General features: G+C 45.6%; 1 protein-coding gene and 2 long non-coding RNA genes across 8 annotated transcripts; 1 reads left to right on the top strand and 2 right to left on the bottom strand.

Annotated features, from left to right (window-relative positions):
* Positions 1-41704: 41704 nt before the first annotated feature.
* On the bottom strand, positions 41705-60817 carry LOC140407781 (uncharacterized). Its single transcript, XR_011939797.1, has 3 exons — positions 60682-60817; positions 56268-56361; positions 41705-43163 (listed from the first exon to the last, which is right to left on the bottom strand). It is a non-coding gene; the product is annotated as an uncharacterized lncRNA (long non-coding RNA).
* A 4964-nt stretch (positions 60818-65781) lies between these two features.
* Positions 65782-73079, bottom strand: LOC140389735 (uncharacterized). Its single transcript, XR_011934458.1, has 3 exons — positions 72938-73079; positions 72296-72367; positions 65782-70816 (listed from the first exon to the last, which is right to left on the bottom strand). It is a non-coding gene; the product is annotated as an uncharacterized lncRNA (long non-coding RNA).
* Positions 73057-134874, top strand: fign (fidgetin). Of its 6 annotated transcripts, XR_011934456.1 has the most exons (4): positions 73057-73205; positions 73999-74135; positions 82643-82828; positions 87948-89066. XR_011934456.1 is itself a non-coding variant. In XM_072474161.1 (3 exons), the coding sequence occupies exon 3, from the start codon at positions 128177-128179 to the stop codon at positions 130442-130444; it is 2268 nt and encodes a 755-aa protein (XP_072330262.1). In that variant the 5' UTR covers positions 73057-73205; positions 73999-74135; positions 128169-128176; the 3' UTR covers positions 130445-134874. The 6 variants fall into 6 exon arrangements, 5 of the variants coding, with proteins under 5 accessions (XP_072330262.1, XP_072330271.1, XP_072330254.1 ...); XM_072474161.1 differs by lacking the exons at positions 82643-82828; positions 87948-89066 and adding an exon at positions 128169-134874; XM_072474170.1 differs by lacking the exons at positions 73999-74135; positions 82643-82828; positions 87948-89066 and adding an exon at positions 128169-134874 and having other exon boundaries at positions 73062-73205.
* The last annotated feature ends 9305 nt before the right edge of the window (positions 134875-144179 follow it).

Below are 144179 nucleotides of genomic sequence, written 5' to 3'. Positions count from 1 at the left end.
GGACTTTCCGCCGATAACGGAGAATTTCACCCCAGATCTTTGTATTATCTGCAAACTTCGCAACACTGCCTTCAGATCCTTCTTCCAGATCATTAATGCATATTGTGAAAAGTTGTTGTCCCAGCACAAACCCCTGAGGCGCAGAGCAGCACGGTAGCATAGTGGATAGCACAATAGCTTCACATCGCCAGGGTCCCAGGTTCGATTCTCGGCTTGGGTCACTGTCTGAGCGGAGTCTGCACGTTCTCCCCGTGTGTGCGTGGGTTTCCTCCGGGTGCTCCGGTTTCCTCCCACAGTCCAAAGATGTGCAGGTTAGGTGGATTGGCCATGCTAAATTGGCCTTAGTGTCCAAAAAGGTTAGGTGGGATTACTGGTTTACTGGGATAGGTTGGAAGTGTAGATTTAAATCGGGTCCTCTGTAAATTCTATGATTCTATGATACCACTAGTCACCAGCTGTCATCCTGAAAAAGATCCCTTTATCCCCACTCTCTGCCTTCTGCCAGTCAGCCAATCCGTTATCCATGCCAGAATCTGTCTGAGCGGAGTCTACACATCCTCCCCATGTGTGTCTGGGTTTCCTCTGGGTGCTCCGGTTTCCTCCCATAGTCCAAAGATGTGCAGGTTCGGTGGATTGGCCATGATAAATTGCCCTTAGTGTCCAAAATTGCCCTTAGTGTTGGGTTACTGGGTTATGGGGATAGGGTGGAGGTGTGGACCTTGGGTAGGGTGCTCTTTCCAAGAGCCGGTGCAGACTCGATGGGCCGACTGGCCTCCTTCTGCACTGTAAATTCTATGAATTCTATGAAATCTTACCCTTAACACCATGGGCTCTTAACTTATTTAACAATCTCCTATGCAGCAGCTTGTCAAAGGCCTTCTGGAAATCTAAATAAATCATGTTCACTGTTTCTTCTTTGTCTAACTTCCTTGTTACCTCCCCAAAGAACAACAGATTTGTCAGAAATGACCTCCTTTTCACAAAGCCGTGCTGACTCAGTCTTATTTTATCATGCACTTCCAAATACTCCGCGATCTCATCTTTAATAATGGACTCTAAAATCTTACCAATAACCGAAGTCAGGCGAACTGGCCTATAATTTCCCGTCTTGTGCTTCCCTCCCTTCTTATACATCAGTGTTATATTAGCCACTTTCCAGTCCTCTGGGGTGCTTCCTGCTTCCAGTGATTCCTGAAAGATCACCACCAATGTCTCCACAACCTCCTCAGCTACCTCTTTTAAAACCTTGGGGTATAGTCCATCCGGTCCAGGTGATTCATCCACCTTCAGGCCTTTCAGTTTCCAAAGAACCTTCTCCTTAGTGATGGCCACTGCACTCACCTCTGCCCCCTGATTCTCCTGGAGCTCTGGCATCCCACTGGTGTCTTCCACTGTGAAGACTGATGTAAAGTAACTATTCAGTTCCTCGGCTATTTCTTTGTTTCCTATTATTACTTCTCCAGCCACATTTTCCAGTGGTCCAGTGTCTATTTTTGCCTCTCTCTTACCTTTTATATATTGAAAAAAAGTCAGGACACGAAACTGGGCCAGCACTCTGCCACCGTGAATTCAGAGCAATTTCTTGCCCAGCAGCTGTTACAAACACTGAGGCTGGAGTTCGTGCTAAAGAGCCTGGCAGCTGGAGCTGTTTTTAAACACCCCACTTACCACACACTGACTGCAGCCACGAAGAGGTCTCACAGAAGACCTGCCCTCCAGTGTGGGGAGGAAGGACATCCTCTTGCCCAGGGTGAGCCGCAGACTGAAGCTTGCCCTCCTGAACACTGCCTGGGAGGAGGTGGCAATGGCAGTCAGCACTGCCAGTCTCACCAGGAGGAGACAGCTGGTGAGCTGGAGCAGTGAGGCCTCTCCCCTGAGAGGGATAGAGAACCAGGGAGGTCTCCAAGGGCCACAGTGCAGGTGTCCTCTGGTTGGGGTGAGCTCTGCTGATCCCTTACTTCCTCTGCAGGGGGCAGAACATCAGAGGAGTGTCCAACACCTGGTGGACCCCTGATTGAGCTTGGCCAGGCCCATCCCATTGATGAAACGGCTGAATATGAGGGTGTCCAGAGGGGCAGCCTGGGTGGACTGCCAGATGACCAGAGGCTCTCTGAGCATTCAAAGGACACAGGCAACACTCAGCTGTGTGAGCAGCCAGGAGTCTGTAAGTAGCACCAGAGAGGTGCATTTAAAACACATATTGCAGCAATGGCGATCTGAGCCAAGCCACCCCAATCCTGGGGGTCGGACCCTGAATCCACAGACTCAACACCCAGTTGTTCCCTGCTGCCCCCGGCTAAGGCAACCACCCCCCAGCAAGCCCAACAATGTTCTAGAGTTTTGCAGTTTTTTTAAGACTCCACCTCCCCCTCTGCAGCCATGGTGCCCAGGTGTAAATATTTGCACTAATTCATGCCCACGTGTCTTCTGCCTGAGAGGGACGGGCAGCGCAAACTGTGTCCAACACGCTATTGTGATTTTAATCCATGCAAATGATGGTTTTGCATGGCCCTGCCGGCATGTGGCGCAAACCTTGATTTCGCCGCCAGGAAGCGATCAGAGCATGGCGTCAGAATCGTCGCTGTTGTGTTCTGCTGCTTCGGATAACACAGGCTGCTACTTGATGCAGTCTTAACTAAAGGATGCTCCAGACTCTGAAATGAGTTCAACGTGTTTCTTGAACTATTAACACAGTTCTCAAATGAGTTCGTCTCTCTGCTAATCTAACTGTAGTACCTCAGTCTAACTGTACCAGCTTGCTCCAAGCCACGTGCTGGGGTGTGATGCCGCTGATCAACCCTGTCTAACACTCTAGATGTCTGTCTGTGGAAAAAGGCAGGGTGTGAGTGCCTCATCCCTTTTATAGTGTTTATGTCATGCCCCCTTGTGGTGATGCCACCTCTGTGTGTCCTGACTGCCCATTGGTTGTGTTCTATTCTGAGTGTTCATTGGTTGCATGTTTGCATATCATGACATCTCTCCCTTTTTATTTTTATTTTTTATTAGATGTATATACATGTGAATGTGTCTGTCTAATGTGACTGACTGAGGAATACAGAATAGAACAAACAAAACAAATGCTCATAAGTCCAGTCTCTGAGGCTTGCGTCTGATCCTCGTCGACCGCCGGAGAGGTGGTGGAGGGGATGACGGTGTCTTGACAGGCGAGTGGGAGGCACGACTGGTAGCCTCGTGGTTCGAGGTGGCTGGAGGTGGCAATTCGACATGTGGAAATGGAGGGGAAAGTGGTTGTGGGCAAGCAACATTTTGCAGTGCCCTTCGATTCCTTCGCACAATGGAGCCATCAGCCATATACGTATGACATAGGATCGGGGCGCAGCCTGTCGAACAACGACTGCCGGAGCAGACCACCCACCATCCGGTATCTTGATCCTGACCGTGTCTGCCGGGGATAGCAGGTCCAGATCGGTGGCATGTGTGTCATAGCCCTGCTTCTGGCTGTCGCGAAGCTGCTGCATCTTCTGCAGCACCGGGAGGTGATCAAGGTTGGGCAGGTGTAAGGCTGGAAGGGTCGTCCGCAGGTCCCTGTTCATCAGCAGTTGAACTGGCGACATGCCAGTGGTCAAGGCAGTCGCCCGGTACGCAAGTAGTGCAAGGTGTATGTTGGAAGCGGAGTCCGAGGCCTTGCGGATGAGCTGCTTAACGATCTGCACCCCTTTTTCGACTTTGCCATTGAATTGCGGATAGTGCGGACTGGAGGTGACATGCCTGAAATTGTAGCTCTTGGCAAACATGGCCCATTCTCGACTGTGGAAGCACGGGCCATTGTCGCTCATGATGTTATGCCGTGAGATTGTCTCTTTACCTAACAGTCAGTGAGATGAGGTCTGGCAGCTTCAGCACCTCAGGATAGTTCGAAAAGTAATCGATGATCAAGATATAGTCGCGACCATTTGCGTGGAATAGGTCAATGCCAACCTTGGACCATGGAGAGGTCTCTAGGTTATGTGGTTGGAGGGTCTCCTTGCTCTGCGCTGGTTGGAACCTCTGACAAGTTTCGCAGTTCAGGACCATGTCCGTGATGTCCTGGTTGATAGAACAAAGAATAAAGAACAAAGAAAATTACAGCACAGGAACAGGCCCTTCGGGCCGGGCCAGTAGACAGCTTGCCGGGCCCTGCATCTGCACTTTTCTACGCCCAGGTGTCAAAGAACAACAAAGAACAAAGAAATGTACAGCACAGGAACAGGCCCTTCGGCCCTCCAAGCCCGTGCCGACCATACTGCCCGACTAAACTACAATCTTCTACACTTCCTGGGTCCGTATCCTTCTATTCCCATCCCATTCATATATTTGTCAAGATGCCCCTTAAATGTCCCTATCGTCCCTGCTTCCACTACCTCCTCCGGTAGTGAGTTCCAGGCACCCACTACCCTCTGCGTAAAAAACTTGCCTCGTACATCTACTCTAAACCTTGCCCCTCTCACCTTAAACCTATGCCCCCTAGTAATTGACCCCTCTACCCTGGGGAAAAGCCTCTGACTATCCACTCTGTCTATGCCCCTCATAATTTTGTATACCTCTATCAGTTCGCCCCTCAACCTCCTTCGTTCCAGTGAGAACAAACCGAGTTTATTCAACCTCTCCTCATAGCTAATGCCCTCCATACCAGGCAACATTCTGGTATATCTCTTCTGCACCCTCTCTAAAGCCTCCACATCCTTCTGGTAGTGTGGCGACCAGAATTGAACACTATACTCCAAGTGTGGCCTAACTAAGGTTCTATACAGCTGCAACATGACTTGCCAATTCTTATACTCAATGCCCCGGCCAATGAAGGCAAGCATGCCGTATGCCTTCTTGACTACCTTCTCCACCTGTGTTGCCCCTTTCAATGACCTGTGGACCTGTACTCCTAGATCTCTTTGACTTTCAATACTCTTGAGGGTTCTACCATTCACCGTATATTCCCTACCTGCATTAGACCTTCCAAAATGCATTACCTCACATTTGTCCAGATTAAATTCCATCTGCCATCTCTCCGCCCAAGTCTCCAGACAATCTAAATCCTGCTGTATCCTCAGACAGTCCTCATCGCTATCCGCAATTCCACCAACCTTTGTGTCGTCTGCAAACTTACTAATCAGACCAGTTACATTTTCCTCCAAATCATTTATATATACTACAAAGAGCAAAGGTCCCAGCACTGATCCCTGTGGAACACCACTGGTCACAGCCCTCCAATTAGAAAAGCATCCCTCCATTGCTACCCTCTGCCTTCTATGGCCTAGCCAGTTCTGTATCCACCTTGCCAGTTCACCCCTGATCCCGTGTGACTTCACCTTTTGTACTAGTCTACCATGAGGGACCTTGTCAAAGGCCTTACTGAAGTCCATATAGACAACATCTACTGCCCTACCTGCATCAATCATCTTAGTGACCTCCTCGAAAAACTCTATCAAGTTAGTGAGACATGACCTCCCCTTCACAAAACCGTGCTGCCTCTCACTAATACGTCCATTTGCTTCCAAATGGGAGTAGATCCTGTCTCGAAGAATTCTCTCCGGTAATTTCCCTACCACTGAAGTAAGGCTCACCGGCCTGTAGTTCCCGGGATTATCCTTGCTACCCTTCTTAAACAGAGGAACAACATTGGCTATTCTCCAGTCCTCCGGGACATCCCCTGAAGATAGCGAGGATCCAAAGATTTCTGTCAAGGCCTCAGCAATTTCCTCTCCAGCCTCCTTCAGTATTCTGGGGTAGATCCCATCAGGCCCTGGGGACTTATCTACCTTAATATTTTTTAAGACACCCAACACCTCGTCTTTTTGGATCACAATGTGACCCAGGCTATCTACACCCCCTTCTCCAGACTCAACATCTACCAATTCCTTCTCTTTGGTGAATACTGATGCAAAGTATTCATTTAGTACCTCGCCCATTTCATCTGGCTCCACACATAGATTCCCTTGCCTATCCTTCAGTGGGCCAACCCTTTCCCTGGCTACCCTCTTGCTTTTTATGTACGTGTAAAAAGCCTTGGGATTTTCCTTAACCCTATTTGCCAATGACTTTTCATGACCCCTTCTAGCCCTCCTGACTCCTTGCTTAAGTTATTTCCTACTTTCCTTATATGCCACACAGGCTTCGTCTGTTCCCAGCCTTTTAGCCCTGACAAATGCCTCCTTTTTCTTTTTGACGAGGCCTACAATATCACTCGTCATCCAAGGTTCCCGAAAATTGCCGTATTTATCTTTCTTCCTCACAGGAACATGCCTGTCCTGTATTCCTTTCAACTGACACTTGGAAGCCTCCCACATGTCAGATGTTGATTTGCCCTCAAACATCCGCCCCCAATCTATGTTCTTCAGTTCCCGCCTAATATTGTTATATTAGTGTCCCTCATGAATCTGCCGCAGCACCATGCTCTGGAGACATAGTGGGATGACTATCCTGTCCAGCTTGAGCAGGATGTCATCGATCAGCGTCAGGTCGTCCTTGACATTGTAGAATTGAGGGCATTGCCCTTTCTGCCAGCCATTGCTGAGGTTGTGGATGACTCGCTGCAACAGGAGACTATCTTCTCATCTGTTGCCGGGAGAGTGCTTGCACACAGTTGTACCTGCAATTCAATGTGCTGGATGATCTCCAGTGGTTCACTGGGTGAGTTGACGGATCGGGACAATTCATCGGCGATGATGAGCTCCTTGCCAGGTGTGTGCACCAAATTGAAATCATACCTCCGGAGTTTGAGCAGAATTCTTTGCAAACGAGGCATCATGTCGTTCAGGTCCTTTTGGATGATGTGGACCAGAGGTCTGTGATCCGTCTCAACAGTAAATGTTGGCAAGCCGTAGACTTGAAAATGAAATTTGAGGATGCCGGTGAGAAGATCTAAACACTCCTTCTCAATCTGTGCATATCTGGTCTCAGTGGGTGTCATTGCCCGTGACGCGTCTCTTTGAAGCAACACCGCCCCAATGCCATCCTGACTCGCATCTGTGGATATCTTGGTCTCTCGGTCTGGGTCAAAGAATGCAAGGACGGGTGCAGTGGTGATCTTGGCTTTCAGCTCCAGCCACTCTGTTCGGTGCTCCACCTTCCACTCAAAGGCGGTTGATTTTTTCACCAGGTTGCGTAGGGACGTGGTGTGTGTGGTCAAATTCGGGATGAACTTGCCAAGGAAATTGACCATTCCAGGAAGCGCAGTACTGCCGTCTTATCCTCGGGGACTTTCATTGCTTCGATGGCTTTAATTTTGTCTGTGTCCGGGCGCACACCATGTTGCAAAATCTGATCGCCCAGGAACTTCTGTGTGGTTGTCCCAAAACAGCACTTGGACCTGTTTAGTTTGAGGCCATGTTTATGTATGCGTCGGAATACTTTCTTGAGTCGCGACACATGTTCCTCTGGGGTTGTGGACCAGATTATGATATTGTCAACGTGGACACGAACCCCTTCTCTTCCCTCCATCATCTATTCCATGATGCAATGGAAAATCTCTGATGCCGAGATGATGCCAAATGGCATTCGGTTGTTGCAGAATCTGCCAAAAGGCGTGTTGAAGGTGCAGTGCCTTCTGCTGGATTCTTCAAGTTGGATTTGCCAAAATCCTTTGGATGCGTCCAATTTTGTGAAGAAGCACGCGTGTGCCATCTCATTTGTGATTTCTTCCCTCTTCGGGGTGGGGTAATGTTCCCGCATAATGTTTTTGTTTAGATCCTTGGGTTCAATGCAGATGCATAGGTCCCCTGAAGGCTTCTTTACGCACACCATCGAGCTGACCCAGTCAGTTGGTTCAGTGACCTTGGAGATGATGCTTTTTTGTTGTAGACTCGTGAGCTCTACCTTCAGACGCTCTCTCAGTGGAGCAGGGACACGTCGTGGTGCGTTGACCACTGGCTTGGCATCAGGCCGCAGTAGAATCTTGTACTCATACGGCAGCGTGCCCATCCCGTTAAATACACCTGGGTACTAGGTTAGGATGTCGTCGATGCTGGCCTGAAGATCTGAATGGGACGGCATCGTGGTGTAGACCCTTTGAATGAGGTTCAGTTGCTTGCAGGCGTGCACAGCTAGCAGGGACGCCCTGTCTGGTTTAACAATCTCGAAGTGTAAGCTTGCTTGTGTGTGTCGGCTAGACACCTGGGGATGGCAGGACCCCAGTGCCTTGATTGCATTTCCATTGTAGTCCAGGAGTTTGCAGGCAGCTGGAAGGATTGTGGGGGGCTTCTTGATTCTCTTGAAGTCCACCTGCGAAATCAGGTTGACGGAGGCACCTGTATCCAGTTTGAACTGGATGGGGCAGTGATGACCTTTATCACTGCATGCCATTCGTCCTCGGAATCCACGGCCAGGATTGATTGGACTCGCGATGTGTCCAGTGTGGCGTATTCGCACTTGTAATAATGCCCACTAGGTAAGTGTTGTCCATGTATTCATCATCTGGATCAGTCGCACTGCCTGGAACAGAGTCATGCATTCGGTGTTGCACACTTCTGATGCGCCGCTGTCGGAATTGAGAGCGCTGGCTCCTGACTGGTGGTGCAGATCTGCACAGGGCTGCATAGTGGTTTGGTTTCCCACAGTTCAAACAGCGTTTGCCTCTTGCAGGGCAGTTTTTTTAAAAATGGGCAGTGCCACACTTCACACACATCATGATGTCGGCGTCATGATGCTCAGTGCGTCGTTGCGCATGCGCGGTGCGGTTCTCGGGCGTCTGCACCTGCACAGTGCGGCTTTCGGCCGCTTCGTGTTCCCGATCGCATTGGGCATGCGTCGGGCCCCGGGAAGAGCGCGCAAAATGGCCGCTTTCATCAATGTGGAGGCACTGCATCCGGGAGATGGCCTGAACACTCTCCACCTCGTGGGAGGCTTGTTTTTCACTTTCTGCCGTTTTGTACTGTGAATAACGATTTTTAGAGTGCTCATGCACAGTACACGTTTCAATCGCAACTAGCAGGGTCATGTGCTTGATTTTCAACAATTGCTCTCACAGAGGATCAGAGTGGACTCCAAAAACGATTTGGTCTCTGATCATGGAGTCAGTGATATCACCGAAGTTGCAGGATTGCGCTAGCAGTCTAAGGTTAGTTAGATAGGAGTTGAAGGATTTGTCTTTACCTTGCATCCTCTGCTTGAAGATGTAGTGCTTGAAGATTTAGTTGGTGTCCACCTCGCAGTGGCTGTCGAATTTGTCCAGGATGGTTTGGTACTTTGTTTTGTCCTGCCCGTCGGAAAAGTGAAAGGAGTTGAAGATCTCTATCGCATGGTCACCCGCAGTGGTGAGTAGAAGAGCTATCTTCCGAGCATCAGTCGCGCCATTGAGGTTGGATGCTTCCACGTATAGTTTAAATTTCTGCTTGAATGATCGCCAGTTGGCACTAAGAATGCTGATGAGGAGCCTGAATCTTGTCCATTGTGCCTGTATTCAGTAACTGGTTGTCACGGATCTTGCTGAGTTGAACTAAATAGATTGAACATTCACTCCTGGTATCATGTTGCGATATGCTGCTTCGGATAACACAGGCTGATACATGATGCAGTCTTAACTAAAGGATGCTCCAGGCTCTGAAATGAGTTCAACATGTTTATTGAACTATTAACACAGTTCTCAAATGAGTTTGACTCTCTGCTAATCATAGATTATCATAGAATTTTCATCATAGAATTTACAGTGCAGAAGGAGGCCATTCGGCCCATCGAGTCTGCACCAGCTCTTGGAAAGAGCACCCTACCCAAGGTCAACACCTCCACCCTATCCCCATAACCCAGTAACCCCACCCAACACTAAGGGCAATTTTGGACACTAAGGGCAATTTATCATGGCCAATCCACCTAATCTGCACATTTTTGGACTGTGGGAGGAAACCGGAGCACCCAGAGGAAACCCACGCACACACGGGAAGGATAGGCAGACTCCACACAGACAGTGACCTAAGCCAGAATCAAACCTGGGACCCTGGAGCTGTGAAGCAATTGTGCTATCCACAATGCTACCTAACTGTAGTAACTCAGTCTGACTGTACCAGCTTGTTCTAAGCTACGTGCTATAGTGTGATGCTGCTGATCAACCCTGTCTAACACTCTAGGGGTGAAATTCTCCTGAAACGGCGCGATGTCCGCCGACTGGCGCCCAAAACGGCGCCAATCAGACGGGCATCGTGCCACCCCAAAAGTGCGGAATGCTCCGCATCTTTGGGGGCCGAGCCCCAACATTGAGGGGCTAGGCCGACGCCGGAGGAATTTCCGCCCCGCCAGCTGGCGGAAACGGCCTTTGTTGCCCCGCCAGCTGGCGCGGAAATGACATCTCGGGGCGGCGCATGCGCGGAGCGTCAGCGGCCGCTGACAGTTTCCCACGCATGCGCAGTGGAGGGAGTCTCTTCCGCCTCCACCATGGTGGAGACCGTGGCGGAGGCGGAAGGGAAAGAGTGCCCCCACTGCACAGGCTCGCGGGCCAGGCCACCGTGGGGGCACCCCCCAGGGCCAGATTGCCAGGATCCCGGAGCCCGGCCACGCCGCCTTGTCCCGCCGTTCAAAAGGTGATTTAATCCACGCCGGCGGTACAGGCAATTTATCGGCGGGACTTCGGCCCATCCGGGCCGGAGAATCGAGCGGGGGGGCCCGCCAACCGGCGCGGCCCGATCCCCGCCCCCGCCGAATATCCGGTACCGGAGACTTCGCCAACCGGCTGGGGCGGGATTCACGGCAGCCCCCGGCGATTCTCCAACCCAGCGGGGGGTCGGAGAATGACGCCCACGATGTCTGTCTGTGGAAAAAGGCAGGGTGTGAGTGCCTCATCCCTTTTATAGTGTTTATGTCATGCCCCCTTGTGGTGATGCCACCTCTGAGTGTCCTGACTGCCCATTGGTTGTGTCCTATTCTGATTGGTTGCATGTTTGTATATCATGACAGTCGCCGTACGCAAACCTAGATTTTCGCATGACGCCCAATTCTCCGCCCGATCGCGATTTGCGTTTTCAACGTCGCAAAGCGGGAATCCAGTCCATTAGCTCTGTTTCTCTCTCCGCAGACCGGCTGAGATTTTCCTGCACGTTCTATTTTTATTTCAGAGTTCCACCATCCACAATATTTTGCTTTACATTACCGTTACCATCTTGGTGGAGAACATTTAACATGTTCATATAGCGTTCCCATGGACATTATTTTAATGCCGGTTTAATCCTCTTACTTTCAATAGGTAATTGCTGCACAAAAAATGCAAACATGGGGATGTCAAACAAACACCTTAACTATTCATCCACTAATATTGCTAACTAATCTTTGGGATCAATACATTGGGATTAGAAATAGGGTTACAAATTTTGGACATAAATCTCGACCTATTGTCAAAGAAACAAGGGGCGTCATTCTCCGACCCCCCGCCGGGTCGGAGAATGGCCGTTGGCCGCCGTGAATCCCGCCCCCGCCCCCGCCGAAGTCTCCGAAGGGAGAAAAGTCGGCGGGGCGTTAATGGCGCCGCTGCCGCGGAGAATGTCACGGGTCTGCGCAAGGCAGCCGATTCTCGGCCTGCCGATATTCTCCCTTCCGGATGGGCCGAAGTCCCGTCGACGTGATGACCGTTCACGTCGACGTGAATCAAACCTCCTTTTCATCGGCGTGACCCGGTGCTCCAGGCTCACGCCGACCAGCGAGGAGGTGAGTGACGGCCTGGGGGGTTGGCTCTGGGCAGGAAATGGCGTGGCCGCAGACTGATTGCGTGAGGAGGGGTGTGTCTCGGCTTGTGTGTGTGTGTGTGCGGCGGGGGGGGGGGGGGGGGGGTGGGGGGAGGGGGGGGGGGTGGTTAGAGTAGGCTGGGCTCCGGGGGAGTGCCGGGAGGGGGTCCGTGCCGGGGTGGAGGTTGGGGGTTGGGGTCCGTGCCGGGGTGGAGGTTGGGGGTTGGGGGGGGGTCCGTGCCGGGGTGGAGGTTGGGGGGGGGGGTCCGTGCCGGGGTGGAGGTTGGGGAGGGGGTCCGTGCCGGGGTGGAGGTTGGGGAGGGGGTCCGTGCTGGGGTGGAGGTTGGGGAGGGGGTCCGTGCCGGGGTGGAAGTTGGGGGGGGGGGGTCCGTGCCGGGGTGGAGGTTGGGGGGGGGGTCCGTGCCGGGGTGGAGGTTGGGGGGGGGGTCCGTGCCGGGGTGGAGGTTGGGGGTTGGGGGGGGGCCCGTGCCGGGGTGGGTGATGGGAGGGCAAATGAGTTGGTCCACCTGGCCAGGTGCCAGCCTCCAACAGTTGGACCCATGTGGTCCATGCCACCTGGCTGGGGGGAGGAGGGGATATGGGCAATGATGACATGTCGTCGTTCCCCTCCCCCCCACCAGGCCGTCATGTTTTCAGACCATCCAGCGATGTTGGCCGCCGTGGCGGCAGCCGCTCATGTCTATGTTGCCCTGGATGAGGAGGAGGAGGAGGAGGAGGAGGAGGAGCGTGCCAGAGAGGCGGCGCATGCTGCCGCAGAGGGGCAGGCGGAAGCCGCCCAGGCTGGAGGGACACCTGACCGACAGGACGAGGAGGGGGAGGAGGACATCGCGGCCCCACGGCAACGGAGGCACCCGAGGGCGCCCCGTGTGTACCGGCCCCGGCAGTCATACCAGGACCTCACGGACCGGGAATGCAGGAGGAGACTCCGGATGAGCCGGGAAACCGTGGCACACATCTGCCACCTGCTGGCACACCTGTCACCGCGTGGCACTGGCGGGGGACACCCTCTCCCCGTGTCCGTCAAGGTTACGGTGGCCCTGAACCTTTATGCAACGGGGTCATTCCAGGCACCGAGTGGGGACCTGTCCGGCATATCGCAGACATCGGTGCATCGGTGCATCCGGGCAGTGACAGATGCCCTTTATGCCATGGCGCACCGCTACATCTGCTTCCCCGTGGACCGGGCCAGCCAAGATGCCCGGGCCGTGGGCTTCTCTGCCGTTGCCGGGTTCCCCATGGTCCAGGGCGCGATCGATGGGATGCACGTCGCCGTGCGGCCACATGCAGAGAACAGGGCCGTGTTCACTAATAGGAAGGGGACCTATTCAATGAACGTACAGGTGGTCTGCGACCACCGCATGATGATCCTGCACGTCTGCGCCCGTCACCCAGGCAGTGTACACGACTCATTCGTGTTGTTGCGGTCATCCATCCCCGGCATGTACGAGGGACTCCATCCCCGGCTGAGGGGCTGGTTGCTGGGCGACAGGGGCTACCCATTGCGATCGTGGCTGATGACGCCTATACGGAGGCCACGTAATGAGGCGGAGAACCGCTACAATTATGTCCATGTAGCGACAAGGGGAGTGATCGAGAGGTGCTTTGGCGTGCTGAAGATGCGTTTCAGGTGCCTGGACCTCTCTGGGGGCGCCCTCCAGTATCGGTCAGATAGGGTCGGCCGCATCATTGTGGTGTGCTGCGTCCTGCACAACATAGCCCAGCAGAGGGGCGATGTGCCGCAGGCAGAGGAGGGCGGAGTGGAGGAGCAGCAGGAAGAGGCCCAGTCCTCCCCAGATGAGGGGGATGGGGGCAATGGTCAGGGCAGACGGGGTAGACACAGGCGGGTGGCTGTCCACCGTTACCGGCTGGCCCAGCGGGCACGGGACAGACTGATAGACGCCCGCTTCACTGACTAGATGGGCGTGGGAATCGGGTAGTATGGCCACAGACCGCACACCATGACAACAGCCGACCACCCACACCCCCCACCCATCCACCCACCCAGCACCCTCACCCCCTCCCCAACCCCACACACCTCACCCGCATGCACACCACCCCCCCACCCCCAATTGCCGATCCACCGGCGGCACAACGGGCCGGGCTCACCCAGTTGCGGGTGGACGCGTGTCTATCGCAGGCCATGGAGAATGATGACAACCCGCCTCCGATGAGCTCCTGGCTCTACATCATTGGACAATGTCTGACCCATGGCCACAGTACCACCATCCACCCGGACCATCCCTGCATGCGGCTGTGACACTGCAGCGCACGGTCCCGTCCTCTGCCCGGGGGATGTTGATGGCGGCCCAGGGGGAAGGGAGCAGACTCACCTGGGGCTGAGGTAAGACCACCCCTCACACACACACTTGCGCTCAACGTACATGACACCCCCGCACACTTTGGACAGAGCACAAAGGCAGCTTCGGTAGGTGTAACATTGACTTTAATAACCAAAGGAGTTCATGCACGTGCCCTAGCCCCTAAAACTCATCTGTGCCCTGCACCCGTGCCAACTTACTCAGTGTCTAATTGTTTGGCCTTACGGGCCCTTTGACTACGTCTACGTGGTTCCCCAGACGGTACAGCAGAACTGGAGGTGGACTCCTGTGATTCCTGCCCTCTGACACTGGATCCCTTTGGCGGCCGTTTCCTGGGGCGTCCTGGCCTAGATGGGCCAGGCTGCGGCCCGGGTGACTGGGATGGCGAGCTGCCAGCCTGTCCTGCCCGTTGCCCACCTGATGCACCTGGGACGGAAGGGGGGGAGTCCGAGGTGTCGCGGTGTACCGGGACCTCCCCTACAGAGGGAGCCGGGATGGACCACACCACCTCCTCCTCCCTCTGGGTGCCCAATGGCCCCCAGGCCTCTACATGGGTGGGGGATGCGAACGGACTGGCCATCCGACGCGCCCCCGACATCTGGCGCTGCCAGTCCTGGAGGCCCGTGCTGGTATCGACAGGGGTCTGCAGGTTTGCAGCCATGGAGCCCAGGGGGTTGTCGAACCCTGTCTGCGACAGTGCGACGCCAGCTCGCACATGGCCACTGGCGCCGATGCCCTCAGCGATGGCCTGCTGAGACTGGGCCATGGCCTGCAGAGACTGGGCCATGGCCTGCAGAGACTGGGCTATGGCCTGCTGAGACTGGGCCATGGCCTGCAGAGACTGGGCTATGGCCTGCTGAGACTGGGCCATGGCCTGCTGAGACTGGGCCATGGCCTGCTGAGACTGGGCTATGGCGTTGAGCGCCTCTGCCATCTGGCGCTGGCACTGGCTCATGGCCTCCTGTGAGAGGGCAGCCATTTCCTGGGCCACAGACGCCGCCTGCACGGAAGGCCCCAGGCCTCGCAAACCGTTCCCCATGTCTGACACCGTCGCACCCATTGCCTCCACCGCGGACGCCACCCGTGCGGTGTCAGCCTGGGTGGCACGCATGACCGGGACCACTCCCAGCTCCTGGACGCGGGTGGACTCCTCCACCTGCGACCGCAGCCGCCGCAAGCCACCCGTCACCCTATTCGCTCGTCTCCGTGTCGGTGGTTGCATCGGATCTATGTGTGGGTGTGGTAACTGCAGGAACCCGGGATCCATCTGGGCGGCAGATGTTCGCTTGGCCTGGGCTGCCCTCCGACCGCCCGGTCCCTCTGCTGCTCCTACCTCCACCTGCTGTACCGGGACGGCTGTGTTGTGCGCACCAGTGAGTGTACCAGACGCCTCATAACTAAAGTGCCCAACCGTGGTGAGTGTTTCTGCGATGGTGGAGGGTGTTGGTGACAGCAGTGGCGTTGTGTCGTGCTTTTCGTCCCACTCTGAGTCCATGGCACTTTGGGGTGGGGGTTCGTCTCCACCCATCCACTCTGAGTCACTGTCCGGTATTTCGTCTTCCCGGGTAGGGGTGTCCTGGGTAGTGCTGTCCCGGGTAGTGCTGTCCCGGGTAGTGCTGTCCCGGGTAGTGGTGTCCTGGGTAGGGGTGTCCTGGGTAGGGGTGTCCTGGGTAGTGGTGTCCCGGGTAGGGGTGTCCTGGATAGTGGTGTCCTGGGTAGTGGTGTCCTGGCTCGGATGTGACGGGGGCCTGTGGCTGCCCCCCTCATCGCTGGGTGGGCGCTCCCGCACGTGACGGGGGTGTCGTCTCCCTGTTGCTCCAGGTCTCTCCGTCTCCCGTGGTGTGCGAGGGGCATCCTGCGGGCGTCGCATGCTGGAGGGTGCGGGTCTCTCCGTCTCCCGTGGTCTCCGAGGGGCATCCTGCGGGCGTCGCATGCTGGAGGGTCCGGGTCTCTCCGTCTCCCGTGGTCTCCGAGGGGCATCCTGCGGGCGTCGCATGCTGGAGGGTCCGGGTCTCTCCGTCTCCCGTGGTCTCCGAGGGGCATCCTGCGGGCGTCGCATGCTGGAGGGTCCGGGTCTCTCCGTCTCCCGTGGTCTCCGAGGGGCATCCTGCGGGCGTCGCATGCTGGAGGGTGCGGGTCTCTCCGTCTCCTGTGGTCTCCGAGGGGCACCCTGCGGGCGGTCTGCATCTGCGGGGATGGGTGCCTGGACGTTTGGTCCTGCGATACACAATGAAGCATGCATGGTTAGACATCAGGCAGTGATCAGGTGATACGGGGGAGGGGGATATAGGGGAGGGGGGATATGGGGACGGGCTGTTGGTGGCTCACTTGCTCGTGGGGCCCCGACCTCTGCATCAGCAACCTCCCGGTCCTCAGGTCCGCCAGCCAGTTCCAGGGCCCTTTCCTCGTGTACGGTCAGTGGCCTCTCATCAGCGGGCCCTCCTCCAGTCCTCACATGCTCCCTATTGTTGTGTGCGCGCTTCTCCTGGGGGGGGGGGGGTGGTGGCAGGGGTAAAAGGCAACAGTGTTAGGCAGGTATATGAATGCACGCCATTGGTTGCGCGTGCATTGCAGAGGTTAAGGTTAGGGCTGGATTCACTTGGGGATATGGGGGAGGGGGGATATGGGGGAGGGGGGATATGGGGGAGGGGGGAATATGGGGGATATGGGGGAGGGGGGAATATGGGGGATATGGGGAGGGGGGATATGGGGGAGGGGGGGATATGGGGGATATGGGGGAGGGGGGATATGGGGGAGGAGCGATATGGGGGATATGGGGAGGGGGGATATGGGGGAGGGAGGAATATGGGGGATATGGGGGAGGGGGGAATATGGGGAGGGGGATATGGGGGAGGGGGGATATGGGGGAGGGAGGCATATGGGGGAATATGGGGAGGGGGGATATGGGGGAGGGGGGGATATGGGGGAGGGGGGATATGGGGGAGGGGGGATATGGGGGAGGGGCGATATGGGGGATATGGGGGAGGGGGGATATGGGGAGGGGGGATATGGGGGAGGGGGGAATATGGGGGATATGGGGGAGGGGGGAATATGGGGGATATGGGGGAGGGGGGACTATGGGGGATATGGGGGAGGGGGGATATGGGGGAGGGGGGATATGGGGGATATGGGGGAGGGGGGATATGGGGGAGGGGGGGATATGGGGGAGGGGCGATATGGGGGACATGGGGAGGGGGATATGGGGGAGGGGGGATATGGGGGAGGGGGGAATATGGGGGATATGGGGGAGTGGTGAATATGGGTGATATGGGGGAGGGGGGATATGGGGGAGGGGGGATATGGGGGATATGGGGGAGGGGGGGATATGGGGGAGGGCGATATGGGGGATATGGGGGAGGGGGGATATGGGGGAGGGGGCAAATATGGGGATATGGGGGAGGGGGGATATGGGGGATATGGGGGAGGGGGGATATGGGGGAGGGGGGGATATGGGGGAGGGGGGGATTTGGGGGAGGGGGATATGGGGGATATGGGGGAGGCTCACCCTGCCTGCTCTGACGAGGTCGTTCACCTTCTTGTGGCACTGGGTGCCTGTCCGTGGTGTTAGGGCCACAGCGGTGACGGCCTCTGCCACCTCCCTCCACAGACGCCGGCTGTGGCGTGGGGCAACTCTGCGGCCGTGCCCGGGATACTGGGCGTCCCTCCTCTGCTCCACCGCGTCCAGGAGCGCCTCCACATCGCGTGACTCGAACCTCGGGGCTGAGCGACGGCCAGCCGTCAAGTCGGGTGTTGCGGTCGGCTGTTCCGGTCGGGTGGGGGGGAGCTGCGCGGCCTTATGAGCCGTCACGCCGTGCAGCGCGTATGACGCTGCACGGCGTGAACCACTGCGCAAGCGCGGATCCCGTTACGTCGCTGCTAGCCCATTTCGGGCCGCAGACTATCGGCCCATTTTTATGACGTGACGCAAGTGGGATTTGCGCCGTTTTTTGCGCCGATCGGCGGACTTTCCGCCGATAATGGAGAATTTCGCCCAAGGGCTTTCCAATTTAATACTTTTCAAATAAAATAAATCAATTTGCATGCCAAAAACCAGTTGTAAATATGATTTTAAATTAGCACTCCACTCAGCTGCAAAAGCTTCAAACTTAAAGCCACTGTTGATTAAATCAGTGAGAAGACAAAAGATAAAATTGGCCTCTTTTAAATTGGATTTAATTTAGAATTGCCTTGCTTCAAAATAATTGGTCAGAATTTATCTAGTTAATTTAGAGCTTCAGGAAATGCTTTGCACTCGACCCAACTTACTTTAACCTAGTCAGTTCAAAGGCAATATTGCTGATCCGACAATGGTCCTAGCTCAGCTGCCGATATGCATATCTCTTTTTAAAGATCAGTGGCACACAGCAATAGAGATTACGTATCATGTCCAGTTTTAGCATGTGAGAGCCTTGACCTGGAAAGTAATCCAAGAAATTCCAGATAATTTTAGACATATTCGGCAGAATTTTACGCTTGCTTTAAATAGAGTTCACCTGACCTAATGCACAGGAGTGGGATTCCTTTGGAGGTGTCCCAAGGTCCAAGGCATCAGCATCTGAGAACACACAAGTTTATTTCCTAACACTCCTGTACGATTTGTGTATGGGAGAAGTAATAGTTCAACACAGCATTGATATATCATGTGGCACTTTCCAGTTTGTATTATGTGACAATTTTTTTTTTTTAAATAAGTGATAAATGATACAACCATCTGTTTGGATTTGTGTACCATCCCAACCAACTCATTTTTTACTGTTTAAAAACTTATCAATTGCTGACTCCTTGCTTTGACCACCATCACCATTAAAGATATTTTACCTCTCCCACATCAGCAGCATTATGACCTTATCTTTGTTGCTGAACCAAATCTCTTTCATGTTGGTTTATGGATAGAAAGTGTTGTATCTATTTTATATCTTGCAGACATATTCATTTTACTGCCACATTCCCTTGTTATACCCCCCTCATCAAAGAATGAAAAATGTTGGAAAAGGAGACATGCTGTCAGAACTTTTCATCTTGCACTCATCAGGAAAGATTGACAAGAATACCAAATCTCAAGTCAAATGGGTTGCCTTTCCTCAACGTGCAAGTTGCGAAATCTGCCAGTGAGTTCTCTACTACTGTCAACCGCAAGCCCACTTTCATTGCACAATATACACACTGGGATTTCTGCAGTTCCACTGGCGAAAAGATTGACGCAATCGGCAACCTTGTAAATCGGGCCCAAGCCATTTTCCCACCATACAGGCTTGATGCTGAAAAAGAGAACATCAAAACTATCTTCACCAATCTCTGTGTTTACAATCCATATAAATGATCTGCAAGCAGGGACAGAGTGTAACATAGCAAAATATGCGGGTGATGCTAAAATAGGTGGGAAAGCAAGCAGTGAAGAGGATATACAGCGTTTACAGATGGATATATATAGGCAGGAGAATAGGCCAAAATTTGTCAGATGGCGTTTAATGTGGATAAGTGTGAGGTTACTCATTTTGGCCAAAAAAATAAAAAGGCAAATTATTATCTAAATGCAAAGCAGAGTCAAAATGTGTCTGGGCAGAGGGATCTGGGTGTCTTTGTTCATGGATCGCAGAAAGTCGGTATGCAGGTACAGCATGTAATTAAAAAGGCAAATGGAATGTTAGCGTTTATTGCAAAAAGACTGGAGTATAAAAGTAGAGAGGTGTTGCTGCAATTGTATAGGCCACATCTGGGATATTGTGTCAGTTTTGAAAAAGGATGCAGTTGCATTGGAGGAGAGATTGAACTTATATTCGCTGAAGTTTAGAAGAATGAGAGGGGATCTGATCAAGATATAAAAAATACCAAAAGGGACTGATAAAGTAAACGTAGACCAAATGTTCCCCTTGTGGGGCAATTTAGAACAAGAGGTCACAGATTAGGTTGAGAGCTGGTAGGTTGAAACTGAGATAAGGAGGAACTACTTCTCGCAGGGGGTGGTGAATTTGTGGAACTTGCTGCCCCATAGTGCGGTGGAGTTTGCATCATTAAATGGTTTCAAGAAGGAGATAGATATATCTCTGATTTTAAAAATGGGTTGAAGGGATATGGGAAACAGGCATGGAGATGGATTTGAGACCAGGAAGAGATCAGCCAATGGCGGGGCAGGCGCATAGGGCTGAATTGAACTACTTCTGCTCCTAATTCCTATGCTCCTACCTTGCTACCCTGATGGCTACCCTGATCAGATCATTGCTCGCTGAATATCATACAAATACATGAATGGGCCAAAAGTTGCCACTTTCAGTCCAGAAAAGTGTCCAGTCTACCAGATAAGGGCCGGGATTCTCCGACCCGGCGCTGTGTCGGAGAATCCCTGGGGAGGCTCGAGAACCGGTCCCCGTCGCCGGCTTCCCCATTCTTCGCCGCTGTTTTTCGGGCGCCTGCAGGATCACCGCCACGCCAGTCGAGGGCCGTTGATAGCGCCACCCCCCCACCCCGGCGATTCCCGGGGCCCGATGGGCCAAGTGACCGACGAGTTGGCCGAATCCCACCGGCGTGGATTACTCACCTCCCACATGGCGGGACTTGGAAGGTAAGTGTGCGGGGGCCATCCTGGAGGGGGGGTGCCACGGTGGCCTGGCCCGCGATCGGGACCTACCGATCGGTGGGCGGGCTGGTTCCGTGGGGGCCTACTTTACTCCATGCCGGGCCCCTGTAGGGCTCCGCCATATTGCCCGGGCGCCGGCGCAGAGAAGGGAACCCCACGCATTCGCGGACTCGCGTGGGCCGTTCCGCGCCGGCTGGAGCTGTGGGGACCACTCCGGCGCCAACCTAGCCCCTGAGGGAGATGAGAATTCCTCAATTTCAGGGGCCGTTGACGCCGGAGTCGCTGGTGCCGGTTTTCACACCGGCGTGGGGACGTAGCCTCATTATTAGAGAATCCCGCCTAAGGTGTCTCAAAGATTTGAGCAACAGGTGAGGCTAGCTGTTTCACTCTGCTACTATGCAGTAACAACACGAGTGGTTTTTATTCTCTACTAACAGGGTGCTGTATTCAAACCAAAAAGACGTTCTGCACGCCACACAATTTAGTATTGTGATATATGAATTTCAGTGCCGGTGTGTTGTAATTCCAAGGACTGGAGATCGTTTCAAACAGTATTTCCCTTCGGCTGTTTGCAACAGGCAAAAAACTGACTGTTGCTTAACCAGCCTGTGTTTGCAAAATTCTGAACCCTGGGCGGGATTCGCTGATCCTGAGGCTCAGTGTTGACGCCATCGTAAACGCTGTCGCGTTTCACGACAGCGTCAACCTGCCCTCAGGAGCAGTGATTCTGACCCCTACAGGGGGCCAGCATGGCACTGGAGCAACCCACGCCACTCCAGCTGCCGATGCTGGCGTCAAATAGGTGCTGCGAGTCTGCGCATGCACACTGCGACCGGCGTGGTTCCGCGCATGCGCGGTGGCTCCCTTCTCTGTGCCGGCCCCGACGCAACATGACGTAGGGCTACAGGGGCCAGCGCGGAGTGAAAGAGGCCCCCAGCCCGAGAGGCCGGCCCGCTGATCGGTAGGTCCTGATCGCGGACCAGGCCACAGCGGAGGCTCCCCGCCCCCCACCCCGGGTCGGACCACACCTTCCCCCCACCAGGCAGCCCCCGGATGGATGCATGCTGAGGTCCCGCCGGGTAAGACCACACGTGGACGGCGCCGGCAGGCCTCGGATTTTGTTTACGCCCGCTCTGCCCATCCCGGGCAGGTATTGCCGGGGGGGGGTGGCATGTAGAACGGCCCATGACCGGCGCCGCGCCGACAGCACCGGCGCCAGGGGCGTCGATTCTCCGCTCTCTGGAGAATCGGCATACCGGCATCAGGGCGGCGTCACGCGATTCGCGCCCGGCCTGGCATGGGCTGGGAGTATCCCGCCCCCAGTGTCCAACATTAGACATTTTAAGATTATCAGTCGGGTTTGTGGTGTGGCTCACTCACATATGCTAGAAGCTACATATATTTACCCATAAGGCCTGGCCCTTTGAAAACAGAAATATCATGTTCATACTTTGTACCTTTTTCTTCAAAACAAAAGTTTGGGGGACAGCCATTCCCTGGTTCATACCCTAAGGCAATGCCTTGACCAATCAGATTTGACCTGCCTAGTTTGAGTTAAAACAAATGTTTGGAGGTTAACTGTTCCCTGGTGTATTCACCATGGCAATGCCTCTACTATTCAGAGTCCAATTGCCAACCAATCAGCATTCTCTTCTCATACAGGATAAATTTTGTTCCCTTTGAAATTTTGAACTCTTGCAAATCTGTCCTGCTGAGTGCAAGATGAAAGGTTTTGGCATCATGTCTCTTTTTTGGCAGTTACTGAGATTCTGTATGACCAAGTTACTGTAAATAATGAAAAAGCAAAATTAAATTAAATTTGATAACGTTATTATATCTTTGGCCTTTTTTGACCTTTTCTACTCCAGATATTTTTGGGTTCTATGTTTCAGACCTTGCTGATATATGAACACGTTTCCTATATCGTTGAAAATGTTCCAGATTGTTCTGACATCGAGCCAAAATATCATCGCATACCTTTGTGTTGACTCGGTTAACTTGGGATTGACCAAGCTGAGAATGTCGTCATTTAATATGTATATGTTTAGAATACGTATGTATGATTCATGCAATCATAGATTTTACAGTGCACCGGCCCTTGGAAAGAGCACCCTTCCCAAGCCAACACCTCAACCCTATCCCCGTAACCCAGCAACCCCACCCCACCTTTTTGGACACTAAGGACAATTTAGCATGGCCAATCCACCTAACCTGCACATCTTTGGACTGTGGGAGGAAACCGGAGCACCCAGAGGAAACCCACGCACACACAGGGAGAATGTGCAGACTTCTCACAGACAGTGACCCAAGACGGGAATCGAACCTAGGACCCTGGAGCTGTGCAGCAACTGAGCTAACGACTGTGTTACCGTGCTGCCTCTGAAGCTCTCAATTTTACTTTTTGAGATTTCTATCACTGTTTCAATGCGTCTTATGCTCTCTATTTGTATGCACCCCCCCCCCCTCCCAGATGTAGCTGTGCTCTGCATGCCAACTCTTGCAATTGCAAAAGCGTGTCTGACAATGTATTTCTTGTTGGTTCAATTGGCCTCTGATTGTTCTGCTGCTACTATGACAACAAGAGGGATAAATGTAAGGACAAGTTAATAGTTAGGTGAATATGTACTAATGAGCTTCATCATCCATGACACCGACATGGGAAGATCCTAAAAGTTGACATTTACAGCCACCTTAACAAGAAAAGAAAGGTAGAAAGAGAAGAATGTCCCCCTGCTTCGTCATTTCGGCTCTTCTCTCTCGAGTTGCATTGCTGGAGCTTTAGTGCCCTTTCCTCAGTTGGTGTGACTTGTTGAACTATATCAGGTCCTTCTCCAGTATCTGTGTGCTGTCTTCTGTTAAATGTCACCTTCTCCTGCAGAGGCATATCAGGTTCCATGACTTACTGCAACACCATTTCCTATTGCATCACAAGCAGTGCTTTTCCCATCTCATCATGGAGTCGATGCAGTCATTATGGACGTAGGCATTGCAGATACTTGTGTGGAGTGACTTTTGACCAGTCAGTTCATCTCTAATGTGCAAGACGCTGTGCCATGCTACTTCATTAGCTCATTACATTGACTATCGGGAAAAACTAGGGGGTGAATTTCCTCAAGGCTTCTTTCCCTCCACTAGCAAAAGATCAGCAAAAGTTTAACAGAAACCCCTTTCAAGTAAATATACTTAAAAGGAGATACAGATTTGGCAGTGTGAATTCTTCCGGCAGTGTTAAGAGCACCAGGGCCTCTAATTAACAGCACTGAAAAAATAAACTTAACTTGGAACAAAGAGTATAAAGATGATTTCTTGAGGTATTATTTTGTCAATTGTGACACTGCCAATAAGAAGGCAAAGCCCATGTGTGTTATATGCAAGGAAGTACTGGCAAATGAGAGACATTTCAGAACTTGAAAGAGAAGTGGTGGATGAAAATTCCTTTTGCGGTTGAGACACAGAGTAATTATTAATATGTGTGTGTCGCAAAGGTCAGTCGCTGAATGTCGCAAAGGTCGGTCGGAGTGTGTCGCGAAGTTCGGTCAGTGTGTGTCGCGACGGTCGATCGGTGTGTGTCGCGACGGTCGGTATGTGTCGCAACGGTTGGTCGGCATATCATAGATTATCATAGAATTTACAGTGCTGAAGGAGGCCATTCGGCCCATCGAGTCTGCACCGACTCTTGGAAAGAGCACCCTACCCAAGGTCAACACCTCCACCCTATCCCCATAACCCAGTGACCCCACCCAACATTAAGGGCAATTGTGGTTACTAAGGGCAATTTATCATGGCCAATCCACCTAACCTGCACATCTTTGGACTGTGGGAGGAAACCGGAGCACCCGGAGGAAACCCTCGCACACACGGGGAGGATGTGCAGACCTCCGCACAGACAGTGACCCAAGCTGGAATCGAACCTGTGACCCTGGAGCTGTGAAGCAATTGTGCTATCCACAATGCTACCGTGTTGTCAGGAAGGTGGGTCAGCATGTATCGCAAAGGTTGGTCGGCCTGTGTTGCAAAGGTCGGTCGGCATGTATCGCGTAGGTTGGTCAGTGTGTGTCACAAAGGTCGGTCGGCATATGTCACGAAGGTCGGTCGGTATGTGTCGCAAAGGATGGTCGGCGTGTGTCGCAAAGGTGGGTCAGCATGTGTCACAAAGGTGGGTCGGCATGTATCGTGAAGGTGGGTCAGCGTGTCGCGAAGGTCGTTCGGCATGTATCGGGAAGGTGGGTCGACATATGTCGCGAAGGTGGGTTGGCATGTGTCATGAAGGTCAGTCAGCACGTGTTGCGAAGTACGTTCAGAGTATGTTGTGAAGGTTGGTCGGCATGTGTTGCAAAGGTCGGTTAGCATGTGTTGCAAAGGTTGGTCGGCATGTGTTGCAAAGGTCGGTCAGCATGTGTTGCAAAGGTCGGTCAGCATGTGTTGCAAAGGTCGGTCAGCATGTGTTGCAAAGGTCGGTCAGCGTGTATTGCAAAGGTCGGTCAGCATGTATTGCAAAGGTCGGTCAGCATGTGTTGCAAAGGTTGGTCGGCATGTGTTGCGAAGCTTCATCAGCATGTGTCATGAAGGTCGGTCAGCGTATGTCCTGAATTATGGTCGACATGAATTGCAAAGGCCGTTCAGCGTGTTTGTCGAAGGTCGATCAGCGTGTCTCTTGAAGGTCGGTCAACGTGTGTCGTGAAGGTTGGTCGGTGTATGTCGCGAAGCTCGGTCAGTGTGAGTCGCGAAGGCAGTCGGTGTGTGTTGTGAAAGTCAGTCAGTGTGTGTCACAAAGACCAGTCAGTGTGTGTCACAAAGACCAGTCAGTGTGTGTCACAAAGACCAGTCAGTGTGAGTCACAAAGACCAGTCAGTGTGTGTCACAAAGACCAGTCAGTGTGTGTCACAAAGACCAGTCAGTGTGTGTCACAAAGACCAGTCAGTGTGTGTCACAAAGACCAGTCAGTGTGTGTCACAAAGACCAGTCAGTGTGAGTCACAAAGACCAGTCAGTGTGAGTCACAAAGACCAGTCAGTGTGTGTCACAAAGACCAGTCAGTGTGAGTCACAAAGGCCAGTCAGTGTGTGTCACAAAGACCAGTCAGTGTGAGTCACAAAGACCAGTCAGTGTGTGTCACAAAGACCAGTCAGTGTGAGTCACAAAGACCAGTCAGTGTGTGTCACAAAGACCAGTCAGTGTGAGTCACAAAGACCAGTCAGTGTGTGTCACAAAGACCAGTCAGTGTGAGTCACAAAGACCAGTCAGTGTGTGTCACAAAGACCAGTCAGTGTGTGTCACAAAGACCAGTCAGTGTGAGTCACAAAGACCAGTCAGAGTGTGTCACAAAGACCAGTCAGTGTGAGTCACAAAGACCAGTCAGTGTGTGTCACAAAGACCAGTCAGTGTGAGTCACAAAGACCAGTCAGTGTGTGTCACAAAGACCAGTCAGTGTGTGTCACAAAGACCAGTCAGTGTGTGTCACAAAGACCAGTCAGTGTGAGTCACAAAGACCAGTCAGTGTGTGTCACAAAGACCAGTCAGTGTGAGTCACAAAGACCAGTCAGTGTGTGTCACAAAGACCAGTCAGTGTGAGTCACAAAGACCAGTCAGTGTGTGTCACAAAGACCAGTCAGTGTGTGTCACAAAGACCAGTCAGTGTGTGTCACAAAGACCAGTCAGTGTGTGTCACAAAGACCAGTCAGTGTGAGTCACAAAGACCAGTCAGTGTGTGTCACAAAGACCAGTCAGTGTGTGTCACAAAGACCAGTCAGTGTGAGTCACAAAGACCAGTCAGTGTGTGTCACAAAGACCAGTCAGTGTGAGTCACAAAGACCAGTCAGTGTGTGTCACAAAGACCAGTCAGTGTGTGTCACAAAGACCAGTCAGTGTGTGTCACAAAGACCAGTCAGTGTGTGGCACGAAGGTCGGTTGGCGTGTGTCGTGAAGGACAGTTGGCGTGTGTCACGTACATCGATCAGCTTATGTTGTAAAGGTCGGTCGATGTTTGTCGCAAAGGTCAATCAGCGTGTGTTGCGATAATTGGTTGCGTGTGTCGCGAAAATCGGTCGGAACTTTTGTGTTTGGTCCTTTGTACTTTACGAAGGAATCGACCAAACACTTTGACTTGTCCAAACCAGAATCTTTTTTTCAGTCTCGTGTGGTAAGATAGCAATCTGATACAGAGCACGTTATCATGGAGTCTGCTAACTACTCCTCTGGAACTTGCACCTAGCACTAACCATTCACATGTATGTTTTATTACCCTTTCAATCTTCTTCTGAAGATAGCTGGATGTGTCTCCCTTTATATCAGAGTCACAGGTCACAAGACCTTGGTCTAGTGACCGCATAGTGTGTCTGTACCGTCACCTGTTGGTTGGAGATCACACATCATCCAATTATGATATAGCCCATAAACATATCACTACATCCCCCTTCCTCACAAAACATTGAGATAATTTTTTTTTCCAGGTAACATTAAACAGTAAACTTTATACATTAAGACCATAAGACCATAAGACATAGGAGCGGAAGTAAGGCCATTCGGCCCATTGAGTCCACTCCACCATTCAATAATGGCTGATTTCAACTCCATTTACCCGCTCTCTCTCCATAGCCCTTAATTCCTCGAGAAATCAAGAATTTATCAACTTCTGTCTTAAAGACACTCAACGTCCCGGCCTCCACCGCCCTCTGTGGCAATGAATTCCACAGACCCACCACTCTCTGGCTGAAGAAATTTCTCCTCATCTCTGTTCTAAAGTGACTCCCTTTTATTCTAAGGCTGTGCCCCCGGGTCCTAGTCTCCCCTGCTAATGGAAACAACTTCCCTACATCCACCCTATCTAAGCCATTCATTATCTTGTAAGTTTCTATTAGATCTCCCCTCAACCTCCTAAACTCCAATGAATATAATCCCAGGATCCTCAGACGTTCATCGTATGTTAGGCCTACCATTCCTGGGATCATCTGGGGTGACTTCTTGCGTCTCTGTTTCAATCAATAGCTGATCTTCGGTTGTATCAGCAGTTTCAATTTCTACATCCGCCATCTCCAAACTCCTGCTCCTCCACAGAGTCCAGCTCAGTCTGGGCTGCCACTGTGACCACCTCGCCATTGCTTGTAGACCACCGGAGCCATGCCGCTGGACCTTCATCTGTGCTGCTGGAGAAGAGATGTACAAGCAGCTTATAATGTTCGTCATCCTTCTCCCCTTCCATGTCATCATTTTGTGCATCATTGTCAGTCTTTCCACCTGAAAAATATAACTTCGCATAGGGAGTTATTTGATTACAAAATATAGCATCAAGTTCAAAATCAGCCTTTTCTTTGGCCACCAAAGCTTGTCTTAAAATTCCATCCTGTGGAAGTTCAGTGGGACTGAAGGAGTTGAAGAACGATTCATTGGTTGTGGTTCGTGTCGCTGTTTTTGGAGTGCTTCGACCTCTGTACTTTTATTTCGTTCTTACTCTAACATTTTTGCCCTCCCTTCAGTTGATTGGGCAGCTTGTGCAGTCAATGATTTGTGGTTCGCAAAGAACAATTTCAGCGGCCATGAGTCCAACTGATACACTTTAGTCATCGCTTCATTCGTGAAATACTTCTTAGGCCCGAATGTAAACTCCAGAGTGAAGCTCCATGACTTTCCATTCTCTGTCCATTTAACACTCACGTTTTGCAGATGCTTTAATACGAGTTCATCATGTTCTCGTATCATTCCATTGAGCCTGTGCATGTTCTTCAAGTCTGTTAATCAGAATTGTGGAATGCTTGCCGACAGTTCCATCCCTATGCCTGGCTTGTCGTCCTCCACTAGGATTTCTTCTAAATCCTCACACACCGTGCACACCGTAATGCCATGCAGTGATTCACTGTGCTCAAGTGACCATCTATCTTCGAGGATATTTAACCACTCGACTAGATTCAGGGTTTCACATGATTTTATCCAAGAACTGAGTCCACATCCATGCCTACAATGTGAACGAGTATTGTGAGTGTCATGCCTGCCACTGAGAGCACTAGTTCGCAAACATCAAAGGTATCCAGAGTTCTTGTTCCGAAGTCTATCATCAGCCCTGGCCAATCAGCAAAGTCCCGCTGCACATTTAGCTTTTGCAAAGCATGTCGACTCACGAGATTGGCTGTCGCTTTAGGGTTAAAGTCACAACAAATTAAAGCATCATTCAGCATTACCTTCGATTTGAGTACGAATGTAAAGGTTTTCGAAGTGTTCTTATTATAGATACACAGATACATAGAAGATAGGAGCAGGAGGAGGCTTTTTGGCCCTTCGAGCCTGCTCCGCCATTCATCACGATCATGGCTGATCATACAACTCAATAGCCTAATCCTGCCTTCTCCTCATAGCCTTTGATCCCATTCTTCCCAAGTGCTATATCCAGCCATCTCTTGAATATATTCAAAGTTCTAGCATCAACTACGTCCTGTGGTAATGAATTCCACAGGCTCACCACTCTTTGTGTGAAGAAATGTCTCCTCATCTCTGTCCGAAACGGTTTACCCTAAATCCTCAGACTGTGAGCCCTGATTCTGGACACACCCTTCATTGGTAACATCTTCCCTGCATCTACCCTGTCTTGTCCTGTTAGAATTTTATAAGTCTCTATGAGACCCCCCCTCATTCTTCTGAACTCCAGTGAGAACAATCCTAACCTAGTCAATCTCTCCTCATATGACAGTCCCGCCATCCCTGGAATTAGTCTGGTAAACCTTCGCTGCACTCCCTCTAGAGCAAGAACATCCTTCCTCAGAGAAAGAGACCAAAACTGCACACAATACTCCAAGTGTGGCCTCACCAAGGCCCTGTACAATTGCAGCAACACATCTCTGCTTCTATACTCGAAACCTCTTGCAATGAAGGCCAATATGCCATTAGCCTTCTTTACCGCCTGCTGCATCTGCATGCTTGCCTTCAGTAAATGGTGCACAAGGACACCCAGGTCCCGCTGCACACTCCCCTCTCCCAATTTGCAACCATTCAGGTAGTAATCTGCCTTCCTGTTTTTGCTTCCAAAATGAATAACTTCACACTTATCCAAATTATACTGCATCTGCCATTGGTTTGCCCACTCGCCCAACCTGTCCAGATCTTGCTGTAGGATCCCTGCATCCTCACCATAATTCACCCTCCCACCTAATTTGGTATCATCTGCAAACTTTGATTTGTTACATTTTGTTCCCTCATCCAAATCATTAATATATATTGTGAATAGCTGGGGTCCCAGCACCGATCCCTGTGGTACTCCACTGGTTACTGCCTGCCAATTTGAAAAGGACGCATTAATCCCTACTCTTTGTTTCCTCTCTGCCAACCAGTTTTCTATCCACCTCAATACATTTCCCCCAATCCCATGTGCTTTAATTTTGCACAATAATCTCTTATGCGGGACTTTGTCAAATGCCTTCTGAAAGTCCAAATATACTACATCGACTGGCTCCTCCTTGTCGACTGTACTGGTTACCTCTTCAAAGAATTCAACAGATTTGTCAAGCATGATTTTCCCTTCTTAAACCCATGCTGACTCTGACTGATCCTGTCACTGCTTTCTAAATGTTCCAGTTTAAAGTCCTTGATAATGGATTCAAGCATTTTCCCCACTACCGATGTTAGGCTTTCTGGTCTATAATTCCCTGCTTTCTCTCTTCCTCCTTTGTTGAATATCGGACTGACGTGAGCTACCCTTCAATCTGCAGGGACAGTTCCAGAGTCTATAGAATCCCGGAAGATGACCACCAATTCATCCACTATTTCCGGAGCCACCTCCTTAAGCACTCTGGGATGCAGATTCTCAGCCCCTGGGGATTTATCCGCCTTCAATCCCATCAATTTTCCCAGCACCATTTCTCTACTAATGTTGATCTCCCTCAGTTCTTCCCTCTCACTAAACCTTTCATTCTCCAACATTTCTGGGATCTGATTTGTGTCCTCATTTGTGAAGACAGAACCAAAATATGTATTCAATTGCTCAGCCATTTCTTTGCCACTTATTATGCATTTGCCTGTTTCTGTCTGTAGTGGGCCTACATTTCTCTTTACCAATCTCTTTCTCTTTACATATCTTGTAAAAATTCTTAGTGTCAGTCCCTGCAAGCTTCCTTTCGTACTGAACTTTCCCCTTCTTAATCAATCCCTTCGTCCTTCTTTGCTGAATTCTAAACTGTTCCCAATCCTCAGACCTAATATTTTTCTTGGCCAATCTGTATGCTTCTTCCTTGTATCGGATACTATTTCTAATTTCCTTTGCAAGGCATGGATTGGCCCTCTTACCCCCTTTACTTTTGTGCCAGACAGGAATGAACAGTTGCTGTAGTTCCTCCATGCGTTCCTTGAATGTTTGCCATTGTCTATCCACTGTCATCCCTTTGAGTAACTCTCCCCAATCTATCAAGGCCAACTCACGCCTCATATCCTCATAGTTCCCTTTATTAAGATTCAGCACCCTAGTCTCCGAATCAACTACTTCACTCGCCTTCTTGATAAAAAATTCTATCATGTTATGGTCGCTCATCCCCATATCTTCATTGTTACGATTTTGATTTCATCTTTGTTTCGCAAAGTTTTCTGGTTTCTCGTCACGATGAGAGCGATGAAAAATTGTTCTTCTGTGTTTATTTCATCTACTGCATGCATGGTCTGTGGTGGAATGCGCAAAACTTTGTTTTGCAAAGTGCCCAACAACGCCATCCCTGGAACAAACTTTTCCATAGTCAGACATTGCCATGGGCATGTCGAGTGCCACACCTTTGACATAAGATGGTGTCGGCGGCTCCTGATGGCTGCTTAAAATGGCCACCTGCACTGAGACCACGTTTCTTCATGACTTGCATCACAGCACTAATGCACTGGCTTCTTCTTCCATGTTGGTGCCAAATTTTTTGACCAGCTATCTCGCATGTCTGGCAAATCTTCACTTCCTTTTCCAGCATCAAATCTTCCTCCAGAAATAATATCTCCCGAAGCTTATCATCAAGTATACCAAAGACAATTTTGTCGTGGATGAACGAAGATTTCAGGTCACTGAAGTTGCATGACTGGGCCTTCAGCCTCAAGTCCACGACAAAACTGTCAAATGATTTGCCAGGTTTCTGGTACGCATAAGTAGTCTGGAATCCACCAAACACTTTGATATAGCCCATAGGCATATCACCACAAGCATGCGTCACAAAGGTCGGTTGGCATGTGTTGCGAAGGTTGATCGTGACGATCAGTCGGCGTGTGTAATGAAGGAGAGTTGGCATGTGTCACGAACATCGGTCAGCTTGTTTTGTAAAGGTTGGTCGGCATATGTCGCTGTCAGATGGGCATAGCCGAGGCGCTGCAGAGCTTGTCCCAGTCGCAGGTGGGCATCGCTGAGGCGCTGCAGTGCATGTCCCAATCACTGAGGTGCATCATTTAGGACGTCAACACCATGGTGCAGACTGTGAGGCAACTCCAGGGCAGAGCCAGATGACATTGGGGCAGCCTGGACTCAAACCAGCTGCCTCTGCGGCCCAAGGTGGACGCAAAAGCCCTAAGGGCACGATCAGGAGGAGCGAGCAGTGAGTACCAACCCAGACCATGGAGTGACAATGGTGGGCACCAGCTCCCCCGAGTTCCACCTCTCTGTTGAGGCCGCATCTTGAGGTCAGCACACGAAACATGGTGGCACGGCTGTGCATGTGCTGCCAACAAGTGAACCGGGGCCCTCCAGCCCCAGAGGATGCCCGCCAGGGGCATCAAAGGTAACAGGACGAGGTAAGCAGCTTGCTGCCTCCACCTCTGATATGCATCCTATGGAGACACCGAGATGTAGTGGTAGAGCTAGGAAGGCCAAGCACATTGAGGATCACTGAGGGCACCGGGGTAAGGGAGAGGGGGTGGGCAGGTATGCAACGTACTGTACTGCACGTTACACAACTTTTGGCACCACCATTATGATGCCTCTGTCACTTTCTTCCGTAATGTGGGCTGACCCCTGGACCCTTTGCCAGGCATCTTACAGGGCATACTCCCCCTGCCCCCATGGCACTCCGGCCATGGACATGTCCCCGGAGCTGTGCCCCATCCCCTGAGTGTTCAGATGTTGCGTGTGTGGTGTTGCTTCCTGCAGTGTTCAAGCACAGTGTCCAGGCATCAAGGTATGATTGGGATGCTGGACAATGACTCCCACATGCTACATAGCCTGCCCACTCAAGGGAATCCACTTGGGATGCGTGAAGTGTTCATTTAACCACGATTGCCAATTCCCTGTTTGCAATAGCCTTTAACCGTGCAGCCAGAGGCCCCAGCAGTCAGTGGGGGTGATGGCAAGAACCCACAGGCGAAATAGCAGTCAAGCGTCTGCTGGATCCCAGGACCCAGCTGGGTCCTAGACTGATGCTGAGCCTCTGGAGGTGTGTTACCCAGAGCTGATGGAGATGATAGGGAGCAGCCGGGACACTCAGAGGAGATGTCAGCGGCACTCCAGCAGATCCACAGCGGCTTGGAGGACTCCCCGAGTTTACGGGCACAGGAGATGGCGCTGGCAATGAGTGGCACCGAGGCCAACACTGCTGGGGTGGCGACCGCAGTGGAGAGCCTGGTGCTGAAGAAGAGTCATACAGACTTGCAGCGTTAACTCTATTTCTCTCTCCACAGATGCTACTGGACCTGCTGAGTTTTTCCTGCATTTTTACTGCATTCCACATTTCCAGCATGCGCAGTATTTTGCTTTTATAATAATAAATTATGCCCTATTTTTAATTCAGAAATAAAAGGAATCTGAGATTTCGAATTCACTGCTTTACCAGTGACTGTAATTGAGAGCCAAGTATTTGGGGAATTTAGAATTCCCTAAGCTTGATAGTCGAAGGTTACTGAATAACGAGCCCTTTACGCATTTCATTTATAACCAAGGGTTTGGTTCCTTAAGGAATAGACTTACAGGTGAAATATAAGTCTATTTGATAAGTAGCCTACAGGCAAATCCGAATGGGAAAGTCACACTGTTACAGTTGAGCATGGATACTTACAAGTAGCCAATGTTTCAGAGTAACTAAAAAGAAATCAGACTTAAAAATGTGACCCAGTATAACCTAGGCTTCTTGTAAACTCTTTGCTTGTCCTCTAGAGGTTTGTTCTGTAAAGACCTCCTCCACCTCAGACCTTGTTGCTTCAGCTTTACTTCTCCTTAATCATTTAACCGAATGGTAAATAGCCAAGTCATACTCTCAAATTGCCAAGTTGATGTGAAACTGGTTAAAAGACTTTCTTCGATGGACCTTCACGTGCTTAGAATGTGCACTCTTGGCACCAAACAAAATTGAGAGCGATCTGTAAAAGGATGAAAGAAACAATTGATTTGTACAGGCAACATTGTACAAATTTACTTTCTGAATAAATGCAACAGTCGGGAACCTAGCAATTTTCGTTTAAATTTTCACTGCTGAATAGCACAGAGCAAAACTGAGCTGTGTGGGATTTAGGCAGACCTAATCAATCAATGACAGATTACAGCTAAAGCCACTTCCATACCCATTAAACCAGGACAAATGCAGAATTGCAACTGAACAACTTCTAGTTTTAAGCCAACAGTGGGACTTCCTAGTTATTTATCAAAGTCAGTCCTCGTAAGCAGCGTGCCTTTCTGTGCAATTGTAGTTCGCAGTAGGCAGAGCTGACTGTAGGCCTGGAATGAAAGAACTGTTTATGCCCTCAGCTGTGGTGCTGTAAGCCCTTTGGAATTTACTGTAAATCACACAGCTTTTATTGCAAGATTTACTAGCTTATCCTCTGTAGGCTCTATTCACTGAAAGCTTGTCCCTATTAGGATGTTAGCCTTAGTCCATAAAGGGACTTACAGACTATCAAACATGAGAGAAAAACCAAAGGTTTCATTTTTCAATTTTCCAAACCTAAATTCCTCTCCAGTTATTCAGCAAGTGGTGCTCAACTAAATTATAGCCCTCACTTTTCTCAATGGAGTTATACACTTACGACATTACTTTTATTTTCTGTGCCAGTTCCAGGCAGCTTCTCCTAACTGTAATTTTATTACTGCCTTCACTTTTTAATTTAATGGATTTTCCAGATGCTGAAACGAAAAGTGAGACAAATTACAATGTAGATTTCACAGACTCTTTATCTCTAAAATTATTAATTCAAGGACGTTCCCAAATTTTAATGGGAAATATCTTTTATGACTTGATATTGCAAGGTATATCTGTCTTGATGATTACACAGGCTCCACTGGTAGGTACAATTTGACAGTCTATCAATAAAGATAAAGTACTTTTTACAGCAGGAACAATATTAAAGAACTGCAATACTAACAAACCATTTCAATAAATAAATTGTGATGTATAATAATATCAATTCTTATACCATGTGACCTTGGTCTTCTTAATATTAATACTACAAAACCTATCATTCAAGTATTACTAGATACAATAATGCAATTGTAGCGTTAAGTATACCATGGATTTTGGCATATATCTTATTTATTAGCTCTAACATAACTGCTATTCTTCAACTTTATTTTATTTGCATATTCAGATTTTTAATCAAACTCTATTGAAAGATGTTTCTCAGTCCTTATATTCATACATAACTTTCTTAATAGATTTGCATATTTTATTGCAAGACCAGCTGAAACACATTTAATTTTTTTTTAAATTACTTCTTTAAAGCCTGCAAGATTAAAACAAATAAAAAATTGGCAACTGTATCACATATGTTTGTTTTTTTAGTAGGCCCTCATCCACATGCATCAACATATCCCAGATCGCAATTAGGTTGAGTCACAAGAGTACTATTTATCCCTCAAATGTAAAGGCATCCCTTTCCATTGAAGTCTGGCCATAACATTCCCCTGGAGACACATGGCAACAACATCATCAGGCCCTTTTTGAATGGTAACCATATTTATCATTACAGCCTGTCATATTAAATCAAACCAGACAAAGACCATCAAATCTTTATCGTTATAAATAAATTGCGAGCATGTCCTTTTTTAAACAAAATTTGCTACCATCTTCTGATTATGCAATCACCCCGACGTACAAAGTAGAATTTGCAATATCAACAGTTTCATGAGAATAGGGTGCATTGCTACCTTTCAGTTCAAACTCTTTTTTAAAACGTACATCAACATAATTTGAATAATCCTCAATTGTCAGCTGTAGAACAGTGCGTACTTTTTAAAAAGAAAATCGAGTCACATACCAAAAGGTCAGGCAAAAGTCTCATAACTAATCCACAATTTCAGTTGTATTGTTTGGGAATTGTACATTTAATGTTGAGGCTCTGGTGCTCTCGGTTCAAATAAAATGGATGAATTAGACGTGTAGTTTTTAAATACCATTCACTCACCCATCCCCCACCCACACAGTATTTCCTGAGGGTACTCTTGATGTTACAAAAGACCACTCATATCTCAATGTAGCCAGTCAAGGGTTATTTAGCATCAGTTAGACTGAACAGTTAAATTTACTGGCATGCATTTGCATGAATCTTTTTGAAGCAATAAATGCACTATTACCCTGTTTATATTTTGATTGTTTTATCCTCAGTAAAATGTCAGAGGAATTGATTTCAGTTAACTCTCTGTAATTTAGACTGATATTGGCGCATACATTTTGTAGAAATTTATTTTGACCATCATCAATAAAGTTTTATTTCTGGATACGCGTTTTCCTGGGGTAAATAGAACACTTATTTTAGATGAACAGATATTTTTCCTGACATCTTCTATTCACTTTACCATAGTAAAATTTACCAAGATTTCCCAGTGGAGTTGGACTGCTCTAAAATGTATCTCCTTTCACTAAAATGCATTTCCTTTTTCCTGAAATTGTCAGTAACAACCCACTGACACTGGAAATCATTTTCCTGGAGTTCTGGGATAAACCACGATTATGCTCCAGGGTAGTGCTAACCTTTAGCTAATGTGAGCAGAGTTTAATGATATGAAAACACGGAAATATCTATTCACTCACAAATCAGGAAGAAATGGTATCTCCTGCGATTGCATTTTGCCTGTTGTTTACTTCCAATATTAGCACATTGTGTCGATTCTGTATGAGCTCCCATGCACAAGAGCAGGCTGCCTATTGGAAAGTTTGCATGAGATGAACAGCTGAGACTTTAGTAATTGTTTGAATTGATGCTTTGTCATCTGAAGCACAAAGGTTTTGAGCAAAAACATTTCTCAAAAATGGAAACTTCTAACCAGTGCAGTGCAAAGTTTCCTGGATACCTTTTGGAGCTCATGTACGATATGCCAAGTCAAAGTGATGCGTGATTTGGAGAGGAACTAGGAGGTGATGGTGTTACCATATATCTGCTATCCTAATTGCTAAAGGAGGGGGATGTCGTGGGCATGGGAGATGTTGCAGTTCAGTGCAGATAATAGAAAATGCTGTCATAATATTCTGGTGGAGAAGCAAATGAATGGGTATTGTTCTTTTTTATTCATTCATGGGATGTGGGTGTCGCAGGCTGTGCCAGCATTTATTGCCCATCCCTAATTGCCCTTGAGGGGCAGTTAAGAGTCAACCACAATGCTGTGGATCTTGAGTCACATCTAGGCCAGACCAGGGAAGGACGTCAGATTTCCTTCCCTAAAGGACATTAGTAAACAGATGGGTTTTTACGACAATCCACAATGATTTTGTGGTCATCATTAAACTGTTTTTCATTCCAGTTTTTTTATTGAATTCATATTTCACCATCTGCAGTGGTGGGATTTGAACCTGGGTCCCCAGAATATTACTCTGGGTCTCTGGTTTACTCATCCAGTGACAATACCACAATGCTACCGCCTCCCCATGATGCCCTGGGATTGAGATTCTTGAATATTTTTGGAGTTTCAGTGACCCAGGTAAGTGGAGATTGCTCCACCACACTTTATTGGTGCCTTGTAGGTGGTGAAAGTCGATTCTAGAGTTGGGTAAGTCACTTGCTGTTGGATACCCATCCTCTGCTCGAAATATGATGGCATTTATATGGCTGATCCAGTTGAATTTCTGATTGATGATTATCCCCAGGATATTGACGGTGAATGATTTATCAGGGTAGTCCCATTGAATGTCAAGGGAAGATTGTTAGGCTCTCTATGTTGGCTCATTACCTGAAACATGCAATGTGAACATTACTTGCCATCTGGATGATGTTCAGATTCTGTTGCGTGCCCATGGACTGCTTGGATATTTGAGGTATTGCAAATAGACTATGTAATTGTCAGTGAACAAGGCCATTTCTTGATTTCATGTTGGAGGGTAGGTCAATGATTAGCAGTTAGTTGGGCCCAGGATCTTATCCTGAAGACCTCTAATCTTAGGCTGAAATGGCTGGCCTTTAGCTAACCACAACCATTTTATTTTTGTCATAGTTCATGTAGCATTTGTTCAGAGTGATCGCTACTCATCTAACCTCTTGACTTTAGGACCAAATGTGTAATCCAAAGCAAAAGGATTGCAAAACGAGCACCCAGAAGGAAAAACAGTAAAAATGGAACAATATGAATGATGGTCTGAACTGGTCTCGTAGACCTTAAAGTAATATCCCAACAAATCCGGAGAGTCAGGGGGCAGAGTTGAATATGGTAGCCATCACAAAGGAGAAAGTGCGAGAGAAACTAAGAGGTCTAAAAATTGATAAATCTCCGGGCCCAGATGGGCTACATCCTAGAGTTCTAAAGGAGATAGCTGAAGAAATAGTGGAGGCATTAGTTATGATCTTTCAAAAGTCACTGGAGTCAGGGAAAGTCCCAGAGGATTGGAAAATCGCTGTTGCAACCCCCCTGTTCAAGAAGGGAACAAGAAAAAAGATGGAAAATTATAGGCCAATTAGCCTAACCTCGGTTGTTGGCAAGATTCTAGAATCCATTGTTAAGGATGAGATTTCTAAATTCTTGGAAGTGCGGGGTCGGATTAGGACAAGTCAGCATGGATTTAGTAAGGGGAGGTCGTGCCTGACAAACCTGTTAGAGTTCTTTGAAGAGATAACAAATAGGTTAGACCAAGGAGAGCCAATGGATGTTATCTATCTTGACTTCCAAAAGGCCTTTGATAAGGTGCCTCACGGGAGACTGCTGAGTAAAATAAGAGCACATGGTATTCGAGGCAAGGTACTAACATGGATTGACGATTGGCTGTCAGGCAGAAGGCAGAGAGTTGGGATAAAAGGTTCTTTTCGGGAACGGCAACCGGTGACGAGTGGTGTCCCGCAGGGTTCAGTGTTGGGGCCACAGCTGTTCTCTTTATATATTAACAATCTAGATGACATGATTGAATGGTGGAGTGGACTCGATAGGCCGAATGGCCTTACTTCCGCTCCTATGTCTATGGTCTTATGGAACACTAGTAAAAACTGGGAAAAAGGAATACTGGTCCAAACTGCTTAATCCAATAGGTTGAGACCACTACAGGTTAGTACAATTTCACCATCTAAGCTTTTGGTCAATGGCTATTCCCCACAGCCCTTTCCCCCAACCCACCATTTCCCCACCCCACCAAATGGTGGTGGTGGTGGGTGGGGTTGGGGGGGGTGGTTTGGCTTGGCGAAATCAAAGGCAGGGGGTTATGTTTTTTCGTGTTGGAGATGGTCGTTGTTTGGGCTTTATGTGATGTGAATGTTGACTGTCACTTGTCAGTCCAAGCCCAGCAGTTAGGCTGTGAGCCAGTGCCAAAGATTGTGGGATGGGATAGGAAGCTCCTTTGGTGAACCATGGAAATGATCCCATAGGTCTGGATAGAATTCCATAGGGAATGTGGAGTGGTTGGAAAGACTGGACATGGGCCGATTCCTCATGAGGCCTGCTCTGTAAGAAAATGTGTAAAGGAAGATACTAACTTTTATCTGGCCTTCTGCTTCAGTTGCCTGTAGTTGATGACAAGAGAGGTCAGCAAGCACTGTGCTGTTAACCATGGGAATGCTGAAAACAGACAAGGGAATGGAGGAAAATGTTTAAAGACATGCATGTCTCTGAAACAACTTTCATCTCAATTTCCTTACTAATAAAACGTACTGCTGTATTGTTGCAGCACCGCTATTGCACTAAAAACATTGAGAAAATTCACTCTATGCGCTCAGGTCAGCTGACATTTTGAAAATAAAGCTTGAGACACACTGCAGACAGTCTTCTGAGTGTTGTTGGAAACCATTACGTGGTATCAGATCTGGGATGAAAATGGAAGGTTTAAAGTTCGTAGATTGTTGGAGACTAAAAGAAAATGTCATAAAAGTGCAGAAAAATTGAAAACAGGATTTTAACTTCAATGCAATGGCAACAATCCATGGAGCCAAAACAGAGTAGCGCAGGCAATGGAGACAGTACCGGGCTCAATGCCAGGGGTGGGGGGGTGGGTTGCATGGGGGGGTGATGTTGTTCTATTTTTCATTTTTTGTATCAGGGCAGCGTTTTAATATGGCACACTGATCTTTAAATAAACTAGTTGCTGGCGGGAGGGGCTCAGTCAAAACCTGGCCCGCCAGCGTGACATTGTGGGCCTGGCCCCTTGCATTTTCTTTCAGTCCAGTCAGCCGAGCTTCAACGTCGTTTTTCCTGCCTGCTGCGACACTGCGGGCTGGATTCTCCGATTTTGAGGCTATATCCAGAGGATCCGTGCGTTTTATGTAGGAAAAATCGGTGCCGCCCCAACACCAATCATCCGACCGGTGAGGGGCTAGCATCCGTGCCACATAAAATGCCCGGCCTCCATGAAATAAACGGCCGGAGAAATGCCGGGTCCATGGCCGTGCGTGTGCATGATGATGACCTGCAGCTGTACAACATGGCGCCAGGCATGTGCGGGCCCAACCTGCCAGATATCGCCCCCCTGGACATCCCCTTGCCAGCCTCTGCCCCCCCCCCCTCCCCACCAGTCGCCCTTGCTGAAGCCCCCCCGACCAGAAGCATGGCTCCCGCCCGACGTGGCGGCGCTTGACACAGTCTGCAGCCGCCAGGCCGGGTTCCCGACTGCTGAGATCATGGGCGGGATTCTACGAAAATGGGACTATGTCCCCCACATCAGCGGGAAAACCGGCGCCAACCACTCCGTCGTCTACAGCCCCCGAAAGTGAGGCATTCTGCAAATTTTCAGGGGCTTGGTTGACGTCAGAGTGGTTGGCACCGGTTTTCCGTGAATCTCACGCATGTGCGGACCGTACGGCGTATTTCCGCGCATGCGCAGACCGGCCGGTGTATTTCCACGCATGCGCAAGGGTTCCCTTCTCCGCGCCGGCGCCGGGGCAATATGGCAGAGCCCGACAGGGGCCCAGCGCGGAGGAAAGAAGGCCCCCCATAGAACCAGCCCGCCCACAGATCGGTAGGCACCGTTCATAGAACCATAGAATCATAGAATTTACAGTGCAGAAGGAGGCTATTTGGCCCATCGATCACGGGCTAGTCCACCCTGGGGAGCCCCTCCTGGGGTCGGATCCCACTACACCCCAGGACCGCTCCCCCGCACACTTACCTACCAGGTCCCGAAATGCGTGAGGTGAGTAATTCACGCCGGCGGGACTGGCCAAAACTGGACGGCCACTCGGCCCATCGGGGCCCAGAGAATCGCCGGGGGGCTGCTGTCAATGGCCCCTTAACGGCGTGGCGCGGAACCCGCCGGCCCCTGAAAAATGGCGCCGGAAAATAGGGCAGCCGGTGTCGGGGCGGTATTCGCGCCTCCACCGGGGATTCTCCGACCTGGCGCAGGGTCGGAAAATCCCGGCCCATATGTCAACCAACGATCAGGAACGTGGCCCATCGGGCGCGGAGCATCGAGGGAGGGCCTTCAGGTGACGTCCTGAGGCCGTCCGAATGGCGTGCAGTGCGCACCGCGATGCTGCCGTTTTAGAGGGTGCGGAGCATGTGCAGCCTGCGTAAAACAGGCGCCGCCCCGGATTCGGTCGTAAAAATGTATTCTCCACCCGATCACCAATTAAGAAAGCATATGGTAATTTGGCTTTCATTAACAGGGGGATTGAGTTTAAGAGCCGTGAGGTTTTTCTGCAGCTTTATAAAACCCTGGTTAGACCACACTTGGAATGTTGTGTCCAGTTCTGGTCGCCTCATTGGAGGAAGGATGTGGATGCTTTGGAGAGGGTGCAGAGGAGATTTACCAGGATGCTGCTCTATTGATTTGTCTCGGTGAACCACAAGCCTTTCCCTTATATCGATCAAATGGCCACACAACCAGTTAGTTAGTTCAAAAGATGGTTTGTTTTACATACACAAGAGTTATCTCAACATGAAAACACAATATGGACTACGAGTTAAACTACACCTATCAGCTACAATAACCTAGACTTAACTTCAGGGCGACTGGCACTGTTCAAATGGATAAAGGCCTTTATCTGGATTTCACTTGGCTGGTTCGAAGATAGTGGCTCTGTCTCTGCTGGGCTCATCCGTCATGTAGCGATCGTTGGTCTTGAACTTAGCTGGCTGTTCCTGCTGCAATTGGGTAGGCACAGGCCGGATCCAAGAGAGACAGAACACATGGTTGTACTCTCTTTTATCCCTCTGGGATTTCCCGCTCTTTGGGGCGGTCCTTAACCTTGGACCCAAAAGTTCGACAAGGCTCTGATCAGTTTCTTTGATTTCGTCTAATAAAGGGGTGGGTGCCTTGGTGGCTGGGCGGGTCCTCAGCGGTCATTGATCTTGGCAGTTGTGCTTTCTGAGTAAGGGGAGTGGCGCCGATCAGTCTGTGGCTGTACCGGTTGCTTGATTGGAGTTCTATTGTCCTGGGAAAATGGGCAATTGAAATGTAAACGAGCGGGGGTTTCGGTCAGGTCTGGTTACCTGTGTTTTAGATACACATAGGCTGTGTATCTGTCTGAGTACTGGGTTGGCCATAATTCCCATGGTTCTTTGCAGGTGGCTATCTTAGATGGCTACATTCCGCCCTCTTGATCCTGAACGCGAAGCATGGTGGATCACACTATTGATCCCTGTTCATCCTTGGTGGACCAGTCACCCTTGGTCAAGGCAGAGTTCGACTCTACTTTACCTTATGGTTTGCGACACTTACCTAATATTCCATTAATACATTCATAAATTAATTAATCTTTTATGGTTACTATAATTTAGGTCACTATAAAGATTTAATTTATCCGCACAGTTGATCTCTAGCTAACATTATCTAAGCTACTCTCGTGCTGCTGGCGAACATCAAAGAACTTATATACAGTACGAAATTTAAAACAGCAGCATCACATTTCTACTTAATTCTAATAAAGTTAAAGAGGTACATGGTTAATTTTTTAGCAGCGATTGTTACATGAGTTCATTTTGTTGAATTCCAAAGAAGGGGGCTCGGACTGTTTATATCGGAGAGTGGGCGGCTTTTGCTCGCCATTTACAAAGTCGGAGCGTCTGAATGACACTGTAAATTACTGCAATTACTAGAAGGGCCTCTACTATGTATGGAAGGGGGTTCCATTAAGCAATGTTTTCGCACCAAGTGGGGGTATCGATGTCTGTCTTTATGTGTGGTGTAGTGTCCGGGCTGGTGGTGGTCTGTTGGGTGGTAGTGTTCGGGGCTGGTGTGGGGTTTGATACAAATGTTTGTTGCGCGCGCAGTTGCAGAAGTCCAGCGATGATACAAACGCATGTCAGCAGTCCTTGCTTCATCATGTGTTGTCTGTTTTCCGGGTGATCCTGGGGGTGCAAGCATAGTATCTGTTATTATCTTTGGCTAATATCTCGTTTTATTAGTCTTTCTCTCCTTACTCCAATTACCCGTTATGATTGTCATCATGTGTAACTCCCTCATTTTTTTTTTGAAATACCATTTGTGGAGACAAGAAATGCAAATTTTTAAAGCACAGAGACGCTTGTGGTCGATGTGGGGAGTGGTCGGACAATTTCTTCGACCAGTCTTTTCTTTACTTGCAACCAGTGGTGGTTGAGGCTTATCTTAACCAGCTGAATTTCAGGGCGGCCAGTTTTATAGATTTTCGTCCCAGGGCTCAGAGGTAGTTCGCATGTAGCAGCGTGTATAGCAGCAGTGATCAGCAACCAATTGTGTCGTACGTGTAAATAGCATGTGGGGAATGACCAGGGGGTCGTGGGAGGTAAAGGAAAGAAGGGGTGAGCGTATGGAACGTGGCAACATACATTCTTTATACCACAACCAAAGGGAGAGTAGAGAAGGTGAAACTAAGGCCTGCCAAAGGCAATGCAGAGTGCAGAGGACCATTCCAGAGCGGATGAAGTGAAGGGAACATGAGGTGCGTGTGGGCCGCTGCGGGAGAAGAATGGGTGGAATCCCCTGGTAGGGCGGGGGTTAGTGCCATTGCTCCACTACCTGAGTTTAACTGATCGGATGAATTTGGGGTCCTCAGATAGGGCGGGGATCAGTGCCGTGATTCCCTACCTGGGTGACCTGGGCGAACGGGAAGAGTGTGTAGTCGTGTGGAAACCTGTCATAAAGACTGGGAGAACAGTGATCTGTTTCCCAACAAACATGTGCCTTTAACTGACATTGGGCATCCTACCCTCGAATCAGAAGAGTAATTTGTGTTGGGCGACAATAATTAAAACCATGTGGTAGAAGAAGAAGGAAAAAGGCGGGCAGGCTCCATCAGAACGTTGGACACCTTAATACTTGGGCGGTGTCTCTTTCTCATCATCTGGACACCTCAGAGTTCTGTACCAAACAGTGTTGTAAAAGTGTTACCGAAACGAGACTCAGTATCTGAATCATCACCATCTTCCCATTCCCAGACTCGTGTCTGCCGTTTTTGTGCCTTGGCTGCATGGCCCATCAGATGGTCCGAATCGTTGTGCCGTATCAGTCTGCAAGAGTTGGCGTGGTACCAAAGAGGGTTTTTTTGTGAGGCGTAGGGGCTGTGGGACTGGAGGGCAAGTTACTGTGGTCAGGCGGTGGATGTGGCGGTGGCTGGGGGAGAGCATATAGGTGGTCAAAGATATCTAAGTCGTGGTTCCGGGGGCTGGGGAGACTGGTGGCAGAGAGATCGCGCCAGTGTTCAGGGATAGTAATCAAATCTGGGAGGCTCTCGCTGTCATCGGAGTCAAGTGCAAGGTGAAAGTCTGTGCTTGTGGGGGGAGACAAGTTCGGGTCTGTAGGCGTAGACAAGGGATAAATGCCGGCATGGCTGGGGGAGGGTTGGCGTAGGGGTCGGACTAGGTTGTCGATGGGTGCGGCATATTCGTCTCCTATTGCCAGAGAGATGTAGTGGGAGTGGCTACATTGTGATCTGTGGACTTTGAGTTGGTTGATGTGGAACCAATCAGTTTTACCATTGGGGTACGTTATCTTGTACACAGAGGGGCTCACTTTGAAATGGAGTAGGATCCTGCAAGTTTGGGGGAGAGGAAAGAACTGGGGTTGTAAAGTGAAACCATTACTTGCTGACCAACTGTGTACTCTACGGTGTGGACGATTTTGTCAAAGCAGGCTTTACTCTGCTTCTTTCTAGCGCCTAATCGGACAGCTGCAGCGAGTTGTGCCGTCTTAATGTTATCTGTAACCTGTTGGACTGCTTTTTCGTGGGTGAGGGCGGTGATTGTGGGGCTTGCCAGATTGAGGCCTAATAAATATTCAATACCCTTCATGGGCCGTCCGGTCATGAGAGTGCAGGGGGTGAAACCTGTGGAACTGGAAACGGTGTTCCAAATAAACATGAGAGCAAATGTGAGGACTGTGTCCCACGTGGTATTGTTCTGTTGCACCATCTTCCTAATGGCTGCTTTTAAAGTTCGATTCATTCTCACGACAATGCCACTGGATTGGGGATGATATGCTATATGGAATTTCTGCCTGATCCCAAAAATTGTTAAAACATTTTGCATGACTCTGCCGGTGAAGTGGGAACCTTGGTCTGACTCAATGCTGCGGGGGAGACCCCAGCGTGTGAATATCTGTTGGGTCAAAATCTTAGCGGTGGCCTTTGCTGTGTTTGTCCGTGAGGGAAATGCTTTTACCCATTAGTAAAGGTGTCGATTACAACCAGCATGTACTTGAAACCGTTTCTCCAAGGGGGAAGGGGGCCAATGTAGTCGAGTTGCAAATTTGTCCAAGGGCCATTCACAGGTCTTGTGTGATGTAACTGTCCTTTCTTTGAGTAACGTCCAGGATTGTTCTGAGCACAGATAAGGCAATTCTAAACATAATGGGTCACACCGCTTTTTAAATCAGGCCAACAACACAAAGGTCTTAAATGGGCAATGGTATTGTCTATCCCCTGATGTCTGTGTCCGTCATGAAATTGGTAAATGAGCTGGTTTCTGTCCCTGGTGGGGACCACATAAATTCCGTTTTTTAAAACTATGCCGTCCTGTTCAGTCAGTGCGTCCTCCCATTTATCATAGGGGGCTGGGAAGGTGACGTCTACAACCTGTTTGAGGGTGTCGTTTGCTCTTTGGGCTTGAGATAGATCCTCAATATTGGTCTGGGAAACCTTGACTGAGTGTATTGGTTCGCTTTCGGGTGGCTGCCAGAAGTGACCATGGCGTGATCCTGCTTTAGCTAAGGTGTCTGCCTTTACATTACCGGGTGGGGAGGAGCGATGATGGCTTCTTACTTTAATGATACCATATGTGCGATCTGAGGCTGTCTTGAGAATGCGCTTTAACAACGGGGCAGAGGGCAGGGGTTTTCCATCGGCTGAAACAAAACCTCGAGATTCCCACAGGGGCAGGAATTCTGTTAAGCTGTTGCACACATACAGGCTGTCTGAGTGTATGTCTGTGGGAGTTGGAAAAGAGTCGGGATGCTGAATTACAAAGGCTATGGCTGTGAGTTCTGCTGCTTGTGAACCTAGGTGGCTGGGCAATTTTAAAGAGATCTCTTCTACGCATCTTCCACGTAAATTCCACAACCAGTAATTCAAGCTCCATTTTTGATTGTGGAAGAACTGTCTACATACATTTTTTAAGTATCCCCTGTGGTTTGGGAATCCTGTGTCTTACTGTCTGCTCGTGGGTGTAGTGACTTTGGGATAAAGGGTCCTATATGGTGTTGGGCTGCTATGATCTGGCACTCATGTGGGGTCCCTGCATATTGGAGATTATCAGTCAGAAATGTGTGGGTTTTGGTGCGTTTTACCGTAATGTCCCTGTCTTGTAATAGTAGTGTCCAGCGAGCTGCTCTGATTTGGCTGGCTGAACCATCCTTTAATCTACCGTCTAGTAATAGTTGCATGGGGGTGTGCTCGGTCAAGATCGTGACTGGGTTGAGGCCTGTGATGTACGCAAAGTACTGTACTGGCCAAAAGACTGCAAGCAAGTGCCGTTCGCAGGCTGAGAATCCTTGCTCTACGAGGTCTAATACTCTTGAGGCATAGGCTCCAGGCCCTAGGTGATAGTGTCATTCTTGCAGGAGCACTGCTGATAGGGTTCGGTCGGTGGTTGCTACTTCTATGGCATAGGACAAGTTTGGGTCTGGAACTTGTACAGCGGGGGCTGTGCCCAGGGTGCGTTTTAAATCGTCAATGGCGTCTGTGTGCTGCGGAAGCCATTCCCATGGTGTGTTCTTTTTAAGGAGCTCTGAGAGTGGGGCTGCTTTGGTGGCAAAACCATCTATATAATTTCTGCAATATCCTACCAAACCTAGGAATAACTGGAATGCAGTGACATTTTGGGGCAGGAGCAATTTAACGATGGACTTGATCCGTTTTTGCTCAATTTCTCTCTTCCCATGGGTGATGATGGTGCCTATATAAAGAACCTTTTCCTTTAAAATCTGGGCCTTTTGGGAGTTTACCATACATCCGATTTATTGCAGTAGGCCTAGTAATTCAGATAAGAGCTCTACGTGTTCCTCTTTTGTGTCCGTTTGCAAGAGCAGATCATCTACATATTGTATTCGGCATTCGGATCAGGAAAATTTAGAAAGTCCGTTGGCCAATTGTCGGTGGAAAATGGAGGGGGAGCTATGGAATCCTTGTGGGAGGCATGTCCACGTGTACTGCTGCCCTTGAAACGTAAATGCGAATTTATACTGGCAGGACCTGTCTAACGGGATGGACCAAAAGCCATTGCTGATGTCCAGCACTATGAAATACTTTGCCTGTACTCCCTGTTTGAGCATGGTCGCGGGACTCATGGCAACAGTGGGGGCTGCTAAAGGGATTACCTTATTAAGTTCTCGGTAGTCGATCGTTAGTCGCCATGAACCATCGGGCTTTTTCACTGGCCAAATTGGGGCATTATTTGTGGAAGCTATGGGTCGAATAACTCCTTGGTCTAACAAACTGTTAATAACCTTCATAATCTCACCCTCGGCTTGCTGTGGGAAACCGTATTGCTTTTGCGGCTTTGGATTGGGACCTGAAATCTTCACTGCACCTGGGATCTTTCCACAATCATGTTTGTGTTGTGCGAACGAAGCTTTATGATTTATGAGGACCTCTCTAATCATCTGGTCTGCACTAATTGTTTGCGGATTAAACCAATAGACCTCTACTGAGCAAATCCTGTTTTCATAATCCCCTACCGTGAGCGTAGCGAGAGCCCTAGCTGTTTTAGCCATTTGCCAGACACATTTGTTTACTGGATCAAACGAAAGGTTATGGGAGCTCATAAAATCAATGTCTAAGATGTGCTCTGCAGTTTGGGGTAAGTCAACTAAAACGACGGGGTGTTTGGTGCTAATGTTCCCTATCTGGATGGGTACGGGTGCTGTGATATATCCTTGTTGCATGTGGCCTGTGAATCCACTCAGGGTGATGGTGTCTGTGGTGGGCCATTTGTCCTGTTGAAACATGGTGGAGGAGTTCAAAGTGGTGCGGAATCCTCCTTTGTCCAAAAGGAAATCAACTGTATGTCCCAGGACTGTGCCTGTAACTACTGGTCTGCCTGATTTGTCCCAGCGTGTGTCACAGACCCAAGTTCAGGAGTCCGAACACCATCAATCTAGGGAGTTAAACGCTAAGTCGTCTGAACAGGCGCTAACATTATGCATGGGCCTAACATTGCTCCTAGGTGGAGGGTTTGGTTGTTGGTATCATTGATGGTTCGGGGGGGTTTTGTCGGCAATCGCGGGCGTAATGTCCTGTGTGGCCACAATTGTAACAACCTCGTGCTGCCTGTGCTCTTGGGTACGGTTCCTCGTGTCTACCCTCATTTATCCATGCTGGGTCCTGGCTAGTCCAAACTGGGTGCATGTTTGCTTCTATATCATCCTGATCTGTCTGTCGGTGTAGGGTTTGTTCCCATGCTCTAGAAAGTCATTTAAGTACCCAAACTTCATTGTGTGTGTGGTCTGCAGGGTCGTCGTTTACACAAGCCTTTTGACCTGCGTCTGTGGTATGCGAGACTAAGGTACGGGACCATTTAGTGGTGTCCTCCTCATTTAGGTGTGCGCGGTTCAATTGTCCGTAGACTGCCATGAAATGAATCCATAGATGACCAGCAAATGCGGTTGGGTGTTTTCCCTTCTTTTGCCTGTAGTGATTTAAACCCTCAACTGGATCTCCTTTGTTATACCCGATGGCATTTAATATGGCTGTTTTCATTTCCTGTAGGGTTCCCCCTGCTACATTTTGGGGTTCTGGCAAAGATGACCTTACGGACTGGCTAATGCTCATAACTATTAGCTTTACTTTCTCCCTCTCATCGAGACCGTACATAACTTTTGTTGGCGCACCTCCTCAAAGAAGCTGTGCGGGTCTGCGGTGGGCTGGAATGGAATAATTTTCATGCAAGCGTCTCTTAATTGGGTTATGGATAGTGGGGTGGTGTAAACAAAATCAGTCTCCTCCTGATCCGATGACCTGCGTTCTGTGGCAACCAGATTCATGGGGGTCGAATTGTGAGTGGGGGTGTGTGCTGCCTGTGCAGTTGGTGCTGCGGGTGCTTTTCTTTTGGGGTGTGGAGGGTTCAATTTTGATTTCCCGTGTGCTCTACGTATTTTGGGGCGCTGTCGTTTAACACTTGCCACTCGGGAGCATCTTCCTCATCTAAATCTTGCCCGAAAGTGTACCTGAAGCCATTCTGTGCTGAGAGTAGCGACTGTAACTTTTCTATCTTCTGTTGGCATTTAGCATGGTCAATGCTACTCTGCCTCTGTTCCTTAGTGGAGAGCTCTCAAAGCTGCTTTTAAATCTGCGCATTGCTAGTTAGCTGGGCGACCTGTTGTTCTGTTTCCTCTCTGACCAGGACTGCACGCTGTGTATCTTGGTAGGATTTATCATACTGGGTCTGGAAGCTACTAAGGTGAACTAGACAAGATTGATGTGCGTGTTTTACATCGGCCATTTCCTTGTCCTTAGCTGATAACTGTTCCCGGAGTTGCTCAATTATCTTCTCGCTTTTGTAACTGTTTTCCTTGTTCTTTCTTCCTTCTCAATTAACTGCCTACGGAGCATCTTCACGACCTCATCTGTGCCTCGCAACTGTGTCAAACAGGACACTATTGCCATCGGCTTTCTGACTTTCCCTACATTTTTCTTGTGGACCTCGCTTAGGTTCTCCCATCAAGTCTGTCCTATCTTTCCTGGACCTGACTCATCATTAGCGCAAAAATTTGACTTTCCCCTTTAAGTATTTCCTTAACTCTTCCTCCCATATGGGGCATTGCTCTGCTCTGTTGGTCGCTGCGACCTCGGGTTCCTGTGGATTCATCAATCTTTCCATTGCTTTGTGGCCATTACTTCTCTTATCTCTTTCTCTACTTTTAATTTAGGACAGGGGAATAAGGCAGTGATTTGAACAGCGGGTATGGCTTAAGCTATTTTCCGGCTCACAATCCCTCGATAGTTGTACACAATTCTCACGAGTTTACCTTACTCTTCCTGTTAGATACGCATGCGGTTGGTACACACTTCAGAAATTCGGTTATTTGGTCAATATGGGACTTGCACTTGTGGTTTTTTCTCTTTCTCGCAATTGGGTTCAAGGTTTGTGGGTTCTCTCGTTCTAACTGAGTCCCACCAGAGTCGCCAATAATGTTGCTCTATTTATTTATCTCGCTGAACCACAAGTCTTTCCCTTATATCGATCAAATGATCACACAACCAGTTAGTTAATTCAAAAGATGGTTTATTTTACATACACAAGTTATCTCAACATGCAAACACAATATCTACTACGAGTTAAACGACACCTATCAGCTACAATAACCTATACTTAACTTCAGGGCGGCCGGCACTGTGCAAATGAATAAAGGCCTTAATCTGGATTTCACTTGGCTAGTTCGAAGAAAGTGGCTCTGTCTCTGCTGGGCTCATCCGTCAGATAGAGATCGTTGGTCTTGAACTTAGCTGGCTGTTCCTGCTGCAATTGGGTAGGCACAGGCCGGATCCAAGAGAGACAGAACACATGGCTGTACTCTCTTTTATCCCTCTGGGATTTCCCGCTCTTTGGGGCGGTCCTTAACCTTGGACCCAAAAGTTCGACAGGGCTCTGATCACTTTCTTTGATTTCGTCTAATAAATGGGCGGGTGCCTTGGTGGCTGGGCGGGTCCTCAGCGGTCATTGACCTTGGCAGTTGTGCTTTCTGAGTAAGGGGAGTGGTGCCAATCAGTCTGTGGCTGTACCGGTTGCTTGATTGGCGTTCTATCGTCCTGGGAAAATGGGCCATTGAAATGTAAACGAGCGGGGGTTACCTGTGTTTTAGATACAGGTAACACAGTTACCTGTGTTTTAGATACACATAGACTGTATATCTGTCTGAGTCCTGGGTTGGCCATAATCCCCATGGTTCTTTGCAGGTGCCCTTCTTAGATGGCTACATGCCTGAACCGGAGGCCATGTCTTATGAAGAAAGGTCGAGGGAGCTAGGGCTTCTCTCACTGGAGCGAAGAAGGAAGAGAGGTGACTTGATAGAGGTGTACAAGATGATGAGAGGCATGGATAGAGTGGATAGCCAGAAACATTTCCCCAGGGCGGAAATGGCTGTCACGAGGGGACATAATTTTAAGGTGATTGGAGGATGATATAGGGGAGATGTCAGAGGTAGGTTCTTTACACAGAGAGTGGTTGGTGCGTGGAATGCACAGCCAGCGGAGGTGGTGGAGTCAAGAGTCATTAGGGACATTTAAGCGACTCTTGGACAGGCACATGGACAGCAGTAAATTGAACGGGTGTAGGTTAGATTGATCTTAGATTAGAATAAGTGGTCGGCACAATGTCGTGGGCTGAAGGGCCTGTAGTGTACTGTGCTGTACTGTTCTATGTTCTATGAAATCGGCGTTGGAAACGGAGAATCCCACTCACTATGTTTTAAAGAAAATTCCACGCAAAAGTATATTCCCTTGAAAGGAAAAGTAGGGCAAACAAATCCAAAGCTCCATGGATGGCAGAACAAATAGAAATTAAGATAAAGAAGGAAGACTGTGCTTATAACAGATGTCAGGTTAAAATGTAATTGCGAACATGACAGAAAGTGGTACATTCAGTAAGAGGAGCAAAGAGAATGAAAAAACTGTCAGCCAACATAAAAAACAATCCCAGCATCCTTTACAGGCAAATACATTGTGAGAAAAATTGTAAAAGGAGGAGTGGAGCAGATTATGGACCAAAAAGGAGATTTGGACATTGAGGGCATAGCTGAGGTATCAAATGAATACTTGGTATTCATCTTTACCGAGGAAGAAGATGCTCCCAGGCGACAGTGAAAGGGGAAGTAATTCAGGCATCAGAAGAGTTCAATATTGAAAAGGAAGAGGTATGGGATAGGCTGTCAATTTAAATGTTGATAAGCCACCAAACTGGCAGAGATGCATCCAAGGATACTGAGAGTGGAAATTATGGAGGCACAGGCCATTATTTTTCACTCTTTCTTTGACACAGGGAGTACTGGAGAATTACAAATGTTACACTCTTGATCAAAAGAAGAGTTTAAAGATAAGGCCAGAAATTACAGGCCAGTCAGCTTATCATCATTGGTGGGAAAACATCTCGAAACAATAATTCGGGATCAAAATAATACTCACAGGGACAAATGCAGGTTGATTAAGAAAAGGCACCAAGGATTTCTTAAGGGAAAATCATGGGGCGCAAACCAACAAAATAAAAACAGATTCCATTCCAGGGTGATTAGAGGGGTCATTCCCGTTGCTACCCATAATCTAACGGCACTCTGTTATTTGTTTCAGGCCTCAATGGGGAATGCCCTGTTGTGGCCACAATCAGTCACATTTCCTGCACTGAGGTATTCTATTTAAAAATGGTGCCCCAATTTCTCAAGCTCCCCGACACTACCGGCTGCGTCCTGTCCTGATTCCGGCGGGATGCAGCCGATAAATCGTGCCCATGTTTAACTAACATTCTGGAAATTTTGTCAAGAAGTAATAGAGAGGGTTCATAAAGGCAATGCCGTAGATGGACTTCCAAAATGCATTTGATATAATGCTGCTGTAAATTTAGGGTTCGTGAGTCAATTCCAGCCACCTAAATGATTTACAGGTAGTTTATTAAATTTATCAAGAAGTTTAGATATGACGCGTTAGCTAAATCAACTGGAAAGGCAGATAAGCCATGAAAGATGATAGCGGTTCATTGATCTCAGAGAGCATTGATCTCAGAGAACACACAGACAGTTGGCACAGATTGTGTTGATCTCACTAACTTGTGATGGCAGCATTCTGCTCTCCAGCCAAAGTGTTAGGGAACTCTACCTCCATCTTCCCTGGTCCTTCTTCTGCCTGAAGAAAATGGCTGCCAGGCGAGGATTACCCCCTGTCTCTGAGAACCTGTTGACATATTTTGTTTCCAGGGGCTGGCAGTTTACCCTTTGTCAATAACGCATTTGAACCTTCATCTCTCCCTGTTCATCACTTTAGTTTGATGCCACTTTTTAGCTTACCTCATGCTGAGGGTCATTTGCTTTCTCTTACTAGACACTTGTATAGTTAAAAGGGTACACACAGTGCTATCCTATGGACTTAGGGGTGTCAACATAGAAGCCTGAACCAAGAGATCTTGGCATTTCTTGGGATTATTTATATATTTTTCCAGAGGAAAAAAGAAAACAGTTTCCCTGCCAAGGTGGCTTTGTGCTCTGCCTACCAATTCCATAAGAATTCTCTACTTATTTTGAAAAGTATTATTTATTAAAGGTCCTATTTGTTATACCACGCAACAGACTTGTGAGCAAAATTATAACTCATGGAATAAAAGTGACAGTAGCAGTAGGAAATGAAATTGGCTGAGTGACAGGAAATAGAGAGTAGTGTTAATGGATGTTTTACAGACTGGAGGAAGGTTTGTAGTGGAGTTTCCCCAAGGGTCAGTGCTGGAACTTTGCTTTCCCTGATACATAGCAATGACCGAGACAATATCAAAGTTTGTGGATGATATGAAACTTGGAAGCATGGTGAACTGTGAGGAGAACAATGTAGAACTTCAGAAGGACATAGACAATTAGGTGGAGTGGGGCAGACAGGTGCAGATGAAGTTCAATTCGGATAAATGTGAAGTGATTAATTTTGGTCGGAAGAATGTGAATGGGCAATATAACATAAGGGGCACAACTCTAAGGGATGCAAGACAAGAAGGACCTGGGTGTATATGTGCAGGATAGGTTGAGAGTCTAGTTAATAAGAATGCAATATCCTGGGCTTTATTAATTGGGACATAGAGCACAAGGTCAAAGAGGATGTGTTGAAATTGTATAAATCACTAGTTCAGCCTCAGCTGGAGTTCTGCATTCAGTTCTGTCCACTGGCACTTTCAGAAAAATGTGAACGTAAGGAGAGAGCGCAGAAAAAATGTGAGAAAAATGTTCCAGAGATGAGAAACTTCAGTTATGAAGACAGACTGGAGAAGTTAGCACAGTTTTCCTTCGAGAACAGAAGGGTGAGAGAAGATTTGATAGAGGTAGTCAAAATCATGAGGGGTCTGGACAGAGTTGTTAGGGAGAAACTGTTCACAGTCATGAAAGGATCAAGAATGAGAGGGCACAGATTTAAAATAATTGGTAAAAGAAGCAAAAAAGATATGAGGAAAAGATTTTACACGCAGTGAGTGGTTGAGGCCTGGACTGCACTGCCTGAGAGTGTGGTGGAGGCAAGTTTAATCAAAGCATACAAAAGGGAATTAGACTGTTATCTGAAAGGGAAGAATGTGCAGGGTTATGGGGAGAAAGCAGGGGAACGGCATTAAGTGAGATGGATTGAATGTTCTTCTGCGCTGTAACAACGCTGAGATCTTGTGAAAAGGAATTTCAGGTATAGAATTGCATGTAGATCTTGTGCCAGCTAAATGCACAAAATAGGCAAAATATTGTGGATGCTGAAATAAGAACAGAGGATTTCAGAAAAACTCAGCAGGTCTGCCGTCATCTATCAGGAGAGAAACAGAGTTGACGTTTCATGTCACAGGCCCTTCGTCAGAACTGAAAGGACGAAGATAGAGTAAAACAAAACTGCAGCAAATAGTAGCAACTCTAAGAACAAATTACAGGTTGCTTGGATGTTTTGCATTGAGGCAATACCCGTACGGAATATTTTTTTTAAAGGAAAAAAGGTGGTTTAAGTGGAGGAGAAAGGTCATAATCTAAAGTTGCCAAACTCAGCGTTGAGTCCCGAGGGCTGCAACGAGCCCAATCAGAAGATGAGATGCTGCTCCTCCAGTTTGTGCCGGGCACTGGAACATTGCAGTCGGTCAAAGATCGACATGTGGATGTTAGAGCAAGGATTTGCATTTGGATTTTGTTTATTGTCACATGTATCAAGGTACAGTGAAAAGTATTTTTCTGTGAGCAACTCAACAGATCATTAAGTACATGAAAAGAAAATTTTAAAAAAATAAATAGGGCAACACAAGGTACACAATGTAACTACATAAACATCGACATTGGGTGAAGCATACAGGGGTGTAGTGTTAATGAGGTCAGTCCATAAGAGGGCCATTTAAGAGTCTCGTAACAGCGGGGAAGAAGCTGTTTTTGAGTCTGTACATGTGCGTTCTCAAACTTTTGTATCTCCTGCCCGATGGAAGAAGTTGGAAGAGTGAGTAAGCCGGGTGGGAGGGGTCTTTGATTATGCTGCCCGCTTTCCCCAGGCAGCGGGAGGTGTAGATGGAGTCAATGGATGGGAGGCCGGTTTGTGTGATGGACTGGGCTGTGTTCACGACTCTCTGAAGTTTCTTGCGGTCCTGGGACGAGCAGTTGCCATACCAGGCTGTGATGCAGCCAGATTGGCTGCTTTCTATGGTGCATCAGTAAAAATTGGTAAGAGTTAATGTGAACATGCCAAATTTCCATAGTTTCCTGAGGAAGTATAGGCGCTGTTGTTCTTTCTTGGTGGTAGCGTCGATGTACGTGGACTAGGACAGATTTTTGGAGATGTGTACCCCTAGGAATTTGAAACTGCTAACCATCTCCACCTCGGCCCCGTTGATGCTGACAGGTGTATGTACAGTACTTTGCTTCCTGAAGTCAATGACTAGCTCTTTAGTTTTGCTGGCATTGAGGGATAGATTGGTGCTGAGTAAAAATGGCACACAACAGGAAGTTGCTATGGTTGCAGACTGAGTGAAGGTGTTCCGCAAATCGGTCACCTAGTCTGCATTTAATCTCCCTAATGTAGAGGAGACCGCAATGTGAGCAGCGAATAAAATAAAGCAAATTGAAGGAAGTGCAAGTGAAATGGTGCTTAACCAGAACAGAGTGTTTGAAGCCTTAAATGGTGAGGAGGTGTTACACATTCTGAGATTACAGGGGCAGGTACCATGGCAAGGGGATGAGGAGTTGGGTGTGATGGAGGAGTGGGCCAGAGTCTGAAGGAGGGAGCAGTCCCTGCAGAATGCTGACTTAAATGCATGTCAGAGAGTGGATTTTCTGCCGTAACTCACCTGAGCCCAAAGCCTCCCTGCCACTTATATGGTACAAGTCAAGAGTGTGAGCCCAGATGGATGCAACTGCAACACCCCAAAGGAAGCTCATCACCTGAAATGGCAAAATAGTCCAATTAATCAGCCCATCAAGCACTACAAACATCCACTCTCTTCACCATTGGTGCACCATGTTCACAAGATGCACTGCACCAACTCATCAAGACTTCTTGCCCCTCAGTGTCCACAGATTTGCAGGTTAGGTGGTTTGGCCATGATCAATGTGCGGAGTTATGGGAATAGGATGGGGGAATGGGCCTAGGGAGAGTGAGTGCTCTTGCAGAGGGTCAGTGCAGACCCAATGGGCCAAATGGCCTCCTTCTGCACTGTAGGGTTTCTATGGAGAGCACCTCCCAAATCAGTGACCTCCACTTCTAGAAGGGTAAATGAGGCCAGTTTCACCACCATCTCCCAGGTCTCCTCTAAGTCACACACTATCCAAACTTAAAACATCTATCACTGTTCCTATATTGCTGTTGAGTTAAATTGCTGGAACTTCCTATCTAGCAACATTCTGTGACTACCTTCACTACATTGACCACAATGGGCCAAGAAAGTAACTCAATACCAACTTTACAAGGGGAACTAGGATTCGGCCAATAAATCCTGTCCTTGTCAGTTGTATAAGCATCCCATTTTTTTTTCAAAATTGTTGACCACAATAAATATTCTATGCTCTTACTGGAGAGCTTTAAGTGTAAAAGTGGGTTTAAGTGTTCCTTTGCATTCAGCCAACACAATGTTTCTTTGTGAATACAGTGGATGGCTGGTTCATCCCTTTTAATATGCCATGAAGATCCTATGATGTTTTTAGGAACTCATTTACTATTTTCAGAAGGTACAGGGAGGAGCTTGGGTCACTCATACTTCAACATGTCTGAGCAGGTGGGTCAGCCGGCCAGGAGCCTGCAGATATAAATTATTTAATGGGGTTGGAAAGATCAGAAATGCTCCTCCAGGCTCCAGAAAGCCAGCATGAACTGTTGCTGCTCAGGCGCCCCCTCCTCTCAAGATCGGATCCCCCCCCCCCCCCCCACTCATACCTATCTCTTTCTGACCCCACAAGCACAATTCCTGCTACATCAGCAGGAATTTCTAGGCTTAAGTCTTAAGAATTTCACAATCCTGTCGACTAATAAAGCACAGTTTGTGCTATGATCCTCTACATAATGATTCATTGATTATACAGAGATGCAAAGCAGAGGTCATGTACGTCTACGCAGGAATGATTTGAGTATCACTTCAAATCACTTTTCTACACATCACAGAAGATAGAATCACAGTGACAATGGTCACGATATGGGAGCAGCTTACCTGTCTGCTTTCCTGTCTGTGCAAAACCATGCTGTAAAGCTCAGGGTGTTTGCAAGCTTAAATGTTACAAAATAGCATAATTTGATTTGTTCCCCATTATTAAACTCATTTATCACTTGAGGGACAGGAGAGGTGAAGATGCAGGAACAGGAAAAGAAGTCAACTCTGGGGCTGCCCTAGCTACAACTGGACATTAATACATTAAAAGATAGTCTCACTGAGCCAGGAAACAGAAGAGGGGCATTGGAGGAGGATATTGTGATCAGTCATGTCAACACTGCAGAGAACATAAGGCAGGATAATGTGCCATGGTCACAGTCAGAGAGGATGTCATTTCCGATGTTCATTAGAGCATTTTCAGTGTTATGGCAGGAGAGGAAGCTGGTGGGAAAATTGGAACATGGGGTTGCAGAAAGAATAGGCACATATTTGGTGAAAGCATGTTCAAGGATGTTGGAAAGGAAAGGAATGTTGCTTGTGAGGTGGGACAAGAGTAGAGTTTTTGAGGGAGGAACGGCAGCAATTCTTTACAGTCTCAGAAGCATTACAATGTCAAGCAATATAGGGGCCATGAAGTGAGTTTGGTGGGAATGGGTTAAACAGAGCAGAACGTGGGTCCCATGGATAGGTTCACTGACAACTTTAGTAAGACACTTAAGGGCCTATAATTTCCTGGTCAACCTCTTTCCTTTTCTTGGCATTATCACCCAGTCACAATTGCCAGTTCCATAAATTTTTGGGAAAAAATCAAATTTGTACCTTTGCAATCTCCTTCTCATAAATCTTTATTGCACCAAAGCCTTCACATCATTCCACACTGCCAGGGTGCCAGTGGCAGGGCTACAGTGTTGAAAGAAGGTGAATGATCTCCATGCAGTCTCCAGACTTACTGCCCCCTCATCTCTCCCACTGCAACCCTTAAAACACCTATCACACCTCCACAGTGTCCTCTCTCCCAGCCACCTCATGGGTTCCCAACACTTGTCATGACGTCTCTCCTGCCATCCCGCCTATTCCCCATGGCACCCCCAGCACATAATCTGCTGCTCAGATGCATGCTCCGACTCACCTCACACACATGCCAGACTTCATTACCATCTGACCTGGTAGTCACTGCCTACGCTCTGTTTCATTGCAGGACAAACTCGAGCACAACCGTCATGATTGGACACAGCCTGCTGGAGTCAGAACCCTAACATCCTTTGAGGAGAGAATCTTTGAGCTGATAGGCGATGAGCAGGACCACACATGTGCAGAGAGTGAGGTGGCGGTACCAGACAAAAGTGGGAACTCTCAATGCATGCACCCATGGTCCAAGCCTCACGTGAGTTAACTTTCTTCCATCCCCTGTGATGTACTAATGCAGGTCAATCAGTCGACCAGCTTGGACCATTCCTGTGCCCTCTGGAGACCACAGACCAGAACTGCTCTGAGGGAGACATCTCAGTGACAAGCATTGAGGGGGCAACACAGCTGTCACCTGCACCGTCCAGCAACTCAGATACTCACACCTCAATAAGAATAACCAATAGGCTGGTTTCTGGATCACTCACTGATCAGCATTTCACAGCAGGTGGAGGAAGGAATGTCCCAGGGATGTAGCACTCTGAAGGATGCTGGAGCCCAGGACTCTGCTAAGCCCCTGGCCGATGACGTGCCCCTGGGTCCGGTCATGCCAGAGTTACTGGAGCTGCAAAGACAGAGTTAGAGCATCAGGAGTGGATGACAGAATCCCTCCTCAGACTGCAAGGTTGACTGGACAAGTCCCATCGCTTTCTATCTGAAGAGATGGTGCTGCCACTCCTACTCAACAAGGCCAACACAGCGAGGGTAACATCCACAATGGAGACCTTAGCGCAGGAGATGCACTCGATAGTGGGGATGTCCACTTCATGGTTCAGCTCACGCCCTCCATGACTGAGGGCATGAGCTCCATGATTCAAGTTTTCAACTGCATGGTGCAGACACTAGTGGCAATCCACGAGTGTCAGCCCAAGAGGACAGCGGGGCTTATGGATCTCATTGCAGCTACCTGTCTATCCCATGGAGGAGCTCAGGGACCCCCGGCACCCGAAGGGAGGAGGACGGCAGGAGCGCAGCCCAGTCCTTCCACCCAGGAGACCCTTGGGTTCCCCAGCCCACCTGACACCCTCCTCCTTGTGGGCGACACACCGCCAGTCCCGCACACCGAGGAAGACAGCACTGCAACACCCGTGCAGCCCAGAATAGGCCCTCAAGGTCCAGAGCCCCAATGGATGCCCACCAAGGTCATCTCAGGCAACACAGTGTGAGAGTCAGCAGGCCAATTCAACCTCAGCCGTGGATCCTGAGGATAGACCTAGATGTAATGGGATGTTAAGGAAGAGTAAGAAACTATGGGCACCTAGTGGGAATGGGTGAACCTAGGCACTAGTAGAGATAAGTGAGCTTTGTAATGCCGCACTTGTATTAAAAATCACTTTGTTCACCCATACAGATGCTCAATGGTGTCTTGTCATGTCTCCATGCTCTGCAGCCCCCATGCAAACCCGGTGCTTCATCCCTTTGCCGTGCGAGAACACAGTGCTATGTCTCTCCCAACTCCAACACTGTGGACACAAGGTCCCACCAGTCTCTCCACCCCCCCCCCCCCCCGCCCCCCCCCATGGAAGGTTCGCCCCCAGAATGAACGCTCAGACCTCTTCTGTCTGCCATTCTCTAGTTATGAAGATGCTAAGGGCTGAAAACACGTAGAGAGTCTGTCCACTTTGTCAGTAGGTGGAGAAAAACACTGGAGTCCCTGACCTCGGAACAGGCAGTGGCAGCTGAGACGTCTCATTCAGCCTCTTTGGGCCCCAAGATAAGCCGATTCATTGACAGGTCGCAGTCAGCCAGGAGTCAGAGATTTTGCTAAGGATAAGAGGAACAGCGCTCTGTTCTCAATGAAGTTATGAAGGTCATCATCATTCTCCGGCAGCATCCGGCCTATCGCTTTAGCGCTGCTAAGGCCTGTGAGTGACCCAGCCCCCAGGGTGCCGAGACTGAAGCCCCCCTCCCACCTCCGGGCCCAGGTTTCACTTACCTGGGTCCCCACATCCAGTGCCCCCTCTTCAATTTTACTTTGGAGGGTGATAGCAACCTGAGCGCTCACCTCCAATATCCCCTTCAGAGGTGAAGTCGCCAGGTTCTCGCTTTTATCGAGCTGATGGAACGTGATGTCACGCCGGCAACCGCTGAATATTTCATGAGGGAGAAAGTCCCGATGGGAGGGGTCGCTCAGAAGATGCTGTTATATTTAAACGAGGTTCCCGACATTGGCGAGACTCTTGTCACGCCACTGGGGAGGGGCCCGGAAAATTGTAAAATGCGATCTCACCAGCTAGATTCTCGCTGGATTTTGCGCACATGTGGCCATTCTCGCTGACGGCTAATTGCTGAAAATTGCCTGCATTGTGTCTATTTATGCCGCCTAGTGCCTCATATGCCGAGGCTTCTATAGATCTCATTTATGGCCCCTAATTAGCTACACCCCTCTTCTTACTGCTCTTTCCCTTTTTTTTATATGCCTATGGAAGACTTTTGGATTTCTTTTTGTGTTAGCTACCAGTCTCTTCTCACACAATCTCTTTGCCCCCCCCCCCCCCCCTTATTTTATTTTCCACTTCCCCTCTGAACTATCTGTTTTCAGCTTGGTGCTCTCTTTTAGGTAGAAGAAATAGTTTTCCTCAAGTGCAGCTGATATGGAATGGAAATAAAATTAAATAGAAGAGGTGAATGGGGAACAGAGTTTTGCCATCAGGCCGCATTTTGTGCCCTGCCTGCAATGTTTCCCACTACAGGCGGGAGTGGAACGTTCCACTCTTTATGTGGACATTGAGGTCCACATTTCACAACCATGTGGCCCATGAGACCAAATGCAAACCATTAAAAAGTGCTACTTACATTAGTAATGACAGACAGTGACGGCACAGTGGTTAGCACTGTTGCTTCACAGCTCCAGGATCCCAGGTTCAATTCCCGGCTTGGGTCACAGACAGTCTGCACATTCTCCCCATGTCTGTGTGGGTTTCCTCCCACAAGTCCCGAATGTGCTGTTAGGTAAGTTGGACATTCTGAATTCTCCCTCTGTGTACCCGAACAGACGCCGGAATAGAACATCGAACATACAGTGCAGAAGGAGGCCATTCGGCCCATCGAGTCTGCACTGACCCATTTAAGCCCTCACTTCCACCCTATCCCTGTAACCAAATAACCCCTCCTAACTTTTTTGGTCACTAAGGGCAATTTATCATGGCCAATCCACCTAACCTGCACGTCTTTGGACTGTGGGAGGAAACCGGAGCACCCGGAGGAAACCCACGCAGACACAAGGAGAACGTGCAGACTCCGCACAGTGACCCAGGACCCAGAATCGAACCTGGGACCCTGGCGCTGTGAAGTCACAGTGCTAACCACTTGTGCTCCGTGCTGCCCTTTGGGAATGTGGCGACTAGGGGCTTTTCACAGTAACGTCATTGCAGTGTTAATGTAAGCTTACTTGTGACAATTAAGATTATACTACAATAGGGGGGTGGCTATTAATAATAATAATAATCTTTTTATTGTCACAAGAAGCCTTACATTAACACCACAATGAAGTTACTGTGAAAAGCCCTGAGTCACCACATTCCGACGCCTGTTCGGGTACACAGAGGGAGAATTCAGAATGTCTAAATTACCTAACAGCACGTCTTTCGGGACTTATAGGAGGAAACTGGAGCTCCCAGAGGGAATCCACGCAGACACGGGGAGAATATGCAGACTACGCACAGACAGTGTCCCAAGCCGGGAATCGAACCTGGGACCCTGGAGCTGTGAAGCAACAGTGCTAACCACTATGCTATCGTGTCGCCCTAGTTCTGTTCCCTTTTTTGTTGAAATACTTCAGATGCAAAATAAATCAGCTTTGCTGACTAATAGAACATAGAAAATACAGCACAGAACAGGCCCTTCGGCCCACGATGTTGTGCCGAACCTTTGTCCTAGATTAATCATAGATTATCATTGAATTTACAGTGCAGAAGGAGGCCATTCGGCCCATCGAGTCTGCACCGGCCCTTGGAAAGAGCACCCCACATAAGCCCATCCCATCCCTGTAACTCAATAACCCCACCTCACCTTTTTGGACACTAAGGACAAGTTATCATGGCCAATCCACGTAACCTGCAGATCTTTGGACTGTGGGAGGAAACCGGAGCACCCGGAGGAAACCAACGCACACACGGGGAGAACGTGCAGACTCCGCACAGACAGTGACCCAAGCCGGGAATCGAACCTGGAACCCTGGAACTGTGAAGCAACTGTGCTAGCAACCACTGTGCTACTGTGCTGTCCATTGTCTTCATGATGGTTCTCTTCAAGAGCCAGTTAGTTCCACTCCCCTGCACTTTCTTCATAGCCCTGCAAATCTTTCCTCTTCAGGTGTAATGGTTCAGCTGCCTGGAAAGAAAGTTGGATTCACCTCGCAGCCAAGATACACTGGAGGCGGGCTAAATTGGCTCACAGTGGAACTTCCACTCCTCAGGAGCTGCCAGCCAGCAGTTCATACAGCACTAAGAGCTCAGTAGTGGTGGCTGCCGGGATGGCAACCAGTCCCAAGAAGAGGACTCAATGGATCCCAGGGTGAGACAAGTCCGGGGTATTGGGCGAGCAGGGTTTGGCCAGCTAAGGGAGAGGGGGCAGGTGGGAATTGGAGAGCAGGCGAAGGTGTAACTATCTTAGGGGGGCTGCCACCGATGTGCATAGGGCAGCCCCTGAAGATAGTATTCCCTCTTCCTTCCAGCCCTATTCAAACCTTTATTTTAAAAATAGGTTGCCCACTTCTGCCCGCCTGCCCACACCAATCATATTATAACATTGGCAGCGTATCGCCAGGTTAATTGACTTGTTAACAAGCTCAATTGACCCTTATTTATTAATTGCCATATGATGGGCGGGACTGCTGATTTTGACATATGCCCACCTATCATGCCCAGAAACATACTCTTCTCCTGAACACACTTCAAACACCCTTCTTCTCCCTGCCCTTTGCACTATTAATATCACAGTTTAAATTAGGTTATAGTCCTGCATTACAACTACTCTATAGGTTTTGCACCTCTCTGCAATTCCCCTGCAAATTTGCTTCCCTATATCCTGTCCGCTAGTTGGTGGTCTTTAGAATACAACCAGGAATGGCGCCTCTCTTAGTTCTCAACTCTAACCAAATAGTTTCTGCTCTTGACTTCTCTTGGACTGTAATATTCTCCTGTTGTTAGCCCTCTTCCTTTCTTTCTCTCCTTATCTTTCTGAACAGCTTGTATCTAGGAACATTTAGTGTCCTTTTTTGAGCTAGGCACCCATAATTGCGACAACATCATATACCTATGTTGGCACCTTCTGGTACCTTATTTAAGCGGTCATCTTTCATATGTAGAGTCAGGCAGCAAAATATTGGCATAGTGGGCAAACTACCCATATTGTTTTGTGATAGAATATCAATAGAAAATAAAAACAGCTACCCCTCAGTTTTTCTGATGTATATCAGCTGCATGCCAGACTCTTTTACGGTGATGGCAGGGCCATATAAAATTTGTCTTTATATTTAGGCATGAAAAGTAGGGCTCAGGTTGACAATGCATCAGCCACATACTGTCCCCACCTGACCTCCATGCTTAGGCAGTTGCAGCCATAGACCACCGAATCATAGAATCCCTACTGTGCAGAAGGAGGCCCATTGCGTCTGCACCGATGCTCTTCCTACCTAGGCTCACACGCCCAACCTATCCCCATAAACCAGTAACCCTATCTAACCTATTGGACACTAAGGGACAATTTTAGAATGGCCAATCCACTTAACTTGCACATATTTTGGACTGTGGGAGTTAACCAGGGCACCCAGAGGACACCCATGCAGACACGGGGAGAACGTGAAAACTCCACACAGTCCCGCAAGGTCGGAATTGAACCTGGGTCCATGGTGCTGAGAGGCAACAGTGCTAACCACTATGCCACCATGCCACTGTAGTAGCAGTTTGGAACAGGAAGTATGATAGGTTTAGTCTTACATTGCTGAGAGAAATTTTACCATTCCTCTCCACCACCGGCATCATCTCTGTTACTGAGATCAATTAATTCAGCACATATCAGAGATCAGGGCCGGGATTCTCCACTACCTGGCGGGGCGGGGGTCCCGGCGGGATGGAGTGGCGTGAACCATTCCGGCGTCGGGCCGCCCTAATGGTGCGGATTTCTCCGCACCTTTAGGGTCCAAGCCCTCATCTTGAGGGGCTAGGCCCATGCCGGAGTGGTTGGCGCGCCGCCGGCCAGCGGGAAAGGCCTTTGGCGCCACGCCAGCCAGGGCCGAAGGGACCGCGCCGGTCGGCGGAAGTCCGCGCATCCACGGGAGCGTCAGCGGCTGCTGACGTCATCCCCGCGCATGTGCAGGGGGGGCTATGGCCGAGGCGGAAGGAACAGATGGCCCCACGGCACAGGCCAGCCCGCGGATCGGTTGGCCCTGATCGTGGGCCAGGCCACCATGGGGGCACCCCCCAGGGCCAGGTCACCCCACGCCCCCCCCAGGACCCCGGAGCCCGCCCGTGCCGCCAGTAAGGTAGGTGGTTTGAATTCACGACGGCGAGTCTGGCATGACAGCAGTGGGACTTCGGCCCATCACGGTCCGGAGAATCGCCGGGGGGGGGGGGGGGGGGGGGGGCCGCCGACCAGCACGGCGCGATTCCCGCCCCCGCTGAATTTATGGTGCCGGAGAATTCGGCGGCCGGCGGGGGCGGGATTCACGCCGCCCCCCCCCCGGCGATTCTCCGACCCGGTGGGGGGTCGGAGAATCCCGCCCCAGATCTGGCCTGATCAAGGTCTATATAATGATTTGGTGCAGTTCTCCATTGATATTTTGACAGACGCCCTTTCTTTAATAACAGCTATAAAACACTTTGATGCCATTGCATAATATTTTTGAAATATGTTTGGTAGATACAACTAAAATGTAACTTTGAAATATTTTTACAGTATTTTGATACTTTGGTTATTGAAGTTGTTATGGGCCAGGGATTAGAGAACCCAAAAGTGTATCATGGAGTTCCCCTGACTCACAACTTTTAATAGATTTTGGTATGGGGAGCACACGGCCCACTCTACAGGTGTGCTACAGCAGAAATGGAAAAGTATTTTTTAAAAGCAAAACAATGTTTATTCTATGAACTCAAGTTAATCTTTTTAAAACATACAGTGGACATCTTAGCAACCATCAATTCAAATACAACCCCCAAAGAATACAACACTAAGTAATCATTAATAACTTCCCAAACAAAATCCAGAAGACAGAAGAAACACCTTTCAACAGAAGCACATTAGGTTTACATGCACTACTGAGAACATTTATAATTCTGAATTCACCAAATGATCAAGGGATAGTCTTTTGATGGCAGAGAGAACAGCAGTACACCTTCTTGGTCTGGCTTCAGCTCCAACACTGAAAACGAAACTAAAACACTCCCTGCAGCCTGCTCAAAATTGAAAGTAAAAAGCTGGCAGACAGCCCAGCTCCAACCACACTCTGACATCACTGATAAACACCCATTTCTTAAAGGTACATTTCTTAAGCACCCATTTCTTAAAGGTACTCTCACATGACAAAGTTTAAATGCGTAATCTTTCATGTCTGTATATGGAGCTGAAACTGACCTTCAAATAATTTATTGTGCATAGATCTGCATTTTGTGACACAAAATACAATGAAAGAATTTCTCTTCACTTCATTTAAGAAAAAACAAAATAGAGAAACAGTGTAGTTACGCTAAGTGCAAAAATGTTGCCGCAATCTTGAAAGGGTCAGGTATTCTTACTCTAGTATGTATAAAACATTGCAGTGACAATACAGGACTTTGTTGTGTTAAGCTGCCGCAGGCTTACCTCACTGCAACTTTACGCCTATTTCAAAAGAGCATCCTCCAATGCACCATGAGATGTCCGATTCTTTTGAGTGCTTGGATAAGGCTTCTTTGGGCAAGGCAACCACATCAGGTGCTGAACTTGAACTAGGCTTGTACTGAGGTCCCAGGTTCAATGGAGTCTGCCCTAATGTAATTGAGCTTATGACTGCCTCTACCACAGCTATCAAAGACAATGGCTTTGCCAAGGTACTCCCTAAACTGCAGTCGATCCAGGATGTCAGTGGTGAAAGCATCATAAGACGTATTTGTGGATAATACCAATCCTAATTTTTTTTTTCAGTTGTGTGACATTGCAATGGGACCAAATTATTCTTGTATATAAGTAATCCCCTTATACTTAAAGGATTTTGAAATAGGCACCAATATACTTCTACCTGAGATTTTACAGCAAGTGTCTATTAGTATCTGTGCAAGTACAATCCCATGTGTTTGTGCTGAAAATTACTTCTTTAGCTTCAAATGTGATGCACACTCTACTCCATAATAGTTGACCTGTGTACAGTAAGATAAATATGATATTTGAACAGTATAAATCCTATTGTTTAAGCAAGGTGAACTGACCTTTCTATCTTTTATGACATATTTATACATTTTTACAATGTTACATTTGAAATGAAATTCCCAGCTGATAACATTTTGAATTCTTTCAGAATGACCAGGAGCACACATTTTCTGTTTGTTCATACTTTATTGCACAAACACCACTGAGAATTCCACAAAATGCTATTTGATCTCCAAAGGTTTGTTAAATGATTGCAGATGACTGCAGTACCTAAAAACCACTCACAAAGAATTGGATCATTATTACTGTTCATGGTTACCCACTGATATAAATTTTCCAAATGAATGAATTATGTATTTCATGTTTTCTGTTATCAGGCTAGATGTTCTCATTTTTAAATTTGTCTAGCTCCTATAGCACTGCAATAACTAGGCCATTTAAGCACTAATTATGCCTCCACTCTTTCTTAAAATGACTAAATCAGCATCTGTTCTATAATTATCATTAGTGAATGTGTATAGGTGCCATGTACCATGTAAGAAATGACTAAGTAGGAATATTTTAAATATGAAGGTCAATAAAAGTGTACCAGTGTAATGTTAATGTAATCTTTAAACATTCTTAAGATCTGATTGAAAGATAAATGAATTGAGTTTAAATGCAAGAGGCTATTTTTATGAAGGTATTTTAGATTTCTGTTTGTTCAGTTTTGATTTTTAAGACATAATATATCAAACAACAATAACTATGTAATGAAACCGCAATTTGTCCTGTATTAATATCAAGTGTATTACATGTTATTGCTTGCAATAAAAACACAATGTTCAATTCTGATAATTCTTTTGATTATTCAATTTCAGGCAAAAATGTGTAAAATGTCTGTAAGGTTCTGTGGTTTGACATCTGGGTTTATTTTTAGAATAATTTTAGCAACAATCATGCAATGTAATTAGTTAGAGTGCAAGTAACCGTATTGTGTAATGGCTATTTTTTCTTCACTAATAACGGGTTCTAGTTCAAAATTGATGCTGCATTCTTGATAAAGAGTGAAGTTTAATGTGATCATAATATTTTAATAAAGGCTAGAATGGAGAAGATATTACTACTGATTGATTGAAAGCTGATGTATTTCTCAGTTTCTTAAGAAGATTACAAAAGACTAAGAAGTATCGATAAAATAGAATTGTTTTGCAATAAAGATATTGTAAGTACCACCACAAAGATTAACCTAGGATTTAATAGTTAAACTTGTACTTTGAAATTTAAGAAAAGAGGTTCCAAAATCTGCATTTAAAATATTTTTAAAATTCTTTCAAGCGATGTGGGCATCGCTGGCTAGGCCAACATTTATTGCCCTGATTGTCCTTGAGAAGATGGTGGTGAGCCACTTTTTGTAATTGTTACAGTTCACATGGTGTAGGTACACCCACTGTGCTGTTAGGGAGGGATTTCCAGGATTTGGCCCAACGATAGTGAAGGAATAGCGATATGTTCCCAGTCAGCATGGTGTTTCTTGGAGAGGAACTTCCAGGTGGTGGTATTCCCATGCATCTACTGCCCTTGTACTTCTTGACGGTAGAGGTTGCATGTTTGGAAGGTGCAGTTGAGGGAGCCTTGGTGACTTGCTGCAGTGCAATATAAACTTATAATGATAACAAAACAGAAACAAAAGTCTGCAAATTACTGAGCGGGGATCAGGATAGAATGCCGGCCATATACAAAGCAGTTGACATTGGCTTTTGATTTGTGATAGTGTCGACCATGACTTACTTGGTACCACTCTTGTATCTGAGTCACAAGATCCTAAGTTCAAGTCCAACCCCAGGGCTTGAGCACAAAAGTCAATGCTGACACTTCAGTATGGTACCAAAGGAGTGCTGCACCTTTGAAGATGCCATCTTTCATTGAGACATTTGTCTGCTTGGGTGGATGTAAAAGATCCCATTAAACAATTTTGAAGAAAAGTAGGGGAGTTATTCCCAGTGTCCAGGCTAATATTTATCGTTCAATCAACATCACAAAAAACAGATGATCTGATCAGTGCCATATTGTTGTTTGTGGGAGTTTGCTGTGAGCAAATTGGTTGCCCTGTTTCTTACATACAGTGACTAAATTTCAAAAGTACTTCATTGGCTGTAAAATGCTTTAAGTCATGAAAAGTGTGATCTAAATGCAAGTCTTTCTTTCATACACTAGCTGAAATATTATCACTGTGGTTTTATTAATGTGACAACTTTGTTCCTGAATTCACAAAGATCCATATTACTATGCTAAAGTCACAGATCACAGCAGAGAACTTTGTTAGCTGTCTCTCTCACTGCTAGAATAAGCAGCTACATTAACTTCCCAGTGCTGAAGGTGTTATGACTCCTTTTGTCACCCCAGGTTTCCTAGACTATTGGTGAGTTAGCTCATCCAACAACATTTGCTTCTGGAAATCTCACAAAATAAGCTCCCATTCTGATGACACTGCCAGTTATAGTTTAATAAAGTATAATTTGATTTTGGATAAAAGAGTTCTATTTAGGCTGGCAACAGAACCACTTTTTTACTAAGGTGATCATGGAAGTAAGAATGATGAAAGGATTGCCAAATGCAGAGAACAGCGGGAAAAAATAATAAACATAGATAGTTGTAAAAGTATAAAAGAAACATGAAACAAATGAAGAGATAATGAAAACTGATAAAACAAATGAGAGGGAAAAATGGGAAGGGCAATGTGAAAACAACAAATAGAAATGAATAGGAAAGCTCAGAAAAAAGTTTTATTTAGGATTATTGCGGGTGTATTCCATTGATGTTACATTAATATGTCAGCAATAAAACCATTCCTAACATTGCAGTAAGATCTCTACAGTGGTATCTTGTGATTCTTCAACCTGATTTTGGAGTCTGAGGAAAGCAGTCTTAAGTTAAAAGAAAGCAGAAAATACTGGAAATATTCAGCAGGCTAACCAGCATCTCTAGTGAGAAAACGTAAGCTGTGACCTTTTGGATGTGCATCATTGAGAAGATAAATAGAAGGTATTGGGGTGAGGCTTGGGTGAGTAAATTATAGGGAGTGGGAGGGGGACAACTGATTGGCCAATATCAGAGAGGGGGTTAATGTGTTAAATGGTTTGTAAATTACTTTATAGAAAAGTTAGGTGGTATAAAAGTTATTCTGCAGATAAACAGAATTTTAACTTCCTCTCCCCAGCAGAAATGGGACAAAACCAGGTTCAGATTAGCACATCACCTCACCTTGGAGACATATTGCCCTGGACATTCTGCTGGGTGGTCAACGCATCCAACTGGGTCAAATGGCAGCTTAATTAATGTAAATTGGTATCTGATAATATGTATAGGACTTTGATGCAATTTAACTACTCATTTGGTGGAATATTCACCCTTGATGTGTGCTCAGTAAACCTTAGCAAATCTGCAAATTTCTGGATAAATGCTAAAATTATTATTTGTGAACCCAAGGGGAGAGGGAGTATCTCTCAGTTCCACAATGATAATGTGGCTCACCACCACCCTGGCTGGACCTTTTCCCTTATAACACCCCTACCCCCCACGCCTGCCAACCAATCTTTTACACAGCCAAGTTCGTCTGCAGGATTGCCGGATACTATTACAGCCTTTGAGGTGCAACAGGATGTCAATTTGCCTGGTGCCTTGGCTCTCAAATCTCTCTGGGACTTTCAGGTTGCTAGCTGGGACCTTCTGCTGTGTTAAAATGTCCCCTGCGGAAAGAACAAACGAACGTGAAAAAAGTGGGATCGTTAAAAATACATTGCTAAAATAATGCAGAGTGTCCGGCGACATATGAGATATAGTTGGTGAAGCTCTCCCTTTCTCATTGTGGCCTCCATCTGTAGCCATTAACATTGTTCCGATGAAGCTCATTGCAAAGTTCAAGATCAGGACCTCATCTTTCTCGGCATTCTGCGTTGACACTGACTTGACTAACTTCGGAGCTTTGCTCCCTGCTTTATTTTCTTCACAACGCTTGATTATGGGAGGGTCTATCAATATGGAGGAGAAGGGAAGGCATCCTCCATCCAAGCACAGTGTGATTGGCCCACATTATTATTTTTCTTTTCGTACAACTGGTCGATGCACCATGTTTTATGAAACATATTTAAATATCACATCTGCTGCATTTAAAGGGTTATTTTTTGTCTCGTTATTTCCTAGATTTTCCCTTTTATATGGACATTTGCCTTTTCAACCTCTTCCATCATTTGGGCATTATTTTGCCCATTCTCTCTTTCCAATTTCTCTGCTTTCTGTTTTCGAAAATTCCAAAATGGTTATTTATTTCTTAGTATTCAGACTGAGGCAACTGTTATAACTTGCCCTGTTATAACACAGCCGGAATGTTATAACTTGCTTTTACTCTTTAACAGATGCTTTTTGAACTGCTGCGGAGCTTTTTTCCCCCCGGATTTCCAGCATTTAGTTTTCCTTTTCATTTTAAAGTGCCCTTGCCCTGGAGTGCAAAAGTTGATGATTCAAATGTTACATTTTAAATAAAGTTTTACTTTTACAGAGCAAGTGCAAACATTTCTTGGCACTTTCATGATATAAATAGCGTATCCTATGTGATGCAATATTTGTAAAGCTCATGAACTCAACTTGATGAAATACACCTATGAATTTAGTGCCTGTTACACTCAATCTGGCCGCATTGATTAATGTACTATTATATGTACATTATACAATGAACTAAAGGGTATCTTATGAGGAACAATTGCAGTTGTAATTTTAATCTAGCAGTAGTCCAGCTGAACCTTAATTGCACAATTGACAATGGATTTGTATGTTTTATTTTTGAATCACAAAGGGCTTGCTTCATTTCCCCTCCAAACATCTTACTAGATTTTGTAGGCATGTACTGACGTTGCTGTAATTTTTTTTAAAAATCGTTAGAAAACCATTATAATATTGAATAACCTGTTGAATTTGTAAATAGAAAGTGCTAGAAATGCATTATTTCAACAACATTTTCTGTTCTGACTTCTGACTTTAAGTATGAACAATTTTCCGCTTTAACCTCCACAGTTAAGGTTTACTGTGATATATTACAAATGTTAGATGAACTGAACCACTGGAGAAGAAGTGGGGACAGTTCCAATTTCTGGGCTGAATGGTGGACGAGTAACTGTGTAAAGAAGGATATTTTAATTATTCGCCACAGTGATTGACTCTTCAGTCTGTACCTTCACTGTAGTGTTTTTCCGGCTTCATTGTGTACAGAACATGTTGAAAATACTCAGCAGGTCAGGCAGCATCTGCGGAGGGTGAGAGAGAAACAGAATTTAACTCCCAGGTCAATATCCTTTCATCAGTGCCAGCATATCCAGTTTTGTGTCAGATTTTCAGCATCCGCGGTATTTCCACCTAATTTTCGTTTTGTATCATCAAAGGACGAGGGCAAGCTCACAACTTGGTCAAAATAGGTCTGCCGATGAAAAAACTCAATTCGAAACTTGAACCAAGTTGGATAAGAAGTCTGACAACACCACATTAAAAATGTGCTCATTGAGAGGGGTAGTGAGCACCAACATTAAAACAGTGCACGGGTTCATGGAGGCGTAGGAGAGAGAAGAGTGTTCTCATCGCAACCATGCACATTGTGTCCGAATAGCACCCTTGAGGTAGAAGTTGTGGGGTTCAAGCCCCCCCCCCCCCAGAACTTTGGGGCTGACCCCTCACCCCCCCCCCCCCCCCCGCCAAATGCAGAGATTTGCAAAGGAGACATTGCAACAAAGGGATCCTGTTCGGGAGCGGCGACTCTCCCGCAGTTTATCAGAGTAAAATGCTGAATGGATGAAGGAAGGAATGAATGAATGAATGAATACCCTGTTGTTTCACTGCTTGCTGTGTTGTTTGAAATTGCCTCTCAGGCTCTGACGCATGCGTGTCCCTCTCCTCGGCCCAGGCAGCTGTTTTGGGTCCGAATTCCAACATGGCAGTCTCCCGAGCGCACTGGTTTGAAAACTTGGAATGATTTCAAATCCTTGTCACCCTCACTTAACCCGAGCTCCCGTTTACCCAGTCAGAGAAACGCACACGCACACGGGCTCGATGTTTCGAACTTCCACGGCAACCCTCTGAGCAAAATCCCAGGTAAGGAGCTGAATCCGCCCCCCACCCCCACCACTGCCCCGAACGGCAGCCACATTCCCATCTGTAATCCGGTAAAATCGAAGCGATCGTGGGGAGATTAGAAGCATGGGAGAGGGAGGGAGAGGGGGAGAGCGAGAGAGAACCCCCGCGCCTTACTTCCCCAATGATCACTGGCATTCCCTGTGTCCCTGCACTGGACACTGGGCAAAACAAAGGAAGTCGGGGACTTTTCCTGAAAGTAAGCGGATTAATTGCAATAGTGAGGTTTCAGGAGTTCACCACAGCACTAACCTCCCCCCCCCCCTCCTCCCCCACACACACCTCCCCCCTCCCCCCCCCCCACACACCTCCCCCTCCCCACACACCTCCCCCCTACTCCCCCCTTCCACACACCTCCCCCTCCTCCCCCCCCCACAAACCTACCCCCCCCCCACCTCCTCTCTCCCCACCCATGTGCAATGTTCTCTCCCCATTGAAGCTGAGTAGAGTTATTCTGCTGTCGAGCCGGGCAGTAGTGAGAGAGGGGGAAGCGCTTTGCAAGCCCGCTTCGCTGAGGGCAGCAACTTCTGAGCAGAGCATTAGGAGTGTAAATAAAGGCAGATCTCCTTGTAACCCGGCGTGGTAGACACACACTCGTGATTTCCCCACTCCCCCCCCCCCCGAAAAGGCAACTCCTCTCCACCCCCCCCCCCCCCCCCCCCCACACACACACACAAAGTGTCAGAAGCCGAGGTTCGAAGCTGCGCTGTAACTGTTGGGGAGCTGCAGAGATAACCACATCATCTCTTTTCAGGCTGCAAAGGAAGCATGGTGGGCGGATTGTGCTGTGGAAGAGAGGAGAGAGAGAGCGAGATGTATAATCTAATGATATATACAGTACAGTGATCCTATTACAGTCCTCCCCGGAGCTTCTTGTTAGTTTCCATGGAAGTGAGTGAAATTGACAGCGACTTGGATTCGTGATCATGTGCCTGTATTTTATGTGTGTGTGCGTGTGTGCGAAGCTCTCTGTCTCTCGTCTCACATCCTTTTTTTTTGTTGATGTCCCTTCCTCCTCCTCCCTCCCCCCCCCCCCCACTAATTATATACATGTAGGTTAAATGAATACCTGAGAAAGGGCCCACGTTTCAGCTGTGAAATTTGATAGCTGAGAGAGAGGGGTGGGTGGGGAGTGGGGAGGGGGGGGGGGGGGGGGGGGGGGGGTGAGGGTTGGAAAGTAGCACATGAAAACCCAACCGTCGGAATTCTGAATGTGAATCCAATTGTGCGGTTGGGAGAAATGATCAATAGCGCCAGTGTTTATGGTATGTTGTTGCTGTTGTTGCATTTTGTCATTTGCAAAGCACCCGAGTGCTTCTCTCCCCCCCCCCCCCCCCCCCCCCCACCACCCACCTTTTTTAAAGATGTTGAATGGTGCACGATTTATAATTTGGAGCTTTAAAGATTCTTCCGATCTCACGCTAGAGCTGTAATATATATTCATAGCGGATTTGGCAGTGCTTGCGCCCAGGATGCGGTGGAGAGGCTATCGCGTTTATAAATTTAAAATCGGGGGCACCGACAACTGATGAGAGCTGGTATTTGACGGGGAATTGCGATTTTTTTTTGCGATTGGTATTCATTAGTAGAAAATTCACAGCTTGCGTCCGGCAGCCCCCAACAGCAGGTTCGGGTTAGCCAACGGGTTGCCTGTTACTTAACAATCATATATATGACTTAGGATTTATTTTTAATACCGCCTGCGCCATTTATTCAAAACAGTCATTGCCAACAACAAACACGTGTGAGCTGAGTCGGAGTAACCAATGCTTCTTCTTTTCCCAAGGATGTTTTATGTGAATTTGATGTAATTTCATTGGAGTGTGTGGAGACAGATGTGTGTGCACAGCCCGAGCAAAGCCCAGAGTGGTTTGAGTTAGACAGGGGGAATATATAAAATGTTCCGCCAATTAATTGCTGGAAAGTCAGAAATTGAAGATGGTAATAAAGACCTTACGCTGCTAGATATGTGTAGTGAGGTCTGATTTTTACTCTTGAGTTTGTTTTAACGAGACATTTATAGGAATCATTTGAATCAATAGCACCGCCACTTAATTTTGGCGTGAAAGACGTTTCTGTCGAACTGAGACTCGATATACTTCCGATTTTCTCTTGGTCCACCAACCTGTGAAGACTTGTCATTGTCATTTTTTTGTGTATGTGTCTCGAGGTAGTCAATGAATGGAAGTCCTTCAGTTGCAACACGTAAACACCAGTGAAGCGTATTTCCACACACACTGATGATGACAGTTGTCTATCCCGACCGACCGACCCCCTGCCACATCCAGGACAGTGAGCCCTCGTAGCCACATGCAAAACGTGGCATTTAAATCAGTATGCGGAAAGGTGCCGGGAACTTCGCTCAAGTATTTTGCATGCCAGCGAATTTCCGTGGCGCAAATACTCAGGGGTGTAGACCACATCCCAGCTACATACATGGCAGAGTTATTCAAGTTCCCATCTGTTTAGACTACTAAATAAAACGTCTAATTAACACACAATTCATTTCAGCAAGGGGCTAAAAAATGAGCACAGGTATCGAGAATCCCTAGTTAACAAAGTTTGAATTTATTGAAATGTTCAGTAGCAGTAGGATATTGCACCTTCTTGAACACTGACTGCATTGTTTGTGCATCTATGTGTGGAACAGAATGAATGAAGAACTTGCATTTAGACAGAAATATAAACAGTTGGCTCATTTGTGACCTTCACTACATCTTCAAGCGTAATTATTTTCAACTTTGTTTAGAAATTGACTTTTTTAGGTGTGTGTGAGCGTGTGTATTTGATTATTTATTAGTTAAGCAGTAAATATAATGAATATTTAAGTAGGTATGATCCTCTGCATTTGTTCTGTGCTAGTTACAAGCGTAATGCATTTTACAGTATCTGTAAGTAAGACTGCTGAAGTAAAATACCATCAACCTCAGCTTGTCAGCTGTAAGCAAATATGTTAAGTGTTGTGTTTGTGCTTTAGATTAGAAAGAAGAGACCCAGGGGAGCTAGCATCATGCAAATATAACAAATCCCATTTCTAATATGCATGATGTTCACCCTTCCAGCAGCTGGATATGTTTTCTTTGTGTTATTTCTGTGAGTGCTGACAATTTTTGCACAGATCTAGGTTGGGCTACATTATAAAGTGAAACCAGCTGTCTGTCGCTGCTCTGAGGGATGTGTTTGCTCTGCTACGAAGATGAAGGACCACAAATCCTTGACACACTTCCCTGACATGATCAACATTCAGCTGCTGAGATTGTCTGCTTGGTCAATTTTTTTTTGTTCTGACTGACAGCATGCAGCACAAACAAATTAAAGGAAAAAGTTTGAGCGCAAATGCAATGCTTTCTTTTTTTTTCCTTCTGTGGAATCTCTGCGATTCTGTTTGAAGCATCAGGGCCGGCTCCTCAAAGTACGTTTCACCAGTGAAATATTCACCCTAGTAAGGGAGGAGGAAGCAATTAAGGCACTAGCGTAGTGAAATAACACAGGAGTAAGGAGCAGAATTTTGTATGTTGCCTATTAGTTGCTTACTTTACAGATTAAAACAAAAAAGATCTATTCCTGGAAGAAAGTGGGGTCTGGATTGTTTGCGTGCAAATTGGGAATTGGCTGGAGCAGCCAATCCCCAATGGGGAAAAAAAGGGAGGTTTAGTGGTAATGCTTTTAATCTGGACTTGTAGAGGATTCATGAGCATCCATAGATTTACACTAGTAATTATCATATCCCAAGTGGCACAGGAAGGCATTTGCCTAAAAACTGATGTCTTCATTACAGTGTTTACATTTTAATTGAGCAGATTACAGTTTCTGGCAGTGTTGCAGTGTGGATGAGGTATAACTTTGTAAAATAATCAAGATAAACTTTTCAGTAAAATAAAAATCTTAACTTCAGTTATAACCTTATAACAAATATCTAATGGGAATGAGGAGATATTGACTTTGGAAACATCTTCATGCTCTTGTATCCAAGCAGTGTGATTTTCAGATTCTATTGTTTATATTTCAATATTCTGCACTGCTCCCATTTTGCTGTCCAGTGAATGCTTTATACATCCAGTCCCTGAAGCATTGTGTGGCTACATACTTGGCAGTGCGCCAGGCATTGACTGCAGGAGCCTTGGTACCTGAGAGCTTATCGGTTCTCTGGTCTGTAAAAATGTGATGAAAATGTTGGTAAACTGCCATGAAGGTTTAGGGAATGTCGGAAAAAGGTCTGTGTGATCAGATTCTAACTCCAGCCTGAGATACCCTGCACTGGAAATAGCTGCCCATTGACCAAAAGTGCGCTGGTAGAAAGTCTGCTTGCTGACCAGTGCATTTAGTACATCAATGATTTTTTGCGGTGATTACAGATTGCTTTGGCAACGTGGTCACTATTTATGCAAATACTGTATACAATACAAACTTTTTAAATGAGATATAGAAACACACGTGAAAGAATTGCAAAATCAATCTGATGCCAGAGTGAAATAACGTGGCGATTACCTCAGTAGCTAAATGCTAAGCCAGAACTGTTTTTGGCCACAATGATTCACCTTTGTATCAGCAAAGTGTGAATTCATTTGGTCGAAAAACATCAAAGTAGAAAATTCCTATCCGTTTTAATTAATGGCACTGATACTGGGATTCTTTACTTTCCATAAACCCCGACAGTCATCTTCAGATAAAGTTCAAAGTATGTTCAAATTCTGGACCCAGTATTTTATTTCCAGCTGAAGTGATTTTAGTTCAAGGTTACACTGTTATTGCATGATCATTTTTTTTCTTCCAGTTCCTTTGCCATGTTCGATAACAAAAGCATTTAGAAATGTTATTGTCCGTCTGTTTTTAGAAACATATTTGTCACTCCAGTATTTCATTACAAAAATTGTTCTCTTTTAAAATTCATTGTTTTGCTGTCTGTGACAATAATGGGTGTTTAATTACTCAATAAGAGATTCCATTTTTACTGCAGGCTAGACAAACGGTATTGATTTTTTACTTTGCTGCAATATGAAACTGAAAAACACAATTACAATTCTTTGCCTTATGAAGTGCATTAGTTCTGGTGAAAATCAGACCTTCTAATTACAGAAACCTACCAGCTGAGACTGTAAAGATATTTATTCGCAATACATTTTTTTGTGTGCATATTTACAAATGTTTTATAAAAATATTTGGCAACGATAGTTTTCCTACAGTTGTATTTACTGACATGATCCTTATCAAAATTGGTTTTAAATTCTACAGTTCCAGTAGTTCTGCATTGCAAATTCTTAAAAAATTTACTTTCATAGTTTTTATATTTTAATGAGACTGCAACCATAATTGTACCAACATTATTTCACTACATTTGGCTCAAGAATGACAATATGGAGTTTATGCTTATTTTTCCACCGATTTCTCATTAATTTTCTCCATTACATTCCTTTCCGGAAAGCATTGACTTCTTGTTGGAGTGTGTATACACAGGTACCAGTTACCCTCCAGTCCCCTATCCAGGTAGCCGTTATTGACATGTGAGCCTTGACAGTATGTGTTTGTAGGCTTTTTATCGGCCGTACATGCACCCACTCTCAACAGAAATCATTGGATTAAGAGTATGAACCATGGCTGTTTTATTCCCTCCCTAACCCTGAGGTGCTGTAGTCAATATGATGCTTTAGTACCTTTGGTGGAGAATTAATTTAGCATAGACTGGTCTTGAACCCAGAACCATCCAGGTTGGTCCGGTTGTTGCTCACTGAATTGGCCTATTAAATTGTCAGGGAAGTCCGTTAACCTTTATCTTTCGTTTCGCTTAAATTTAATTTCAGTAATAATTGATGGAATAATTTTTGCCCTTAAAATTTGAGGATGCAGAATAATAGAAGAAAATTATAAGTCAGAAACATGTGGTATAAATAGAATGTGAACAAAATTGGGTTAATATATAACCCTGATATTCTGTAAAATAAGTGCTTTGGATCATGTAAAGTTATGTAGGGCAGAGCCTTGTGACTTTAAATTGTGTTCAAATTTTAGATTTGAAATAGTAAAAATGAACAGGCAATTTTAGCCATGATAAATTTCATTGCACATTTGAATGGTGTAAAATTTGGATCGAAAGTTTGATTTTACTTAATTAGATTAGCAGTGTAACAGTGGGATGCTTTACTCTGGGTGAATAGAAGTAATAATAAAAGTGCAATGTGTTGTCAAGTTCTATTTAATCACTGATCAAATTAAGAAATGTTATGTTTTCTTAACATGGTTTTGTCACAATTGGAAATGGAAAATGTTCTGGTGGCCAATGTGCAGTACATAAAAGCAATATGATTGTGGGTAAAAGCTCAGTGGCATTACTTCTTTTCAGGACGGTGTGTCCATCACAGCTACTTTTTAGTAACTTTAATACTGTTTGCCTCAGCATTGTCTATGGTCTTCTTGGCCATAGCATTCATTAGTTGCCTCATTCACCTTTGTTCACAGCAGACTTGTGAAATGACCTCTTATTTGAGTGACTGTCGATAACAAATTGCAGCATCTTCACCATTCAGACCAAGAGTACTGTGGCTGCTAAAGACTTCTTCAAACCAATAAATGGCTGTAACATCCACTTAATTTTTTAATTAAACTTTAAAGCTTGGAAACTTAATTACTATTTAATACTAGGCAATTAAAGTGTGTGGTCAGGGCTGTCTATATAAAACGCATCAATTTGAACCTGCCATTTGATTAATAGCCTTGCCGATGTAGAAAGTGCACCACAAAAGAGAGCTGCATTAGGGTCATATCTTTAATAGCTGTATAAAGTGCATTTTAGCTGTTATTCTCTGCAACAATTGACTCAAAAATAATATATTACATAGGTTCCATTATCTGCTTTGTAAGCGGAAGCAGTTTAGTTTTGAATTCAGATTAATTTTAACACTAATTTATTATATGGTTAAAATATACAGAGATGTAGAATTTTTAGACTACAAAAGCTTTGTGATATTCAAGGTAGTAATAAAAATTATCCGTTAATAACTCCACTGCACTGATTGGTTTCCTCAGATTGTTTATAAAAAAAATAACACTTCCCAGAAGTGCTCCAAATTCTACATGCATTTGCTTGTAATAGTCATTGTTTTTACAAGATCAAAGTAAACTTACTAGTGCCATATTCATGACATTCTCTGTACTCTTATGTATATAATACATCTCAAATGTATTATATCTCAAATATACAAACATAAAATTAAACATTTTCTTGTAAATAAGAAAGAAAGCATAATTGAACAATTTGCAAAAGCAAAATTGATAGGTTAGTACAATGGACATTTTTGAAGGATTAAAAGTTTGACCTATTTTCACTTCCTCATGTAATTGTTTCAATTCTTTAACATTTATTTTCATTTTATTTGTTTATTTATGTGACCATAATTACTAATGAGCGAGAAAATGAAGGTATTCTGTATTTTGCATCAACAAAGCATTAGCTGCATATTCGCCATTATGATATTCATTAGCATACTGCAGGGTTCCATATTAATACTGTAATTGGTATTTGCTATATTTATTTTCCATGGAGAGCATTACAAAGTCACCAGTAGTAACTAATAGAAGATCAAACTTAGCTGGTATGTTTTACCATTGCAATAGACCTGGAATGATTTAGTTCACATTATTTCAGTAGCCACTTTTTGCAATGTATCAGGTCCATCTCCACAAAGATAACTGCTTGGATTTTCTCTGCTCCACTGTCTTATGGTGGCAGTGGAAACTCAATCTACACACACTTTCATGAATAAGGGAATCCAATTCTTAACTTTGTAATGAAGCATGGATTAAACTGGAGAATTTTAAAGCAAATTTTATTTGCTCAACACTAGGAATAATTGGTTATTTTGGGTCTGTTATGACTTGTCATTTATTCAAGTGCAAATGTCGAGTTGTGACCCATCTGCTTTCCTCTTTACCACGGCGAGTTTAGGATTAGGGGACGACCCTCTTCTGTGTCGTCGTAAGCAGTGCTATTAATCACATCCAGTTTCTATACAGAAGATGCAGTCAAATCCTGTTACTCCTCTACTTCAGCAGCAGAAACCTTGATTCAGGTTTCAACAGAATGTATGTTAGGCAGTATTGACCTGTGTTTCTGTTTAAACTAGGGTCTTATGATATGATCTTTTTATTGCTACAATAATCACTTAAAACCAACCAACATATACAGGATTATGATATGGTGGCATTCCATTAGTCCTGCCATTTAGAGAAAATGGGACTGTTTATGCATGGGTGAAATGGCCTTATCACAGGTGTCATAACCACTTTTGCTGCCAGTTTATCCTGATTAGCAGAATTATTAAGGTTTAATATTTTCACAATAAGGAATATAGATTGCAGTGAACATGTGAGGTTTATATAATCTAATCCTGTGAATGGGGATGGCGGGGGGGGGGGGGGGGGGCGGGGGTGGTGATAGTAATGTGGTTACATCTCCAGTTTGATTTATCTTTATTTTTTGTTCCATCAGTGAAAGGTCACATCTGCATAAAATTAAGTTCAAAATATTCACCAGATGCAATTAATTGAGAATTTTAAACAGCAATATAAAATAGTTTTCAGTAATTAATGAACATACTTCGCAGTCAACATAATCCAATGATCAGTATTGAGATGTGAGCTTCTACTCTATCAAAAAAAAGTCAGTGAAAGGGTTAACAGTGCTTAATTTAAAATGTATGTAGCATTGAGGTGTGAAGCAAATTTTGAAACAAACATTGGCCAACTTTCATTGAAACTGCAATATAGAATGCTGATTTGCATATTTATTGAACACTAGAATAGTTTGTAATCAGAAGTTCAATTTTAAACCAGTGTTTGTAATCACAGCTAGAATTTTAATGTGCTGGAATGAATGAATAGCCGCATAACAATCTAATAGCTATATGGCAGAGGTGACATGACTGCGTAGCGTACCAATATGATGTGCCATAGATGGCAAGGTAATGGTTCATGTCTGCTGTTCATTACAGGACCAGTCCCTGATCTTTGCTGGTACACTGGGAAAAGGATTGGGTTGAGGCCAAAAGGTTTTCATCAGGATGATAAAGGGAACGCTTGGGGAGTGAGTCCCCCTGATCACTCCTGCACACAGTCCAATGGCCAGTTATGGAGCAAGATTAACAAAAGCATTTAAATGGCTGACCTCCTTATTGGCTCAGCTGTGGATTCATGTGCATTGTGTGGGAAAAACTAAAAAGTGACCAAGAGTTAAGGCGATGAAACAAAACATCTAACGATTGGTCCTTTTTATATTATATAGCTTTTCCTAAACTATGCTTCCTGCTTTGGCCGAAGGATAATCTGTTCACGTAGAATGATGTGTACCAACGTAAATTCTACTCCATGTGGCATTTATATTTTTGATGTTCTTTTAAATGTCATAGAACAGCAGAAGGTATTATAGAAGAAAAGAACGATACACATAGCTCTGCAGTTGAAAACCTTAAGCCATTTTAGCCTCGATTCAGCTTTTAATGTTGGCCGCTGTTGGACTTCAACGAAAGTAAACACTGCAAGGGCAAGTGTTGCAGAGCATGGCTGTGATAGGATTTCTTTTGAGGGTTGGAAAGGTAAGAAGCTCACAGAAATTGCATTACAGATCTGCCTGACATTGTACATTGCATTTTTATATACATCACAATGGTAGATCTGATTTATTTTTAGTAGCTTATGTTTCTGCCTCGACTGCATTCTAACATTTTCGCTGTGCCAAGGTCACCAGTTACAGATTTGATTCTTTCCTTATTGTCTAAGTTTTGTCACAGATCGAGGGAGATGACTAGCCTTACCTTTTTTGACATACCTTTATCTCTCTTTGTTTTCAAACCCCTGGACTTGGATGTTCATTCCTGCCCTTTTTCTTGCATTCAATTTACTGCTCTTTATTGTTTTTAAGTCGGAGCTAAGTTCACTCGTCGGTTTACCTGAAATATAAACTGCTGCAGAAGTCAGAACACATGACTGATATTTTCTTGTGGACTGGGAATTATAAGATGCACTTGCCACTTGCATTGTATTTATTTTCACCCACAGAACCTGTTGGGTACTTTGATTTAATCATTACTTTACACTTATGTTCTACTGGGACTCAAAATGACCATAGCTTATAAGTTAACACATACCCATTTGTGTAATACAACACATTTTTATTAGATTCTGAATTCTGCTTAGATCACTACCAGCAGAGCCAGGTAACCTTCCATTTCCCGTCTAAGCGCAATGTTCCATGAATTGACTGCTTATGGGCCAATTTGCTTACATAACAGAGTTAACACTTGCAATCGTGGAAAAAGCATGAAACATTTCTGCATTCTATTGCTAAATGTATCCCATATTAAATCAAGTTTAATGAATGAGTGCGGTATATTTGCAATCAGAAATTTCCTTGTGGGAAAATTTTAAATCTGTATTTTTCTGTTGGTGTGACTTGAATTTTGCTGCGAATAACTTAACATTCAAGATCCTTTAAGTCCCACCGGCTGGACTTTAATCAGTGATCAGCTGCTTTAAGTTGGCATATCTCATTCAGTTTCAAAGGGCTATGCCAACTGAAGACAGCTGAACACTGATTAAAATTGAGCCTCTAGGACTTAACTTTGAAAATCCTAACAGGAACCTGAGCATGCCCACCTAATATATTGGAAGGGATTCTGTTCAGGGCAATGTTCAGTGTCATTCCTTCGAGATTTTTTTAAAAGAACGTCTTAAGAAAATCTTGATTCCGCATTGAGAGCTTTTTCTTAGAATGGTAACATATGCCTTTTTGCGCCTGGTATCAGTGAGAGAAACCATTTTCTGCAATTCTACCGATTTCAACCAACTGTTGCTAAATTATGTTGATACTACAAATTTTAAACATGGCAAGTACACCTGGATTTATCTCGGTAATTCAGGTTGCAGAGTGCACCGTACATAGTATTTTTTAAAGGATACTGTCGCTGGACAAAATGTCTTATAAAGCTCCTTATTTTAATTTATGACAGAAATATTTGGTCCAACTTCTACAATTGTATATCAGGTCACCCACTAATTACTGATACTTTTCATTTAAATTTAAGTAAAATTCAAAAGAGGAAAAAGGATCATTAACTGATGAATGTCAGCAGATGAAGGATCTTCTGCTCTTTGACATGTTTTTGATTATTTACTAGTTTTTGACAAAAGTTTGCTCTGTTTTCAGTTCTTACGGTTTTACGGATTTTATAAACACACACATTTTAATTAAAAAAATAACTCAATACTGAACTCCATGGTGTTTGTTTGAGTTGCTGAAATCAATAGTACTTGTCCCAAGAAGTATTAGCAACAGCAAAAAAATTCTCCACTTTAAACTATTTTCCTTTTGTGAAATTGTTTAATTTCTGAAAATCAAGATGCACCCAAAATATGTTTAATTCTTTCCTGTATATCAACATTTCTTTTTCTTGTCCCAGTATGTTTAATTTTGATTTCTTCTGGTAAAGATCAATGAAAATGCATATCTATATCTCCGTCGTGTGTGTGCACAGGAAAAATACCGACCAAAAATAAAATACATTTATCCTTCCAATTGTTACTCTGCATTGCTGATAGTTTCTTTGCTCGCTTTCTTTTTCTCAGTCTCATTAAGAGTGAAATTGGTCTACACCAGTCGCATGTAATGAGTTAATTGTGAATTGCCAACCTGTTTTGCATCGAAAAGGAAAATTGGGCAAAGAGTAAAACAGGTTGTCAATTCGTTATGAGCCTGTACCATGCTACGAGCGTGGACTCATTTCAACCCCAATGTTTCTCTTCCATTTCGCCCTGTAGCTAGTTTGTTTTCATTCGCTTCTCATTTTTTCTCCTTATAGCCATTAATCATATTTATCCCTATCTTTATTATTTTTTGCTGTTTCTTCCATTTCTTGCTTACAGACACTGACATCAACTTTGAGAAATCATCAGCTATCCTTTTCAAACATTTTCAGAATAGCTTATATAATGGTTAGTAATAGTTCTGTACAATTACATAATTTTCAAAAGGAGTTCTAATAATAGGAAAGGCTCTTAAATTTAATTCAACAAACTTCCATTTTTGGGTGCTATTTAATGAGAAAAGTTCTAAGTGTCATATCGGGTACGAATTCCTGGGCGCTTCCTGACAGCTGAGCCGGCGAGATCGCAGCCCGTATTTAATGGCACCTGGTGCCGAAAATAATCTCCCACGAGTTTCACAGTGGAACTGGCTGTCCCGCCAGTTGACTCACTGGAACTGGACCCTTCAGCTCCCCGCTAACAAGGAGGAGCTGCTCATAAACATTCCGTCCAAACTCACTCCCAGGCTGCACACAATCATGGCACCAAGTAGACCTGCTTCGGTGGCACCGACCTGACCAGGCTGCTGGACGCTGTGGGTATGAGACCAGACACTCTGTTCACCCGAGAGGGTCGGAGGACCAGCAACAGTGCCACCAATGCCACTTGGGAGGCAGCGGCAGCGACCGTCGGTTCGGGCAGTGGACCAAAAGGACCGCTCTCCGATGTTGGAAAACCATCGACCTCCACCGGACCACAAGAATAAGTTAACACTTGCCCTCTGGCATCAGTCTGGCCTGCCACCCCCTGACCTCTGGCAACCACGTCGCACCCCCCAACAAGTCGGCGGCTGGCAGCTCGCACCATCCCCCACAGCATATTATTGCGCTTGTGCCCAGCACACCCTGCTCCCACCAGCACAGCCCATCCATGCCCAGAAGTGATGCTCACACATGCCACCTGCCATGGACCCCCCCCCCCCCCCCGCCCCACCCCGAAGTATCATGTGTGCCTTCTCTGTCCCTGCAGGAGAAGTTGACCCATAACAGGCGTAAAAGGCCTCAGGCGGGTGGCGGGGTTCTGGACATGGACTTCATTCCGTATGAAGATCGGGCCCTGGAGATCGCAGCGTTGGCCGAGGAGAATGCGGTCACCGACAGTAAGGTTGGCCTGCACCGTAGAGGTTCCGTATTGCATGTTACACCTGAGACATGCAAAGCTTCTGTCATGTTATTCTCCACAGTGGGCCTGCCTGCACCCCCACCCCCAACTGCCCTCCACTCCCCTCATCCCCCCCCCCCCCCCCGAGCACAGTGGTCCTACAGCAAGTGCTCCCGATGCAGACCCCGTGCAGGTGGTGGGTGTAAGCGCGCTGTCAGCAGGACAGGAGTCAGACTTTGACATAAACTGAGGAGCACTAGAGCTAACTTCACTGCGAGTTATCATCAATCCCCTGCCTTGTATTGTGACCCGCTGATAGTGCCGAGACAGGCCCATCACCCTGGAGTGATGTTACACAGACGCTGGGAGGGTGGAATAGAGTAGTCGGGGGGGGGAATTGGTTGGGGACGGGTGGGAGGAAGGGGGGAAATCGGTGGGAGAGAGAGAAATGGGGGTGGTCAATGGTGGGAGGGGTGGCCAATGGGGAGGGAGGGAGATTTGGTCGGAGGGAGAGGTGAGCTGACAGAAAGCCTCATCCTATGAGAAGCGGGTGAGGATGAGAAGCGGCCTCCTTTGCCCATTGGGCCTACTGTTCCCTCCACCGCCTGCCCTCCAGCCTCTGGCTGCTCCTGCCGGTCCTCCCTGGGCTTGTCCTCAAGCTACTCCTGGTCCAGTTCCTCCTCATCCTCCTCAGATGAGGCTGCATGTCCCTCGCCCTCCTCCTCCAGCACATTGCCCTGCTGCTGTGCCAGGCTGTGGAGGGCGCAGCAGACCACCACAAAGTGGGAGACCCTCTTGGGGGTGCACTGCAGTGCACCACTAGAGCAGTCCAGGCATTGGAACCGCATTTAAGACAGTGATAGATAGGTTCTTGATCAATAAAGGGATCAGGGGTTACAGGGAGAAGGCAGGAGAATGGGGATGAGAAAAATATCAGCCATGATTGAATGGCGGAGCAGACTCGATAGGCCGAGTGGCCTAATTCTGCTCCTATGTCTTATGGTCTTATGAGTAGTCTGGTGCACCGCTCAATGACAGCACAGGTGGCAACATGGGCCTCATGATATCGGGTCACCGCATTTTCTCCAGCCTCCCCACTTGCATCATCAGCCAGGATATTTCATTCCCCCAAATGCCAACCCGTCATAGATCATAGAATTTACAGTGCAGAAGGAGGTGCCAATTTTTCACACGTAAAACGCCATGGATCCTCCGGACATAACCTCAAAATCGGAGAATCGAGCCCACAGCCTCCAGGCATTAAACATTAAACAATTAACAATACAACAAAGTCACCAGCAACCTGCAAAAGCATTTCTTCAACACCTTCAAGTTGCTCATTCGGATCAATCCGTCTCTCTCTCCGTCCTTCCTGCAGCTTCTAGCAATAGGCTCCTCAGCAAGAGAGAAATCACAACAACATAGAGCACACCAGAAGAGAGAAAGCGCTCACCTTTCCCTTCTCCAGTGCTGGCAGCAGGTCATCTTACATCCTCCCTTTCCCTAATTCAGGCCACAAAAGCAAAGGGGCGGCAGTAAACAAACACACAGCCTCCAGGCAGCTGCAGCTACGGTCGGAACAATCCGTCTCTCTCTACCCTTCCCACAGCTCGCAACAGTAGACTCAACAGTGGAAAGTCACACCAGAAAGTTACAATGACACAGAGCATGCCAGAAGGGAGAAAAAGCACCCCTTCTCCTTCTCCAGCATTGGCAGCAGGTCATCTTACATCTTCCCTTTCCTTACTCCAGGTCACAGAAGCAAAAGAAGTGGCAGCAAGCAAACACATGACCTTCAGGTACCAGCAAAAGTGAGCAGCAAACACAACCTGCAGAACCTCTTGAGAGATGTGAAGTGCTCTCACAGCTAAAAATGCCAATTCCTTATTAGCAATAGCCTTCAGCTTTGCAGCCAGAGGCTGCTCACAGCCAAAGGGAGTAAAAATAACTTTCAGCATATAACCACGAACAGAGCTCTGCCCTGGAAGTGTTTGGTAGGACAGACAGGCAGCAGCTGTAGCTGTATTGGAAGATAGCATTTAGGCCCTGTAGACACTGAGCCCCTCACCTCCCTAACCCGGGGTGACTTCCGACCTATGGCACCCCGCCCAGGCCCGTCCCTCCCTGAGGGGTCATTCCCCCCAATCACCCACCCCGAGCACTGGGACAGTGGCACCAGTGTCCCTGGACTGCATGCCAGGGATTGGAAATGACAGCTCACCTCCTCAACTCCCCTCAGCAGCCATTGCGCTACCTTCCCATTTTTGAACAGGAGTGCTAAACGGTTCCCACGCGACCTCTCCCTGGGAGCCGGTTGGTTCCCAGGAGGCCATTAGATTTGGCTTCCATCTTGTTAATGAGATGGAGATTGCTCTTAATTGTTCTCAATTGGTGTCTCATCACGTCTGGGCGAGATCTTGTACCCGCTAACGAGAGCAGGCCGGTTAGATCGTGAACCGATTCGCGCCCGGCTTGGATCCCTATTTCGGCCTCTCACGTGATTTAACCGCCGCCCCTGGATCTGCCGGCATTTATTTCCGGTCAGAGTCCAACCTGTCAAGCAAACCATCATTGCAGTGACACTGGCGGAGTGGAACTACTATCTACTCTTTACTTGAAACTGAGTGCAAGTCCTGCATTTTTGATATTATCTTTGCTTTTTGTGCAATGGAGAGGAGAATGGAGGGTAATGTTGCATCCTTGCCCACTAACAGCAATACTCCTATGACGTATAGTGATTGGGCAGCTTTGATTCAAAGATATAAAAAAAACTTGTGTTAGCAATCTTAAAACAAAACTCAGTCTTATGAAATACGTCTGGCCTTTACAGCATCTTTGTTCAACATATAGAAGGAACTGTGTTTCAAGAAATTGTGAAGTTTTAAATAAAAGAAAGTTTGTATTTTGTGGGTTTGTTAGTAAAACTATTTTTACATACTGTTGCATTTACAAAAACCTATAACATTCAGAGATGATTTAGAATGTTTGTTTTTATGATTTACTTGTTAACAGAAAGGCACGTAAAAAATCCTGTATGAAAAATAAATATTAGCAAATCTTTAGCATTCATAAGCACCAATTCTAAATAGAACTTTCATGCATTTATTTTAGTCCATATGAAATAAAGACTCATGGATTTCTAAATTAGTTAAAGATTTCATCAGCGGTCCAGGCGAAGATGTTAATCAAGTCACTGAGTTAATATTGGTTTATTGTTAATGTATAATATACTAAAACAGCCTCTTGGAATTAAAGAAAGAATGGGAATTTATGTGTTAAGCTGTGAAAGCTAATTTCTGATGACTATATAGCGTCATTATCAAAAAGATGTTTCTGAAAGTCATGTTTATGAGTCGGCAGGAGATAGACCGTATTAGCTTGAAGATTATTAATGAAGTTTCAGCTAATTTGCAACTGTTCTTGTCAAATGATTTTTATATATCTGTATAGTAGTCTATTGTACGTTAGCTGACAGATACCTACACAGCATTTCCCTGAGGTTTAATTTAAAATATTCTTAGTCTTGCTGATCTGGTCAACAGCAATATGCGAATATAGCAAATGTACTCCATGATATAAATTATTATTATAAATGGACGTTTTAGGTCAGTCTCACCAAGTAATTATGGTTTTCATTCCATAAAAATGCGTACATTCCTGAAAAAGAACAGACTAGAAATGTTTCAGTCATAGAGAAGAGTTGCAGTAGAAATTTTATTAATGCAGTTTCTCTGTCAAACAGCAATAGATGTGTCTTTGAGAATGACAAGGAACACAGAAACAAGACACCAGTCATCTTTTGGATACTCTGTTTTATAGAATAAGGAATACATTCATTTTCCTCTCATAGTTAGGCCTGGGTAATAGCTTAGTGGAGGAGAACACACTATAGTGAACAGATCCTTTTGAAAAAAATAAAACATGTGCAGCTTTGCGGAATTTGCTATTTGACAATAGATAAATTATGAGTACAGTGCGTTAAACAGGAAAGTGAAATATTCATAAATAAACATCAGCAATGTGTTTTCTCCATTTCTATTGTGATATTTGTGTGTTGTGCTGTGATTTAAATGGTATAATGAGCTGCTGGATCTTAAATTTAAGTTATTGGTTTCAAACCTAAATTTCTCTAAAAACTGGTCGTTCAAAATAAAATCACTGATTTTCCCCCCAGATTTAAATGCCCATTATATACTGTAATCTTAGACTGTATCATACTGACTGGATCTCGATGGAACATGAGTTGAGAACAGTGGTAGGTGGAAAATATACTAATTGGAGTCTGGACTTCATGCTCATGTGTGCCTACAGAGCATGTAAGTCATTCAGTCCAGTGTCATTCATTAGTTGTCCATTTCCAAAAAAGAAACTTCCTGCGCTTTGCCATGTTTACTATGAAGTATAAATAAAATTTTTAGTGGCAAATATATTTTCAGACTTGTTGCATGCTCATACATTAATGTGGCCCACAATTTCCCAGTAGGTATTACAGTTTGGTGTATTTGATATATGCTGAAAGGAAAGATAGTTCATGGCATTCCAATTTATGCATTTCTCACTAAATGATTTTTGGATAGTTTCACTCCCATAAATTCATAATGCTTCTTTGCTTTCAGAATTATTTTAGAAAACCTTTACCTTCTATCCAACGCAAGTGAATACATTCTTTAAGTATTTGTTAGATATGGTTTGTTGCAGGAACTTTCCAACTTTAATACTTGACATTTAGCAGTTCTTAAAAGATGGAATTATTGGACTGTCGGTGCTGTTTTCTTGTGGCATTCAAATCCATTTTGACTTTCAGTGATGTAATTGAAAATAATGTTATTTTTATAAAAATGCTGTGTTGATCTTAAAGTTTTGAATTTGTTCCTACCCTGGGAAGAGATTGCAATGCAAAAAGTACTTTGGTCTTGGTAAAGAAAACTGCAGGGTTATAGATTCTCTCGGTTTTGGTGGTGGAAGGAATCAGAAAAAAAAATAGCCGAGATAGGGTTTGAACCATATCTATTTTTCCTAGCATCAAGCATCTGCAGCATTCGAATGTGCCAGGTTTATGTGTCACTTTCTGGAAATGATTAAAATGGTAGTACTGATCAATTCAAAGCTCTGACGTTTAAAGTAATATGTGAGACCGAGAACAAACATTCAATTGTTCACTATTAACTGGTACTAATTCTAATAGTGAATAGAAAATCGGATTTCATATTCATATTTTTCCCTAACATCATTATTCTTTGCATGGTTTGAACAGTAACTCCACTCAAACTACCTGAATTGTAAAGCAGCATTGATTTACATGCACCTTTGAAACATTTTTTAAAGAAACATGTTATTTCCTGGTAGCTACTGTACATAAAAAAAAGATCTGCGATTGACAGCATATCCTGAGCTACTAAGTTTCATAATGTGTTCTCACATACTTGCCTTTTATCATTAGCTTTAATAACTGTATTCTAGTGCTATCAATTTAAATGATCTGCATTTGACATGAAAATTGCAGAAAGTTCCAAAAGGTGAAGTCTTATCATTGTGTGCAATCTCTGGAGAACTAGAACATTGACCAGATGACTTGCCTGCTATTTCCCCATCATCCTATTTACAGCACTGGAATGCACATGAACAAATCAGCTTATTGAAACAAGTTCCTCTTGTTGATGTGCTTCCAGCTCAATATTAAGGAAGAGTCGGGAATGCTTGCAGATGTTTGTGGAAATCCCTTTTGACTCTGGCGCTGTTTAGAGTTCATGTGTGCATCACATCGGCTGTGGAAAGTTGCAGGGAAAATCTCAGCAAATGACAAAAAAGCTTCAAATCTGATTTTGAACTGAGCATGTTATAATCAATCACTGACAGAGCATTATTATTAAAGATGCTAGCATTTCATTTTTCTAAATTGTTTTGGCTACAGGTCAAAACTATAAAAAGTCAAACAGTGGCTTCTGTGTTTCTTTCACGCATGTCTTGTAAATTTGTGCGCAATTTTCCAGTAACCTGTTTCTGTTCGTAATAAATCTGAATACAGGGGGTAGTACATTTTATAGATTTTTAATGAATCTGCTTACAATTTATGACCTGGCCTGCAAAAACAATTAAAGATGTCAAATGGACCAACAGCTTTAAGGCACTTTAAAAAATATTATGCAGTATTGTCTTCTGTGGTATTCGAAGTTGTACCATAAAAGTGCAATTATGCAGTCCACATTATTATTTGGTCAATTAAAGGATTTTAATTATTTAATATTTACAGTAATAGTGTCAGTTTAGTCAGCTGCCATCAGCAGAGTTCCAGATGTGTGTTGTTAAAGCTGAAGAATTGGGTAGGTGTTGCAAGTTAACAAAGCTGAGTATTACATGCTGGATAGCTTGCTGATAAATGTAAGTTTGCAAATTTGTTCCAGCTTTCATTTCTTCTTCTTCCCCTCCTTTTTCTGAAGCGTGAAACAGATTGAGAATCTCATTCAAATGTTCAATGTCAGTGATGATATTACTTTCTGTTGTCATACAGCTTTATAAGGTAACTGCTTTTTGATAGTTTTATTAATATATTTCATACGTGTGAAGGTATTCTGTGACAGCAAAGAGATGTAGAATAATTGGAATTACAAAATCTTATTGCACAACCTGCCGTTATGACATATTTTGAGATTAATCTTCTGTTTGATTTGATTAAAGTTCATACCAAGTTTTAGGTGCAAACAGAACCCCATTCTTGTCAGCTAAAACGTGCTTCCTATCTTTGGTTGAATTTAAGCTTCAGTTTCTCTTTTATGGCAGGCTCACGGTAGAATGGAATTAACATTGTTCAGTGTTTTTTGCAGTTGCGCCTCTAACTTTTAATTCATATGTGGTTTATGTGTTCCTTTGCAATTAAAAACGCTTAACCTTAATCACCAAAGTTATAAAAATAAATACAAACTGATTTAAAAGTCATTTTGTCCAGCTGTATTTATGCTAAACAACTGTCAAAATGGAAAATAAATAATTTACTTCCACAACAGCTTAATATGCTTCGAGGAAACATGCCAAAGAATCCCATTAAAGTGCAGTAACTGTTGTTACATATGCAGTCACTTTGCATACAGAGAGATCCCACAACACAGTAACAAGATAGGAACTTAGGAATTAGGAGCAGAAGTAGGCAATTCAGCCCTTCGAGCCTGCTCCGCCATTCAATCAGATCATGGCTGATGTCTCCTGGTCTCAAAGCCTCCTCACTGTCTGTTCCCCATATCCCTTTAACCTGTTTTTTGAACAGAAATATATCTATATCTCTTGAAACAATTTAATGATTCGGACTCCACCGCGCTATGAAGCAGTGAATTCCACAAATTCACCGGCCTCCTCATCTCAGTTTTAAATCTACCGCCTCTCAACTGAGATCTGTGACCTCCTGTTATAGATTGCCCCACAAAGGGGGATATTTAGTCTACATTTACTTTATCAATCCCTTTTAATATTTTATATACCATGATCAGATCCCCTCTCATTCTTCTAAACTCCAGCAATATAAGCCCAAACTGTTTAATCTCTCCTCATACGTTAATCCCTTCATCTCCAGAATCAATCTGGTGAACCTCCTCTGAACTGCCTCCAATGCCACTGCATCCTTCCTCAAATAAGGAGACCAAAACTGGACATACTACTACACATGTGGTCTCGTCAACACCCAATACAATTGCAACAACACTTCTCTACTTTTATACTCCTGTCCTTTTGCAATAAACGCGAACATTCCATTTGCCTTTCTTATTCCATTTTGTACCTGCATATAGAAGATGAATGAGCAGTTCATCTGTTGTTTAGATGCTGCTGGCTGAGGAAAGAATGTTTGGACAATATACTGACAGAACTCCTTATGAATATTCCAAACGTTGGTGAGAGTGGATGGTCATCCATTGGTTTCAATGGATAGGAAAATGGTGCAGAGTGTGGAACAGAGAGAGGGCTGATCCAATATTGCTTATTGTGCACTTTTGTCTGAAGTTCAAATAACTTCTTTTGATTCCTTGAATGTTGCCACCAGTAAGACAATGTGGCACTGGAATGTCAGCCCAAATTATAAATTTAGGGCGGCTTGAACCAAAATCTTACTGACTTGGAGGCACGAGTGCTGTCACAGAGCACAGCGAACACTAAAATACACACACATATTAACATTGATTAAGCCTACCCACATGAGGAGAATGGTACGAGCAACAGTTAAAAATGGTGTCGGTGATGCCAAAAAAGTCCCAAAACATTCCTGCCGGTCAAACTCTTACTCTGCCAGTACACCTCACAATGGGAGGTTCTTATCGCAGGCAGGTGGAGTACTACTTTAAATCAGATGTCACTACTCATGATTGTATTTTAATAAGAACACACAGGGAGTCCACACCGAGTTAAAATAAGAAAGAAGTTTTATTAACAAATGAGATATGTACACTTCCCAGTAGACCGCTACCGGGTTCCTCGCTGGTCGGTGACTTACTGGCCAACCTTATATTCACTGGGTAATTGGGCTACCCCTCCCCTAGTGGGAGGAGATTGTACTCCGCAAGGTAGACAAGCATTCCCACCCTGTAGGACCCAGTGAGGGGTATTACAGGTATCACAATGCCATTTTAACTAAAACATTTATAAGACCAGCGCATTGCTACAACTGACAGCAGCAAACGGTGGCAATCAAAGGTGAAACCAGAACAGGCCAATTTGTCTTCTCCCCAGGGACACAGTAAGAAATCCTTGGGCCTCCACGACCATGTCCTTGCATCTCCTTCCTGGCCGTGGCATGTGCAAATATCCACTCTGGACTAACTTTGTGATGGGGGCCATTCTTCTACACACCCAGTATCCTCAGTGTTCCACTTTCGGCTCCAACCTGCTGGTTTGAGGCAGAAATTTAAAGAAGAGCCAGAGGTAAAATGTCCGAGGCCTCATGCTGATGTCTTGATGTGTATTTCCCCGCTCTGCACCGATGCTGTCCCAACATGCACCAAATTAAAATCAACCTTCATGAATATTTTTTGCCCAACCCTTAGAGGGTAGAAACATTGAAATCCTGTAATGAAGGGATTAGTGCTTGCCTGTAAAATGTTTGAGATTAACAGAGCAGTTGCATATTTTATTAAAATATAATGGGGTTCAGCAATGGACAAAGTTTCCTCTAGTTTAAATGAAGCTAGCGATTTTCTAACGAGGTTCCAAAATTGTTGGTAAATGCTTTTAAGCTTCCGTAGAACATGTTTTGTGCAGAGCTATGTGGTATACTTATAAAGCATTAACTTTTGCATAGATCTGCCGCAATCATTGTGACACTGATCTTTGCCGTTCAAATGTGTAATCAGGAACAGAGCTGAGAAGCTCTTTAGCAAGGGAACTGTCTTTATCCTGGGAAGAAGCTTTGTGCGACCTGCTACACAAACATTTGCCAATTACAGGGCTTTTGAAGTCACATGATATAGTAATTGACAGGCAGAGAAACAAATCATAAGTATATCAAAAGCATTGATGATTACTAATTTTACAAGGCTAGCAGTGAGCGCAGTGCAGTATGTGGAAAGTTGAGGCGTGCTAAAGCTTGAAATAGTTAATGCTTTTAGACTTTTGTCTCCATTCAACATCTTGTGCAGTAACACAAATACAGTATATGTTTATACCATTAGCAGATTATGCCTTGTCACAAGGTAATTCTGATTGATTGACAACACTACTAAACCAACCACAATTGCGTACTGTTCTGTATTTTTTAATACACAAGCACTTTTCTTTGTTATTGATGCAGTCAGCCTCTTCAAAAAGATTTGGATTGACAATTTTTTTTGTGGAAAAATAAAACCGATTAGGAGGTGTAATCTAATCACAATAAAGGTATGAATTATCGCAGATTTCAGCACTTTCCAAAAGCTATTTAACCCATTATAGATTCTATCGTTCTGCAAGGTATGTTATGCCTTTTCAGTTTACTTGATGCAGATGGATTTGTTTGGAATTGAAAAAAATAAATCCCAACATGCACAATTTAATCAAATAGCCATAGCAACAGGGATTATTGACGTTGTGAAATGGTTATGATTGAATTGGGATGGGATTGCTGAGTTTAACACACCTTCCCCATTTATACTATGACTCCTTCATTGTCCTGCAAATAAAATGAGCACATAATGTGGAGCCTATATTTTGCTTAGAAAAACAAAAATGCTGGAAATACTCAGTAGATTTGACAGCATCTGGAGAGGGAGAAACATTGGTAGCCAGCTCAGTTTTAGTTCCAGGGTTCAAAGCAAGGTTGTGAAGCCCAGGGTAACTGTCGAGACGCTGGAGGAGGTTTTTTGAGGAGGTGGCGAAATGAGAGCTTACCTCCGGGAGCTCTGGGATTCCTGTTCAATTAAGCATGGTGGGCAGGTTGGAGGGCCTGTGGGAGCACCCAAGGCTCTGAGCGGCAGGCAGCCCCACTGGATTAGATGGACACTGCCACTGGAGATGGGAACCCTCAAGGTGGAGGTGCCCTTTGAAGACTTGTAGATTATATAAAGTATGCTATGCCCACAGCAGCCAGGCGATCAGAGTAGGGAGGGTACCTCTCCACAGAAAGGCTTTCGCCCACTGCTGTAGTGCTCCCAGCCCAGCAGATCCATGCTGGACTGCTTTGCAGATTGTGCCTCTGATACCTTCCCCGCCTCCGACCTGCCACGAGGAGGCCACCACTATTCCACACTGGGCGGGGTGGACCACCTCTCGGAAAATAGGCCGGAGGTGGGGTCGTGCGAGAAAGCTGGCACATGGATTATGGTAAGAAATTGTCAGCACGGCCACATCTAAACCTGTCTCCACATCAGAATGAAAATTCGGCCCAACATTTCAGGACAAATGACCTTTCATCCCATACATTGGAGGTGCCCCTGTATTGGATACCCTTGTGAAAGTACATGCCTGCAGCCATTCTCATATCTCCCGGTTAATTTCCTGTTGAAATAATTTAAAATGACAGTATGGAAAATAAAAACAGAATAACTTGTCAACATTAAAAAGATGGAGCGGCACGGTGGCGCAGTGGTCAGCACTGCTGCCTCACGGCACCGAGGACCCGGGTTCGATCCCGGCTCTGGGTCACTGTCTGTGTGGAGTTTGCACATTCTCCCTGTGTCTGCGTGGGTCTCACCCTACAACCCAAAGGTGTGCAGGGTAGGTGGATTGGCCACGCTAAATTGCCCCATGATTGGAAAATTAAAACAAACATTAGAAAGAGGAAAGATAGGTCTTTTGATGGGAACTCATATTACCAAAATTAGTTCTTCTCAAGGAGCAAACGCGAGCAAACCTATGGCTGAAATCACAGCAGCAGAAGTAGCTGTAAGTACATTTTGATGATAGAAATCTAATGCTTGGTGATTTACTCCATGCGTGGGGACAAAGAATCTCTCATGGTCTAGCAAGGGTGGTGGAGGAAATGTACTATTTTGAGTTGCTGACCTGATTGTTCCTGGGGAAGAATGTGACGTCTGTGTTCAGGACTTAATGGTAAGATACCATTTGCGCGTAGTCCCTGGCTGTGTAAATGTGAGTGCGCGTCTGGATTTCCGAGAGGTGGACCAGAGATTTGAAGGGTGTCTTATCTTCTCAAACGACCTAGGGAATCAGCCTGTCGAATTCAGGTTTGTCTTCATTAACAAATGCTTGAATTTTACAAACATTACCCTACCATAGAAAAGAAGGTTTTGACTTGGTCTGTGAGACTTTGGGCAACATATTGCACAGGTGCACAGTATGACCAAAGAAAAGTGATGGGGAATCGTTGGCATCTCCCACTGCTCCAAACTCACGTTAAGCTACTGTTTTTATAGCAAGTTCTTGTGCATGACTCACTTCCAAATCAAACTGCATCCAGGGGAGATGAGTTTTATTGAATCCTGTTACGACTCTGGTAGCATTTACACAAGATTATTTACTCAGAAGCTAAATCCAGTCTGCAGCAAAACCCCTCTGGGAATATACCATTTAATAAAACAGAACAGTGCTTTAAGAATAACCTGTGTGCCAGTCCTTGACAGGTAGATTTCAGATTGAGACAGGTAATGTTCTCATTATACCTGTCCAAACAAATGGGTGATTTTCATTTAGGAATAGCCTGCCAATAGTTAATAGACAGATACATTTCAGAAAAAGCACCCAGTCCTCAGCTGGTACCTGTCCAAACAGATATTAATCTCTGCATTCTTTTAGCCGAGCAATATCTGTGGGGTATAAGGCTTTTGTCTTAGTTCTTTTATCTTATGTTCGAGGTTGGATTTATTAATATTGAAAAGAGAGTCTGTTGCAGATCTTGATTGCATTTCAGGAATCCCATCTCATTTATTCATCTGTTTTCACTTAGTCACCTTTAATGTTTCCTAGATTCTGTGCTGGCGAGCTCAGAAGTGAACCAAGCAGAGATTGAAGGATAGATACAGATGCCAAAAAAAAAATCCCGGAACAGGAAATAGGATAGCATTTATTCTTTGTTACATGTCAAAAATTCAAGGTCAGCTGAATCGGAAGAGGATCATGCCTGGACACTGCACAGCCACTTCGTCTTTTATAGCATATTTTTTGGAATGCAATAGTTATGTCGCTTTATATTTCCCTGATCATTTCACCAAACATTTCCCAAGACTGCAAGTCAGATTAAGGTCTAAATGCTCCGCCTCGCGACGCCGCAAACGTGAAACGCAATCAGGTGGAGAATCAGGCATCCAGACAAAATTGAGGTCTGCACCCGGCACCGATTGTGGCGCCATGCTCCGGTCCCTCACTGGTGGCGATAACGGGGTTTGCGCCCCGCACCAGTGGGGGCATGCAAAACTGGCATTATGCATTTAAATCTATTCAGCGCATTTGACGCACTGTGCTCCGGGCCTCCGCGATGTTTTGCCCCTCTCAGGCAGAATTCCCACGTGTGTGATTTGCTGCAGGTACTTACAAACGGGGACTGGGCACCATGGCTGCTGAGGGGGAGAGAGAAGGTAAGAAAAGTTTGAAAAACTGATTAAAATTGTAAAGCTTGCTTGGGGGGGGGGGGGGGTGGGGGTGGGGTGGAGGGATTGCTGCCAGGGCCGAGGGTATAGCAGGGAGCGACTTGGTGGCAGCTTGCACCATTTGGTACAAATTACAGGTCCCAATCACTCTGCTAACTGCTCACTGTGTCCTGTAAATGTTCACAGAGCCATTTGGCAACCCACCCAGGCCACTCCTCTTGAAACCCTCCAGCTGACTCATCAGTGGGATGGGCGTTGATGTGTTTTGTACTCTGGGATAACACAGGCTGCAACTCGATGCAGCTTTGACCAAAAGATACTCCAGACTTTGAAGTAAGTTCACTGTGATTTATTAAACCATTAGCACAGTTCTCCATGAGTTCGACTCTCCTGCTAATCTTGCTATAGTAACTCAGTCTAACTAACCAGTCTGCTCTAAGCCATCCGGTGGGTGTGATGCTTCTGATCTGCCCCTGTCCTTCTCTCTTGAGTGTCGCCGGTGGAAAGAGACAGAGCATGTGTGCCCTGTCCTTTTATATGGATTGCCCCCTTGTGGTAGTGTCACCTCTGGGTGTCTTGACTGCACATTGGGGTATCCTATTCTCTGTGTTCATTAGCTGTATCTCTGCATGTCATGACATCTCCAGTGCTCCCTCTAGTGTTTACTTAGTTGTAGTGTATTCACATTAACCCCTTGTGTATTTACAGTGATGCATATCACCACATCCCCCCTTCTTTCGTGTTACATATTTTCTGTACTTTGTTGAAGAAAATTGTACAAAATAGGTAGATAAGTGATGACATGTACAAATCATGATGACAGTGATGATTATACAATACCAAATAATATTTATGAATCCAAAGTTCATGAATTTATATGGTCGAATGGCTTTCTTGTTTTGTTATTGAAGTGTCGATGTTGATGTTGTCATTTCCTTGTAAACGGCGTCAGTGTCCCTGTGCTTAAGGAACCAAGAAGTCATCAGGAGGAGTTCAAATGGTCAAATCACTTTGTTGTCTTATTTGGACTCTTTTTGTTTCGATGCATGTGGTAGCGATTCTTGATGTCATCTTTCCTGTCTGACCTGGACTGGTGTCTGTGTTTGCGGCATTGATGCCGTATGTCAGCTGCCTTGAAAGCTGGTCTGCATGTTTGTAGTGGAGTAAAAGTGAATTTGTAAGATGCATTATCATGCCATGGTATGTCTGCACACATGCCATTGGCTTGAGCTGTGCTGTCACAGTGTCCTGCATTGGCAAAGTTGTACCATGTCGTACCAGTCGTTGTTCCAGTGTTGTTGTCGTTGTTGTGCTTGTTGTGTTTGTTGCCTCTGGTACGCTTCTTGTTGTTGTCTTTTGTGTTGTTTTTGTAGGCTTTGTTGTTGTGTTTGTTGCGCTCAATGACCACCCCGAGTGGATAATGCGAGTCCTTCACAAAGTTACTTGTGTCAGTGTCCTTTGTGGCATCTGCTGTTTCATTGAGCGTGCCGTCTCTGATTCCTCGGCGCTCCCCGTCTGGAGTCAGGTCCGGTTCACTGGAATCATCTTTGGCTTGTCGATGCTCCCCGTCTGGAGCCCTTTCTGGTTCACCTGAATCACCTCTGGTTTCTTGATGCTCCACGTCTGGAGTCATTTCAGGTTCTTGTGGAGAGGCTCGAGTAGATGAGGATTGAATTAACGTGGTGTCACTGGAGTCACTAGTAGCCTCACTTTGATTGTCGAGTGCCTCTGTACATACTAGCTGAGATCTGTCAGTCTCGCTGAGATGTCGCACATCTTGTATGGGAGTTGTGAAGCCTTTGTCACTTGTCGCACATACAGTGGTAGACCTCCAGTGTCTTCTTGTCAGTTAGATGAGCTGGGTAGGCTGTCAGAGTTTTCTTCTGGTGGCTCAAATAATCTGGGTAGACTGTCATAGTCTTTTTGTTGTTCTCGTGACCGTGGTAGACTGTCATAGTCGTCTTGCTGTGCACTTGAGCATGGCAGACTTGCATCGTCTATGGTCTTGTTCATGCAAGGACTGCGCGCTGGTGTCTTGTGTTGCTTCCATTGTGGAATCTGTCAACGAGCTCGCTGTGGAGGCTGGTATCGCTCTCTCTGTGGAGTCTGGCATTGTTCCCTGTGTGGAGTCATGCAGTATTCTCGCTGTGGAGTCGATCTGTGCGCTCTCAACGGAGTTGTGCAGTGGTCTCGCTGTGGAATCTGTCATCGCTTTCTGTGCGGAGTCGGGGACTCTTCGTGGTGCGTGGACCACCTTTCGTGTGGAGTCGGGGACTCTTCGTGGTGCGTGGACCACCCTCTGTGTAGAGTTGGGGACCCTTCGTGGTGCGTGGACCGCTGGTTTGGCGTCAGGTCGCTCTCTGTGCGCTTGTACCGCTCTCTTTCTCTTGGCGTCAGGCCGCAGCAGAATCCTGTTCTCATGGGTCGGGATGTCGTCTATGCTGGGCTGAGGATCCTCAAATCCGAAGAACTCAGCCGTGATTGTGTCGGATTTGGTACTGAGGTCGCCACGTCCAATGATGAAATCATCGTCTGAGTCGTAGTCTTCAAGGACTAAATCATCTCTTAGGGCGGTGCTAACTGCTTGTTGCAGGGTTCTGCGGAGGTTACTTTCAGCTACTGGTCGAATTTCAGGCATTGTGTTGTCGTTCCAGGTGAAAGAATCGCGTTTTCTGGCTTTAGAACTTTTTTTCACTATTTTGGGACATTTCCCCTTTAAGTGGGCGTGGTTCGGGGCCTCTGATGTCATGACGCGGCATCTCGCGCATGCGCAAAACACTGTTTTGCCGGTTCGCGTCTTCTGGGGAACTGCGCATGTGCGTCTCCTTTCGCAAGATGGCTGCCAATCAAAACTGTTGTTTGCCTCTGCTGCAAGCCTACCTTTGCCCCATGGTGAGTATAGGCTCCAGTTTTACCGATTTATTTTGTGTTTACCTCGCAGTAGTTTTCAAACTTGTCCAGGACTTTCTGGAAGTCTCTCTTGTCCTGCCCTTTGGAGTACTTGAGAAGATTTCCATTGCACTTTCACCCGCAATGGTGAGTAGAAGATCTATCTTCTCAGCATCGGCCACGCCATCTAGGTCGGATGCTACCATGTAAATCTCAAATCTCTGCTTGAATACACGCCAATTGGCACTGAGATTGCCATGGTAACTGAGCTGCTGAGGAACCGGAATCTCGATCATCTTGCCTGGGTGCTGTTGCTGGTAGTCACGGATCTTGCTGAGTTGAACTATATAGATTCACCAGGCACTACCTGTACCATGATGTGTTGTGTACTCTGGGATATAACAGACTGCAACTCGATGCAGCTTTGACCAAAAGATACTCCAGACTTTGAAGTAAGTTCACTGTGATTTATTGAACCATTAGCACAGTTCTCTATGAGTTCGACTCTCCTGCTAATCTTGCTATAGTAACTCAGTCTAACTAACCAGTCTGCTCTAAGCCACGCGGTGGGTGTGATGCTTCTGATCTGCCCCTGTACTTCTCTCTGAGCGTCGCCTGTGGAAAGAGACTGAGCATGTGTGCCCTGTCCTTTTATATGGGTTGCCCCCTTGTGGTAGTGTCACCTCTGGGTGTCTTGACTGCCTATTGGTCATGACCTATTCTATGTGTTCATCAGCTGTATGTCTGCATGTCATGACATCTCCGGTGCTCCCTCTAGTGTTTACTTAGTTGTAGTGTATTCACATTAACCCCTTGTGTATTTACAGTGATGCATATTACCACAGGCGTGGTCAAGCTCAATCAGTGGCCCACCAGGTGCTGCCACTCCTCAGTGCACTCATCAGAAGCACAGCCCCACTGCAGGAAAAGCAGGATAATAGCAAAGCTCACCCAAACAAAGAACACATGCACCGTAGCCTTTGGATATGTGAAGGGTGGAGCTGAAGTGAAACTCAGGGTCACCATGTAGTCTGTTGGATTTTGATGGGCAAGGGAATACGCATCTTGATCACATGTCTTTTCTCCCCGAGAATGAATTTTGGAGTACAGCCAGGAATGCGCGTTATCTACCTGGCCGCGGCTGCCGTTGCGTTCACACGGAGGCTGGAAGCACAGGGCCTGCTCAGGAAAGACCCTGCACAAGAGAAGCCTCCCCCAGAAGAACAGGGGCCAGCCAGCGAGGCTCTAGTCCCGGCCATCCAACAGGCCGAGGAAGAGGTGTGAAGGAGGTGCCATATCAGAACATGTGTATATATAGCCAGAGCCTGTCCTTCGAGGAGCTGCCGGACTGCGCCTTCCGCGAAAGACTTCGGCTAACCAGGGAGACCGTCCGCCACCTGTGCCAGATGGTGGCGTATCTGGCACCATGGGAGTATGGAGGAGGATATCCGTTCCCTGTGGCCGTCAAGATGATGGTCGCCCTGAACTTTTATGTCTCTGGGTCTTTCCAGGGACTGAGCGGAGATCTCTCTGGGATCTCTCAAACATCCGTACACAGGTGCATGCGCACTGTGATGGATGCGCTACGCACCCGGGGAGCAGACTATACAAACTGCAATCTGGACCAGGCACACCAGGATGCTCGGGCAGCAGGATATGCTGCCAGTGCTGGCATGCCCCAAGTCCAGGAGGTGATCAATGGCACACATGTCCCCTTACAAGCATCGGCTCATCAAGGAAGAGTTTCTACACCCTGAAAGTGCAGTTGATGTGTGACCACCAGCTGCACATCATGCATATCTGGGTCCGAAAGGCAGCACGCACGGTTCCTGGCACCTTTGAGCGCTCCCTTGGGTGAGGGATTGGCTCTTGGGCGACAAAGATTACTCGCTAAGGTCTTGGCTAATGGTGTCAGTCCGGAGGCCCCAGACCGAGGCGGAGAACCATTATATCGATGCCCATGTAGGAACCAGCAGCGTCATTGAGCGGTACATTGGCATCCTCACGATGCGTTTCCGATGCCTGGACCACTCTGTTGGGGTGTTCCAATATGGCCCTGGAAGGTCTTGAATATCGTGCTGGCCTGTTGCATCCTGCACAACATCACACAGCAGAGAGGAGACATGCTGGAGGAGGAGGAAGAATGCCAGGCCTCATCTAACGTCAAGGGTGTGGTGGGTGGCCAGGAAGAACTGGGCATGGAGCCCAGGCTCACACAGTAGGCCGCCCAATGTGTGCTCCAGGGCCACCGCACACAGGACAACCTCATCACCTCCAGATTTGCAACTCAGAGGCCTGGCCTCCTGCAGCTCCCCCCCACCCCCCCACTTGTCCAACCTTTCCATGCTCTACCCACACCAGCCTCCTTCCAAGTGGTGCCTCCTTCCCCACTCACATCCTTCCCTGTCCCGCCACCCTTCACTGCACCACACCTGTCTCTCCTCCCTTCACTCCACCTTCCCTATCCCCCCTCCCTTCACTCCACCTTCCCTGTCCGTCTCCCTTCACTCCACCTTCCCTGTCCCTCCTCCCTTCACTCCACCTTCTCTTTCCCCCTCCCTTCCCTGCACCTTCCCTGTCCCTCCTCCCTTCACTCCACCTCCCCTGTCCCTCCTCCCTTCACTGCACCTTCCCTGTCCCTCCTCCCTTCACTCCACCGCCCCTGTCCCTGCTCCCTTCACTCCACTTCCTCTGTCCCTCCTCCCTTCACTCCACCTCCCCTGTCCCTCCTCCCTTCACTCCACCTCCCCTGTCCCTCCTCCCTTCACTCCACTTCCTCTGTCCCTCCTCCCTTCACTCCACTTCCTCTGTCCCTCCTCCCTTCACTCCACCTCCCTTGTCCCTCCTCCCTTCAATCCACCTCCCCTGTCCCTCCTCCCTTCACTCCACCTCCCCTGTCCCTCCTCCCTTCACTCCACTTCCTCTGTCCCTCCTCCCTTCACTCCACCTCCCCTGTCCCTCCTCCCTTCACTCCACTTCCTCTGTCCCTCCTCCCTTCACTCCACCTCCCCTGTCCCTCCTCCCTTCACTCCACTTCCTCTGTCCCTCCTCCCTTCACTCCACCTCCCCTGTCCCTCCTCCCTTCACTCCACTTCCTCTGTCCCTCCTCCCTTCACTCCACCTCCCCTGTCCCTCCTCCCTTCACTCCACTTCCTCTGTCCCTCCTCCCTTCACTCCACTTCCTCTGTCCCTCCTCCCTTCACTCCACCTCCCTTGTCCCTCCTCCCTTCAATCCACCTCCCCTGTCCCTCCTCCCTTCACTCCACCTCCCCTGTCCCTCCTCCCATTACTACACCTCCCCTGACCCTCCTCCCTTCACTCCACCTACTCTGCCCCTCCTCCCTTCACCCCACCTTCCCTGCCCCTCCTCCCTTCACTCCATCTTCCCTGTCCCTCCTCCCTTCACTGCACCTTCCCTGTCCCCCTCCCTTCACTGCACCTTCCCTGTCCCCCTCCCTTCGCTGCACCTTCCCTGTCCCCCTCCCTTCACTCCACCTCCCCTGTCCCTCCCCCCTTCACTCCACCTTCCCAGCCCCTCCTCCCTTCACTCCACCTTCCCAGCCCCTTCTCCCTTCACTCCACCTTCCCAGCCCCTCCTCCCTTCACTCCACCTTCCCAGCCCCTTCTCCCTTCACTCCACCTTCCCTGTCCCTCCTCCCTTCACTGCACCTTCCCTGTCCCCCTCCCTTCACTGCACCTTCCCTGTCCCCCTCCCTTCACTGCACCTTCCCTGTCCCTCCCCCCTTCACTCCACCTTCCCAGCCCCTCCTCCCTTCACTCCACCTTCCCAGCCCCTGCTCCCTTCAATCCACCTTCCCTGCCCCTCCTCCCTTCACTCCACCTTCCCTGTCCCTCCTCCCTTCACTCCAGATTCCCTGTCCCTCCTCCCTTCACTGCACCTTCCCTGTCCCTCCTCCCTTCACTCCACCTTCCCTGTCCCTCCTCCCTTCACTGCACCTTCCCTGTCCCTCCTCCCTTCATTCCACCGTCCCTGTCCCTGCTCCCTTCACTCCACCTCTCCTGTCCCTGCTCCCTTCACTCCACCTCCTCTGCCCCTCCTCCCTTCACTGCACCTTCCCTGTCTCTGCTCCCTTCACTCCACCTCTCCTGTCCCTGCTCCCTTCACTCCACCTCTCCTGTCCCTGCTCCCTTCACTCCACCTCCTCTGCCCCTCCTCCCTTCACTCCATCTTCCCTGTCCCTCCTCCCTTCACTGCACCTTTCCTGCCCCTCCTCCCTTCACTGCACCTTCCCTGTCCCTCCTCCCTTCACTCCACCTTCCCTGTCCCTCCTCCCTTCACTGCACCTTCCCTGTCCCTCCTCCCTTCACTCCACCTCCCCTGTCCCTCCTCCCTTCACTCCACCTTCCCTGTCCCTCCCCCCTTCACTGCACCTTCCCTGTCCCTGTGGGTTTTGATTGGCCTCTATGGGAGTGGGAAGGGATGGGAGGAGTGAGGGACAGGAGTGATGCCAGGGGAATAGAGGAGGTGACTCACCCGAGCGGCCCAAAGGAGATTGTTCATCTTCTTTCGACAATGCGTGCCGACCCGGTTGATGAGGCAGACAGAACTGACCGCCTCGCCCACCTCTGCCCAGGCCTGGTTGACGATTGCGAGCTTGAGCCTCGTGTCCACCCTCCCTCTGCTCCATCGCATCCAACATTCGATCAAACTCAGTCTCAGTGAACCTGGGAGCCGCTCTCCTCTATGCTCTCTTCTTGGCTGGAATAAGAGTATGTGGGCTGTGGAGTGTTTATGAGCAGCTCCAGCTTGTCAAGCTCTCCAGCACCAATTCGGGCCCTAACGAATCCGACGGCAGCGGGAATGAGAATTACCCTCGATTCACGTGGTCAGAGTGCTGGCCTATTTGCATGTCCGGAAGTGCTCTACAAATAGCGCCCCCAATGGGAACGCAAACCGCACGCAATTCAGTCCCAGTGTCAGCACTTAGGACGGGATTTACCAACAACCCCACTGCGTGTTTTTCGAAGGCGGTGACGGCACTCCTCATCACCGGCAAACCCATGCGCTATGGGACCGAATATTCCGCCAGCGTGAATAGCCCGTAAATCCTGCCCTTAGTCTCCCAAGCATAGAATTTCACTCTGAGTCTTTTATTGATCTTTCTCCTTCTCCACTTTCCCGGTTGCCCCATATCTAAGGTGAGAGGAGTTGGTGGACCACTTGATCCCACTAGACAGTCAATGCTCCTCTGTAATTGGCTGTTGGAAGGTGTGTATGAATTCCCCTATTGAGTTGTCCTCTTAATTTTCACTCTCACCTGTAAGGAAGTACCTAACCCTCTCCATAAACCCCCCAGACATAAGCTAAGAATAGGGGCTCTACTTTTAGGCCCCCTCGGGCTAAGAACAGGGGCAAACGGACACGGAATTTTGCTCTGCTGACCTGCCTGCAAGTTCCCCAGCTCCGTTGCATCCCTGGCCATTGCTTGTGAACGGGTAGCCAATTGTCTCAAAGGGACATCAGGGCCTATTAAAAAAGGCTCCAGAACTCATTTTTTGTGGATTGACCTTTAAACAAACGAACCCCACAAATATTTTCTTCCTCATTCTCAGATTACTCCTACTTGCACGACTCATTGTATGACAGAATTTTTATTGTTCGGAACAAATAAAATACCATGTTGTCTACGTAAGAATTCAGATTTCCATGGCACTTTTCCTAAAATTTTGATGTCCATCTCTTCGATTCCAGTAATTGACTTTGTTATGTTTTGATGATTTAATTCTGAAAACGTAAATTACTCTGATGCCAAGTTTTATCAAGTCTAATAACAAGAAACTCAAAACAGGTTTGTGTCCCTCATGAAATATGAACTTTGTTTCTTCTTCCTCATTTATTCCAGTACACTGCTTCCTTTAAGGCTGTACTTACTCTTCAGTAAAAATCACTTGTGTTTTTTCTTTGTTTCATGGAGTGATAAGTTATTGGAAAGAAAGTTTTTAGAATTATATTCAGGTTTCAGCAACAGTCTCAGGACATGAAACTTGCATTCAGATGATGCTTTGCTCAAATTCAATCCAGCATCATGAAGCTCTGGTTAATTGTAGTACAGAATCTTCCCAACTGGGGCAGGCCACGTTTGTATAATAGTAATTACCTGCATCGGAAGCAATAGTTTCACCAGAAGCCTCCATGGCAGCAACCGCCTGTTCTGTGTGCCTTGTTCCCTACAGCCGCATCCTCAGCCTCACTGAAGCAGTTTTTTTACTTGGCCGTATATTTCTTTTGAGAAGGAAGATGAGGATTTTAAATGAAATCAAAATTGAGCTCGAGATCCATTATCTAGCACTGCCTCAACAAGTATCCAGCAACATATTTGGGTCAAACTAGAGAGGCACGTTTGGCCTCCATTTAAGGCAGAAATCATGGGCGGAATTCTCTGACAATGGGGCTATGTCCCCACGCCCGCGAGAAAACGGGCCCAAATCACTCTGGACTTTCCTGGAAAAAGTCTAGAGTGATTCTCTGTTTTGAAGGGGGCTAGCAGAGCCCCAGAGTAGTTCTCGCAGCTCCGGCTGCTGATACTGGGCCCTGCTCTTCCGGTCGCGGGTCCACGCATGCGCGCAGCGGCCACCTGTGATGGCGGCCCCGCGCAACATGGCGGACCCATACAGCGTGCCGGCCCCGACAATATAGGCCACTGCCAGATCGCATGTGCCTGCTGGTCGGTGGCCCCTGATTGCAAGCCTGGCCATCCTGGAGGCCCCCCCCCCCCTCCCCCTCACCGGAGGGGCTTCTTTCAATTGCCCCAGACTGGCGCTGCGTCGACCGCACGCGCGCGCTATTGGCGCCATTTGGATATCAGAATGCCCGTAGCACAATGAGGAAGTGCAGAATTTCCTTTTTATAATTTGCGTCTTCACATTTGGAGACAACTTGCTCGGTTTTCAGATATCTAAGGCTGCTCAGCTCCACCCACAAGCACGGGGTAGCCAGTTAAAGACACAGTGCAGACACTATGATTGCCCCAATATCTCAATCACCACTTTGGGGCTGAATCTCAGACAATGATTGGACACAACCTGTTCCACATAGCATTTTTAACCACCCCACCCTCACAGTGACTGTGCCTGTGAGGTGGCTGTGACCAGGAAGTTTCTTTCTAAAGTAGTGGTCTGGTAGCTGTGGCCAGTTTTAATTTTACCTGTCCAAACAGCCTGAAGAGGACACCTCCATCATGAGGTGCACAGTCTCACCCACCTACGTCAGCAGCTCCCACGTATGACTGTCATTGCTGGAAGGCTCAGGAGCCCACTCACCTGGACTTAATGGGATAACGGGCAAGCACCCTCATCACTGATTGGCCAACTCATCAAACATTCTGGCCAAGAAAGGGAATCATTGAAATTGAAGTCTTATTCTGCAAGGTGGGATATTGTTCATCGAACTTGGATACTTTTAATGACTTTTCTCAATTTCTCCTCTGTCTTTTTTCTTCCCTTAATCAAATCTTTCTTTCCCTCTTCTTATTTCTCTTTTTGTACCGGAGTCGACTCTTAATTCACTCCCTCCCTATCCTTGCTCTGTTTCTTCCTCAATCCTTAAACTGCGTTGATCAAGGAGATAAATTGTTGGTTCTGTTCTTCATGAAAGTCCCAGACCTTATTGACCTCGCCAGATTATCAACTCACGCTTACAGCAAGTCACGTGCAAATTAATTTTTGCCTTGATAAGTGAGGAAAAAAGCCAGTGGGATAGCTGTGGGATGTTCCCCACAGTGTGCCATGAAGTACAATCCAATTGTGTGCAATAATGATAATACCTAAATTGTTAGAAAATCAAATCTCACAATCTGACCTTGAAGGCCAGTGTCCGATTCAGCTCGTTGCTCTGGAATACCTGTGTGTTCTTCTACTGCCTGTGGGGTCACAGACACATCTGACCACTCAACTGCTAAAGAAGATGGTTTCATGCTCACTTCGACTTCAACAAAAATATTTCAAGGCAGGCTAAAGGACAATTTTCAAATGTGGGGTTGTGGTTGTGAGAGAGGGAGAAATATTATTGTCTTCTGATTATACAATACGGGCGGGATTCTCCGGCCTCCCAGCCGAGTTTCTCGGCAGTGGGAGGTGGTGCGCCGTTGGCTGGCGGCGGGATTCTCTATCAATGGAAATTCGCATTGAAGCCACCCCAAGCCGCTGGGAAACCCGTGAGCAGGGGTGCGCTGCTAACGGGAACAGAGAATCCAACCGCCAGCGAACAGCTGGAGAATTCCAGCCTGTGGGGCAGTTGGAGGCCTTTCAGCCCTTGAGCAGTGCCTGTTACACCATTCAATAAGATCACGGGTGGATTTTTTGGAGTGGGCGTTGCGGATTACGCACCTCTGCTCCCTGATCTAAAAGTTGGTCAGCATTTAACTGAGGTAAAACCTGGTTGCTCACAGTGATATACTAGGGGTGGTCTTAGATCAGACTGGGAGCTCCGTCCCCATCAGGGAATAGGCCCATGCTGGAGAACTGCTGGCCAATCTAATTAGCCAGAAGCTGTGTAGTGTCTGAAAAGAGTAGTGGTCATAGCTGGGACAATGACCAACCCCCACAAGAAAGTAAAGATGGATATGGGGTATAAGGTCATTCTGGGGATTGTGAGCATACATAGCGACAGACCCCAGCTGATGGCGGGGGAGTTGGAGGGGATGGGAGGAGGTGTTTGGTGAGTGAGGGTTGGTGGTACTGGGGTTTGTGTTAAATAGGACAACAGGGAGGCATAAAGGGGAGGTACCATCATGGGTCGATGACATCAATGGACTCGGGTGGGAGGCAACCCCCTCCATGCCCAACAGCAGACAGAGCTACCAGCAGGCCAAAGAATTGAGGCCGAGGCAGAAGTGGAAGCAGATTGTCCACTTAAGAGCCTCAATGGGCCCAGGGCAAGCATGCTGCCTGGTGTCTTACCTGCCCCCCCCCCCCCCCCCCAAACACATAATCCAGGGGACATGTTGGGGGTGAGAGCGAAGGCAGCGCGCTGGCCACCTACTTTATTTTACCTGCCCTCCCCCGACACCACCTTCAAATATGCTGGTGGTTGGGCTGTAAACTTCAGACACATGACTGGCCTATTGCCATGCAACTCTTGTAGCCTGTGTTTTAATAAACCTCAGCAAGTAAAAGAAAATGAGTGAGAGAGGGACTGGGGAGAGAGAAAGAAAGTCTCGGTTCATTTAATGCTGCTTCAATCCTCAAAGCATTCAGAAGCTAAATACATATTCTACCTGTATTTTATTGGCGATAAGGTCAATGTTAATTATGCACACATTTAAAACCGAGATTTAAATCGAATACCTATGAGACAAAAATGAAGAGATAGAGAAATGGACATGAATGGAGTGAAAGATAGTCCGGTAGCTTCTTTCCTCATTCTCAATGATCTTATTTTTAGTGTGTATGTACAGCATGACAAGTTTACAGAGCTGTTTCCATTTTAAATATGGAGACAATAATTTACAATGCAAGTATAAAACTCACGACAGATTGTATGACTTTAAAATAGAGAGTGGATTGTGAGCACTGGTACAATTATGCCCCGACCTCTTAACCTGCTTCACCTGAAAACTGTGCTTGGTTTTGACGTTGCATGTGCAATACCATGGGAGATTTCCCAGTGCATATAAAATGATTCTGTCACTGTGGCTCTATCTATCCACTCATTCAAAATGACATTGTGAAGCTCTAACAGCAGGATTTTTAAAAAAAATGGTCGAGTGGCTGTGTGGGAGGTTTAGTGTTTCTGGGCACTGCCATTTCTAAAACAAGGTGTCAACATTGAATACAAAATAACCTAAATGAAGTAAAATATGAATATTGCTGTACTCTGTTGAAGTAGAACAATTTTGCACATTTATAGCTCAGACTTCACACAAACAGTCTAGAGCAGAGATGCGCTTTTTCAGAAAAATATTGCAAAGGGATAAGTACTTTTAATCGTGAATAGGTGGAGGGGGAAGAGATTAGAAGTCACTCGTATTTGTGTTCAAGGAATCTACAACTGATGGCTATGATGTATTTTAGATTATTCTCAAATTAATTAGACACCTCTCACAAAATGAGTTGAATTTCAAAGAATTTTAGATTTTTAAAATTATTCCATACCTGTTTTTTGCTTTATGAAATAACTGTGATTCATCCCATTGACTGAAAATATAAAATTGACAGTAATATGTCAAATTTTCTGAAGTAGGCAATTCCCAAATTAATTATAAACCACTTTTATGTTAATATCTGTAATTTCATCCTATGATGAAGCACTGAGGAACTATTCCACAGTAAAAAGGTCTAATAGAATTTGTTTTATCAAAACTGGAATATGTTCAATTTGGGAGGATGTTCATAAGTCGACTCCGGACCCTATGAAGTCTCGTGGCATCAGGTCAAACGTGAGCAAGAAAACCTCCTGCTGATTACCACGTATTGTTTCCCCCTTAACTGATGAATCAGTACTCCTCCATGTTGAACACCACTTGGAGAAAGCACTGAGGGTGGCAAGGGCACAGAATGTGCTCTGGGTGGAGGACATCAATGTCCATCACCAAGATTGGTTTGGTAGCTCCACTACTGACCGAGCTGGCTGAGTCCTAAAGGACATAGCTACTAGACAGGGTCTGGGACAGGTGGTGACGGAACCAACAATAGGGAAAAGCATACTTAACCTTAGCCTCACCGACCTGCCTGCCTCAGATGCATCCATACATGAGAGAACCGGTAGCCGTGGCCACCGCACAGTCCTTGTGGAGATTAAGCCCCATCTTCACATTGAGGAAACCTTCCGTCGTGCTGTATGGCACTACCACTGTGCTAAATGGGATAGATCTTGAATAGATGTCGTAACTCAAGACTGGGCGACCATGACGTGCTGTGAGCCATCAGCACCAGCAGAATTGTACTCAACAACAATCTGTAACCTCATGGCCTGGCATATTCCCCACGCTACCCTGGTTCAATGAAGAGTAAAGGACGGCATGCCAGGAGCAGCACCAGGCATACGGAAAAATGAAGTGTCAACCTGGTGAAGCCACCTGGTGAAGCGCCACTTGTGTGCCAAACAGCATAAGTGATAGACAGAGCTAAGCAATTCCACAACCAATGGATCAGATCTCAACTCTGCAGTCCTGCCACATCCAGTTGTGAATGGGGAGGGACAATTAAACAACTCACTGGTGGAAGAATCTCCACAAATATCAGCATCCTCAATGATGGAGGAGCCCAGTACATCAGTGCAAAATATAAAGCTGAATGAATCTTTTGCAACTATCTACAGCCAGAGGTGGCAAGTGGATGATCCATCTCAGCCTCCTCCCCAGCGTCGTAGGTATCAGTCTTCAGCCAATTCAATTCATTCCACATGGGATATTAAGAACTAGCTGAAGGCACTGGATACTGCAAAGGCAATGGGCCCTGACAATCTTCCAGCTATAGTACTAAAGACTTGTTCCATAACTTCCCGTGTCCCTAGCCAAGCTTTTTCCCTCCAACAACACTAGCATCTAACCAACAATATGGGAAATTGTCTAGGTGTGTCCTTTGGATGAAAAAAAACAGGAAAATATACAGCCTGGCCAATTATCACCCCATCAGTCGACTCCATCAGGGTCACTCAGCTCCTGACCTTAACCTTAGTTCAATCATGGACAAAAGAGGTGAACTCCAGAGGTGAAGTGAGAGTGACTGCCCTTTGACATCAAGGCAGCATTTGACCGAGTGTGACATCAGGGAGTCCAAGTAAAACTAGTCAATGGGAATCTTGGAAAATTCTCCACTGGTTGGGTCATACCAGCACAAAGGAAGATGGCTGTGGATGTTGGAAGTCAATCAATTCAGCTCCAGGACATTGCTGCAGGAGTTCCTCAGCGTAGTGTCCTAAGCCCAACTACCTTGAGCTCCTTCACCTACCTTCCTCAGAAGTGGGGTTGTTTGCTGATGATTGCATAATTATCAGCACCACTTGTGACTCTTCAGCTACTGAAGCCACCTGCGTCCAAATGCAGCAAAATAAGGACAATATCCAGGCTTGGGCTAACAAATGGCGAGTAATATTCACACCACACAATTTCCAGACAATGCCCATCTCCAACAAGAGAGAATCTAACCATTGCTCCTTGACATTCAAAGGTATTATCATCGTCGAATCCCCCACTATCAACATCCCAGGGGTTACCATTGACCAGAAACTGAAATCGACTGGTCATATAAATACTGTGGTTATCAGGTCAGCTCAAAGGCTAGGAATCCTACGGCAAGTAACTCACCTCCTGTCTTCCCAAAGCCTGTCCACCATCTACAAGGCACAAGTCAGGAGTGTGATTGAATACTCTCCACTTGCCGGGGTGAGTACAGCTGCAACAAATTCTCGACACCATCCAGGACAAAGCAGCCCACTTGATTGGCACCCCTTCCACAAACATAATAATAATAATCTTTATTGTCACAAGTAGGCATACATTGACACTGCAATGAAGTTACTGTGAAAACCCCTAGTCGCCATACTCCGGCGCCTGTTTGGGCACACTGAGGGAGAATTCCGAATGTCCAAATGACCTAACAGTACGTCTTTCAGGGCTTGTGGGAGGAAACCGGGGTACCCGGAGGAAACCCACGCAGACGCGGGGAAAACGTGCAGACTATGCACAGACTGACCCAAGCTGGGAATCGAACCTGGGACCCTGATTCTGTGAAGCAACAATGCTAACCACTGTGCTCCATGGGAGCACCTGAACAGTCTTTCGTCAGTGTGAATATGTTGATGGTGCATCAGTTTCCCAGAACTTTTGTGGCACTTCCCATAATCTGGACATTTAAAAGGTTTCTTGTTTGTGTGAACTCGCTGATGTGTCAGCAGTACGATGATGTAGAAAATCCCTTCCCACATTCCGAGCAGGTAAACAGCCTCTCCCCAGTGTGAACTCGCTGGTGCTTCTGCAGGGCGGATGACTGAGTGAATCCCTTTCCACACTCAGCCCAGGCGAATGGATTCTCCCCAGTGTGAATTCGCTGATGTACAGTGAGGTCAGATGATTGAACCCAGTCCCACAGTGAGAGCACCTGAAGTCTCTCATCCGCGTGAACACGTTGATGGCGCATCAGTTCCCCAGAACTTTTATAGCACTTCCCGCAGTCTGGACATTGAAGCTGTCTCTCATCAGTGTGAACTCACTGGTGACCCAGCAGGTGGGCTGAAATAGTAAATCCCATCCCACACCGTGAGCAGGTGAATGGTCTATCCCTGGGGTGAACTCCCTGGTGTGTGGACAGAACGGATGACTGATTGAATCCCTTCCCACACTTGGAGCAGGTGAATGGTCTCTCCCCATTGTGACTGCGTCGATGAGTTTCCAGCTTGGATGGGGAAGTGAATCTTTTCCCACAGTCCACAGATTTCCACAGTTTCTTCTCAGCGTGACTGCATTTGTGGCTTGTGAGGCCTGATGATCAACTGAAGCCTTGTCCACACACGCAACACGTGTACGGTTTCTCCCCATGACGCTATTTCCTTCCATGTTCAAAATCCCATGATATTCAGGATATGATGAATTGAGGACTCTGTCAGATCCTGATATGATGCTTGGTTTGAGTTTCCGGACTTTGACGCCACCTCTTCTAACACCCTGTGAAACCTTCACACTCAGATGCTGCTTGATATTCCGTTTCTAAGGAATCGAGTGACTCTGTTAGATCGCGATGTGATGTTTGGTTTGTGTTTCCCATCTGTTATCCATTATCCGGCTGCACTCCTGGACGTCACTCGATTGTTTCTTTCCCGCTCCTCGCACCGACGAACAGTAGCAGCAGTGTGTAACATCTACAAGATGTACTGCAGGAATTCACAAAGGCTCCTTAAGTAGCACCTTCCAGACCCACAACCACTTCCATCTAGAAGGACAAGGGCAGCAGACACATGGGAACACCACCACCTGGAGGTTCCCCTCCAAGCCACTCATCCTGACTGGAAAATATATTGCTGTTCCTTCACTTTCGCTGGGTCAAATCCTGGAATTCCCTCCGTAACATCCCGGGCAGCACGGTAGCCTTGTGGATAGCACAATTGCTTCACAGCTCCAGGGTCCCAGGTTCGATTCTGGCTTGAGTCACTGTCTGTGCGGAGTCTGCACATCCTCCCCGTGTGTGCGTGGGTTTCCTCCGGGTGCTCCGGTTTCCTCCCACAGTCCAAAGATGTGCGGGTTAGGTGGATTGGCCATGATAAATTGCCCTTAGTGTCCAAAATTGCCCGTGGGGTTACTGGGTTATGGGGATAGGGTGGCGGTGTTGACCTTGGGTAGGGTGCTCTTTCCAAGAACCGGTGCAGACTCGATGGGCTGAATGGCCTCCTTCTGCTCTGTAAATTCTATGATAATCCCATGGATTGCAGCGTTTCAAGAGAGCAGCTTACCACCACCTTTGCAAGGGCAATTGGGGATGGGTAATAAATGCTGGCCTAGCCAGCGAAGCCCACATCCCATGAATGAATGAAAAAAAAATTACAGAACTTTCTGGGCCTAATTTCATGCAGTGCCATTTATTTTCATTTGTAATTGGCTGTCTATGTAATTGTTGATGAACAACAAAAAAATTGAAAATGGACTGTGGCAACCACATTTTTCAGGTAAACCAAGTGAAATTAAATCAGTAAATTAATTTGCACAGAGACCAAGTAGAAGGGATCATAGGCAATAACCTATTAGAATGTCTCAGGAAAAGTCATCAAAATGGACACCAGTTACTCCAATGTTACTTGATGGTGACATGAAACCAACTTCACGAAAGCAGCTTTATATATCCTACTTTGGATCAGAACTGTTTCCAAATATGTTTTCCTGCCAATGCTCTCATCTGTAAAAATTCAACTCTCAATTCCGGATCAGTGTTTGTATTTTCGGTTGGTTTTCATGTGTTTATAAAATTCGTCATTTTTCTCTGTCTGAACTCTTCATTAATGTGATGAAATGTGACAAAAAGTAGTGAAAAGATAAAGCAACAGCCATTCCTACAGTGAGGACTTGTAATTATTGACATTGATTCATTTCAGCTACTGTAAAATGTAGGTGTCCTTGGAAAGGAAAAGTCAAGTTTGAGGACTTGTGGGTCCCTTCACCAAGGTGGACAATATTTGTTTAGCCACCCCTGCTTCCCCATTCCTTGTTTCCATCTCACCAAATTTCCCATCTCGCCAAACTTCCCAAGAATTCTCCTTTAACCTATCCCTGAATCCTCTCTCATTTATTATTATCTATTCCCCCATACTCTTAGAGGTTTCTCTAGTCCGTGAGACCTACCTCTTTTTTCCCTTGACGCCATTCCTGCTGAACCCATGGCCTTTGAATTTCCCTTTCTGGTCCTCATGCTATGGGACATTGTAAATTGTGCCCTCTCTTTCGATATAAATCCCCTCTATTTCAAAACTGCTGTTATCATTTCTCTACTCAAGAATTCACCCTTGACCCCTCTGTCCCTGCAAACTATCACCTCCTGTCTTAGCTAGTATGGTAGCCGAGTGATTATGCTACTGGTATAGTAATCCAGAGGTTCTGATTTCTAATCCCACCATGGCAAGTTTTGATCTTGAATCCAGTAAACCTAGGTATTTCCAGAATAGCAGCAGGAAAAAAATATTATGAAAGCTGCCTGATTGTAATGAAACGCAAGTGATTTATTAATGACCTTCATGAAAGAAAACCAGTCTGACACACAGATGAATCCAATGCCAATAAATACTGAATTGCCAGTGCTACCCACGTCCCAAGAAAAAAGAAAATAATATCCTGCCTTTCCTATTCAAAGTCCGGGGATGTGTTTTTGACTCTTATATCTGTATTCAGCTCTTCCACAACTCCTTTAGCAACCTCTAGTCAAGTATTTTCCCTTTTCCTAACATTAAAATGGCCCTAAACAATGTCCCAAATATCATTCTCTGTGATTGTGTACATGATATGGTACTCTTCCTTCTCCTCAACCTCTCTGCAGCCTTTTATAGAATTACTGCACCATCCTCCAAAACCTTTCTTACATCCTCCAATTTTTAGCAATTGGTTTGACTCTCTGGTTGTAGACTCTCTGGTATGTATTACTGTTTCCCAAGGATCCATTCTGATTTATGTCGTGCTCCCTGGGAACATTGTTCATTTGTATACATGGGATCAGCGTCCATGTGTTTGCTGATTGCACTCAAGGGGCTGGTTTAGCACAGGGCTAAATAGCTGGCTTTGAAAGCAGACCAAGGCAGGCCAGCAGCACGGTTCAGTTCCCATACCAGCCTCCCCGAACAGGCGCCGGAATGTGGCGACTAGGGGCTTTTCACAGTAACTTCATTTGAAGCCTACTTGTGACAATAAGTGATTTTCATTTTCATTTCATTTCATGTAAACCCCATTGACTTTGGTGGGACCAGAAGATCCCACCGGCAGCCAATGGCAAGCCTTCTCAGCCGTGGGGAAACCTGCCTTGGAGGAGGCTGGAGAATTCTGTCCTCTGTCCCTGGGGTTATGACCTTTCATTTTCTTCCTCAGTAAGATCGCCTACTTGCTCGCCATCATCTCCACCCTTAATTCAATCCACTTGATGCTGAGATCTTCATTCTTAAATTTGTACCTTTCACTGCTCACTTATCAAATCTCCCTTCCAATATCCTTCAGAAGCTACAGATCGTTTCTGCTCTCGTTCCATCCTGTACCAAATCCCACTCCCCCATCACCCGAGTGATCTTAAATTGGTTCCTAGCCACCCTGACCTTTAAATCTATCATTTCCATCCTTATTTTTAAATCCCTCAATGATTTTACTCTTGCCTCCAGCTCAACAATTGCCTGCAACCTGCCATTCCTGTGACTCTCCAATCCTGGACATTACCCTTCTGTTTGCCCCACCATTCAATCATGCCTTCAACTGACTGGCCCTTGCGCTCACGTATTCCTTCCCTAAACATTACAACGTTTCCATATTGCAACAGTGACTACGCTTCAAAATACTTCATCGGCTGTAAAGTGCATTGAGACTTCCAGCAGTCATGTAAAAGAACAAGTCTGACTTTCTTTCTTTAACTCCTCTTTGTCCATCCAAATGGGAACAAAATGCTGCAGACACTGGAAATCTTAACTGAAAAAGAAAAAATGAAAATACACAGCTGGTGTGGAGAGAGAAACAGATGTAACATTTCAGGTTGACGGCCTTTCATCAAAACAGGAAGAAGTTAGAGATTGGAAGGGAAATCAGACAGGTGAGCAGTGAAAGTTACAAATTTAAGGGTGAAGGCATCAGCAGCAAATAGGTGGAGACAATGGCAGAGCAAAGAAGTAGGTGATTTTGCTGATGTTGAAAATATAAAGTCAGAGATTAGCCCAGAGCCTGAGGGTGGGATTTTTCAGCACTCCCCGCCCCCCATGGCATGTTTTCCGGTTGGGAGGCAGCTCGCCATTGGCTGCCGGCATAATCCTCCCGTCCTTCCGATACCTACAGTGGTTTGTGTGGCTCGCCTGTCCCAACACCGGAGGGTGGGAGGGCTGGAAGACCCCACCAGGGGGAAGGGTCAGAAAATCCCGCCCTGAGATTCCAAGCAGTCTGATTCAGGCCTAAATCAGTGACCAGTGAATGGATGGAGACATGGGAAAATGAAAGGAGTTTGAGGTGGGGCCAAAGACAACAGTTCCAATCCTTCTACTGTTTAACTGGAGGAAATTGCACTTGATCCACAATGGCAGGTCAGACAGGAAGTCTAACAGCCCAGAGGCTGGAGAGAGATCTGGCTGAGTGCCATCAGCATACATGTGAAGCAGATCCCATGTGTATGGATGATGTTCCTCAGGAGCAGCACTTAAATGAGAAAGAGGAGAGGGTATCAATGATGGATCCTTGGGGTACACGGATACATATGGCGGCATTTACCCATCACCCCACCATATGTTTGGTAGCGGGATCCACGAGTCCCGCCGTTCCCGTTGACAGCACCCCTTGTTGTCAGGAAACCCGTGTGCCAGCGTGGGCCCGTAATTTCCCGCAGCTGTAAACAACTGGAAAATCCCACTCATATACTCTGTTCTACACCTGGAGATATTAAGCAAGTAGCAGGTAAAGTGTGGAGGGTTGGTTAGAGCTAAAGGTAAAGTTTATGCTGGGGTGAAAGGCAGGAGAGTTTTATTTACAAAAGGAATGATGGTGCAAGGCAAAAAGAGATGGTAAAAGAAGAAGTAAAGAAACAGCACACCACTGAGATGTAAATGGGAAAAACAGAATCATTCCCAACAATTGCCATCCAAACGATGGGGAAAGGTTATAATTTGAAATTGTTGAATTTAATTGAGCCTGGAAGGCTGTAAAGATGAGGGGCTGGATTCTCCGGTTTCCCAGCCATGTGTTTCTCGGCGGCACGCTGTTTGCTGGCAGCAGGATTCCCTGGTCCCGCCATTTGTCGATGGGATTTTAACATTGTAGCCACACCCCCATGCCGTCGGGAAACTGGCGGGCAGGAGTATGCTGCTGGCAAGAACAGAGAATCCCGACGGTGGAGAATTCCAGCCGAGGCTCTATTTTGTGAGTTTACTTTGAGATTCATTGGAGCAGTGTAGGAAGCTGAGCGCAGAGAGGTGAGAGTGAAAATGGCATTGAGAATTAAAAGGACAGGCAACTGGAAGTTAAAGGTCAGATTTCTGATTGAATAAATATATTCCATAAAGTGATCACCAAAGCTGACTTTAATCCAGTGTTGAGGAGACTGCATTGTGAATTGTGAGTACAGTATACTAAATGAAAAGAAATACAAATAAATTGCTATTTCACCTGGAATGAGTGTCTAGGGCCTTGGACAAAGGGAAGGAAGGAGGCCACAGTAGGCGGAAGATGATGGCATAATGGTGATGTCACTGCGCTAGTAATCCAGAGGTCCAGGCTAATAATCTGGGTACAGGGATTCAAATCCTATCGCGGCAACTGGGGGAATTTGAATTCTGTTAATCAATCTGGAATATAAAGCTAGTCTCAGTAATGAGACCATGATGATTGCAGTAAATGCCCATCGGGTTCACTAATGCTCCATGAGAGCATTAAGAAAAGATAAACGAATAGGTGTAGGTGTGATTCCCTGTGCTGGTTGGAAAGGTTCTGTGGGAAAGATTCTGTGTTGAAGGATGACTGAGGAATGGATCGGAGTTTCACAAATGCAATGGTCCTTTCAGAATGCTGAAGGGGAGGGGAAGTTATGTTTGGTAGTATTGGGTGTGGCAGAGGATCCCTCAAATGTGAGGTTGTTGGCATGGGAGGTGAGGACAAGGGAAATTGTCTTGCGATTTTTGGGTGGGTTGAGAGTAGACACATGGGAAATAGAATGGACATTGACGAGGACTCTGTCAACCAGAGTTGTAGGGGTGAAGGAAGACATACCTGAAGCGCTTCTATGGAAATGACATTGTCAGATCAGATTACGACACAGAAACTGCAAGGTTGAAATAGAATCCTCACCAAAAGCGGGCTGAAAGTTAGTGAGTTTATAGTGAACAAATATTGATCATTAATCCACCCTTTGTCTTCAAGACCCATTTCATTACATATCTCTTTCAACAAACTTTGGTCATCCTTCCTCATGTCCCCTGATATATGCTGACTTAGCAGATCTCAGCTGGGATGACATTAAGGTACTGCAATTGGATTCAATATCCTTGGGCTAGAGAAGGAAAAATCAGCCAGTGTTCCTGATTGCTACTCAGGGATCCGTGCTGAAAAAATGTGCATGTGAGGACAGGATTAGGTTTAGCTGTGGGGCCTTTATGGTTGAATAGTTTGTGACATTTGCTGTTCACGCTCACACATCAAGAATAACTGCTTGGGCAAAGCAGTGGAGGTTGCTGACATCTATAAAACTGTATCCCTGTAGTCGTTACAATTTCCTGAGATAACAAAGAAACATTCTTTAAGGCTCATTATGTTGTGCCTCCTTGGATTATTGTCACGTTCTTTCCTTTTCCTTTATCTGCTCAAACTGCCTCCATTCACCATATTAATTTCTGTGTTATTTTAATAATCGGAGATTTCATACTGCAGTGTAACTTGCAGTTTCCACACATCGCAACATAATCTTTCTTTGATCTATGCTGCATGTCTCAAGGCAGCATGGGATGCCAGTGTGGCAACGTGAGGTCACCACACTGCTGTCTTCCCGAGTGCCTGTGACGGTGGATTTATTAACAGTATCTAGTATGAGCCGCACTTACCAGAGTAACCAGTAGGAATATAATTCTATCTATCTGTGCAATAAATACACCAGCAATGTGCCAGTGTTTTGATATTGGGACTGCCTTGGGTGAGCACACAACCTGATTATTTTGTTTCTTTTCATTTCTTCTTTCGTCCTACGGGTTTGTCTGTTTTCTTTGCTTGGCTCCTGGGCTCATTTGGATGTATTCAAAGTCTTACTGTACAAGGAGGCTATACATTTTGGGGCTGTCCCTATCCCGTCAAACAATGCACACAGCAAAAATGCTTGTGAATCTAGACCTTAATCTCTATTTGGAGCGTTTACATCTGACACAAAATCTCACAATGTACAGTGAATTGTGAATATTCCTATTTGGCAAAAGAATGCTAAAGGACAGATGCAGGCTATTTTCACGTTAAACTCGGTAATCAGTAGTTTTGATATTTTGATATATACTACGCTCGACGCACATTATTGAGACTATGCTCTAAGTGGACAACTAGTGTCCAAATAAATGAAGTGGAAGATGTCAAGCAAAATGCAGTGTTGTGTAGTTTTGATATTAATTGTGCGAGATTGACCAATAACTTCAATTTAATTGCTGCATCAGAGCCACTGTCATTTCTACCTCCCGCTCTTGGGAGACTTCACTTACAAGCCCCAGATACTAAAGCATAAACTTCCCAACTGGTGGGAAAACGTGGCTAGAATGTGACTGATATCTTTCCTAGCTCGGACAGATTGCACCTATTTATCTGCGCACTATAAATACTTGTGCAGCGAATATAAATATTATTACTGTCTGTTTTTCATGTTTCCAAAATGGTGGTCAATTGGGGTGCTTATGCAGACAGTCGCTAAGTTGGATATTGGTTTCAAACAATGATGTTGTATTTTATAGTATGACACAGCACTAATAAATGTTATTTTCAATTTATTTTTGCTGTAATATATTTTAAATTGTTCATAGCATTCCCAACTACCTCCACTTTTTAACTAACGGCGCTGATTCCGTAATAAGTGTGTTTTGGTATACAAGAAGGTAAACGCAGACAACGAAACTCCAGTTTTGTGACAACATTGTTTTGTAATCTGTTGGTTACCAGGGCAGCTTAGCATTTATAATCGTAGTGAAAATTGGTTGTTGAGAACTTGTTACATTTTTTTTTTAACATGTTGGTTTATTGGACATAGTGACTTGATAAGCATCATTAGTATTGTAAATCGATGAAAACAGTAATGAGTCTGATGAGAATGAGTTTCAATTACAGTGCTCCCCTAGCATAAAATTCTTTTTTGATGTGGTGGAATCCAGCTACAAGGCATCACGAGAACAGCCACCTCTGTGTTTCCTTTCAGCTGTTCCATAATGAATAGCGAATTGTGCAAACGGCAGTCCAATTTACGTGGTGGGAAATTGGATGGACATACTGGAGGCACAGTCATGTTTGCTTAAAAACAGCAAAGAATACAGAGATTAATAGTACTAAATAAGGTCAGCTTTGTGTTGTTTGCTCTCTGAGCCAGGGTGGTGAAAATATTACTTTGAGTTTGCAAGAAAAAGGCTTGTTAATCCTAGAAAATAATTCTAAACATTGCTCACTCAAATTCAGAAAATTCTTCTAGCCCATCACAGTGAAGGGGAAAAAAAAAGCGAACTTTACGTGGCTAATTTCTGCATGCTTTACTGGAGAATGGCATTTACAAAGCATAAAGAATGTGCTGTAAAATGTTGTAGGTTTTTATCATTGTGCAGAAAGCTCGACCACCAAGCGCTGTTAAATTATACAAAAGTGCATTCTTTGTGAGTCTTTTGAGGTGCTAATCAGTGGAATGTGAGCTGAGGCCCTCGAGCCAGTCAGAAACTATTTCATTATTGGGATGTTGCGTAATAAAACTGTGGCAAAAATGTTGCTGCAGACTTTCAGCACAGTTCTCTTGCAAACTAACAACCGCAATGTGATATTCGTTTTGTGGCGCTTGTGTGTTTGATATCACTGGTAATATGCTGTGAAATGAATCTCAGGGTTTTAGGCAGTAAGAACAAACAGCCTACTTACTGTTGACTGGTGCACATGGAGGTGACAATTTTTTGAATGCAAGAGATGTTTCACTTGGACCTCAAATTTGTCGCCCCCCCCCCCCCCCCCCAAAATCCAGTCCGCTTCACCGTCTCTCCTCATTCCCCTCAATCTACCAATAACCAGGGTTCCCTTTCTGACAACGAACCTCAGCTTTTTCCTGCTGCAGAATGAACTTTGCTCCTCTTGTGCAAAAGGCAGCACAACATGAGTAGTTAGTTTCTGGATTCTTTTACATGAGCTGAGAGGCTGCTCTACTGCTGCCAGAAGCTCAGAAATCAATTCTAACAGTTGACTGTCTTGGGATGATTTGGGAGTATGCACGCGACAAGAATAGAGTCCGACACTAAATTAATAATCCACCAGTGCCTCCACCACAGACCACTTGGCTACCCTTTTATTTGTTTAAATGTTTATAGTCGCACTGATGTGGAGGAGAGAATTTTGCACATGGGTAATGCTTGTGTCCATAACTTGAAATGTTTGCAGTGAAGCTAGACTTGCAAACAGTTATGCTTTGTCCATATCCACAGAGAGTGGGCAAAATCTGTGAGCCACGGTTCAAGCTATGGCTGAATAGTTTCAAGTCAGTCATTGTGCTGCGTTTTAATTTTCTGTTTCCATTTCATTTAGCATTTGATGTTGTGGGATTGCAACTGTACCTGCTATAAACACGCGTTTATAGAGAAAGGCTTGTGTGATTGTTGGAGGTGCCTCTTTATGCAAATGAAACGGAATAGAAATTAAGTAATTGCTCCAAGATGTAATGTAATCTGCAAATGCAAGGTGTGAAAGTGTGATTTAAAAAGAATGCTCTTCTGCCTGAATTTAAATTGGAATCTATTAGACGAAGAGTGCAAGTTCCAGTTGCATTATCTTTCATTAAAATTGAGGTCTAGGTGGGGTGGGGGGCAGTTAGCTCAGTTGGTTAGACAGCTAGTGTGTGAATCACATTAGTGCCAACAGCACAGGGTTCAATCCCCATTCTGGCTGAGGTAGATTTTAGGCCTACCTGCTCACCCTACCCACAGTAGAAATGTTGATGCTTTGATGTGATTTGGTGCCAAAGACAGGAGATTGATATTGTTTCAACCCGGCTTTCCTGGTCTTTTATTTACTCCCTACTGATCCATGCATTTTCATATATTTCTTCAATGTCAAGTTGGATCCCGTGGCAAAGGTGCCAACTATATTTTGATTTTCAGGCAGGGAGCTCAAGAAGAAGAGCAGGGGTGTCTTCACATTTAATTTTGGTCAGTTATTAGCAAATGTAGCTCACCTAAATCCTGTAGCCCCATTTATAAAATTCAAGACACGCAACCAAGTGGGCATTCGCAAATATGTTAAATATTCAGAATTAAACTTAAAGAAGCCTTGTCAGTCCACAAGTTGAAATAACAATCTATTTGCAGATGTGGCCCACAGGAATCACAAAGTAAATTTTGTCAGGCAGCCTGGCGAACAGTGAGCTATGACTGTTTCTAATTATTTAATTACAAGTACTAATTGCAGAGAAAGTTCAAGAATCGAGATTTTGACTAAATTGAAACTGAAGTTTTGTATATTCTGTTTGCGCATTTGTTCCAGGGACGACTCCTCCCATGGCCGCTGCACATTAAAGTCCAAGGAATATGGCAACCAATTATTGTACAATACAATTGCTGACAAGTTGATAAATAAATAATTTGGGGTTCATTTTCAAGCTTCAAAATTAAAATGAAATTGGTTATTTTAAATATCAGTGCTTCATTTTTGGGATATTTCTCTCTGCAACTTTAATGGGTGGGTTTAACATTGTTTCAACCCTGCTTCCCTAAAACGCTAGTCTTTCATTCCCCCCCCCCCCCCCCTTCTGATCCATGCATTTCAGCCAGAGAGCATATTCACAGTCTTTGCATTTTCATACATTTCTTCAGTGTGAAGTTGGAACCATGACAAAGGTGCCAACTATATTGTGATTTTCTTTGAATTAAACCCTGTAAATTAACACAATTAGCAAAGCATCATCCTGTTAATTAGTTCCCAGTGTCTGGTGCAATGGTTTGCTAATGCCGAAGAGGGTGTCAGATGGGAATCGACATGCTGTTCTGTTACCAGGCAAACAGTATGTTGCATTTGTTTAGTCGAGCAAGGCTACAGCAGCCGCATCTGATGCCTCATCCAGGCTGTGAACAGCTAAAGAGGGGGAGGAGATGAGGAAGGGGGTGGGAGCTGTAAAAAAAAGACAGTAATAATTCAGAGTGGAGCAGTGCCACAGATGCTTCAATTCAACTGGCCCTCCTCCTTATCACAGAATCTGTGCCAGAGGGCACTGGAGTGTTTGTGAAAAATCACTTTTTGTAATATGATCGAGATTAAGGGAGCCTGTTGATACAGCTGCACCAAAACACTAATGTGTACCATGCTCAGGTAAGACTTGGACAGAGTTAGCTGATGCTTCTGATGGTCTCTGCCCATGTTTGTGAGGATTTGGAGAGAATGAAATATACCATGCTGCAGATTGCCACCGATATAATGTAACTTTAAATATCTCTGCTCAGCTTGATAAACAGTGTTTGAGTTTGTGTGAGAACGACAGGATTAGGCTGCCCAGTGCCTTTTGTACCCTGAAGGCTGCTAAAGAAAGAGGACTGGCAGACAAGTGACGCTTGTTTTTTCAGAGCTTCGACAACAGGACTAAGAAGCAAAAGGGCCAGTTGTAATTCATGCCGAGTTGTAGGCTTTGTGTGATGAAAGCGATGGAGCGCTGCCTGGGAGATTGCTTTGCTGCACTCTGTGAAGCAGATTTGAAACTGTCTCAGACCACTCAGATGAGAGTTGGATTATAGAATGACCTGAAATGTCTGTGTCATATTGTTCTGCACAGGGTGCATTATACCACGCTAACTAGGTGTTCAGTATAAAATCAGAAAGGTATCCTCGAAGTGATATGTCTGCTGTGTCTCATATTTTATATTAAAAAGAAAACGGAAACTGTATTGAGAAGCAACCAGCAAATGCAGTACCTTTGATTGCTGTTCAGGAACAGAGACTGTTGGGGGATGGCTTAATGTGTTCTTTTTTATAAATTAAAAGGACAAATGTAATGTTAGCCTTGTATTACAACTTGCCACAAATGATTTTGTGTTTTTATTACAATGATCACGATAAACTTGGACAACACAAGAATCGTTAGCTAAAGATACCTGTAGTGCCGTTGTTAAATTTATCACAAAATAAATTATAAAGGTTGCGCAGGTATAAAATAATTTAAAACTAGATGCAATTTAAAGGTGCACTAGCCCCTAGTTCTGTCATATAATTCTTCCCATCTAGGCAGAAGTTGATGAAGGTTACCATAAAAATATTTTATTCCTTTGTTAAATCCCTCCTGAAGAGATGTAACTTTTTTTCAATTGGGATTTGGTTTCAGTCACGCAGTTTGTGTACTTGTGCTGCTGACCTTCATCTCCAAGTACCTGCCAATCATCCAGCCTGTGGTGAGAGATGGAAGCTGGTGGCATGACTGGACATTCTTGATTTTAGGCTTCATTGCGAGGTGAATGGTGTTTAGAAAGAACTTTTTCACAGCAAGACCTCTTTTGTGGTTTGCTGTGCATGCAGAAATGTGATTATTAAGCTTCAGCTTAAGTAAATAAGATTTAAGGTAAATAAAAATTCAAATACTTAGCGAGGTATTATTGTTGACGGTGAGATGTCAGCCATCTCTTAACTCCATTAAGTCACAGTGTAAATTCATGTAAACATTCAGTGCCACAATAGGTTATCCAGCATTCAAAGTGTCAGTTTTTAATGGATTAAAATATTATCTTTTGCAGGCTTGAAGATGCAGTGGACGCCGGAACATGCCCAGCCTCTGAGCCAGTGGCCGGAACAGCACTTTGACATCTCCTCCACTACTCGTTCACCAGCCCACAAAGCCGATGTGTTCAGGGGCCACCTGCAACGCACCTATCAGTATGCCTGGGCCAACGATGATATCTCCGCACTGACTGCCTCAAACCTGCTGAAAAAATATGCAGAGAAATACTCTGGAATTTTGGAAGGCCCCAGTGAACGATCCATCTTAAGTAGCTACTCTGAGGGGCCACCGGGACTGGTTAATGGACGGAAAAATGAAGGCGAGACTTGGCAATCTTCAGTGAACTCCGAAGGGGTATACTCTATGAGCTGCGTTCCGGATGTCATTACTGCGAGTAAGTCAGGAGTGACCACTACCCTTCCACCAACAGATGCTTCTGGAAATATAGGGAGCTCTCCTGGAGTAGCCAGCAACCTGCCAGAACCAAGTTATTCCAGCAGTACCTGTGGTAGCCTCCATTCTGGGCTCCCACCGGTCGGTGCATCTCAGGAATATGCCACAGCTTACAATGGCTCTTATCTGCATTCAAGTTACAGTGGCCAGTCAGCCCCAGCACTTCCATCACCTCATCCATCACCTTTGCACAGTTCTGGCCTTCTGCAGCCCCCTCCTCCTCCTCCTCCCCCTCCTCCTTCCTTAGTCCCAGGCTACAGTACCGGCTCCTCCAGCATTTCTGGCACTGTGTATAATTATCCTTCGGCTGGCTACCCCCCACAGACTCCTGTTGGCCCTGGATACAGTCCTGGTGCAGCCCCACCTCCTTCTGCTTATCTGCCATCAGGCATTGCTGCTCCAACTCCTCTCCCTCCAACCACTGTAGCAGGTTACAGTTACCAGAGTCATGGCTTGCCACCAATTGCTCCGTCACCACTTAGTAACAGTTCAGCCAATTCCCTGAAAAGGAAAGCTTTCTACATGGCCGGGCAGGGAGAAATGGATCCTAGCTATGGAAATTACAGTTATGGACAACAGCGGACTGCGCAGAGCCCTATGTACAGAATGCCAGACAATACCATTTCAAACTCAAACAGAGGAAATGGCTTTGACAGGAGTGCTGAGTCAGCATCTCTAGCATTTAAACCAACAAAGCAACTGATAGTCACTGATCAGCAAAGAAAATTCAGCAGCCAGTCAAACAGGGCCCTCACACCCCCTTCGTACAGTGCTAGTAAAAATTCCATGGGACCATCAAGACCAACTGAATCTTTTGGCAAATTCACCTCGCCGGTAATGAATGAACGTAGTGATGAGCATAGACAGCTTCTCCCACATCCAATCCAAGGCCCGGGCATTCGTGCAGCTACCTCATCTAACCGGCCAGCTGATGAACAGCTAAAGAACACTGACTCACACCTCATAGAACTTGTAACCAATGAAATTATAAATCAAGGGCCTCCAATAGACTGGAGTGACATAGCTGGCCTTGAAATGGCCAAGGCAGCTATAAAGGAGGAGGTTTTATGGCCCATACTGAGGCCTGATGTTTTCACCGGACTCAGTGCTCTACCTAGAAGCATCCTTTTCTTTGGTCCTCAAGGAACAGGCAAAACCCTATTGGGCAGGTGCATAGCTAGCCAACTGGGTGCAACCTTCTTCAGAATCAATGGCTCAGCACTTATTTCAAAGTGGTTGGGGGAAGGGGACAAAATCATTCAGGCGTCTTTCCTTGTGGCACGCTGTCGTCAGCCCTCGGTCATTTTCATCAGTGAAGTTGATTTGCTTCTTTCGTCACAAGTGAACGAAGAGCCCAGTCCCATCAGTCGTATTAAAACAGAGCTCCTCATGCAGCTGGACACTTCAGTGACCTCTGTGGAGGATCAGGTTGTGGTAATTTGTGCCACCAATAAACCAGAAGAAATAGATGAAGCTGGCCGCAGATACTTTATGAAACGACTTTTAATCCCATTACCTGACAGTACAGCAAGGCACCAGATGGTAATACACTTGCTCTCACAGCACAACTACTGCCTCAGTGACAAGGAGATCGCACTGATTGTGCAGCGTACTGAGAGCTTCTCTGGCTTGGATGTAGTTCGACTGTGTCAGGAAGCAATGGTAGGCCCTCTCCATACCATGCAGGGCACAGACCTTTCAACCATCATGCCTAATCAGTTAAGGCCAATCACTTACCAGGACTTCGACAATGCTTTTTGCAAGATCCAGCCGAGCATTTCCCAGAAAGAGCTGGACGTGTATGTTGAATGGAACAAAATGTTTGGCTGCAGCCAATGATAAGCCTGTGAATACGCAGTGATCATTGGTCACAGTAATGTGCTACATAGGGATTAGAAACCCCTTTTTCAGTAGTATTACAGTTGAAAAAGGTACTAAGGAGACAACAGTGACCTTGGCATATGACTGAGAGTCAGGGTAAACTTGAAGGAAGAGCGCAAAATGTCAGAGCTACTCAAATGTAAGCTGTATATGGAAAAGCTTATGTTGATGCTTAGTTCTGCTCAAACAAGACAACGCTCACCAAGGTGCAGAGAAAAGTGGGTTGTTTTCAAAGGACAGGAACCCTCTGTGTTGATTCCATTCTGCTGTTCTTGAGATTCAGTTGCTGTCAAGTGCCTGAAGTGGTGCTTTATTTTTTGTTTGCCTCACAATTCAGTAGGTGGCATGTGCTAATACAAGAGCTTTAACTTTAAACAGTTTTGAACTAAATGTTTATTGAGAAATGAACGGTTGTAATAGGAGGTGGCTAGCCAGCTTTTGCCATTCTTAGGACAACAGTATTCCTCAATCCTGTCTGTTCTGCAGTATCACCTGAGAACAGTTAAAGCAGGGTATTGATAATCTGGACCTTAATTTTAGCAGTTCAGTTCTTTTAATGTTCTGTCCGCAAATACTCAGGAAAGTGATTGTGATTTGTACCTCAAAGGAATGTGTTGAAAGCACTATGTACTGCTGAGAGTCATAGGCTGGGTTTCTCATTACTAATATTACTGTATGTTTACCTCAAAAAAAAATAGCGAGGAGATGACTTTGAATGTATCCAGGTTTATTCTGAAGTGGTCCGTCAGAACCTTTTACACTGTTTAGCCGTTCCAGGCTTAAACAGAAGGATGAATCCTTATTGTGAAAGTGATTGCTTTCCAACTTGGGGGTAAATTCAGCCCAAGCTCCTCTTTATCGTAGTGAACTTTAGCAACTGACAATAATGTTTGTGATCTTACAGTAGCTGCAGTACCCAGTCAGGAGGTGCACATGTCAATTGAAAGCCACTTTAATAATTAAGTATTTGGGGAAATAATTTTTCATATTCTTTATTTGGTGGTTCACTACTATCTGAAAGGCACACTTAGCTGTGAACTATGACTGTTGACCTTCAAGCCACTGCCGACTGGTTACAGTTGTAGCTTCTAGGTTATCGAGGTGGGGGTGGGGGAAGGGTTCATTATATGTCAAAGTTGGAAGGTCATGGGTCACAGAGCTACTACATGTGGCAGGCAGTTGGCTAGCTGCTGGATAAGCAGTAGCTGAGCATGAAAATGAGTGCAAGATTTTCAGTACACTGAAAAAAAACTTTTTGTGTTCAGTTTTGGATTAATTTAACTACCATTCCTCATAAATGTGCCCAAGGAGGAAGTGTGTCCTGCTTTCTGTTCTACCTCAGTTTTGTTATATTCTCTCTGAAAGCAGATTATTAGAGGGTTTTTTGAAGTCAGATTACACTTTGGTATGCTAACCTGCAGAACAAGTTTCTGTGAGCTGCTAATTTTCCCTCAAGTGAGCTTCACAATTTTCCCCTCCTTCAGCCATACATTCTGTGGAGTGTTCTTTCTGGAACAACTATTAGCTGGCATGTGTGGCATTTTTATCACCCCTCCTGTGTTGTCTTTCTTTTTATCCTTTAATGCTTTATGTGCAACTTTTTGTTTTTGACAGCTGATTGATGTTGGGTAATGTCTCTGAACAGGAGTAGCTTAGGCTGCAGCTGCCCCAAAGCTTGTGACTGCATGAGCAAAACAGTCTCGTTCGCTGCTGAATGTATTGTTTTTTTTCCAAATCTTTATTTTATACAGTTAAAGAACTGTTGCAAAGCACTGGTATTTTGTGTTGCCATTAAATAATGTAAGTTTAAAAGCATTTTTAAAAAAATAAATCTGCACTGAAAACGCCAAACTAGAAGATAAAGAAGTTAGGTTCTGCCCCATGCATTATTTTCTTGTGGAGAAAGCTCATTTTAATTAGAATTTCAGAGTATCCTTCTCACAGGTTTTTTTTTAACAAGCTACAGTCTAAAATCAATATTTCTCTTAAAGTTTGCCAATGCACTGTGCTGACCCTTTTTGTTGTCTTTAGGTTAGCCATTAATTTTGGTGTCTGCTTTCAAACTAGATTTTTATTTCAATCTTGATGCATTTATTGGAAATGATGAAGTGAAACTTAATTCAATAATCCAGCTAACCCATCAATTGGAAGACCAGTAATGGGTTGTAATATTTTCTTTAGCTTGGATTATTTTGGAGTGAAGTGAAGTGTAATTACAGACATCAGCGCTGTGGGTCATTCCACCCTAATGTGCCACCTAAATGTGACATTGTGCATCCATGCTCTATCAAAATAGGTTTGAAAATTTAAACATTTCATCGCATTTCAACCAATGCATGCCGTCAGACTGCAGCTATTAAAAAGATAAAATTACCATGGGTTTTCCACATCTGTACTTATCATTTGTTGTGCATGCAACATGGAAACCAAAGTTTGTGGCTTGTTGGTGAAAAATATAATTTGTTTTGCCCCAAAATAAATTTCATATTTTATCTCTTTTCAAACATCTTTTTTTAAATTTCGATTTGTGAGCAGTAGAAAGGCCAGCTTACATGGGTGGAATTTATTTGTTTGCAGAATTTTCTTAACAGCCCAGTATTTCTAACAGTAATTTAAATTCTGACCGTCTAAACTAATTAACAGAAAGCAAAATTAGTTTTATTTGTGAAAGCTCTTTAGTCAGCACTCATGCTCTTGAAGTGTAAATAGGTTTAATGTTGTGCTGGAGGTCATTCAGCCAGAGATGCTAGAGTGTGTCGGGCAACGAAAGTCTGTATTATGTTTTTGAGTCATTGTTAAATTTTACACAAACACCTTATAGCACAGAGATAGGCAGCATTTAATTACAATGGCACATTCTACCTCCTTCCCCAATCCTAATCAGCTGTTTCTGTTACAGCACACAGTCATTGCCTGTCATTCTAAATTCTTCCCTGTTCTTAAATGTAACACTAGTAGTGTAGCACAATACACAGCATTGTTAAAGGCAGTTCAATTTAAAATGGAGGGATGGCACATCTGAGTCCTTATGATAGCCACAATGTAGGCAGTTTGGGTCAGCCATGCTGCGGGACTGAGAAAAATGAAATGATAGATCAGAATGTTCAGCATTTAAAATGGTCCTACTGAAGTGTTTTGAGCACAATCATCTCTGTTTTAACATCATAAAGCTACTATTGTGAAAGAGCTTAAAATTATTTGCAGTTTAGCCACTCAGAATTTTCTTTTATCCTTCCATCTGTTGTAAATTCAAACATTGTTGCATTCTTTGTAACCATTTCTACCTCATTGCTACATATTGTACATGTAGTATTTATTATTTTATGTCCTTTTTGAATGTCATGCATTTGTAAAATAAAAGACTTGTCCTTGAACTTGGAACAGTCTACCTCAGAAAGACTGTCATTACACTGAACAGTATTATCAACTTAAATGATAGAAGCATTAGGAAAGTGTGGCCGTGTAGATAATGCACACCTACTGGTGATATTGTTGGACTGGAAAATGTTACTCATGACCAGACCATTTCTGTAGGTTGTTTGTTACTGTATATGCCTTTTTGTGTAGCAATAAATGCTACAAATAATTTGTATGTCATATTTAATTCTGGCCCATCAAATTAACAATAATTAAGGATTGTGCTAAACATTAAAGAAAACTTGATCTATAAATTAACATTAAAAAATGACTTCTATAGACATAAAAGTCCTATACAGTATCACAAAATATAAATATTTTCAGCAGGTTTTAAAATATATGCATATATTATTTTGTATCTGCTGAAACCAAATTTGTCTTTACTGCACTGTGTAAAGACTTTCCCATCTTTTAGGCTGCACAATATCATTAATTAAGAAAAAGATCAATTAATAAATTCACATCATTTGTGAACATTATTTGTGTAAATTAAACATTTCTGGTTTAAACTGTTTTTTCAGTTGCTGAAGTGATGGGATCATTATATGGTTGAATGTATGTGCATTGGAAACTGCTTTACAATTAAATTGGAGGTCTCGACTGAGTTCCTGAAATTGTTGCAATGCATTTTGTCCTCATTGGTGCAGTATCATTGTAAACCTCTGCATCTCAGTCCTAGGAAGTAGTAAGGCACTGTAGTCTGGAAATTCAGTGCTGAATCCTATTATATTATCTAGCCACATAGAATCTTTCTTTTCATAATTACTTGCTACCACAGGGAAATTATTGGAGTAAATTTTCATATAGAATAACTAGTTTAAGTAGTTACCATTAAAAGAAAATTTGTGGTTCAAGGCAGATATTTTTATGAAAAGTTTTCTCTATTGTACAATTTGTTGTATATGGCTATGCTACTAAATATGGAAACAGAAAAGAACAAGCATACCTCAAATAAAATTCTGACTATGAAAGGTTGTGGATTTCTATTTACTTCACACACACAAAAAGCAGTGATGCAATGAAAATGAAAAGAAAACTTAGCCCTTTGAAGGACTGATACCTTTCCCCACTATTTCGAAATATAACGAAAGGTTCACATTTCCCCAGGTCATTTTTGCGTAGCTTCTGTCATTTAACGTCACATTTATTTCTAAAGGAAAAGTGTTCACTTGTTTATTTACCGCACGGATTGCTATTGGCAGGCGGTACAGTAGCTTTCGAACCCTATTTTATGTGATCTGAAACTTACTTTTACATGGATGAGAACTGAACCAAATGTGAACCCTAAAATGACCCACATGCTCAGTTCATTTGGGTTTAGTTGGCCTGTCCCTTTAATAAATGGGATGGCACATGTACAGATGGACATCCTTCGGTGAGTCCAACCATTAGATTCCCACTTGGCGGGACAAATGATGGATGAGCAGCTGTTATTTCATGTCCAGAACCAATGCACCAACGTTAGATCTTATTCTTTTTGTTTATAAATAAATGTTTATTCCCACTAATAGTGCCTTTTTTTAGCCTAGTGAAATAGTGGGTGGTTTTAGTCTTTCAATCAAAAGCATAAGTCTTTTTTTCAAGGGCAACGGGTATACAGGAGAGTACTTAATTCTTGAGAATCTAGCGACGAAAATACATAAGTTTTCCCAGGACATCTAGTGTGCATTCAATCCCTGGAAATTTAGTGGCAAGCATGCATCCATGTTCCCTGGTGACATTGGAATGCTGATCAGCCTGGGGGAGGGGGGAATGCGTCTGCCTCTGATCCCTGCCAGAGTAGAGGTGAGTATGTGTCTATATTCCCCGGTGAGTCAGGGAGACTGCTCTGCTGGCCGATGGAATCAGCATTTGAGTTTTGAGATTTGGCTTTACAAATACCTTCATTTTATGATCCCCATTCCTTCCCAAGTCAAATCCTCTGGAAATCTGAATTTACACCCCAGTCTACTTATTCCGTACGATACAGAATTGCACTCTTCCAAGCATAATTCAATCTGCAGCGCAATGAGAAAACAGCCTTGCTGCTGAGAAATTTAAAAAAAGTCATCCAGTCTTCAGAGAGCATTTTCTAAACTTAAAACTCAATTTATAATAAAACAGATATACATTGTTAGATCTAGATCTGGCTGTATTAATGGGGTAATTATGTTCTGGTGTGAGGGCACACATCAGCGTGTGCTAAGACAACACAATTGAGTCTTTAGCTTGTGCTCAACCATTAACATGCATTCCGTCGCACTTCATTTTAGATAAACTTCTGAAGGTTCTTTCAGTAGCTCTTTCAGGTTCATTAAATTGTAATTCATTAATGATTTGCTGCAGTTTTTTTTTGAACTGCCCAACAGCTTGTCTCACAGTTACAAAAACCTACACCAAAAACTGTTTGCATACTCCAGCATTTATTGGTGCATTTCTAATCATCAAACAATTTTATGCAAAGTCAAGTTAGTCATTTCCAGCTTTGTTTGTTGGAAGGGCACATTATTGACTTCACAACGTTGACTGCTATGTTATCATCAAAATCAGAGACATCTGTATTTCTTTTCCTGTCCTGCTGATGAGAAGCCACGTATTTTTCCTCTGCTCCCTTTCTAGAACCTCAACACTTCCTGCTACTTAGTCCTAGCTGAAAGCAGGGCTGCTATCGGCCTCTGTGGCCTGGAATTTCTGGCCTTCAGGCCATGCTCACAAGCAGCATACTTAGCTGTAAGGAATTCTCGTAAAATGTACGTACACACAAACACACACAGTATTACTTTCAGTCAGCCACAGCGTTCATGGGAAGGTGCAATCTAAAAATGAAAGCACCTATGGGCGTCCACAGAGCTGAGATAACAGAATCTATGCTTGTGTCAGGCAAATTACATTCTGGTTATTAGTGGCTAGTTTGTAAATATCAAAGATCCACTTGTTACACTCCTTCAAGCTGTATTTGCATGCTGATGAAATGCATGTGGATGTCTGTGAACTGCAGGGTTATCTGTAGTGAAACAGCGCTGAGCTCAGAAATCAGACAGCCGTTCATCTGACCGACTCAAAAGTCCGTGCCGCAGACCTTTCTATTCACTTTCTTCTCAACAATTAAAATATGCAAAGTGATAATTTTACTTAAGTAGCCTTAAATGTGCGATCTATTTAAATGTGAGGAAAATTGCCCGAAGCTTGCTGCTGCAAAAAAGAATAAATTATGCAAATTACAAAAGGACTCTACCACTTGAAAGCCTAATTTTTCTGTAATAAGCATACTGTTTCATTTAATTTTTTGCCTCTTATTAAAAGTGACAGTTCCTTTGCACTGTCTGATGGCTATATCTGACACTGGGTAGAAATGACTGCAAGACTAAATGCTAAAGCATTTTGGTAGCTTTTAGATGATGGTTACATTCACAAAGTAATTATGCACTAGAGAGTAGAGAAATAAGGTTTAATTACACAGTAATCGCTTATGATGGACACAACAGAAGTGTGAACACCGGCAGACTGCAATCCATCAATGACAAACCCCTGGCCACTTTTAATTCTTCCTCATTTGCATCATAACCTCCGCACAGAGTTGCACAAATGCTGTTAAATGTTAATAGGAGCTGTCTCTCCACTCAAAATGAATGCTTACGCTGTTTCATTTTCTCAGACCTTCATAACTAGCTTCCCTCTCAGAGCAGGCATTAAGCACAGGCACTGTACATGGTCACTGTTGTGCTAATTGGGAGCACACTTAAAGTTTTATCTCTAAAGCGCTAATAATGCACACTGCTGACAAACCTCTGCATAAGTAATGTAACTGATGAAAACATGCTAGGAATAAAAAATGCAGCCTCGACTGTTGTTTGGTGACTAGCTATTTGATTAAGCCCTGTAGTCATATTTAATTCAGATCCTCTGGGACCTGGGACAAAATTACATCTTCATCTCTTCAAACACTCGGCCATTTTTAACCATTCAGCTGATCATTTTTATTGCTGCCTTTGGATCTGCTTCTGCCGCAGAGGGACAATGATGTCCACTGTTCCTCATTCCATAACCCTGGTGAGGCCCGCACTCGGAATGTCCTGATATCTTGACCACTTTATTTTCCTCCTTCAAGAAGAGATGCAAACTCCTTCACTCCACATTCCAACATTCAAGTCTACTTCATGTGGCCATTATTAGCTGTGAGACACCCGAAGAGTCATTCCTTTCTTTCCTGTCAATTCTTAGATTTTTCCATTTTTCAGGACAGAAGTCGTGACACTGTAAGTGGCCCTTATTCTGTTAGGCACCAGGCAATAATTCTTGTCGTGACAAGAGGCCCCCGCCTGCCTACTTCTCTGTATTGCCTGTAGCTGTCCACTTCATAGAACAGAGACTGGCATAGTAATTGCGAGCAGTCTTGCTTAGTTTAACCATGTATTCTGAATGGTGGCAAAAAGCTCTCTTCCTATATCGCGATTGAGAATTATCAACATCTTTCAGCACATAATGGTGAGGCCTTTATCACTTCAGGCACTGCTGATAAGGTTAAGAACACTAGACAAACCACTCATTAGTGCAAAGGTTCTTCCACATTAAAGGCTGCTGCAAGCCAGAGCCTTTCTCACTGCCCTCAATAGAAAAACCACAAGCGCTGAAGCAGCCAATGTATGACAGCAAATTGGCGAAGTAACCCCTTCATACGGTTGATGGAAAAAATATTCTGCAGAATAAGAATCTTCGTATGCTGTTTACTAGAGGTCAAATGCCTATGCGGTCAAGATAAACAGGAATTAAAATTGCTCCCAAAATCTAATTACCAATAAACATAACCTCAATTAACATGTGTTAATTATGATAACTTAGCTTTCTTTAGACAGTACAGTAGGAACAACAAAAACAACAGTCAATACTTCTATTATTCATTTGGCATTAACTGAACGGTCTCTGGTGCCATCATTTTGGCTGCAGGGTTTCAGCTCAGAATGGAGAGAAGTAATTTCGATATGTTTTAAATAAATCCAAGTATTTTGTCACTGGTTGCCTCTTGTGTATTCAGAGAGCGGTAGTTAAGCATTTACCTTATTTTTTGATGAAGCATGCCACAGCTAAAGAAAAGACATGCCACTTTATTGATCTTTTAGAGGGCAGTAAGTTTCAATAATTAGTGGAAAATGAACCAATGAATTTAGAATCTGACTATATGTCCCAGCAATAGCAAATGCTACCCATTACATTATATTAAGGGAATTTGCTTTCGCAATAGTGTAGCGAGAAGGAAAAAAATACATCTATTAGAAACCATGAAGCAAGTATAAATTATTCCACTAATTCTGGGGGCAACAAATGTAAGAGGTATATTTTGTGGAATTCTCTGGATCTAAATGGGCTGGTCAGGAAAGTAGTTCAGGAAATTACGCAGTTCTGATGCGAATTACTATCTAACAGTTGGGTAGTTGGATTTTTTTCTATATAAAAAATTGACAATTTAATTATTGACAGTAATTCAAGGGATAAACAACTGCAGATTTGATGATAGATTGGAGAGGTTGGGTGTGTTTTCCTTGCACAACAAAAGACTGAGAGGAGACTTGATAAAGATATTCAAGATACTGAGGGGTTTGGACAGGGTAAATTGTGAGAAATTGTTGCCTCTCAAAAGTACTTCAAGAACTAAAGTGCTCAGATTCAAAATAATAGGCAAAAAGAGTAGGAATGATGTGTGGAAACATGTTTTCACCCAGAAATGGAGGTGGAGGCATGTTTGATTGAGTTATTCAAACGAGAATTGGATTGCTATCAGGAAAGAAAGAATGTTCAAGGTTAGGGGGACAAAGCAGGAAAGTAGGACTAAGTAGAATGCTCCTTGAGAGCCGGTGCAGACTTGATGGGCTGAATGACCTCATGTTGGCTTACCAATTCTGTGATCGTGTAATAAACAGTGAATAAATAATGGTCAGTTATATTTTCAAGCCTAAAATGTTTAATGTTGCACTGCTGCCTTGCAAGCATTGGAATATGTCACATCACATGAAGTTGAGATCTGTTCTTAAAAAGACCATGGATGGAGTTTTCTGCTCCTGCCAGTGGGGGAAATCGTGGCAAGCAGGGGCACTTAATTTGGCGTGATTGAAAAAGTCAGTTTCCTGCCGGCGGAAAATTATTTTGGAATTTTTGTTTTCCTGACTTCGATGGCGGGTTAAAGGCAGGTCAAGTTTCCTGACGAACAATCTCGGTCGTCTGCATTCATTAGCATCTCAATTAAAGGCCACATCACTGGTATCGAGTTTGCCTCCCAAATGAAGTACCCTGCCAGTGAGAATTTAGAATGTTTAGTTTTATGACTGCGTGTTAGATCTTCACCTCTTCCGCGTCCTTGCGGTCACTATATGTTGCTTTTGCCTCCTTGGGCCTTTGACAACTTCACTTGACTGCCAGTAGCAAACGCTGTGACAACGTTGGTGGGGGGAGGGGTCAGGTAGGATGGAAGTGTGGAGTGAAGGCTGGACAGGGGAGGGTATCTGTCCATGTGCCTTTTAAACATGGGGCCAGGACCTTCGCCCCCATAAGGTGACAGCAGGGGGGAGGGGGGAAGATTTCCTGCCTGCCCTGTCACAAGATTTGCAGAACTCCTTGCAAAGACATAATTAATGAGCTGACCAGCAGAAGATGACTTATGTTCAGTTGCCACACTGCCTAGCAGGAATCACGCTGACTTTCCCACCCATCAGCGCTCTTAGTCTCCAGCAGATAAAATTCCGCTCTGAATCCATTTGGTCTTGAACAGCCATGGTCTCAAATTAACAGTCGAAAATATTTTTGATATGGAAAATAATTTGAATTATACACTATGCACAACTGATTAAGTTAGCTTTATAAAAGGAATCTCATTCAAGGAAAAATATTTTATAGTCTAATTTTGGTCAATGATCGATCAAATTATCTGCCTGACTTCCCACAACAGCGCTATGCAAATTACCGTATTAATGTGAGTAAAGTCTTCACAGATGCAGATCAAATATTTAGCACTTCTAATCAGCTAACAGTAATAACTGTGAGGAAGACTTATGTGCTCCTCTGAGCTATAGTCACATGGAAAATCCTTTAGGACCCCATGAAGTCTTTACTGCAGCAGTGACATTAGAGATGAGCAAAGACACTTGGGTGTAAAGGTCAGCACTGGATTGCCTAAGCTCTAAGCAAGAAGGAAGGATTTGTGTGAGACTGGGAGGTCTTGTGGAGGAGTTTGGATTTTGGTCAGAAACACAAGAAAGTGCACAGCAACTGTTAGACGCAGTTAAAGCAGAGGTTGGAAAACAGAAACTGAAAGTGAAATCAGAAGAGGGGACTGACAATGGAGGAGAAAGGAAACATTTTAGTGATGGACAGGGATAGTTACCATTAAGGATTAAAAAGGAGTGTGCGAAGAATAAAAATGCAGTTTCCAAGACGGAAAGAAAAGGAAAAGGGATTCTGCTGCAGACCAGCACATTTATGTAATCCCAAAGCTGTTAAAATAAAACATTTCAGAATTTTATAAAATCCATTTCAAGGTTTCCTTCAAGATATTTTATTGACCAATTCCAGAATGCACAATGCCAAGGAGCTGCACAATCTGTTTTTACACAAACAAAAACAAGATTTCTTAACTAGTATTTGGTATTAAGGAAAAACAAACTTTCAAACACTGAATACAGAGAGTTTTAATCAGAAGCAGCCTAATAAGCTTGCATAGATTGATTCAGATTCACAATTTCCCTTTTATGGAGTACCTGACTGTAGACAAGATGTCAGGGAAACACGAGGAGGTAAGGTCCTAGCAAATCTCCTGCAGTCACTCTCATACACCTCCTGGTGGATTCTTACAGATGAACACTCGCGGAACCATGCCATCTCCTTCAGCAAGAGAATGGTAGGTGATGAAATGAGACCTAAAATGAGGAGCGAGATACTGCAAAATGTTGGGATACATTTTGCACCAAAATGTAAATATAAGAAATAGGGCAGAATTTTACCCATCAAGTGGACGGCCTGACATTGACAGGAAGTGGTTGTCACTGGCACACATAGAAGCTGGCAGACCTTCCCTTTGGACTTCACAGGCAGCAGTCAATTAAGCCACCGGGGCTACAGTCCTATTCAGGACGGGTGCCCATCCTCAGGACAGCTGTCCATCCGAGGGCAGCTGCATCAAAGTCAGCCACATCACCAGGAACGGTGGCCACCACTGAGGCTGGTAATGACCATGCAGCCTATAACATGTCGGCAAGAAAGTAATTTTCTTCAATTCTAGGGCCCTCTCACTGCCTGTAGCCCCCTAATGCTTAAAAATCCTACCCCCCACCTCAGATTGCCGCTGGGTGTCAACCTCCATTTAGCTGGTCGCCTCTGTGGTGGCTCGAGACATATACTGGAGGCATCCCATAGTAATTTATTGATGGAAGGCAAAGACAATTAGATAACAGGCACAGAACACCACACAAGGTCTTTACTCTTCAGCTCCCTGTTCCATATTGCCCCGGGGTCCTGCTCCCAGGACCCCTCACACTACCCATTAGCCAGGGTACACTCGTTTCTGTGCAATTGACCCTAAACCAGTTACGTGGTCAGTGGAGCCTCCTAATCAGGCCAAGGTGTCGACTCACCTTTGGTAAAATGCTAATAGCATGGTACAATGGCCCATAATTAAGCCTTTCAAAATTTTAACTGGATGCTCACCTCCTTGGGGTAGGCAGATTATCCAATTCTGGTCCCGCCCTTGGTAAAGTTCTGTGAAGGCAGGACATGGTTTAGGAACCAATCCAACATGGTTCTCCAAGATTTTATCAACCGTGCCCACCTCCTAGTAAAATTCTATACATAGCTCTTTGAGATTGTGGTTGTAAATGATGCTGCCTTTGTGGTAGAAATTGTGGCAGAAACCATATAATGTTAATATTTAGATATGCATGTCACCTAAGAGCCTGGAATTGCTTTTCCCATTTTCACCAAAATACATAGGAAATCTGAGCACAACCCAATTATGTGGCTTGAAAGATCGCAGAATTCTAGGTGTAAGCGAGTTGCAGGGCAAAGTCCCCTGGATCTTATCTATCCGTCCATCAAATGTCCCAACCAACGAGCTTCTGTAACACAAAATTCCACACACTCCCGAGTGCTCGTTTCCTCTGATTAATCTTTGCTCAGGGCTGAGGTGGAGATATCTCAGCATTATATCTGGAATTTCAGGCATGCCAGGTAACTCATCCTTCTGTTTACTTTTAATACAACAATTGCAAGAGACCTGTCTGTTCCAACTAATTAATGTTTATGGCAAAGTAAGTCACGTAAAAATTGAAAAGCTTTATTCATGCTCCTCCCTGACCTCAGTAAAATCTTTTTTTAAATCCCTATCTCTGGTGATTTTGTAAGCTAGTAGACTCCGTCAATTCCTTCAAGAGCACACCAGGCATGGTACCAAAGGGCAAAGTGTGTGCAACACACTTCTGCTTGTTGGCTCTGAAAATTGTATTGGGGTCCTACATTTGTCAGAGGACTCTGGTTTGCACGCCTTAATGTGCCATGTTTGAAACAGGCAGATGCTGTGACCTCCAATTTCCAGGGCTGGCTAAGCTGATGGCTCTCATATTAGGAGAAAAAGTGAGGTGATGAATTCAGCACAACGATTTCTGGAACACTGCCACCCCATCCTCACTCAGCAGAGATAGTAGTGAGCATTGTCCCCCTTTTGTTTCATTTTCAAGTGATTTAATTTGCATTATCTGGAATTCTTAGTACATTTTATTCTCACTGCTGATGAGAAAGAACACTTAGTAGATCTACAAATTATCTGTGGAAACCTGAATGAAAGTTTTCCCATAATTAAAGGGGCACTTGGGAATAAATGTATTTGTGTTATATTTTAGACGCCTATGTCAGAAATGGCCTTCCTCCCAAGGAGCGTTCGGAAGCTCGACAGAATTCCTGGAGACAGGCCAAAGAATTGCAGGTCTAGAGTTGAAATTAACATCACACACCCCAGGTTCCTGTTGTTTTATTGGGACTACATTTCTCTCGGCAGCCAAAAGGTCCCACACATCTAAGCAGACACGGAGCTGAGGGGCCTGCAGCTTTACTGAGCCTAATACTCCTGTTAATCTCTGCCAGGGAAACCCTGGTCATGTAAATCGCCTGGAGCAAGGAATTTCAGCAATCTTGTGACTGGTGGCCGTACACTTGGGGTATGATGATCCTGGGCAAAGAAGGACAGCCCAAATGAATTAGGCATTTGAAACCCATGAAGTAAAGCACTATTCAATTGCATTTGCGGAGTAGACTGGAAACT

Source organism: Scyliorhinus torazame, chromosome 2 (genome assembly GCF_047496885.1).
Source record: "Scyliorhinus torazame isolate Kashiwa2021f chromosome 2, sScyTor2.1, whole genome shotgun sequence".
Taxonomy (NCBI): domain Eukaryota; kingdom Metazoa; phylum Chordata; class Chondrichthyes; order Carcharhiniformes; family Scyliorhinidae; genus Scyliorhinus; species Scyliorhinus torazame.
This window is presented reverse-complemented; position numbering and strand designations above follow the sequence as displayed.

Excerpts from the sequence above, each read along its gene's own strand:
- fign (XM_072474153.1), top strand. The coding sequence starts at position 74,485 with ATGATCAATAGCGCCAGTGTTTATG. Across the intron at positions 74,510-128,168 it reads CAATAGCGCCAGTGTTTATG|GCTTGAAGATGCAGTGGACG; the intron begins GTATGTTGTTGC and ends TATCTTTTGCAG.